This window comes from Tamandua tetradactyla, chromosome 13, assembly GCF_023851605.1.
Source record: "Tamandua tetradactyla isolate mTamTet1 chromosome 13, mTamTet1.pri, whole genome shotgun sequence".
In the NCBI taxonomy this organism is placed as follows: Eukaryota; Metazoa; Chordata; class Mammalia; order Pilosa; family Myrmecophagidae; genus Tamandua; species Tamandua tetradactyla.
The window spans coordinates 3,255,471-3,397,575 of record NC_135339.1 but is presented as its reverse complement, the minus strand read 5'-3'; the positions used below and the strand labels follow the sequence as shown (position 1 = coordinate 3,397,575).

Sequence of the window (142,105 nt, the reverse complement as noted above, 5' to 3'; positions counted from 1 at the left end):
GGAAACAAGTGAGGGGCACCTCTGTTGGCTCCTGACAGTGCCTAGATCGATTTCCAGGCCACAGCACCGCGAGGGGAACGGTGGCAGAGCTCAGTGGACTCCAAGAGTTGAGGGGACAAAGCTGAGAGTCCAAAGAAACCTCGGCAGAGAGAGTGCATGATGGAGATGGAGGCCTGAAAGGAGAGTCCCGTAGGGAGAGAACAAAATTAGAGTTACAGCAAAAGCACGATCCACACAAAAAGCAAAGTGATAAATTAGACATCATCAAAATTTAAAACTTTCTCTTTTCAAAAGATAACCATGAAGAGACTTAAAATGTAAGCCGCAGAACGGGAGAAGCTGTTTGCGAGTTATGTGTCTACTAAGGCAGGTCATCAGTGACCTTGAAGATAGATTTGGTGCATTGATAAAGGCAAAGGATATTTGCAAAGCAAATATAACAAGGAAATAGTGCCAAGAATATGTAAGGAATGCTCACAAATCAACAAGAAGATGACCACAACTCCCAAAGAAAAGTGGGTAAAAGTTAAGATCACTATTTTATCACAGAAGATAAAATCCAAACAGTGAAAAAGCATATGAAGAGATGCTCAAAGTCTTTTCTTATTAGACTGATGCAAATTAAAACCATGAGAATATACTTGACACCTTCAAATGAGGATAATGCCAAGTGTTAGAAGCCCTTCTTGCTGTCTGGGGTGGGGCTGGCCTACAGACAGGAAATCATTCTGGAGAGTGATTTGGATCTACTTTGTCAAAGTTGATGTAGAACTAGCAAACTCACAGTTTGCTCTCTATCCTGAAGAAACTCTCACAGGCCTTGTGAAAGAAATAAACCCACATGTTACGCCAACAGGTTGCGGCGGGGAAAAGTTGGTGCCCCAGTTGAAGTGTCCTTCAGTGGAGGATTGGATAAGTGAAGTGTTACAGATATGCACGAGGGAACACCACGCAACAGCTAGAAGCAATTGTTCAGATGTGTGCTTGGAAACCTGGACACGTCTTAAGAACACAGTACTGACTGGAAAACCAAAGGAAACCAGGGTGAGAATTTGAGCATGGAAGGTACATAGAACCTTCTTTTGAAGAATATAAGCATACAAAATAGCATGAATGAAACACCAGAGAGATCTTGCACAGACCAAGTGTCATAGACTGAGGCATGTGACTGATGTAAACCTCTGCACCTGAAGTAAACACAACACACACACACACACACGCACGCACCATTCATGTTCTTAATCTTAGCCCATATCCCTGTGGGTGTGAACCAAAGTAAACAGGACCTCTTGCAGATATTATTTTTAGTTAAGGTGAAAGAGGGTGAGCCTTAATCTGCATTACTGGAGGCCTTATAAAGATGACCGGGAAGTCACAGAGGCAAGAAAGGAGAGTACATGGCCATGTGACAGAGGCAGAGGTGCAAACCAAGGAGCCCCAAGCATTGCAGCCAGCACAGAAACACTGCACGCCTCCGAGGAAGCTGGCCTCCCAGTCCCAGGACCGAGACTGTAAAACCTCATTCTTTAAGTCAACCCATTGCGTGACATCTGTCATAACAGCCCTGATAAACCGGAACATTTGTCTTGGCATTTTACTTCACCAAGGGCTAGAACTGGGCCTTCTGTGTTTTTCAGGTCCATACCTTCTGAGGCAGTACCTAGCACATGGTTAAAATAATCATGTTGCTATATTGATTAAAATTAAGAGCGTTATATGTACTTTGGTACAGTAAATCCAGGATTAACCAGACAGCTGTAACCTAGAACTCCCAGATAACAATAATACCTCTCTGGTATTACCTCCACTTTTAGAAGGAACAAGGTGAAATAATATAGCTACCATCCACTGAGTGCTCACTAAACGCTGACCTAATCTGCCACTTAGGATATACTACCTAAAAGGAGCATTACATCCATAAAAAATATTACTAACCTCATTTACTGGGGACGAAAATGTGGCTCACTTAATAAAGTGACTTGCCAGAGGCCACTCAGAGTAAGTAACAGAACAAGGATTCAAATTTGGATTTATCTGGTTTTAAACTGCCCACTGAAAGCTAGAATAGTTTCAATAAGGAAACTTCCAGGGAATGACCTAAAGATCAAATGATTTCCACCCAATCAAGTATACCTGCACAATTTTAAGCTCTTAATTAATATCTGAAATCCTGGATAACTACTAAGTTTCATGCCTGTGCTAACTCATGCCCCTTGGAAGTAGCTGCCTGGAGTCTTGCGTTGAGAAGGATTGTGGAGCTGAGTTTGGGCAAAGTGAGAAAGATGGCAAAGATTGGATTCTGATCCTAGCATAGCCTGGGGGAAAAAACGTTCTGTAAGGTAGTGGTTCTCAAACCTTAGCAAGTATGGGAGTCCCCTGGAGGGTTTGTTCAGGACTGCTGAGCTTCTGGGTCAGAGGAGCTGGGCTGCATCTCTACCGCGTTCCCGGCTGACAACACTGGCCCAGGAACCACGCTTTGAGGACCACTGCTGCCCAGTGTGAGTGCTCCTTGGTTCTAAGCGGTGACACTGGGAACAGTCATTGCAGAAACAAGATCTGTCTCATCTGTATGCTCCAGTTCATAACACAATTTGAAAATGTTTCTGACATCTAAGTTTTCATCAAGACTTTCTTTTTAACTCTCAGAAAATGACCAGTGAGCCTGAGCCTCACAAAAGATCACATTAAAAAATTGCAATCACGTACCTTTAACAATAAAGCAACAGAGACATGTCACTAATGATCTGCCTGGATCCACTTAAGTAGAGAGGAAGGGTACTCCGGTAGACTGAGTTGTGTGTACCCCTCCAATCATGTTCTTAATGCTAATCTGTATTTCTGGGGTGTGAACCCATTCGTAAGTAGGACCTCAACATATTATTTTTAGTGAAGATGTGGCCCAAGTGAATGAGGGTGGGTCTTAATCCAGATTTCTGGAGCCTTTATAAAGGGGACCTGGAAGTCACAGCAGATGGGAAGGAGAGGCTATCACTATGGGGCGGAGGGAAGAGATTCAAGCCAAGGAACCCCAAGGGCTGCAGCAAGGCACCAGAATAACGCTACAAGGAAACCAGCCTTCTAGCCTCCAAAACCAGGAGACAATAAACTCCCGTTGTTTAAGCCAACCGCTTGCGTGGGATTTGTCACTGTGGCCCAGGCAAACTAACACAATGAACCGTATAACACACACTCCTCTCTTATTGTGAAATTCTGAGTCCCTGAGTTCCAGCCCAAATTCCTGGGACTAAGTTCAAAAGGAAGAAACAAACCTTCAAGAAATATTAGAAGACACCATTGTTATTATAATTGTTATGGATATCAATTGTAAAGATAATACTAATCATGCTCATGTGTCTTATATGCAGAAATCCAAAACCATGTCCTTATAGCTATTCAGGGCCTCAAAAAAAAAAAAAGAATCAAAGATCTCTACACCTTCAGCAAAAGTGCTTTGACTTGGATTAATCTGGAACTGAATGTCACGATTAATCCTGTCAAGTCTTGGCAGGCTCCCAGGCAGGAAATGGCTTGCATTCCAACAAGAAAAGCAGCTTTGGTTGCTAGAGGAAACAGCAGGCTCATTGCCTCCACCACTTGGGTGGTTCGATAGTGGTGCTCCCCTGGGTGGGCTCACGAGCACCATGAGATGAGGTCCCTCCATCTGAAGTCCCCAAAGCAGCTCTCCAACCCCACCCTCGACCTAAACCCACTCGTCCTGTACATCACGGGCTTGTGCAGCAAAACAAAACTACGTATGTTCAGGGTGATGCTGTGATTTGCTCTGCCATGCACACCCCAACACAAAGTCCCGGTTCTTGCTTTCTGAGAATTCCAGGATTGAAACCTTAAACTCAGAGCCAGGAGACCTGGTTTGAAGCAAGCCTCTGTCCCTTGAGGCTCTGTGCTCTGCGCAAGCCAGACAGCACCTCTAAACCTTGGTCTGCTCATCAGTGGGACTGAAGTCCCTGTCATCTTGTTCCCTCTGGGCCCCATAGAGAAGGTTATTGGGGCACAACATCCCACACTGTTCACTGCCTACAGGACATGTGGTCCAAAAAAAAAAAAAATGTGTAGACCCAACTTGAATTGATTTTGTATTGTGTGTTGCAAAGATTAAAACAGGGGGTGGTAGCCAGGACCCTTCCAGCCAATCCTAAAGAATACCTAGGGCAATATATAAGATTCCACAAGGGTTCCAGGCACTAGAGTAACTTTTCAGAAACCAACAACCTCCAGATGGGGCCCTGGACCAGATAAGTCCTGAAACCTTGAGGGCCCAGCCTCTCCAGAAGATCTCCCTACTCCATATTAGCGACAGCCCCTTCCAATATGAAAAATTTAGAATGGCCATAGCCCAAACACCTCTAAAGAGAAGGATGGAAAGATCAAAGGTGATGGTAGAGTTATACGGTGAAGTTAAGACTTAACAAATGACTATGAATGCTGAATCATTAAGTTGATATCTCTATTAGTCTCCAGTATTTTAGAACACTGAGAAGTAAAAACCCAAAATTGTGACATTGTAACCCATGCAGACTCTGAAATATGTATTACGGCTAATTGTGGTGCTGTGCCTTGAAATTTGTAGCTTTTTTTGTATATATGTTATTTTTCACGGAAAAAAAGTCGATTGTGATAATAAGAAACGTATTTAAGCCCTCTAGCCTCCTTTATTCTGGAGCGGCTAGAAGGAAAACTATGAGAGGATCGTACGGTAGCCCATGACAAACTCTGGGATCTGTCCTGTAACCACTTGTTGAAGAGGGCATTGAAAACTATTGCTTTTTTCCTTCTTTGCTTTGTATATGTGCTATCCTATATAATAAAAGAAGTTTAAAAAAAAAAAACGGGGTTGTAAAGTATTCCTAAACTTCCCTCTACCTCACCATCGGTGGAAGCGAGATCCTGAATCATTTGTGGTTCTGTTTACTTAGTGGACTGTGCAAATGAAGCCAAGAGATTTTCAGTAGAGAAGGATAGCCACAAGAGGTGGGAAGAGGTGGTAAAAGGGGGGCTGGCTAGACCTTTTAGGAAAGAGGCCAGAAGAGGATTGGGGGGCCTGTGGAAGGGGGTGAAAATAACTAGAGCTTTGGATGAAACATGCCTAAAGTTTCCTGAGACATTTTGCTGTGTGTTGTGTCCCTATATGCTCGCCCATCAGAAGACTTCATTAAAGCCTTATGTTACTCCGAAAGGCTTCTGGAGTTGAAATTGTGTTTTTATGATTAATTCTCATGGCCAAGCCTAGATCTCAAGGTCAAGGCAAGCCACCCCAGATATTTTGGGTTGTATATAAGAATTTGTGCATTTTAGGGTCCAGGCTGTGGTTTCTGTAGTGAGCACAATAATAATGAAAACGACTCCTTACATTTCTCTATCGTCTACCATGTGGGAAACATTTCCATATGTTGAATGCAATTCTGTGCTATGTGTTAAGCAAAGCAGATTTCGTTCCCACCGCAGGGTTGGATCCTGAATGCAGAGGTCACTTTGCCTAAAGAGTCACTATAAGAATTCCATGTCCAATTAAGGAAGAATAAAGGAGGCTGTGAGTTGGTTTATCAATGGGAAAATGCTGGGTCTTTCTGCCTCTGTTAGAGGAAAAGGAATGCTGGCTTCAGAGCCCAATATGCTTGTGTCTGTGTAGAGATACAGTTCCATACAGACATAAAACATGTACTTCCTATTTATATACGTGTGTACACATACATTTCGGTTAACTAAACATGGCCCATCTTGTTAGCAGAACACGGCTTCTGCGCTTGCATGCGCTGTGCTCTGCCAGGGCACAGAGGCACAGGAGTAATCTTTAAATGCTGATTAATGAATTGAAGGTTAGGAGAAGACCGGCAGGTCCTCATCTATGCTCCTGTGTGGTGAGGTGGAAACAAGCACTGACAGGCTGCATCTTCGTAGATGGGTAGGAGGTAGATGGCTTTGCAGAAAACCAGAGCTTTATCGTTCTCTAATGACAAGGACTGGTGGTGCCCCTGGTTCTGAGCTGGGTCTCTCAGTTGCTAGGTTCTCCAGCATCTCATCCCACCTCTCCAGGGGATGCGGTCCCTCTCATTGCCCAAAGGTGCTATGCCCACACACATGCTATTGCCGTGCCCTCCCCAGGCTGCCTCTCAGATCTGGGTCTCTCCATCCATGCAGTCCAGTCTGCCTCCCCGTAACCCTTGTGTTTGTGCAGGTGTCTTGGCACAGCTGTGGCTGGCATTGGCCAGGGTGACGTGGCTCCATTAAGAGGAGAGAGGGCAGAATCTGAGTGCCCCGAGAGAGAGCAGGGTTAGGAGGGGAAAGACACAAGGGCTACAGGAGGCATGGGGTGGGCCCTCGGGGCATGGAGGGACATCCCAGCCCTGGTGGGCCGGCCGGGGGGAGGAGATGAAAGCCTGCCCTGGAAATGGAATGTAAACTCATGCCTTCACGAAGTATAGCATTTCCTCCTGACCAAGATGTTGCCTGAAAAATGTCCATGGCTCAAAGCCACTTCCTGTCACTCCCTTGAAAGAGGGATTGTGAAACATGAGCAAGAGAACCATCCTACGGAGTTAACTCCATATGCGGGGTTGACAGGGAGTAAACCGTGGTTGGGCAAAAATGCATGTGACAGCCTCCCAAGTCTACGCAGATGTCACCACCACGTGGACTTACTCCTGGGTCAGTGGAGACCCCCAGCCCCACACCCACCGCTGGGGATGCTCTTTCCTTCCCAGCCATGTCTGTGGTATCACCTCCACTAGGGGAGGTCACCCCTCTCCCTGTGCCCAGAGCCCCATACACCACAGTTCCAAAGTCCTCTTTCAAGGGCAAAGGCCTCTGCTCCAAATGGCCACCCCTCAGGAATTTCCTGACCATCCTTGTTGCTGCTTCTGGTCTAGTAGCGAGGTGGGCACTCCTCCATGGAGTGGGGACCGTGGGGGAGATGGCCTTGCCAGCAGTGACAATGCTATGCATTCATCAAGTCCGGGGTCATCCATCTTTCTATCCAAGGGCACGCAGAAGATGCATTCCGGGCTCCTTGACGTTAGGTCTACCATGAGACTGGTCTCTCCAACCCAAAAGGAAAAGCAGACACTTCTCTTGTTAATCAGGTCCCCAGAGGCAGTCACATCAGAGCATTCACCAAAACTCTTTTGGGTGGCTCAGTTACCATTTGGTGAGAGACCAAATTATTCCACCTGCCCACATCAAAGTAACTGGATAACTTTCCCATGCTTAATTATTTGTGGGGCCGGGCCAAGATCCAGAACTAAATGAAAACTCAAATTCACCCAGATGTGGCATTTTTGGCTGATCTAATGACTGCCTTGTATTCCATCCACTGAATTGATTGCTCATAATTAGAAGATGAGTGGAGAATTCCAAGCAATAGATTCCTCAGCCAGGTCTCCTGTCTTCTAGAATGGTTAGAAGGCTTCCAGGTGGTATATTAAAGGTGTGACAAATGGAAGCAGGCCTGGAAATGGGATAAGCAAAGGGTGCATGAGGCCAAAATTAGAGGTGACACGGCAAGGTCTGAGTTAATAGAAATGTCAGAAAACACAACAGCCCTTGTGACTGGGCTGAGTTGAGAAAACAACAGTGTCACGGGATCCAGCTCCCTTCCTGCGGGCATGGAGGAATAAACTGCCGGGCACGTGCTGGAAACCTGGGTGTGGGCAAAGCAGTGACAAGCAAGGGCCAGCTTGGGGGGAGGGGAGGAGGAAGGACCTCGGTGCTGCCCTCCCAGCTGCAGGGACAAGAGGCCCAGGAGCCAGGGCTCACCTGCGCAGGTGAAAAACCTCACCTCCATGCAGCTCAAATGCCTTTGCCCATGAGGCCCACAGCTGGGATTGAGGTTCGCTCCCACCCCCCAGCCCCACCCCAGCCTCTCTGAGGGTCGGATCTGTGTTCAGGCATGTGGTATGGAGGATAGCACACGAGCTTTGGAATCAGACAGCCCTGCATTCCAGTCATCCCAACTTTTCCACTTTCTGGTATTGGTGAAGCCACCTAATTTTTCTGGGTGTGATTTTGCACACCTGTGAGCGGTGACAGTGATGGCTGCCTGGCAGGGGGCCTGGAACCGGTGCCTCTCCACAAGGGTCGGCTTATTCATCATCCATCCGCTCGTGTCTCTTGTTGCTCTCTAGCTCTTAGCCTGTCTCGCGACCCCTGCCACTCTGCAGCACCTGACATCCGAGGACACTCTTTCAGTGCAGGAAGCTTTCCCAGGAGCCTCCTCCCACACTCTACGCCAGACCTTCTCAGGCCTGTCTGGGTTTCCTGAGTTCAGCCCACTGTCTTCTATCTAAAATAATCCTCTTTGCTTCACTCTACTGAATCCCATCCCACCCACTTCCTTCCTTTCTGCCTTCTTCTTTTCTTCCTTCCTTCCTTTTTCCTTCCTTCCCTTCCTCTTCTCTCTCTCCTTCCATTCCTTTCTTACTTCCTTTCTCCTCTTCCTCCTTCTTCTCCTCTTCCTCCACCCTCTCTTCCTCTCTCTCCCTCCCTTCCTACCCCCACCCCTTTCTTCTTCTGGTTGATGATTTGTTGCAGGGTCTGCCTAGTTCTGACTTCACTTCATCCCCAAAGACAGTGCCCACTGCCTTTCCTCCCAAATTCCTCCCCTAGTGTCATGGAAAGTTGCGCTCCCATCCAGGCTCAGGATGATGGGCTGAGTTTTTCTCTTTGGAGACAGGATGGCTGAACCCAAAGACTGCATCTGGGGTGACTGTGCAGTTCCCAGGTGCCAAGGACATCACAGAGGAGTCCTCTTTTGTCCATGGAATGTGGGATAAAACTTGCTTCCTCGCCCATTAGAAATGGGCTTGCTTCCTCGCCCACTGGAAAACAGAATTGTGAACCAGGCCAGAAGAAGCTGCTGACAATGTCTGGGCATGGTCCGACACTGCCACCCCTGGGATGAGAGTGCTCCACGTGCAGCATCCCCTTCTCAGTACCACGAGGAAGACCAGGGCCGTCCGAGCCTCCCACACATGGGTAGAAGGAGGTGTTCCCCATGAGATCAGCTGTCAACGAATCCTGGAATCCTGAGGCTGGAGAATACCCCAGATCATCTCATCACTTGAATAACAAGGAGTAGGTCAGACCATCTAAACCAAAACAAGGGCATTGAACCCAAATTCCTGCCACATACCTCCACTCACCTGTTCTTTGGCATCAAGCAACTTCATCTCTCTGAAGTTCTTTTCCTCCTAGGATTGCGGATGTGTGTAAAGCTAACTAACAGAGCACTGGAGAGTAGTTAGTGCTCAGTAAAGTATAGCTTTTATTTTCTGAGCCGTTCCTCTCCTCCTGTCCTTTCCTCCTATAGGTGAGGCATTGTTTCACAGCCATCGTCACCTGCAGCAGTGGAAGTCCATGGTAACCGGTTCTCCTCCAACTCTGCCCTTTACCATCTTGACTCAAGGAACTTACTGCACCCTTCCAGGGTGCAGTGAGTGGTGCCTCACCTGCCAAATGAGTGGTGACATAACTGACGTGTAGGGTCACTTCTTCTTCCCAAAGTATGGAACTAATAGTCCAACATTCCATGGCTTTCCACAGTCTGCATTTATGTATCGCGTGGTCTCAATTCAATGCACCAGGAATTCTCCCACCTGCTTCAGTGGCCAAGAATAGGGAGGATCTCCTTAGGAGCTTGATGTTACTTCCATAATGTCATGGTAAGGTCACTTTCAAAGTCAGATAGCAATGGTCCCCAGGCACAAGAATTCAGCGTGAGGGAGGAAACCCCAGCATACTCTGGGGAAAGAAGACATTTTGGAAAACTTAAAGCTAGCAAAGAACCCAGATATCACTAATGGATATTTGTACTGTGTACAAATAATAATAGGAGACAAAAACTTATGACAGTGATTGTTCTCTCCTGCTAACATTTTTCTAACGCACAAAAATGTAACAAAACTCATAAAATGTCTCTAAGCATCACTCGACTACTTTTCTTCTCTCTCGTTGAGGAGCTTTATATTTCCATTGAATTATTCAGATGAAGACTTCTCCACACCATCTCTCTCCGTTCACATTTGACAGTTTTTGCTCTCTCCTGTCTCCTCCTCCCCCTCGGCTCTGTGATATATTTCAGAATTCAGTTTTTGTAAGAGTTTGTCCTGAGTTCCTTGATAAATGGTGTCTGGCAAATCTGCAAAGACTTTACACTCTCACAGGACTGTTGTTTTGACACAAGCATCAGCACATTTCACACGGCCTCAAAGGGGTCTCCCTTGTCGCTCCTTAGAGCTGACACTGGCGGGTCCCACCACCGAAGGGCCGCGGGGCATCGGGGAGCTGGCCAGAGCTGGCTGGGGATGCTGGCACTGTCGCGTGTCACCTGGTTGACTCGGCAAGGCACTGGCTCTCCATGAGCATCATGCTTGGCAACTGTAAACATCCTACAATATCCTTTTCCTAACAGGAAAGCCGTGTGCAGCCAAGAAGAGAGTGTGAAAGGAACTTGTGCACGATGAGACGCCAAACAGGTGTGAGTTAAAAGTGGAAGGAAGACGGGACTGCTCTCCATGAGGAGACGCATTTCACACCCACTAGAGTTGCTGCAGTTAAAACCCCCAGATCTCTCAGCTCTGCTGATGGAAGTAATGAAAATGGCTCACCCATTTCAGTTTCTGAAAAGTTAAACATGCATCTACCCTATGACTCAGGATTTCCACACGTGGGTATGTTTTATTAAAAATAACAGAAATGGAAACATGTGTCTACAAAAGGATTTGTACTTGAATTTTCAGAACAAATTTTTCAAAAACAAAAAAACTGGAAACACAGGTGAGTGGATAAACAAATGTGGTATATCCATCAACAAAAGGGAATGGATGAATCTTAAAACTTGAAGAAGCCAGACACAAAAGAGTCCATATTTTATGATTACATTAATATTAAACTCTAGAATAGCCAAACTAATCATTAGGGACAGAAATAAGAACACAAGGGCCATGAAAAGAGCACAAACGAACTCACTTAGAAGTTGAAAATGTTCCATATTTTGTTTTAAGTACTGGCTAGATGGATGTATATGATTATCAAATTTCTCCAAGCCAAAACATAAAAATCACACATTTTACTATACATTTGTGTACCTCAATTAAAAAAGAAAAGAAGAAAAACCTTCCCAATAGGGGTCACAGGATTAGGAACTGAATGTGGGTCTGTCTTTGGGTGGGAGGCGGCATAAAGGACAAAGTGGGGTCCAGGTTCAACCCTGAAATCCAGAGTTTTAGCTCATTGCTGGTAACTGGCTTGGGACAGGGTGCCAGTGCCACTGGACACTGGTCTAGGCTTGACTCTCCCCTGAATCCTACAAGGCAATGTCTGTGCAATGCATTCTTCGAATCGCAAACCCAGGGGCTGCCTCCACCCAAACCAGAAGCTGCTCAGACACCGTTAAGTTTGTCATTCGTCTTCGTGACTCTGTTGTCCCTGGATGAGGCAGGCACCACTGATGCTGCATAAATAGGAGTTGTACTGAATTGCTACATGCCCGCTAATCTGTGGAATGATTCAGAAAAACCCAACCTTAGAGGCCAATTTACCCAGCTTGTCAATCTGCATTGAATCTTTTAATTACCTAATTACACAATTTCTACGCCCCAACCACGGTAGGCACAGGGGATCTCTCTTCTTGCCACACACCAAAAAGATTCCAGGGAGCTTAAAAAGTTCATTGTGCAAAGTGAACAAATAAGAAATGAAAAAGAAACTGATCTTCTTTTGAGGAAAGTATACCGACATATAGTAAAGCTCTCAGTGTTGTCCATTATTATCTTTATTATAATATTATTCACTTTAAATATGAAATGCTAATATTCAAGGATAAGAAAACCTTTAAATCTAATATTTAGACGTGGGCAGAAGACACAGATGGGCAACAGGCAGGAGAAGAGGCAAATTAATAAACAGCATAGAAGGAAAGAAAAAGGAGCTTTGTCCAGAAAACCCTCAGCCCAGAGGCTCAGCCCCCTCTGGCCCTCAGCCCAGCTGTACAAGGACCCACCCTCACAAGGACAGATGATAGGGATGGGGAGTGCTGAGGAGCTGAAGAGATGGCGAGACCACATGTACAATCGCCAGACTTCTCCATAGCCAGAGCAGTGGAGATCAAAGCTCAGCGCCACCACGCAGGAGCTGGGGTCTCGGGAGATGTGCTAAACTCTATAAGCCATAGTTTCCTTACATGACAAGAGGAAATGGAAACATGCAGTTTCGTTGTGCAGTAAGGATACGAAGGGATAATGCATTTACAGTTAGGAGCAGAGTTTGGAATGCCACTGTTTGCATTATTCTTATTCTTATTAATTTCATTATCATCATTCTCATATTATCATGAATAGAACCAGCATCTTCATTCAATCCAGCCGTCCCAACGGGGCTTCAGTACCACTTGCCCAGACCCAACTGACTCAAATTCACGCCGATCCTATCTCCAGCAGAGAAGAAGGAGGGAGCCCTCGCACACCCATTCATTTTTTAATGTATTTTTGGTTCAAGTTCTAAGCACTGGGACCAGGAAACAGAGGAGACAAAGCTTCCACCCTCTTGGAAGCCCCATTCTTGGGAGGAACAGCAAAACCAATAAGCAAACAATGTCAGAGGAGGATAATAACTACAAGGAAAATCAAGCAGGAGAGGAAGACTTTGGGCATTAAGTGATGGGGAGAGTTTTTCATTTTAAATAGAAAAGTCAGAGAAAACCTCCCTGAAAAGGTTTCATCTCAACAGAGACCTAGAGAATGTCTGTGAGCAATCTGTGTGCGATTCCAAGGAGAAAGTTACAGAAGGGAAGTTCCAGAGGGACTAGCCAGTGGAAGGACGCAGGACACAGTGGAGCTGGGGACATCCAAAGAACAGCTTGAAAGCTACAGTGCTGGAAGGGGGCAGGGAAGGCTCAGATCACGTGGGAAACGGACAGGATTGGGGGTTTTATCCAGAGTAAGCCGAGAGTGACTAGAGGATTCTGAGCAATAGGCTACTGTGATTGTTGAAGGATCACTCTGGCTGACATGCAAAAATAAATTGGAGGGGAGCAAGGCAGAAGCTGAGAAACTGGTTAGGAGACAAGTGAAAGAATTCAGACAAGAACGGTTTGAATCACAACAAATATGTTTAATCCCAAGAATTCACAAATACTATCCAAAAAAAAAAACCTCATCAGTTACATTGAGAGGGTTCTAAAGCACCAAATAGTTTTATTCCAAAAACTAGTAAAGGAGAAGAATTAAGCATTTATTCTGCCTTTTCTGTATGAATTGTACCTTATGGTAAAGAAATAGTGGAGGGTAGTAAAATTCCCTTTATGGAAGTGTCCCGTCTAATAAATGGAGAAAGAATGATAGAATTAAGATATAATGGGTGGTGCAAAGGTGGCTCAGTGGCAGAATTCTTGCCTGTCATGCCGGAAACCTGAGTTCAATTCCCGGAGCCTGCCCATGCCAAAATATATATATATATATCACCATTTGTGTTGGTTTGAATCTATTATGTGCCCTAGAAAAGACCGTCCTCTTTTAATCCATTCTTGTGGGAGAGAACCTGTTGTAGGTGGGACATTTGATTAGATTGCTTCCATGGAGATGTGACCCACCCAATTCAAAGTGGGTCTCAACCCTTTACTGGAGTCCTTTATGAGAGGGAGCTTAGAGACAGAGAGCAGAGCGATGAAACCAAGTGAAGGATACAGAGAGAGAGAAACACCCCTGAGATGCTAAGGGAAGACTGGCAGGACACAGAGAGATGTCCCTGGAAAAAGCAAAGACAAACGAAACCAGACGCCTTCCCATGTGACAGCGGAATCCCGGATGCCATTGGATTTTCTTCAATGACTGTAGCCTCTTGTTGATGCCTTAATTTGGATATTTTCATGGATTTAGAAGTGCATATTTGTAACCTAATAAAACCCCATTGAAAAAGCCAACCCATTTCCGGTATATTGTACTCCAGCAGCTTTAGCAAACCAAAACACCATTTCAGAATCTATATTGAATCAATGGCCCTAAACAATGACCATCTGTGACTACCAGTGTCACAAAAGAGAGACAACTAAATATTGTTTGCACCTGAATGAAGTTGGTAATGCTTCCTAATAATCCTACCAAAAATATTAAACCTAATCAAATTAAACCTCTCGGTCCAAGTACACTCATGGAAAATAAAAGGGACAGAGAAACATATTAACCGAACAACATGAAGCAATCAGCAAAATCCAGAGTTTCTACAGCTCCACAGTTCAAAGAGATGGTTTCTTTAATAAATAGACATCAAGGGAGAAAAGATATCAAATGGGTACCTATAATAAAAGACACTTAAGAGTTTCTGTTTGAGGTGATGAAAAAGTTGGGTAATGGATATTGGTGATGGTAGCACAATATTGTGGATGCAATTAACACTACTGAATTGTACCCTTGAAAGTGGTTAAAATGGGAAATTTTGAGTTGTATATATGTCACTACAATAGAACATTAAAAAAAAATTACAGAAATATGTCCCCCATAAAGAGGTTCTTAAGAGACGTACCAACTGTAATGTGTTACTTTACACATTTGTAAATTGTAAATTGGATCCCAGTTTGAACCAACAACGTATGAAAATAAAGACATAACCAGTGCAGGAAAATGTGAACACCAACTGAATATTCGATGATCTTAAGTCATCAGTGCTAATTTTGAGGGGGATGATGATGTTGTGGCTATGTTAAGTCCTCACCTTTTAGATGTACCTACTGAAATCTTTACAGATGTAGCAAAATACTCTAGGCAAAAGAGAAATGGTGACTTGAGTCAGAGGAATAAATGAGGGTGGTGAAAAGTGCTCATATCTTGGATTTATTTTTAAGCTAGCGCTGTTAAGATTCCCAAATGACTTGTACGTAAAGTGTGAGAAAAGGGGTGGAATTAGGCGCCTTCTGAGAGATTAGCCAAGCATCTGGAAGGATGAATTTAGCATTTTGGGGGAGACGGAAGACTGGGAGAGCAACAGGACTGGGGGGCACTGGGGAAGAACAGGGCTTCTGGGAGGCCATGTGAAATGTGAATTGTCTATCAGAACCCCTAGGACAGGCGGCCAGCGGGCAGAAGTTGCATGTCGGGGCCTGGAGCAGAAGGCAGAGTCCAGGTAGGAGGCAGACTGGGGAGTCTTCCGCATTGGAGAGGGACACGAGAAGAGAGGGTGGAGACCAGGAGAGGGGAAAGTGCTGAGCCCCAGCCTTCAGAGGCAGGAGAAGAGGAGGCACTGCACAGGGTGGAAGCTGAGGACAGGAAGGAAAGCGGTCCCCAGTTGTCTTGGAGCCGAGGAAAGGGTCTCAGGGAAGGAGCCATCCACAGGGAGAGAGCACTCTGCTTGTCAGTGTTCTGAGCTCATGCCTGCTGTGCCCGGGCTGCCCCAGCTCTCACCTTGGTCCTGGCTTAATTAATATCACCCCTTCGCTCTTAGAAGTTTTCCAGCTTTGGACTATAAATTACATGAGGTCATTGGTGAACTGGACAACAGCAGCTTTCAAAGAATGACAGGGCAAAAGCCTGTTTGGAGAGAGAGAGGAATCAGAGACTGCCAATGCAGAATGCAAAGGACTCATCTAGGAGTTTTGGTGAAAGGGAGCACAAAAAAGGAGGCAGTGGTGTGTTTAGAAAGAGAGACCTGTTTTGTACCCTCCCTTCCTCCCTCCTTCCACACCTTCTCTCTCCTTCCTTCCCTCTTCTCTTTTTCTCTCCCTTCCTTCTTCTTTGCTCCCTCTCTCTCTGACTCTCTCTCACCGCAAAATGTTCCCCACATGCCACCATGCCAATGGGAACAACCATTGCTTTTGGTGAAGCGATTAATTAGAAAAATTGTCCCTGAAGTTCTTCTTTTCCTCCATGTTGCCTCTGCTTTCTCCAACTTTCATTTCGCAGTGAAGCACAGGGAGAAACAGGAGGGGAGTTAGACCACCTGCCTGGACCCTGCTGGCTCTGAGACAGGCCTTCCCCCAGGTGGACTTACAAGTCCTTAGTGGGTCAGACTAGAGGCACCTGCACCATTTCTCCTTCACCAGAGACAGGTCACCACCTCCGTGAAATAATGCAAGTGGCTCATTAGGGTGAACTAAATTAAAACCAACCAAACAATCCAAAATACCCAGTCAGGGTTTGTTAGGGCTGGAAGAGGAGACGTTTTCCTGAAGAAGGGGCTGTAGCGTCCCCCGGGGTGGCGGGCTTCCTCGGAGCAGCCGTCTAAAATTCTCATGTTATTGAGGCTGAAGTCTGGCATTTGGGTACCATTTAGGACACCCCTGTGGCATGTTGCACATACACGGAATTTCGATTATTCAAGCTTAACCCCCCCAACTCCAATGGACAGGATGCAAACAGTGCTTCCTGGGTCCAGGTTCCTCTTTCCCCATGCGGACGGCATGGAAAGAGCAGCACGGACACAGCCAGAACAGAGCAGGGGACGCCCAGTGGAGAGACCACAAGGTGGCCGCAGGAAGCCCCATGAGGGGCACACCCCACCCGTGGCAGCAGGAACCGGTGTCAGGGGGATGGAAATAGGAAACAGAATCTACTCGCAACCGGGAGATCCTCCAGGCTCAGCTCCAGCAAGGAGGGCGGAAAAGCCAGGCCAGCTCATGGGCGTTCTGGGAATGGATTTGATTTATCCCAGGAGGCAGGACTTTGAGAGGAGGGAGGGCAGTCTCACAAGAGGCAAATGGCTGAAGCCATCCAATCAGAATATCAAGTAGAAATTGGATTGACTTTGTAAAGGACCTGGTTACAAATGGATTTATGAAAGTCTCCAAAGAAAAGATATATGGGATACCCACTATACACCAAGCATTGCATTTTCCTAAAGCTTCTGGAACGCAGTATACCAGAAATGGGTTGGCTTTTCCAATCAGGATTTACTAGGTTACCAATTTACAGTCCTAAGGCCATGAAAATGTCCAAATTAAGGCATCAAGAGGAAGATACCTTCTTCTAAGGAAAGGCTGCTGGCGTCCAGGGGTCCTGTCTCACAGGGAAGGCAGGTGGTGATGTCTGCTGTCCTTCTGTCCTGGATTCTGGTTTCAAAGTGGCTCGCTCAGCTCCTGTGGGTCCGTTTTGCTTCTCCTGGGGCATTTTCTTTCTAACCCTCTCTCTCAGTGTTTCTGTCTTTTATCCTCACATAAAGGACTCCGCGAGGGTATTAAGGTTCACCTTGAACTGGGTGAGTCACATCTCCATGGAAACAACCTAAGCAAAAGGTCCCACCCACAGTAGGTCTGCACCCATAGGGACGGGTCAGCAGAGCATAAGCGTGGGTGCACAGGTGGTTCAGTGGTAGAATTCTTGCCTTCCATCTGTGCGGGAGACCCGGGTTCGATTCCCAGACCATGCACCTAAAAAAAACAAACAAACATAGGCTTTTCTGGGGCTCATAACAGATTCAAACCAGCACACCAAGCATGGTGTGAGCTGCCAGACAAAGGAAATAAATTATATCCACGTGGTCCTCCCGGGGGCTCCTACAACGAGCGGAACTGGAACAAGGATAGCTCAAAAACCGCTGAGGTTTGTGCTCAGCATCGAGGCTGTATTCGGAAAGATTGTTTGCTGTAATTATGACCATTTTGCTATTATTATGATTACAGTGAGATAAGGGCAAACATAGAGGGATGGAGGAGGGTTCTGGCAGCCAAGAGGAAGATGAATTGAACAAGGCCGCCGGGTGGTCAGATGGCCAGAATGACGGGACAGGGCAAGAGAGAAGATGCAGACGGCCAGGAGAATGTCTGGGCTGGCCACTCGGGCCTTTGAGAGCTCCTGGGAGCACCTTCCAAAGGATGGAGGGGCTGGGCCAAGACCCCAGAACTCTGATCCGAGGATCAGGCCGGCTTATATTACATCTTGTGCTGGCCCATGGCTGGGAGCAATCTTCTGGGGAAAGCGCCCCTTATTCCCCCCAGGAAGAGACTCCTTCCTACTTCAACCCCACGTGTTTGAAATGAGTATCAGAGATGAAGGACGACTGATTGCAAGAATTCCTCTGCAGTGATCTCTACAGTGCCACCATAAATCTCACCAAGGCCTTGGACTGCTCATCGTGGAAAACCACAGAACAATTTCCAATGGCATTTTATCAGATTCTGGGGGCTTTCCAAGGCCGTCTGCACTGTTTTCCATAAATGAAAAGGAGGCATGGGGCAAAGATTGCATATGAGATGCTTTATGTTTCAATCCCTCAGAGAGCTGTCTCCATCCTGACATCTCCAACGGTCCCTCCATCAGGCTCTCAGACTCTGGAATTTGCCTCTAACACTTAATTTGGTCTGGATTTGACTTAGAGAAAGACTGTGCAGCTTTGCTCAAGGACTTCCTGGTGAGAAAAATGAAGGGAGCCTTATTCTGAGAGAAACTTTATGGATGAGGACAGCAGACGCCCAGAGACTGTCCCCATAAGAGAACAAGGGGGTGTGGGGGATCAGCCTATCCTTCCCTCTTCTCCCTCTTTTACGTATTCATCTCCCTGACCTCTTCCAGCTTCCTGCACTCGTAGAAGACAAAATACCCTAACATACAATCTCAGGGTTGGTTTTCTTGTTTGCTTGGGATTTGTTTTTGTCTTGTTTTGATTTTTTTTTTGTTTTCTTGTTTTTGTTTTTTTAATCACATAGTTGTATATTCATCACCATGATCATTTTTATAACATTCGTATCACTCCAGAAAAAGAAATAAAAAGAAAAAGAGAAAATCCATATGTCCCATACCCCTTGCCCCTCCCTCTCATTGACCACTAGAATTGCAATCTACTTCTTTTTTTTTATCCCTTAACTTCCCCCATTATTTATTTCTTTTTTTTGTCCTTATTTTTTTACTTATTTTGTCCATACTCTGGATAAAGGGAGTGTCAGCCACAAGGTTTTCACAATCACACAGTCACATTGTAAAAGCTACCAGAACACAGTTCAACAGTTTCAAGTACTTCCCTCCAGCCACTCCAAGACACCATAAACTAAAAGGGGGATAGCTATATAATGCATATAAATAACATCCAGGATAACCTCTCAACTCTGTTTGAAACCTCTCAGCCACTGAAACTTTATTTTGTCTCATTTTTCTCCTTCCCCTTTTGGCCAAGAAGGTTTTCTCAATCCCACGATATCAGGTCCTGGCTCATCCCCAGGAGTCATGTTCCACGTAGTGGGGAGTGACGTGACCTGCTGAGCTGGCTTAAAGAGAGAGAGGCCACATCTGAGCCACAAAAGAGGCTCTCTGGGGGTGACTCTTAGGCTTAATTATAAGTAGGCTTAGCTTCTCTTTTGCAGGAATAAGCTTCATAGGAACAAACCACAAGCTCGGGGGCTCAGCCTATTGAACCGGTTGTCACCACTGCTTATGAGAACATCAGGAAGTCTCACAAATCCCCAGGAAGGGAATTTTAATATTTCCTCCTCTCTCCCCAGAACCCCAAGGTGACTTCTTTTGCTTTGTTTTAATAAGTTTTCCTTTTACAGGATGAACTCTGGAGCCTCTTGTGTCCTGCTGGGCAGCAAGCACGTGAAATTCAAACGTTGTGTATGGCCGTCCAGCAAGAGGACCGCTGGACTAGCCCTCAGACCACGGGCAGCCGAAGCCACTCCGCCCTGCTGGACACACGGCAGAGCCCCGATCCTCACAGCTTTGCAAAGATGACGAGGCGAAGGAAATTAGTGGACAGGCCAGGCTGAACCGCCCAGAGTCTGTGTCCTGCATTCCCCACGTGTGTCCACAGCAGGGGCTGGCACTGCCTGCTGCAAAGAGATCACAGAGGTGGAAGGGCCTGGGGAGCTGCAAGTTAGGGCCACTTCACGGAGGGCCTGAGACTCCATGTGCAGAAACCAGAGCTGGTCAGAACCCACCAGGCAGGGCTTGGTCATCAGAAGCCCAAGGAGAATCCTAGGGGCAGGCTGGTGAGATGGCGTTGAACTCCCAAACTAGTGGCCTTCAGCTCGGTCACAGGCAATATGTGTCAGAATCAGGTCATTATTCCTTTGTAAGAGGCTACTGTTAAATTTTCAGGAATTCTGAGAGCCACCTGTTCAACAAAATCATCATTAAAAACTGAATTACTAGATAAAAAAACTCAAAAATGGACAGCACAATAATACCTAATTGTAATGTAATTATGTTAAAACACTGAATGAAGCTGCATCTGAGCTATAGTTTTTTTTGTTTGTTTGTTTGTTTGTGTCTTTTGTTTTTTTTTCTTTTTCCTTTTTTATATATATTTTTTTATTTTGTATTATTATTATTTTTTTTATTTTTTCCTCTATATTAACATTCTATATCTTTTTCTGTTGTTTTGCTAGTTCTTTTCCTAAATCGATGCAAATGTACTAAGAAATGATGATCATACATCTATGTGATGATGTTAAGAATTACCGATTGCATATGTAGAATGGAATGATTTCTAAATGTTGTGTTAATTTCTTGGGTTTTTTTTAATTAATTAAAAAAACTGAATTACACGATCTTTTGATTCAAGTAATAATATATTGGAATGTATCAAGTACTCCAAATTCATCAGGTTCTAATTACTTTCTTACATTTCCCCATTACCTCCGCTCTTGAAGGTATCTATTCCAGTCGTCTCTGCCTGGTGGAAATACAAGTCATGGTGGGTCCCTGAAATCAGCACGATGAGAGTATTTAAACAACGGGAATTGGCAGACACTACAACAAAGTGCTTCTGTCCTAGATGGCCATCGTTGGACATTTAGTAGCCTGCACTCTGCCAGACCAGGGCCTGAGGAGGGCCACACTGTACCCTGCAGGACCTAGGAAGCTGTTGAGATTTTGAATCGGGGAGTGACATGACTCAGCCTGCATCCTGGAATTTGCCCCTGGCTGCAGCATGGAGGCCAGAATGGTAAGAGGAGGTACGAGAGGCAGGGAAACGGTCCCACATCAGAGGACGCACAAGCAAGTCTTGGAACCTGCAGCAGCCAGAAGGGTGGTGAAAGAGGCAGGTGAGAGCAACAGCAGGGAAGGCAAGTGAGAAAGAGGATGGTAACAGGGAGGCAGGAGAGGAGGAGGCAGGTGAGAGCAATGCCTGGGAAGGGAGGTGAAGGGAAGGCAGGTGAGATGGAGGCAGGTGAGGTGGAGGCTGGTAAGGAGGACACAGGTGAGAGTAATACCTGTAAGACAGCTGAGGAGGAGGCAGATGAAAACAATGCCTGGAAATGGCAGTGTTTATGCTACACTGGGGAGGGTAGAAGGACAAATAGAAGCAAACATCGGCTCTGAGTGATTAGTCGGTGGTGATGTTAGCCAAGTAAGAAGTCTCAGAAGGAGGAAAAGGCTTAAACGGAGCACCAGGACTGAGCAAAGAAGAATCCCTTTGGCTGGGTTGAAGCAGAAGTGACCGGTAGAACCCCTGACCCTCGTCCCAGAGTGAAGGCCAGAAAGAGGTTGGAGGAAAGATGTTTGGGTCCTTGGAGTCACAGTGGAAAGCTGCGGACCTCACCTTGACATACAGAAGAGAGCACCGAGGCCCAGGAGCTTTGCCCAAGGTAGGAGACCCCAAAGATCGTCACCTCCAGGCTGCCCCCACAGCACTGACGTGCCCAGAGAGCAGGGAGGGGCCTGGGTTTGGTGAGGCAGTGCTTGCCAGCTCAGCAACTCAGTGACTTGATTTTGCTATCAGAATTGACAGGACAGGCAAGTGTTATGGAGAGGAGGGTGAGGAGCGAGGGTGAAGTGGCAGCCCTGAGGCTCCCCAGGAACACAGGGATGGCGATGGCGCAGGGCGTGGGCCCAAGGCTGGAAGAAAGGGGCCCCCCCTGGGGGGACGAGGGCCAAGCCTGGCATCAGGCCTCACCTCCTCCCCAGTCGTACCTGCACGGCTCTAGCTGTCGGCCACCCTGCGTGCACTCGTGTCTACGCCATCGTTCATTTCCAAAGGCGCTGGATCCTCTGGGTGAGTGCATGGAAGAGCAGAGGGAAATGAAACTACCTAGCCAAGCTCCCTCAATCTCCCACGTCTGATCCTCTAAGGACCTTCAACTCGAACAAGTAGCGCATGAGTCCTGGAGCAGGAGGCTCACTCCCAGATAGAAGGCAGACCTCAAAATCCGAGCAAGTGCCAGAAAGTGGCCAACGCTGTGGATACAAATCCCAGCTTGTTCGTACGTTGACATCGAATGGTCTGGAAAAAAAGAGCAAGGTGTTATTCCTGGCTAATGGGTTTCCCACAGTCAGATCCTGAGCTCTTATAGAGGAACGCTGTAAGGGACTTCAAATGGCAAGAGGAACGCTGTAAGGGACTTCAAATGGCAAGAGGAACGCTGTAAGGGACTTCAAACGGCAAGAGGAACGCTGTAAGGGACGTCAAATGGCAAGAGGAACGCTGTAAGGGACTTCAAATGGCAAGAGGAATGCTGTGAGGGACTTCAAATGGCAAGAGGAACGCTGTAAGGGACTTCAGATGGCAAGAAGTGGTTGGAGGGAAGCTGTTTGGATCCTTCGCTCAGTGAAAGTCACCTCGGGTTTTACAGTCTCAGGTATCAGCTAGAAGGCCGTTGGCGATCCTCAAGTCCTCTCACCTCATTTTATAGATGAGATCAAGGCCTGGGAAGTTGATCCCAACCAAGGAGGGGCCAAAGCTTGTCACTACCAGGCCAGGGCCCTGGGGTCCCACCAGGCTGCAGACCCAGGCCTGTGAGGGGCAGGCAGCGATTGCTGCGTCCCCAAGTGGAAGACGGGACTTTGAGAATTGTGCTGTCAAGTCTGCTCAGAAATGCTGACATTTTAATGTGGGCTGATTTGCTTGGCAAGAACAGCACATCTGTATGCCAACGTGCAGGCCAGCCACGAGGCCCCTTCAGCAGAAGTATGAAATGCATTGTGCCGCAGAGGCCCCGAGACAGGGAAGACAAACAGGCTGTTCTGAAGGGAAAATCAGACGACCCGAGACCAAATACATCCCGGGCAAGGTGTGAGCAGCTTCCCTGGAAGTTTGCAAGGCCAGCTCCCCAGGAATGCATACCCCCTAAAGACACACCCCATACCCTACACACACAGACACTCTCCACACACACAGGCATGCATACTCCCTAACATACACACACAAACACACACACACACACACACACCATTCCTAGAACAAGAGAACTGAAGTGACCCCACCGGGGAGACCCCACAGCCATCCCAAGAGGCAGCTCCACTTCTTTTCCATTTTCCCTTCCTGTTCCTTTCACCCCAGTTCCTTCCAAATGCCCAGGGCACCCAGACCAAGAGAGATCCTGGGATTGCTGCTGCCCCACCCGCTCAGGTAAGACTCAGGGTATCACCTGGTGCAGATTAGACCTCATGAGCAGAAGGGTGAACAGGGGCAAAGGTTGCCAATTTTCCTAGGATGTCCTTTGCAAATAGGCTTAGCTGGGATGCAGCAAGACCCACCCTGCATCTGGGGAATGTGGGGCCCCACACTTCACCTGGGGGCAACAGCAGCCCTCGTTCCCAGCTCACTTATTGCCAGGTAGCTGAGAAAGGGCAATCCTGCTTATCTCTGCAGCTGAACATAGGGTGAACCCCAGGCAGAAGTGCAGACAGGGTGTGGACGGAGCACCAGCGATAAAAGTAACAGCCTGTCCCCTCACCACTGAGGAGTAACGGGGCCCCAGCTCCCTGCGGACCACCCGGCAGGCGTTATCTCATCCTCCCCTATTGTGCACTGGCAGGTACCAGTCCCTGCCCTACTGTGGAGATGCTACTCAGTTTCCCTGGCTTTGGAGTAGGAAGAACGGGAGCGGCATGTACCCACCCCCCATCCCAAGAGGGGCCCCTCTGTGCATTCTGACCCATGAGCAGCTTCCCCGGGCAGGTGAACCCAGCTTTCTTTCATGTTTCAGGGACAATGGCAAAAGTTGCCTAGTACCTGGAAGAAAAGACACTGCCTCACGGACTTATAGTTACTAAAGAAGGCCTAGGCTGAAATAACTTGGACCCTGTGAAAAGAGAGCATGGGGGAGATTCTTCCCGAGCCTGGGGCTATGGATGGATTGTGCTCAATAAGCAGCAGCGCCGTGTCTCACTCCTAACCGGGACCTAAAGGATGAAAGACTGCTGTGTCAATTTTGGCCTAGTAATAAACATCCTAAAATTTAGTGACTTAAAACTCAACCATTTATCACACAACTGTGTGTGTTGGCAATTTGAGCTTGGTTCGCTACTGTGTCCTTCTCGTGCATTTGCTGCTGGGTCAGCTGGGGCCTGGCTGGTCTGGGTTGCTGCTGGGGCGTGAAGCCCATCCCCCATGAAAGACATATGCAAATTTCCATTCGTGTTCCTACAAGTGAGAACCCATTTGTAAATAGGGCCTTTGAAGATGTTATTATTAGTCAAGGTGCAGACTCATTTGTGGATAGAAACTTGAAAGATCCCAGTTAGATGGAAGCCAAATTGAATAAAGGCAGGCCTTGATCCATAGGACTGGAGCCCTTATAAGCAAAGGAAATTAGGATGCAACCACTTAGGAGAAATCTGGAGAAGTCAGAAGAAGCCAGAGATTAATCACCATGAGAAGGAGGCAGAGATGCATCCAAAAAACCAAGGAAATTCAAAGCCAGCACCAAGATACTGCAGACCCTGGGGGAAAGCATGGCCTGTCGAGACCTTAGCTTTGGACTCCTAGCCCCCAAACCACGAGCAATACCTCCCTGTGGTTAAAGCCAACCCCTTGTGTGGTATTTGTCACAGGAGCCAAGGCAAACTGATGCAGATGATCTCAGCTGGGACCACTCTGTCAGGTCGGCTGGTCTCCCATCCTCCAGCAGGCCAGCCAGGGCTACTTCAAGGGGCAGCTAGATGGGGTTCAGAGAGGGAGAGAGACACATGTGAGACCTTGAGGCCCAGCCTCAGAACTGGCTCCCCTCACTGCCATCTATGGCCCAACGTGAGACCCAAAGCCAGCCAAGACTCAAGGGGAAGGGAACCTTAATGGGAGAAGCTGCAAAATCACAGGGCAAGGAGTGCGGAATCAGGGATGAGTGAAGAATTGTCATTTTTGCACTCTGCCATAACCCGCAGCCTGACCCCACCCCAAAGGTGTTATAATCCAGAGCACCTGTCTTCGAGGAGGCCTGTGGATCTGAACCCAAAGAATTTCAGTGGTGGCCAAAGTGGAATGGCTCATATAAAACCTCTGAGACACTTGCTCAGCCCTCTGGAGAACAAGATTCTCCAAGAAGACAAAGTGCATTTTCCTTTAGCTTAGGGGTTAGAAGCTGAAGGAGATGACCTGATTTGGAGAAATGTGGACACTCTTCAACACGAGTGTAGCAAACTAAACTCCACACTAAAAACAGATGAAGCAACCAAGGCTCAGAGAAGCAAAGTAATTTGTCTAAGATCACACAGCTAGTAAGTAGCTGACCCCATCGTGGGCCACAAGTCCTGCTTTATCGACCATGTGGCACTCTATTCCAAGGGCCTTAGCTGAAATAGTACATGGACTTTGAAGGTTACATAATGAAGCTTGGGGACTGACAGCTGCAGAGAGGATCATTTGTGGTGTGCCTGACTTCTTGTTAGGAAGCAAACAGCCTTGGAGTCCTGGGTTCTGGCCATTGCATTGGGGTGTCCCCAAGGCTACATCACCCTCCCCTCACACCTTCACCAGGCTGAGATCTGGAAACTACAAGTGGCTTCTGTGTTTCCATACCTGCAAGCACTGAGAAGTAGTTAGATTTTCTGTGACTCTGCCTTGTGCTTTCTCTGTGGGTGATATGTAACTGCCAGAGCAGGATGTAGAGACAGGAAAATGAAGGAAATCATTTTTGCTGGAAAATGAAGGAAATCATTTTTGCGATTGATCAAAGTATGACTACCAGACCATCATTTAAAAAAAAAAAAATCTTGAAAACCAACCTCAGACCTCCCCAGCTCCCTTCTGTGCTGACACTGAGGTTTCACGTGTAGGGTCCAAGCCTTCTTTCTTGGACTTATACATAAGGGCTAGTTTAACAGAAGACAAAGGAAGCGAGGGAATCTTCCCTGACCACGCTACATGGGCCTCAGAATTGCACAGCGATGGCCCCATCCCACAGAGGCTGATCTGGGACTCAGGGACCACACGCAGTCAGCAAGAGACAGAGCTGGTCCCATCAGCCAGGAGACCTACCCTGGCTGTATCTTAGAATTATGCAGGAGCTTTAAACAAATACCAGTGCCCAGGCCTGACTCCTCAGGGGCTTGGATTCCATTGCAGTGGGGTGGCTTGGTTTTGTTTTTTGGCTTTTTTTAGGGTCATGGTCCGGGAATCAAACCCGGGTCTCCCAAATGGAAGGCAAGCATTCCACCACTGAACCCTGAACCACCCGTGCACCCTGGCTTGGCCTTTTTTTCCTTTATGTTTCTGGTTGATCTCAAGAACTATTGCATTAGAAAAGTTTAACTGCACCTTGAAATTACCTGGGGTACTTTAAAAAGGTACTGAGCTTGGGTCCCATCTTCAGAAATTCTGTCTTTCTTGGTTCCGAGTTGCCACCCCAGCAAGGGGAGGTTTCAGAGTTCCTTAGATTCACCCCAATGTGTCTCCACAGTGGAGAGCCATTTCTTTAGGTCAATGGCCCCCAGCTCAGCTGCTCATTGGAATCAACAGCGAATCTTTAGAAAGTACTGGTGCCTGGTTCCCACTACAAGACATTCTGATTTCATTGGTCTATCATGCACACTGGGCATTAGGATTTTCTTATAAGCCCCAGATGAACTGTAATACAATTATGTTAAAACACTGAATGAAGCTGAATGTGAGAATGATAGAGGGAGGAGGGCTGGGGCATAAATGAAATCAGAAAGAAAGACAATAAAGACTGAGATGGTGTAATCTAAGAATGCCTAGAGTGTATAATGACACTGACTAAATGTACAAATTTAAAAAATGTTTTTGCATGAGGAAGAACAAAGGAATGTCATTACTGCAGGGTGTTGGAAAGTATATGGTAAGTAATATTTGAAAATTATAACTTATATGCGAAACTAAAGCAAAAAATGTTTATTTGGTACAAAATTTGTATTTTGACTAGTGCATTTCCTAATATAACTTCTGTAGACAGCTTGATTGAACACCATAAGTACATGGAACCTTGAGTAGGGCATGAGATTTTGTTGGTTTGTCCAGAGTGATGCCTTGATAAATCCCAGAGTGATTTGAACTGTGGATAAAAAAAGTATTTGCAAAGTCCCCTTGGGGGAATGGTGAGAAAGGGGGAAGATTCATTCTTGATATTCTCACAAGCAGTGCGGACAACCAAAGGTATAGGCTGAGCCCCCAATCTTGGGGTTTGTTCATATGAAAACTTAACCCCACAAAGGATATGTCAAGTCTACTTAAAATTAGGCCTAAGAGTCACCCCAAAAGAGAACCTTTTTTGTTACTCAGATGTGGCCTCTCTCTCTCCAGCCAACACAACAAGCAAACTCACTGCCCTCCCCCTGTCTACGTGGGACATAACTCCCAGGAGTGTGGACTTTCCTGGCAACGTGGGACAGAAATCCTAGAATGAGCTGAGACTCAGAATCAAGGGATTGAGAAAACCTTCTCGACCAAAAGGGGGAAAAGCAAAATGAGACAAAATAAAGTGTCAATGGCTGAGAGATTCCAAACAGAGTCGAGAGGTTATCCTGGAGGTTGTTCTTATGCATTAAGTAGATATCACCTTGTTAGTCAAGATGTAATGGAGAAGATGGAGGGAACTGCCTGAAAATGTAGAGCTGTGTTCCAGTAGCCGTGTTTCTTGAAAATGATTGTATAAAGATAAAGCTTTCACAATGTGACTGTGTGATTGTGAAAACCTTGTGTCTGATGCTCCTTTTATCTACCTTATCAACAGATGAATAAAATATATGGAATAAAAATAAATAATAGGGGGAACAAATGTTAAAATAAATTTAGATTGAAATGCTAGTGATCAATGAAAGGAAGGGGTAAAGGGTATGGTATGTATGAATTTTTTTCTGTGTCTTTTTCTGAATTGATGCAAATGTTCTAAGAAATTATCATGATGATAAATATGCAACTATGTGATCATATTGTGAATTACTGATTATATATGTAGAACGAAATAATAAAAAGTTAAGAATGTTTGCGTTTGTTGTAAATTTTTTTTAATTAAAAAAAAAACAAAACTCCCCAGGTGATACTAAGTTGCAGCAAGGTGCAAGAACCAATGTCTTGGATGATACTTAGGGAGAGAGTGAGTCTGGGCTTATCACGAAGGTGAAAGACCTGATCACCCAACTCTCAGGGGTCAAGATCTCCAGCCTGAGGGATAAGTCTCTGCTGGAGGTGGCACCTCCCTGCACAGAACCCTGTGTTAGGCATCTGCAGAGCTCAGGCCAGCTACCTCTATGGCTTTTTCCTTGCATTCCTGACTTCTTGCTTCTCTCTCTGAGCCGAGTGCTCTGCAGGCTTTCCAGACTTCCCAGGGGACCTGGCTGGAGGCTTTTCCTTTCCTGCCGGTTGATCCTCTGGGTCAGATTACCTTTGTTGTGCATTAGCATGCTGACCTCTGAGGAAATTGAGTTCCCAGTCCTCTCTAGAGATGCCCCAGAGAGGCTGTGAGGAACCAACAGCCTAATAAGGGCCTTTGGTGGCGGGGAGTGCAGTGCTGAGAAGGCCTGGCAGTTTTCCTTGCAGGCAAGTCCAGGACCAAAGCAGGGAACAAGGCATGGTGTTTCTGGAGCAGAGATTCTCAAACATTAGCCCTCATTGGAGCCCACCTAGAGGGCTTGTGAATCCACTAATTTTCACACCCCACCTGGAGAGTTTCTAATTCAGTAGACCTAGAGAGAGGCCCCAGAACTTGCATTTCTAACAAGCTTCCAAGTGTTTCCTTTCCTGGGCTGCTCCAGCAAATACCATGAAATGGGTTGGCTTAAACAAAGGAATTTATTAGCTTATGGTTTTGAGGATAAAAGGAAGTCTGAATTAAGGCATCACCAGGGCAATGATGCCCCCCCCCGAATTCATTCCATTTATAAAGGACTCCAGTAATAGGATTCAGGCCCATCCTGATTGAGGTGGGCCCACCTTAACTGAAGTAGCCTCATCAAAAGGCCCTATTTACAATGGGTTCACACCCACAGGAGTGGAGTAGATTTAAGAACATGTTCTTCCGGCATCCATACAACTCCAAGCCACCATACCAGGTAATGCTGAACCTGCTGGTCCAGAGATCTTCCTTGAGGACCCACTGGTCTGAACACTACTGCTTCCTACCATTTCCTCTATTTAAGCAAGACAAAGTACCCCAACTTCTTGTGCTTAGGTGTCCCACCAAATCTTTAGCGCAGGCAGAGCATTCTCCACAAGGATGGAGGTTGTGGAGGGTTGGACAATTCTTTCCACAATGTCCACATTCTAAAATCTAGGAGCTATGAATATGTTATGCTACATGAAAGAAAAGGGAATTAAGGTTGAAGATGGAATGACAGCTGCTAGTCAGCTGACCTTGAGATAGGGAGAACCCTGGATTATAATCACAGTGGGAAGCCTGTCCCTCTGGGAAGAGGAAAGAAGGGAGATTTGCAGTGTGAAAAGGACCTGACCACATTTTCTGGTTTTGAAGATGAAGGAAAAGGGGCCACAAGCCAAAGTATGTAGATGTCCTCTGGGAGCTGGAAGCAGACCTCGGCCAAAAGCCAACAAAGAAATAGAGATCTCGGTCCTATAACCATAGAGAACTGAATTCTGCAAATGGATCTTCCCCAGGGGCCCCCAGAAAGAAGCACAGCCCTGCCTACACCATGGTCATAGCCCAGTGAGACCCATGTTGGACTTCTGACCTATAGAACTATAAGATAATACATGTGTGTTGTTTTAAGTTGCTAAATTTGTAGTAATGTGTTACAGCGGCCATAAAAAAACTAATCCAGTGGGGACAGGAGTGAGAACATTAACTGGAACTAGCACGTATTATATGTTACCTTCATCACAAAGGCCCCACTGGTTATAAACCTAGGAACTCGGGTTCAATGAGATTCCCTCACCTTTCGGGCACACATGTTAAGAGGCAGCTAGGTTGGAGTGGAGTAGCCATACTATCCTGAAACCCTGTAACTCAGTACCTACCTGGAGGCCCTGAGTGTGGGGAACAAATGGACATTTGCACACTGGTGTCTCTGGTGGCAGTGTTTGTGATTCACAATGGATGGAGGTAGCCTAAGGGTACAACGACTGAGGAATGGAAGGGGGAGCTATGGTAGATACATACAATGGACTACTGAGCCGCTACAAAGAAGGAATGAAGTTGTGAGGCACGCAACTAGGTGAATGAACCTTAAGGGCTATATGTTAAATGAAACGTCAGGAACAAAAAGACAAATATTGTTGTGCCTCACTCATATGGACTAATTATAATATGAAAACTCGGTAAAGTGAAGCTGAGAACATGGGTTATCAGATTGGGGCCTATTGTAAAGGCCCTAGATTGTAAACTCTTACAGCAGTCACATATATTCAGGAGGTATAATTGTTATTTCTAAATTCTGAGATACTGAGCTAGCTGTTTGTTTATAGCCTAGTCATTCCCAGAAACTTTGGGTATTTATGTGACACCTGAGACTCAGAGTTAGAGCTCTGAAGCTATGAAAGTCAGCAGTATCCCGTAAGGGAACGGTCTAAAAAGTTGAAAAGTGATCAGACTTCAAGTAGAGATATGGGTGAAGCTGATCTGGATAGGACTAAGGTGAATCAGAATACAGCGTAAAAGATTGTATCATCCATATTTTAAAAGTTCAACTTCTGTGTGAAACCAAAAGGAGATATTTTTATTTGGGGCAAAATTTGTATTTGGGGTAGTGCATTTCCTAATTTCACTTTTATGATCAGTTTAATTGAACACCATAAGTACATGGAATCTTGAATAGGACATGAGATTTTGTTGGTTTGTCCAGATTAATGTGATGTCCCAATAAATCCCAGAATGATTTGAACAGTGAATAAAGAAGCATTTTCAAAGTACCCTTGGGGCATTGGTAAGAAAGGAGGAAATATTCAGCTTCCCCATTTGGAGAATTTCTGAAAACTGGAAGCACTGGGGAAAACAAAATCAATAGGCTGAGCCCTCGATCTTGGGGTTCACCCCTATAAAACTTATTCCTGCAAAAGATAGGCTAAGCCTACTTAAAATTAGGCCTAAGAGTCACCCCCAGAGAACCCCTTTTGTTGCTCAGATGTGGCCTCTCTCTCTCCAAGCCAATTCAGCAGGTGAATTCATTGTCTTCCCCCCTACATGAGATATCATTCCCAGAGGTGTAATCTTCCTGGCAACGTGGGACAGAAATCCCAGAATGAACTAAGACCCAGCATCAAGGGATTGAGAAAACCTTCTTGACCAAAAGAGGGAAGAGAGAAATGAGACAAAATAAAGTTTCAGTGGTTGAGAGACTTCAAACAGAGTCGAGAGGTTACCTGAGGTTATTCTTATGCATTATATAGACATCCCTTTTTAGTTTATTGTGTATTGGAGTGACTGCAGGGAAGTACTTGAAACAGTTGAGCTGTGTTCCAGTAGCCTTGATTCCTGAATATGATTGTATAAAGATATAACTTTCACAATGTGACTGTGTGATTGTGAAAACTGTGTGTCTGATGCTCCTTTTATCCAGGGTATGGACAGGTAAGTTTAAAAATATGGATAAATATAAATAAACAATTGGGGAGAGAAAGGGTAGTAAAATAAATTGAGTAGATGGAAATACTAATGGTCAATGAGATGGAGAGGTAAGGGATTTGGTATGTATGAGTTTTTTCTTTTTTGTATGTATGAGTTTCTTTCTCTGGAGTGATGCAAATGTTCTAAAAATTAGCATAGTGATAAATACACACTATGTGACCATATTGTAAGCCATTGTTTGTACACCATATTTGGAATGTATGTGTATGAAGATTTGTCAACAGAAATACTAGAAGAAAAAAAAGTGGCAGCTGGGCTCTCAACCCAAGACTGTCTGAGGATGGGGCTGTATTTCTTCACTCTGCTGCGCATTTGCTCAAGCTCAGCTATTTGCTGAGAGAGGTCCTTTCCATACCCTTAAGAATAGCCCACACCCATCATGGAGCTCCCTCAACACTTGCCTCCATCCCCAAGTGGATCCTCTTCCTCCGACTCAGTAGTTGCCCCCTGGGCTCAATAGAGGAGGGACAAGGAGTTTTCAGATTTTTCTTGTATTGGCCCTTAGAATACAAGAAAGCTGCATATATTGGAGTGTTTCCTGTAGACATCCGTTAATGTGCACGCTTCAGGCTGTAGCAGAAAATGAAGGTGATGTCAGAGTCCATCAAAGCTGATGGGAGGCAGGGGTGCTGAGTTCTCCCAGAAGAAAGAGCACTCAGAGAGAACAGCCAGAAGTATAGTCCTGGCTCTGACTCTCACTGTGGTTGAGTTTCCAGATCCCTCTCTGGAGATTGGTTCCCCATCTACACAGCCATCAGGAGCCTGATGCACCTCCATGGTTCTGTGATTCTGTATCTCCTATGTGCTGCCTCTGGTCTCGTCCTGTTTTTGTGTCCAAATGCCCAAGGCTTCCAGGAACCCCTCTCCAAAGCACTCCTTTGGTACAGCATTCTGTCCTCCTGATTGTCCTATTGCCCACCCAATTCCCTATCCATGGAATACTGACATATTGTTATCAGTTTATCCATGCTCCTGCCCTGGTACCTTGCAGGGCATCTGAGGAGGCTGAACATGGTTTCTCTTCCACTAAGGTTGAGCTTGGCTGTGTGGCTTACCCTGTCCATACAATGTTGGTGGCTATGACCTGGGCAGATCCTTTACATGAACTGGCCCAGCTTGGCTACCTATTTCCCACTGTGATGGTGTCTTAGTTTGCTAGCTGCCAAAATGCAATATACCAGAAATGGAATGGCTTTTAAAAAGGGGAATTTATTAAGTTGGAAGTTTACTGTTCTAAGGCCATGAAAATGTTCAAACTAAGGCATCCAAGGAAAGATACCTTGATTGAAGAAAGGTTGATGGGTCCAGAATACCTCTGTCAGCTGAAAAGGCACATGATGACATCTGCTAGATTTCCTCTCATTTCATAAGGATTCCCCAGGGGGTGTTCTCCTTCTCCATCTCCAAAGATCTCTGGCTGTGTGGCTCTCTCAGCTCTCAGCTTTTTCAAAATGGTTCCCTCTAACAGGGCTCCAGTAAGCAACCCTACCTTGAATGGGTGGAGACACATCTCCATGGAAAACATCTAATCAAAAGTTGCCACCTACAACTGAGTGGGTCACATCTCCATGGGAACAATAAAAATGATCCCACCCAGCAATATTGAATGAGGATTAAAGGACATGGCTGCTCTGGGATACATAATAGCTTCAAACTGGCACAGATGGCCAGGAGAATATGTGTCCCAGCTGGCCACTGATCAAAAATGGGACATATGGGGCAGACCTGAACCTCACTTCAGCCTAGAGCCACACCCACCTGGCTCTACAACCCAACCCAATACAGAGCCCCCCAGCCAACCCATACACCTTCAAGGAAGAAAACTAAGGGCTTTATGTTGCAATCTGCTGCATTTGAGGTAATGCTTTATTCAGCATTTTGCAGCCGTAGCTGACTAACACACCATCTCCACCACCTGCTAGGTGACTCAAACTCTTAGGACCTTCATAAACCTATGGTGAACTTCAGATACTCCAGATGGGGACTTTCAAGTTCAGTAGGGGTAGGAGTCCTGAGGCCAGCCCTCCTCCATCCCTATGCACGACTGATGCCATTCCAGGAGTGGACTATTCTGTCCAAGTCCTTACTCGAGTTTTTATGTGAGTGCATTGGTTCACTCCTCTTTGTTTAGTCAACTTTCCTTTGAGTGCTGATCCTACAAGACCAGATCATAAACACCCTCTTTCCCTATTTTAAACCCTCCATGCTTCCCATTGCACCACACATAAAATATCACCTCCCTCCTTTGTCCCCCATGGGTCGATGTGGTGAGGCCCCTACTACTTTTCTGACCATACCTTCCTCCAGTCCCCAAAGCACTCGGGTCTGCTGAGAATTGAATCATGCCCTCCACAAAAGTCGGGTTCAAGTCCCAATCCCCAGTCCTGTGGTTCGTGAACCCATTTGTAAATAGGATCTTTGACTATGTCAAGTTGGGTCAGTGGCTGGACTCACTTGTGACTAGAATCACCTAAGATCCTATTTGGATGAAGCCAAATCGAAACAGGGTGGGCCATAATTCACATTACTGGAAGTGTTATAAAGAGGAAGTTCAGAGGTAGTCGTTCAGAGAAAGCCACAAGAGGAGACCATGTGATAGAGTCAGACGCGCAAGCTAAGGAACCCCGAGGATTGCCGCCAGCCAGCAGCAGAATGCTACAGACTCTGGGAGAAACCATGGCCTGTCAAGACCTTAGTGTTGGACTTCTGGCCTCCAAAACCACATGACAATAAGCCACTCAACGTGTGGTATTTGTCAGAGCAGCTCTGGCAAACTAAGGCAACCCCCAAACTCTGCCACACTGACCTTCTTCTCCAAACTTACTTCCTTATCAAGGTCTCCTTTGCTTTTCCCAACTGCTGAAACACTCTGAGGCATAAGCTTTGCATAGCTGCAGGTCTTAGTTAACTCCCTTTCAGAGAGCCATGCTTGGCCATGCTATGAAGCCTCCCTGTCTCCACTTCCAATCACTTTCTATTGCATTTATTCTTTCTTATTTCCTTCATAGCACTGATCATGATTAAATGTTTTCATCTTGGTTGTTCTATTGGATCAAATTTGTACCCCAGTTGTTCATATTTTTGGTCTTGGTATATATTCTGGTTGGTATGGACCCATTGTAAATAATATCTCTTCAAGATGTTACTTCAGTTAAGGTTTGACCCAACTAAATCAGATTGGGCTTCAATCCGGATTACTAGTGTCCTTTTTAAGCAGAGTGAAAGGCAAATTAAAAAAAGGAGTGCAGCCAGAAGCTGGAAATCAACAGAACAGAGAAAAGAAAGAAGACACCACCATGTGCATTGCCAGGTGGTGGGAAAGCCAAGGAAACCCATAGATTGCAAACCAACCAGAAGATACTGACCCCTCTTAAAAAAAATCAAGCCTTTTAGCCTCTGAAACCATGAGCCAATAAATTATTGTTGGAAACTAAAAAACTAAAAAAGTGGCATGTTTGTTCTCTCTTCATTCTAGAGTGAGTTCCTTTGAGAGCAGAAATTTGTCTCTTTGAACTCAGTAGTGTCAACCCACAGTTAGAGCCATGCCAGAGAGAAAACAGGTAACCAGTAAATATTTGTTGATTGACTGATAATATAAGAGTCTTGATGTTTTCATACATTTTAAACAACCAAAATTTGCAAGCAATATTGTCCCCAAATGATATCCAAAGACACCAGAGTAAAAATCGTATCTTCACCATTTGCCTTGTGGTGAGGCCTTGAACAAATCTCTTAATTAGCATGAGACTCAATCTTTGGATATATATCAATCAGTGCCCTTTCAGAAAAATAGAGAGCACAGTCAACAGAGTTCAATTGACAAGAACTTAATGGAGTATTTACAGATGTGTGAACAAGATTAAGAAGACCCAAAAGAGATGATGAGTACCCAGAGGCCATAAAAGCAATAAGCTACCACCCTCCTCAGCCTCAAGGGGCAAGTGGAAGGGGTCCACCATGCAACAGGAGTTTTTAACCTTAGAGATGCCCATCCACTGCCATGGTTGTGGCTGAACAGGGATGGAGAAGAAAGAAGAAATGACCCAATCTCTCTCCAATCTCCACCCTCCAATTCCTATTATGCTTTCCAGAGACAAGGGAGTCCAGCTGATACAATCCATGGAGTCAGCTTCCAGCACAGAGAAGGGTGAAGAGTGAATCTTCAAATGGGGATCAAGGTGGGTAGCAAATGAAGGCTATCCAGGCAAGATGACATCTACTATAACCCGACCTACTTCACCAGCATGGCATAATGGTACATGCAGAGAGGCAGAAACAAAGTCTAGTCCCTGTCCCTCAGGGTGGGACACTCCAGGAAGAGACGAGGCACACACCATGTCAAGAACACCCACCTAGGGCAAGGCTCACTCAGGCCTCTTAATGCAGCTTCAGAAACAGAGCTCAGGAATTCTGAGAAAGGAGACACCATTCTAGGCTATGGGGATCCTGAGAAACTTCTGAATCATTTAACCATTCGATTGGACCAGGCAAAAGAGGTGAGAAGGCAACAGGCAGAAACTGTAGTTGGAAGGAGCAGAACAGGAATTGGAAGCAGATAGGAAAAGCAAGAGACTGGCTGTGGAAGACTGGCTTAGGTATTCTAATTTAGACATGTTCTTAATCCTAATCCATATTTCTGTGGGTATGGACCCAGTATAAACGGGATCTCTTGAATATGTTATATTGTGGCTCAAACTGAAGGAGATTGGCTCTTCATCCCGATTACTGGAGTCCTTTATCAGAAGAAGACATTCAGACATAAGAAGAAAAAGCCACAGAGAGTAGCCAGAAGTCAGAAGTCATCAGGAACCCAGAAGAGAAAGAACAGGATATCACCATGTGCATTGTCACATGACAAGAAACCCAAGGGTAGACATAATACCACCAGCACCCCGAGGAAGCAAGCCTTCTAGACTCCAAAACCATGCACCAACAAAGTCCTGTTGTTTAAACCAACTCATTGTGTGGTATTTGCGGTAGCATCTAAGGCAGGACTAAGACACAGGCTTCTAAAGTTAACAGCACAGAGGTAAGGAGCTGGCAAAGGAGGTAATCAGAATGAGGGGCTTCATTTCCAAGGAGAAGATTGTGTAAGCACACCCACTCCCACAGCATGGAAGCCCTCTACAGCAGCTCTGAAAGAGGCTGCCCAACATCTCCTCAGAAACCTCCAACGATGGAGGACCTCACGATCCTCAAGGTATTTTATTTTAATACATAGCACATAGGGTTAGAATTGCTAGAATGCTCCCAGCAAGGAAAGAAAGAATTGGGTCTAGTGTGGTGAGGCACACAGTGAACCTTCAGGAAGAAAGCTCGGTATCATCACCAAGATGGAGCCAGGGGCAGAGCTCTGTGCAACCAACAAGGAGTTCCCTGGCCCTTGGCCACTTGTACAAGGGCTATAGCATGGCTTCTATGGACCCACTTCCAGCAAGATTCAGTAACGCAGATGGCGTGGGGCTGGCATAAATTGTGCTAAATTGGCCCTCTCCATCACCAAGGCCTCCACATTTGTGGCTTGGAGTGTTTCCTGGAAACCAATTCCTCTAAGAAGGCTTCCTGGCTCAGCTCAGCCAGTTTGTTTCTTTTTCACAGCATTTGATTCATGCAGCATTATATTCTTGTTAACTATACATGGCTTCATTCTCTACTGAATTACCTAGCAATGGGCCTTCTGTATGTAAACACTCTACATGTTTGTTGACAGGATGGATGGTTCCAGGCAGGATGATTTTAAGTTAAAAATCAGCCATTTAAAATGATCATATTACACACTGAGAGTTACTGAATCCCCTGTTCATTCAATTCAGAACAATTGAATTACTTATTTTGCACATATGTGTATCCAGCCTCTTTATATACCTTTTAGAAGAAGACCAAGAACAAACATTTACACACACAGAGAGAGAAAAAAATAATTTAGCAACAAGCACATTATAAACCTGTTGTGGTAAGAAAATATATTTTTTTCTGTGTATGCATAAAAATATATTTAGAAGGATTTGCTGTATGATATTACCAGCTGGATTAGGGGACATTTTCTCAATGTTTATCCATGTTTCTGTCATCTGCTTTGTCAAAATAATACATGCAAAGGGTTTTAAAAGTCAAGAAATGCTAAGAGTCTTACAGCAAAACGATAACAAAAAGCTGTCCTCTACTCCACGCGTTCCTCTCCCCGTTCTCACTCCCCAAAGACAAATGTTGTCAACTCCTCTGGCAATTTCTTTTAACGTTCACCTCCGTATTTTTTATTAATGTTCTCATGCTGCAATCTTTGATCAACTATAGGCGTTAAGTTTTGATTTCTCCATAACTATCCCACTCCCCGTCTTCCCAAAACATTTATCATTCTGGAGAAGTATTTTCTTTGGGTCTGGGAAATTTTCTTGTATTCCATCTTTTTCTTAGTTTCCTGCTATGCTTTACCCACATAATGGGTTGACATCAACAACAGGAGTTTACTGGCTCACAGTGTCAGAGGCTAGAAGACCTGCTTCCACCCAAGGTCGGTAATACACTAGCTGCTGGGCAATCCTTGGGTTTCTTGGCTTTCCCATCACATGATAATGTCCGCTCCTTTTTCTTCTTGGTTCCCTTGACTTCCAGTTTCAGATTCCTCCCATGGCTTTCTTTTCTTAAGGCCTCCAGAGATACGATTAAGACCTACCTCGATTCAATTGGCCACACCGTAACTGAAAATGACATCTTCAAGAGGTCTTGTTTGCAATGGGTTCACAGCCACAGCAACGGATTAAGGTGAAGAACATGTTTTCCCCCGGGGTCCGTATTCAACCGGCCACAGTCTTTGATATTTAATCCCTGATGCTTTTTCTGTTCAATCTTTCTGGAATCCTTTAGAATTAATCTTCCACCTTGAATTATCCTTTTATCTCCCTTTCTTTGTCTTTTGTTCTATTTGACCATTCCAGCCATTCTGTTATGTTTTTTGTTTGTTTGTATGTGTGGCCTTGATTTGGATTAATTAATTTATTTATTTTGGTTTGGGTTTTGTATTTTTTGTTTGTTTGTTTTTGCTTGTTTTTCATTTTTAGAGTCTTGTGCTCTGGTTATTTTTTCACTGTGTCCTGCCTTTGTTTTACAGATGAAATACCTCATAAATACTCAAGATGGTCATTACAGGGTTTGTTGGTTTTAAGTTTTCTTGTGTCCCCTATATTGTCTATACTTCCTCTCTGGGTCCCTTTTTCTGCTTATTTTGGGCTCTCTTCCGTGTTGAAGGTTTTCCTCAAATACCTGCTGACCTTTTCCTGTCTCCATACCTAGGATGAGGCACTAAGAATGTGATAAATATTATGTGCGTGTGTTGATGGGAATTTCAGGGACCTGTGGGTTTCATTACAGGATGATTCAATGTTTTGGTCCCCAAAATGTTAGTATCTGGGTCTTCCCTGAGCCTATTCGCGTTCTCCTGCCTGGGGACATAGGTCAGCTTGCTGACATTCTAGAGGCAGGGTGGGGAAGGGGCTGGGAATCGCTACTCAGAATGGGTCTGGCTTTAGTAGCCCATTTTCAGGGCTCTGCTTCACTGAGCCCCCAAGGCCTGGGACATCACCACTCAGCTCTGAAGAGTAAACCTCTGGTCTTCATTAGAAGGGGGACTCAGGGATAATGGGTGAAGAGGGAAGCAGCTCCCAGGCTGTGTGGGGTGGGAGGAGGACCTGAGGGTCCAATGCTCTATTTACAGACAGTCAACTGCTGCCTCCGTGCTTAGTCCCAGGCCTGAGTCTGCCTCCATAGTTTGTGAGGCCCTGAACCCTGAGACTCTCAGGGCTTGTGCAGTGAAGCCTTCCTGGAGCACAGGAATGACCCACTCCAGCAAATAGATCCAAGATTTCTGTGTTCTGCAAAATCAGTTGCGATCTACCATCTTCCTTCACTCAAAATCCCTCATCTGCCCTTATCCCTCGTCCTTGGGGTGAATTACATTCTCACACTCCCTTCTGGGGTATTGCTAGCCATTTTCATCTGGAAGTCCCTGTGTTTTCAAAAATAAACCTGCTTCAGGCAGTGAGATGGTGGCTGAGTGGCAGAATTCTCACCTACCATGCCAGAGACCCGGGTTCGGTTCCTGGTGCCTGCCCATGTTTACAAAAAAAAAAAACCTGTTTTTTCCCCCGTTCCATAAGAAAAAGTCTATTTTTGGTATGTAGCTTAGCAATTGAGTGATGACAATGGGTAAATGAACAGAACCAAATGAATAAAACATTATTTGAATGCGTAGGAACTTACAAATGATGTTGACTGGCTTCTTTTAAAAAAATGTTCTGATGGAGGGGTGCACGGGTGGTTCATTGTAGAATGCTTGCTTTTGATGAGGGAGAGAAATGGGTTCGATTCCTGGACCAATCACCCCCACACACAAAAAAAGTGTTCTGAAGTTTTTCTCTTACTTTACTGACAGAGACAGACATCTTTTGAAAATTAATTTAAACTAGAAAATTAAGAGTGTTCTCAAACGCCATCAAGCAAAGTGCTAAGATGGAATGAGAAATTTTGCTTCCTCCTAACGTCACACTAATCCTTACACTCTGGTGCCTTTCTGGGGGTGCATAACAAGGCCCCCCACGAAGGATCCTGCATGCTCCTTACCCTGGGCCAGACCCATGCCCACCTGAGGCTGTGATTAACGAGGAAACCCCTTCCTTATAAGCAATAGCAGAAGAGAAGCTTGACTTGCCTCCTTGGACTAAAATATTGCTTCCTCCACATGTTGGAATCCACTCCTGGGAGGATGGGAGATTTAACCTCCTAAATGCAACAAACCTGGGCAGGTATTTAATCTTGCAGTATCCCTGGGGAAGACAGATGTCAGAGAACAATTTCTAGAAACGTGCAGCCATCAGGAAGGCAAGGCCCGGGGAGTATTTAAAACTACCCTGGCTGCGTACAGTAAATCTGTGTTACAGCAGCTCCTCCCGGGAGACGGAGCTCCAAGGCCCTGCAGCTGGGCAGGGGCATCTGATCGATGTCCGGATAAGGCTTGTGCAGCAAAGCAGGTGGTCCCTCCACCAGCCTCCCCCCTAACGTGGCAATCTTTCACCCTGTCAGCTGTCTTCTCTTTCAAGGTAGCTTAATTGAATTGGAGTTCAGGGTAATAAAGACCCCAGCTTCAGCGACTCCAAAGAAACAGAAAGGTCTAACTGCCTCCTTATAAATGCAGGAAAACAGGTACCCAAAGGGCATGGCACGTCCCCTTCCCATACACAGACTGACCATTAACATCAGAGTTGGAATTTGCCCTCAGGGCACCTGTCTCTAGCCCACTGCAGCATCCCCTCTACCGGAACCAAGGGGCAAAAATGACAGCTGGGAAAGTGCTTATCTGAGCAGCAGGAAGAGCAAGCCCAGCCTGCTTGTGCACTCCTTCCCTCCCCTCCCAGTAGCAGGGCTCTCATCCAAGCCAGACCAGACCAGTGCCCCGTAGACACCCAGCAACTCCACGGGACCCAAGGAACTCTTGGAGCAACTGTTAACATAACCCTATACAGTAACACAACACAACCCCCCCTCCCAACCTCCTTTTTCTGGAAGCACAAACACTGCACAGACCCTGGGTTCTCCCGATGCTATGAGGAAGGAAAAGCTGAATGCATTTAACTCAGAGCAGGAGGGAAAAGTGAGGGGCAAAGATTATTCCTAAACATGTATCCACTGCCCTGTTACCCTGTAGGTTACAGCTTTGCCTAGTTCCTGTTCTTTGGTTAAACAGATCCTAAAGAATTAAAATATAAATAAAAAGCTCCCCTTGGGCAGGCCACAGTGGCTCAGCAGGCAGGAATGCTTGCCTGTGATGCCAGAGGACCCGGGTTCAATTCCCGGTGCCTGCCCATGTAAAAAAAAAAAAGCTCCTCTTGGACAAGCCTCCTTTATTCATTCAAGCATCTGCCACCACTGAGTCCAAGTTTCAACACCTTTGGGAGAAGCCAACAAGTAACTTAGGCAACTCGAATACAAAGTGTTTGTGCCAGGGGAGATGAGAGGGGGAGGGAGCTCTGGCAGGAGAGTGGGAAAGGAATTTATCAAGGAAGCGATACCAAACTGGACTTTGCATAATGAGTCGAGTTATGATGAGGATGGAGAGGATATTGAAGAAGAAGGTGGAGGAGGGAGTGAAAGGGGAAGAGAGGGGAAAGATGCAGAAGAAAGGAAGGAGAAGGAGTAGGAGACAGGATATGATCAAGAGAAGGACAGCCTGGTAAGGCTAAGGCTGAGATTGCCCCCAGGGTGTGGATGAGGGAAAAGCAAGGCACGGAGTATACAATGAGGCTGGAGAGGAGGTATGGGGCGGCTTATGGGAAGCTTGGCATTCTGGACAAAGGAATTCAGATTTTATTCTTTAGCTAATGGAAAATCTACAAAGGTATTTGGCAGGAGTGTAACTTGTGAAGACTTGCAATTTCAAAACACGACTCAGGCAGCAGGATGGAGGTTGAAGCCACACTTTAGGACATGGAAAAATGAACAGAAATGTAGAAATAGTGGAAGGGAGTAGTAAATGTGGGCCACTTTCAAAAGCCCCAGCTGTAAAGGGAAGGAGAGAGATCAGCATGATATTTGCAAAGGGAAAGAGGGTTGAACTTGGTTGTAGACCTAGCAGAAGGAAGAGGTGGAGGATACAAGATAGAGGCTGTTATTGATTATTCAAGGTCCAAGAAGACATAAGAGGACAGAGATAGAATGCATAAGAGGTTCAACCCTTTTTCTTCTAACAGAAGGAAACAGGTAAGGGTGCAGATGCAGTTAGGGGAGACGAAGTGTTCAGGTAGGAGGGTCTTCATTTTCTTCTGACACTGAAGTGAGGGGAGAGGTGGGGCTCTGAAAAGGCCAAAGGTTTGGAAGAGCTCAGGGACTTTTCTCTGGGGACAGGCACTTGCTTTGAGTTATGTCGATGACGTTCCAGTACTTTGAGGAAGCTGCCTCACCCCACAGGACTGAAGATTAGCATATATCCACATTTCACCTTTTCCTGACTGCTTGAGCTCCCTGGAGCCACCCTGGGTATCTGGAATTTTTGTGCTGCTATTAATGGTGCACAGTTTATGACCCTCCCATAGAGCCAAGGATGTTTGGGAAGCATCCATTTATAGAAGTGGACAGATGCTAGAGGCAAGGGTAGGGAGGGAGCCCAGCTATTGGGGGCACTTGTTCTCATCGACCACTATCAGGATAAGGCAGTTGGGGAGGCTGTGTTGAGACCTCCAGAGCACCTGCCCACTGGTGTAGGAGTGGCCAAGCCAATCAACCTCTGATTCCCACCAGAAGCCCTCCTGAATGGTCTGCCCCTGGGCAACTGGGATGGCAACAGAGAGGGTGCAGCTGGAGACCTGACAGGTTCAGTGGTCCTCTCACTTATTTTCTGTATGGTCTTCACCAATTGCACTTCACAGCCCATTACTCTGCTTCCTCCTCTGTAAAATGAGAAGAATATGGCTATATTAATAGGACGTAGCACCAAGCCTGGGATGCAGCTACTATTTGGCAAGCATGGGCCATTATAATATTCATTGGCATCATCACCATTTTTCACAAGGCCTGGAGGCAGGACAATTTATCGCCTGGGAATTATTGTTAGTCTGTTGAGTCAACCTGTCTTTCTAATCTGGAAAGTCTGGCATTCTAGACAATGATGCAGAAATTTGGGTTAGTGTACAGCAAAATGAAATGATGTAGTAGATAAAAGCTCCAGATGGGCCCTGTCATTATAACGAGCGGTTGGTTGCTCCTGTGGCCCCTGGTTCACCAATCAAGTCAGGACCAAGCTACGTCCCAATTTTGGATGTTGATCCTGCAGTAACCAAGCTGACATAGCTTGGCCTCAGGGCAGTCAGTTGTCCTTGTCCCCCTATATTAACTCTTACTTCCTGGAGTCAGATCTATACAAGATGCCTCGCAGGCAGTCTTTCTAACTCTTGCTAACCCAGTGTTTTAGTTTGCTAAAGCTGCCAAAATGCGATATACCAGAAATGGGTTGGCTTTTAAAAAGGGGATTTATTAAGTTGCAAGTTTACAGTTCTAAGGCATAAATGTCCAAACTAAGGCATCCGGAGAAGGATACCTTGGTTCCAAAGAAAGGGCTGATGAAGTTTGGAGTTTCTCTTTCAGCTGGAAGGCACAAGGCCGTGTCTGCTAGCTTTCTCTACTGGCTTCTTTAACTGCTTCCCTGGGGGCGTTTTCTTTCTACATCTCCAAAATTTGTCTCTGGCTCTATGGGCTCTGTCAGCACTACAGCTTTTACCAAAATGGTTCCTTCTTAAAGGACTGCAGTTAGCAACTCCACCTGGAATGGGTGGAGACACATCTCCATGGAAAATATGTTACCATCCACAATTGGGTTGGTGACATCTCCATGGAAACAATAAAAAAGGATCCCACCCAGCAATATTGAATGAGGATTAAAGAACAAGGCTTTTCTGGTGGGCAAAACAATTCCAAACCAGCATACCCAGTGAAAAGACTCACAACCATTTTAAAGAGAAGGAAATTAGGATGGAAAAGGAGGGTCCCAGGTCTTTGTGCCAAACCCTCCCTGCTCACACTGCTTCCTTCCCCAGCCAAGCATCCAGGGAATGTGGACAGGTGGCCAGAAGAGGAACCAAGCAAGGGAGGAAATCCCAGCTTGGTCCCTTTGGAGCCAAGGAGCTTGGCAAGAGTCATGGTCTAGAAGCAGTATCCCTGGCATGTCTCAGAGCTTCTGTCTGGATGCTTTCAAGAAATTCAGATATCTAGAATCACAGGCTCCTAGGTCCAAGTCATCCATTCAGTTCTGGGAATGACCCACTGTGCCCTCATCCCCACCCTGAATCCATACAGGCTCCAAGGGGCTCATTACTTCCAAAACAGCCCATCCTCTCACCAAGCAACTGATGGTTAGAATACCTTTCCTCACTTCAAGGAAACTTACCCCCCCCCCATAACTTTCACCCGTTTGTGCAGGTTTGGACTCCTTGGGACATCATAGAAATGGAAGTTTTACTTTGTCTATGTAACACCCATGTCGCACCATTGATGCAAGCAATGTCCCTGGTAAGTTCAACTGCACTCACTGCTGTGAGCTATGACTCCCTTTCTGTCATCCAGGGCACTTTCCAACACTCCCTGCAGACACCTGTACCCATTACAGTCACCTGCAGTTCCCTGCCCTTCTCTCAGGCTTTGCATACACCTTTGGAAGTGGAGCTCTTGGCAGTGTCACTAATTTCTCCACGAAATGCACCATCTTTTCTTTAGGCCCATTTGTGACAGCGGGGTCAGAACTGGATGTCTAGGGGCTCTGCCACCTTTCAAGCCAGCTTCTATTTCAAAGTCTCTGTCCCTAATTCTGGGCAATCTCTTCTCTGAGCTCTTGGACATCGAAGGAACACACTGGCCCCAGACAGAATTCTCCCTCCCCCATGAAACTCCACAAATGGGCTTTAATGGTGATGGAGAGGTCATCAATATTTCCAGAATCTTCTTTGTGGTTTTCCATAGAGGGTCCCCTAGGGGTCAGATGGCTGATGGGGCTATTCCACGATTTGTTTTAGTGGCAGTTCCAACTCTCTTTCTACCATCAGCCCAACAACTCCTCTCTCAACCCTCTTAAGGAGGGTACCCACAGTGGGGAAGGAACCCCCCAGAGCTTGAGGAATACCCCTAACTCTCAGCCTCTCTGGCTCATAGTCTCCACTGAGCCCGGTACACAGGAAAAACCTCCCAAGGAAGAGGTTATAGAAAGAACTGTATTCAGTCACAATCCCCTCTGTCAGTGCAAATGCTTTCAGCTGAAACTGAAAACCCAAGGTAACTGGCTTAACAACAGGGAAAATGTCTTAGTCACATGACCATGCTCTGTAGCTAGGGTTGCTCTAGTGTCAGGCAGTTCAGCAGCTCAGTAATGTCATCAGATGCCCCAGGCATTTCACCCCATAGATTGCCGGCTGGTTCCACTCTTTGCCCTGACCCTCCTAGTCCATCCCCAAGCAGTCCTCCCAAGGGAAGGAGAGCAGAGTTGCCACCACACCCCTTTGGAAAGACGAGTAATGCTGCCCCACAAGCACATCAGCATGTGCCCCTTCCAGGCACAGGACCCCAAATGGGTCGCACCCTCATTCTTAAGCCAAAGTCACCAGGAATTGAAAGGCCTTGACCACAGTCCATAGGCTGAACTGTCCCCCACCCACCAAGGGACCCAAGGAGCCAATCTCTTCTGGGCATCAGAAATTGAAACACAATCCGCTGCTCTTGGCAAGGAAGAAGGAATGGAACGCTGTGGGGTCAACCAGAAGGTCTCAATCAGCTCAGTGAAGAGTGGGCTCCAAAAGTGGGTGGAGAGCACCAAGCAGCTGGGGAAAGAGGTGGCTGTAAGGGAAAGGCATGGTCTGTTTACACTGGTGGGTGCACAGACCCTCGGATACCAGCATTTGGGTGGGCTGGGGGGGTCAGAGGGAGGCATGCATGTGTCAAGACATGTCAAAGTTCAAGGCTTGAGTTGACAAACACAGTCTGCTAACCCAAGAGCTAAATATGCCAAATCTTACATTTTTAAACCTTGACCTTAAAGAGCACATCAGCACAAAGATTCTTAAATGTGTTCAAGGGAAAAATGAGCTAACAACCAGAAAAGAAAAAGAATGCTTAGTCCTTATGGGATACTGTGAAATCTTTATCAAATTGGTCAGTTGAATTAAAATTGTACTACTAGCAAAAAAATCTAATAATTATTTTATGAAAACTCAACAAGGAAAAAAAAAAGCAAGACATACTATGCCTGAGTTTTTCGTTATTATTAGGGCAGTTTCCCCCTGATTTGTTTGGTTGTTTTTGTTGTCTATTCCGTATGGCAACAGCAGGGGTCAAAGATTTCAGAAGAATAAGTGGGAGGAAAACTGAAACTTGACATCATTCATTCCACTATGCCAATTAGTAAGTTAAGTGTTAGTGAAAAGCCCACCATTATTCCATTTTTGAGGCTGAGCTTCTGGGTCCTGAGCTTCTCAGGATACTTCAATTGTTTGGGAACCACCAATCCAGCCTAACCCTCTCATTGATTTCCCCCAGAAGTCACTAAGGCTCACAGAGAGCTTTGGATTCTCCCAAGGTCACCCTGTTAATTATTGACACAGCAACCCCCCTCCCCTAGAATCCTAACAGATCCCACATCCCATGTGGGGCTCATGTTGGGAAAATCAAGAGAGAACCACTCGTGGCCAGGCCTGGGTTAAGTACACCCTGGTCTGAGTCCAACTTGCCACAACTTTCTAATCCACCTAAAGCAGAAGAGTGAAGCTTGGAACTCATTTCAAAACTTGTCGCTGCCAGTGATTTAAAGACACATTCCCCCATCCCACCGGCACACAAACAGGCACCTCCAGTCACCTGCAGGGGATGGATGTGCCCCGGGGCCCTGGGCAGGTGTCAGCTCCAGGTGTGCCTTTCCCTGCCCTGCCTGGTAAGGAAGGACCCTGGCTCCCTTCTTGGCTCCCTCCTCCCAGCCAGAAATGGTTAATTCCCAGCTCTGAGCTGCCTCCAGCCCAGCCCTATTCAGACTGGTCTCCGACCGCAGTGCAGCGCTGGGGCCGCGGCAGCTCCAGGCCGGGGCAGGGCTGCCCGGAGCAGCGGGGACATTCTTCCAAGGTAATGATTAAGCTGAGTGCCTGGCAAGGGCACCAGCAGTGGAGCCGGGAAGGTGAGCCCTATTCACACCTCGGCGAGGCTGTGGCGGCGAAGACCGGTGTGCAAAGACAGAGCCCTGGGGCCCCGGGACCTGAAGCGAGCAACCTCAGCCCCCCGCCTGCTGAGGGGCAGCTGAAGCATCTCAGGGCTGGAGCCTCTGCTGCCTGACCTGCTGGGATTCTACCCCGGCCCCAGGACCATGAAGCGCCAGGCATTCTGGACTGGGCTGGAATATACCTGCCGGCTTCTGGGCATCACCACTGCTGCAGGTAGGACCCGCCTCCCCACTGCCAGCCCCAGCACACTGGGCACAGCAAACAGAGCTGCCCAAGGTGGGAGCCCACTGGCCGGGGCATGGGCAGGCACACCTGGTGACATCTGTCCTTCCTTTTCCTTTCCGAGAACCCCATCAACTGCTCAGCAGGCAGCAGCAGGCACTGTGGGGTGGGCTTCTGGGGTGGGCTTCAGGGCCAGGGGGCCTGCTTGGTGATGGACTCGGGGTCTTTATTTGTGAAATGAGGCAGAGGGGTCTGCCTGCCTCCCATGGAAGGCAGTCGTGAGGTGGAGGAGATAGGGGACAGGACGTGAAAGCGTAAAGGGTTGGGCAAGTGTGGCATTGGTTGCCTGGCTTTACAGTTATGAAATTGTCACCTGAGGCTTATCTTACTGTACTCAAACCACAGCCCCTGTGCAAGGAAAGGGAGCTCCCAATGCATGGAGCCTGAGCTAGAGGGTTTCCCTCGGGCTGCCCCTGGACCCTGGTACAGAAAACTCTGCAGAACACAGGCTCCCCCTGCCCTCATTACTGGGATGCAAGAACCCAGTGTGGGTTTAAAGGCTTTCTGGACTCAGTCCCTGTTCTCCATCCAGTTCACATGGCTACTCAGTTCACCAAGAAGGTAGATGGCCAGAAGCAGCGCCAGCCCTGGTCTGAGCTCTACCTCTCATTTCGCCAAGGGACCCGGACCCTTCACCCCTTGCCCTCTGCACAGCCAGGATCTGTGCTGGGGAAGTGAGCAGGCAGTTCCAAGCCCTCGGCTGCCAAGGAAGAGGCACACACTGCTCATCAGCCTTTCCCTGCCACGGGACAAAACTTCTGTATGAGCCTCTGGACTGGGGAAGGTCCCCAAGCTTGAACTCAGTCTCTGCAGGTCCCAGCCCAGGCCTGTCACTTACCAGATGTGTGACCTGGGGTGACCCCCACGTGGCCCTCTGGGGTCCATGCAATGGACCTGTTGGCCAGGGTGTTTTGGAGGGTCAAGGATGCAAGAACACAACTTAGTTAAATGGAAATAAGAATGTGAACCTCTTGGAGAGAGCCCCCATGACACTCCCAAGTCCGGTGGGGATCTGGGACATTTCCAGGGGGCTGGCTAGGGTCATGGTTGACAAACAAAGGGGCTTTTCCAACATCTAGGCCAGTTGACTGGATCGGGAAGAGCTTTAGAAATCCTTTAGTCCTACCCCATCCCCTTTTACAAAATACAGCAACTGAACTCATATAGGGGAGGTGACCTTGAGCAAGGTCATGCCACAGGCCAGAATTTCACAAAGGCCAGACCTCTGGCCAAAGCCGGCCCTGCATCTCAGGGTAGGAAGCCCTGCCCAGTGGAACCAGGAGAGAGTCCAGAATTGGACCCCAGTGGACGAGGGTAATGGGGCTCCAGCTCTAACCTCCCTCCAAACTACCTTGTCACTTCCACACAAGGGAACCTCCACTAATGCCCCCAGCAGCCCAGCCTGGGTGGTTAAGGTGACCCGAATCAGGGCTCACCTGACAGGGGTTCGAGTCCTGGTCCACCACTGTGACTCCTAAGTCCACCCACCCTGCTCTGGCCCTGGTTTCCAAAAACATAAAATGAGCCTCTTCAACATTAGAAATTACTGTGGCTGTCTCCAGTCTGCATGGATGAGAATCACAACACTCCGCCGGAGCTGAGCTCTCCCTCTTGTCGAGAAACTGATTAAAAATGTATGGACCTGCCCTCCTAATGAGTTCATTGAAGGCTGTTTATCTCATCCAAAGGGAGGTCTGTAGCTCCGTGCATGCATCCCATCGTAACCACAACGCTTTATCTTTGCACAGAGGGCAGCTATCGATGTTGAGAGATGGGTCTCCTCCTCGTTCTGATGTCAGATCCGGGCTAAAAATAGCCCATGAGTTCCCTTCCAGTAGCCAGGCTTTCAAATATGTTGCTCTGGCTTTCTCCAGGGCTGGGGGTGAGTGGAAAATGGAACAGGGGCTCAGGCACTCTGGGGCCAATCTCAAGTTTCTTCCAGCATCGCTGTATTCCTGGCCTGTTTCCAGTGTATAAGATTTGCAAGTCCCTTATTTCCCTGAGCCTCTGTCTCTTTGAAATCCTCTACTGAGAAATCCAGGCCTCATGTGCAGGACTACCGCTGCTAGCAAGGAAACGAAACTTGAAGCAGAAGCTGAAGCTTTGCAGAGACCTGGCAAAGTCATCTGAAGTGCAGCCTGCAGGGACCAGTGGCCTACACCCTCAGCCTTCCTGCAGACGGGATCCAGAGCTGTCAGGGCAGCAGGACGCTTGGAGCCTCCATCAGAGCCCCAAAGTCCTGTGGCTGAGCTTCAGAGTGTCCTGGAACGCACCTGGCTTGTGGATCATCCTTCCCTTTGGATGGCGCTTCCTTAGGACTCCGTGTCCAATTTCATTCTGGACCTTCTGGGTTGAGGTTCTGTCACACGAGCTATTCCTGCCTGACTGTCAGGCCTAGCCCCTCACCACTTGTGGTTTGGGAGCAGAGATGGAATATGGCTACAGCCAAGCCAAGCAGGGGTACACAGGCATGGGCATACTGCATCCATCCAGAAGTGTTTGTAAAATTAGAAAACTCTGTCCCCGGCCTATTGTCTTATACTTGACTGGCTTTATACACTTGCTTTGTCTGCTTGGCATTGAGTGTGTGTGAGCATGTGCACATGAGTGGATATGTTTATGCATGTGTGTATATGTGCATGTGTGTGTGTGTGTGTGTCTGTGCATTTGTGGTCTTTGAGTTTCTCTGCTGCTGAGATGGGGTGCCACCCGGGGAAGCCAATGTGATGGGGCATCTATGGACAGGTTGTTGGCTGCCCCTCAGTGCCCCACAGATGGTTCTCACTGTGTTCTCCTGAAGACAGATGATGGCATGCTGAGTTAAATGTTTAGACTCCAAGCTAGGCTCAAACTAGGGAAAAAGGGTTTTAACTGGGCTGAGGGAGCACAAGGTCCAGAGATTTCACCCTCCATAAAAAGAAGAAGAGTGTTTTGTTCCAGGTTTTTGACCTATTAACCTGCCTCTGTACATAAAGGATAGAGCTGCATTCCAGTAGCCACACTCCATTCAAACTGGAGATTTGGTTTATTAATATAGAGTAAGACAAAAGACTCACTTAAAACCCTGGTGTGCTCATTATTATTTTAAAGAGTACAGCAAATGCATAGATTGACCTTAACCCTGTTCAAAGCCTTCAACAAAAACTAATGCTTCTGAAGCAATCATTTTGGGCTTTCCATGCTAATTTACATTCTCTTAAATGGATATCCCATGACCACCTCCTGCCATCTAAGAAAGCATCGTGGGCTCCAGCAGATGCAGGTGAATTGATTGCCCATGCAAGACTGCATTGTGTTTACAGATATTTCAAGCTGATGTTGACTTTTTCCTTCTCCCATCTATCTGACTGTCCCAATGAGTAAACTGAATATCCCTTCCTCTGTTCCACCCTCCTACCATGAAAAGATAACTCTATTTGGTGCAAGCATGTCTTTCTTTATTCCTTTGTGCCTGTGTCCACCTTCTTAGGTTTAGGATAAGAAATCTGGCACTCTGCTTATGATTCATTTATTTGAAAATAGTCCACCTGTCTGGTGTGCCCTGGTGTCTAGGTTTGTGACTTTTGCAAGTCACTTAACTTCTTTAAACTTCAGTTTTTTCCTCCATGAAGTGGGGATGACAATTGTGCCTACCATCTGGGTTGGTAAAGATTCAGTAAAGCTATGACTAATGTAGTAAACTACAAGACACAAAGATTCTCAACCAGTGCTGGTCAATTTTAGAGGACGGTACAGAGCAAAGGGACAACACAAGTAAGAGGGATTGGCTCTTCTTATGGGATGGAAAGAAAAGAAGATCAAAGAAAAGGCGCAAAGCAACATATGACCCATGAGGCTAGAAAGGGAATACCTGGGTTTTCTGGGTCTGCCATAACAACAAAGTATCATAAACTAGGATGGCTGAAAAAAAAGAAATATATTCTCTCATAGCTGTATTTCTGGAAGCTACAAGTCCAAAATCAAGGTGCCCTCAGAGTCTATGGGAAGAATCTGTTCCAGGCCTCTCTCTTGGCTTCTGGTGGTGACTTGCTGGTAGCCCATGATGTTCTCTGCCTAAATTATCCCATGGTTTTCTCCCAAAATTGTGTTCAAAGTTCCTCACCTGATAAGGACCCCACTCATATTGGACTAAGAGCCCCCCTACCCCAGGATGACCTTATTTTATTATTTTGCCTAATTGCATCTGTAATGACCCTTTTTCCAAATAAGGCCATAGTCGAGGTACTAGGGTTAAGATATCTTTTGGAGGGGACACAATTCAATCCATGACAGGGAGAATGGGGCAAAACTGTGAAAGGCCTAACATGTGTAAGATTTCCCTTCCTGCTTAGAGCTTGGGTTGTTAAGGCAAACCCCTAGGAACCTGGTTATTTCAACTCAGGCTGCAGCAATCAAAACACAAGAAGATGGTAGCCCAGATTTCTGGTTTTTTGGGTTTTTTTTTAATGAGCTGACAGTTTTTTCAAGTTGTTCTCCATTCTGCTCTGAAGAAGGCTTTGACCAAAAAGGATGTAGTCAGATATAAGTGGCAAACATTGGGAGAGGGAACCCAGGAGGGTAAGCCATAGAGCGGGTAAGGGTCAGAGGGGGAAGCATGGCATATTTGATGTAGTAAAGAGAACACTTGGTGGGCCCATGCACACTAGGAAACCATCCGTGTGGAAGTGATAGATACAGTCTCTTTGAACCCAGAGGAAAAATGAGGAACCAATACCTCAGGCATCCCTGACATCAAGACCCAGAGGAGATTTCCCCTGTGGGTCCTTACAAGGACCTTCGAAGTGGGAGGCAGAATTGTCAGTAGTAACACTGAATTGTGGAAGTCTGTCTAACTTTAAGGAAGAAATAATACCTATTCTATACAAAACCTTCCAGAAAACTGAAAAGGAGGGACAATGTCTCATTCATTCTATGATGCCAGCATTACTCTGATATCAAAGCTATACAAAGACATTACAAGAAAATAAAATGGCTGACTAATATCTCTCATGAACATGAAGGTAAAATTCTAGACAAGTTTTAGCAAATCAGTTAAAAATATCTAAAAAGGATACTATTCATAACCAAGTGGAGCTTATTACAGGAATGCAAGGTTGGTTCTGCATGTGCAAATCAATCAGTGTGAGTCATCATATTAAGAAACTAAAAAAGAAAGGCCATAGTATCATCTCAACAGATATAGAAAAGCATTTGACAAAATCCAACATTCTTTTGGGGATAAACTTCAGCAAAAGTAATAGAGGGAAGCATCCTCAATCTAAGAAAGCACATCTACCAAAAATATATATATACATATATGCATAGATATATACACATACATACATACATACACAGGTATTTAATGGTAAATTACCGATGCTTTTCTCCTAAGATTGGGAACAAGACAAGGACGTCCACTCTCACATCTAGTCAACATTACACTAGAGGTCCTGGCCAGTGCAATAAAGAAAAGAAAAGAAAGGAAAGCACGAGGGACAACTATCAGTATGCAACAATCAACTGTACTTTTATATACAAGTGATAAACAGTTTTAAAATGAAATTTCAAAAGCTACAATTTACAATAACATCAAAAGCATTGAATTCTTAGAGATAAATCTAACAAAAGATATGAAAGATTTAGGTACACTGAAAACTAAAGTATATTGCTAAAAGATAGTAAAGAAGAGCTAAATAAAAGGAGCACTATACCATACCTTGTTCATGGGTAGGAAGACCTAATGTGTTTAAGATGCTCATTCCTCCCAAATTGTTCTACAGATTCAATTCAACCCCAACAAAATTCCAACAAATTTTTTTCTAAAAATGTACAAGCTGCTTCCAAAATTCACATGAAATGCAAAGGTCCTAAGCTGACCAAAACAACCTTTTGAATGAAGGGCAAAATTAGAGGATTAACAGTACCTGGCTTCAAGATTTATTTATAATGCTACAGAAATCAAGAAAGTGCAGTATTAACTCAAAAAAAGACAAACCAAACAATGGAAAAGAAGAGAGAGTCCAGAAATAGGCCCACATATACACAGACAAATTGAATTTTGGCAAAAATACAAAGGCAATTTAGTGGAGAAAGAACCATTTTTTTCAACAGACAATACTGGAACAATTGAATATCTATAAGCCAAAACTGAACTTTGATCTATACTTTAGGCAATGTACAGAAATTGACTCAAAATGGATCACAGACCTCACTGTAAAACCTAAAACTATAAAAATTCTGGACCATAGGATGAAATCTCACTGATAGGGTAGGTAAATATTTCTTCAATATAATGCCAAAAACATAATCCACAAAAGAAAAAAATAGATAAATTGGACTCCATCACAATTAAAACCTTCACTATTTGAAATACATAGTTAGAGAATGAAAAGACAAGCCACAAACTGGGGAAAAACACTTTCATGTCCTATATCTTATAAGGAAGTATCTAGAATAATACATAAAGAACTCTTAACACTCAATAAAAATAAACAACCTGTGTTCTTTTTTTTAACAAACTACTTTCTTTAAAGGTAAAATATTTGAACAGATGCTACAACAGAGAAGAGATACAAATGGGAAATAAGCACATCAGAAGATATTCACTATTGCTAGTCATTACAGAAATGCAAATTGGAGCCACAGTGAGATACCACTACATACCTATGAGAATGGTTAAAATTAAAAGACTCTCTCTGCCAAGTGTAAACACGGATGCAAATGACTGGGAACTTCAAACACTGCTGATCAGAATGTAAAATGGTACCATCATTTTGGAAACAATTTGGGAGTTTCTTAAAACCTTTATCAAATGCCTACAGTATTGGCCAGCAATTCCTTTCCTAGGTGTTTGCCCAAGAGAAAAGAAAGCATGAATGTTCACAGTAGCCCAAATAGTCAAAAAATTGAAAAGAGCCCAAATATCCATCAATAAATAATATACCATGGAGTACTGATGAGTAAGAGAAGAGGACACTACCCAAACAGGCTACATGGATGAATTACAAAACAATCATGCTGAATGAAGATAGAAAACCAAAGAAGTATACATATATATAAATGTCTAGAAAATACTAACTACTCTTTAGTTAGTTAGTATTTTAGTTATTATTAGTTATTATATAATATAACTAGTTATTATTAGTTATCTACTACTGACCATAAGTAGTAGATAAGTAGTTGCTTGAAGACAAAGGAAGAGGCAAGAGGGGAGGTCTAAAACGGTACAAGGAAACTTCTGGGATGTTAGATCTGTTCATTACCTTGATTGGTAGTGAGGGTTTCATGGGTACATACACACACCAAAACTAATCAAATTGTAGTGTTTTGGGTCAATTATACCATGATAAAACTGTTTTCAAAAGTGGATGTATCAGTTATTGATTGCCAAGATAATCTTGTGTAACAACTGCAAAACTTACTACCATACAGCAATAAGCTTATATTGCTCCTACACATGGGACCATGTTAGGCAGCTCTGCTAGCCTTGGTTGGGTGTGGCTTTTCTAGGCTGGCCTTGGCTGGGCTGGTAAGAATGACTCTGTTCTATGTCCCTCGTGCTCTCCCAGGCTGGCCTGGCATGAGCTCATAGAAATGGCAGAGGCACAAGACAGCAGCCCAGTACACAAGTCCATTTCAAATCTCTGCTTCTATCATATCTGATAACATCCCACTGGCCAAAGCTGAGCTGAGACGCAAGGGTTAGTGAAAGAGACTTTGCTTCACTGCCAGGGACTGCAGAGTCACATAACAAAGGGTACGGATACCAAGAGGCTAATAGTTTGGGGGCATTATGGTAATCTACCACAGGAGTCTTCCATAAGGGCAAAACAAAACAGACCTCCTGCCTGGTCCTTTCGGGTCCATGGCTCATGTTGAGAGAATCTAGCAGAGAATGCATGGACTATGTTGCCTTTGGGGAATTCTCCCCAAACATGCTTTCGAAACATATCGAAGGTCTCCTCCAACAGAATGCCCAAAGCCTCTACTACAAACTATGCAAATTTTCTCCTGGAATCTTGAACCCTGGCTCCTGTGTATCAGCTGATTGCTCTTCATCAGAACAGGTAAATCTCCCTGTTGTGCTTAGCATCTGCCACAACTTGTCCCAAGCTAGGGAAGCCTGCTGCTGCTACCTTGTTATCTCAGTGAAGTCATTAGCAACTGATTCCAACATCCCCATAGTCTCAGAAATGGTGCAGATCTAGCCTTCAACTGCAACAACTGGCTGTCACTGCTTCTCCTGGCCACTTCTCCTGACCCGTCCACAGACAACATCATAAGTCTGGTGGATCCTTACTTGGTATGTCATTGAAGACCCTGAAGATCAGTAGGAGATACACCCTACTTGAAGACAAAGAGAAAGATCAACATGACAAAGCAAGTTATGAGGCTGTCAGCAACAGTGGGCATGAAATTTCTCATCTAGCTACCAAGGCATCTAGGGTCACTGCCTGACCTGAAAAGCCAGTTAATGGGGTCCCAAGTGACCTCTGTAAAGTACCCATTGTTGCCACCAAGAGTTCTGCACTAACTGCAAGACAGGTATCCAAACTCAGTGCTGTGATGGACTCAAAAGAAGACAAGCAACAGTCCACCGTGAAACCCATCCTTGAGGTAAGAGCAGCACCAAGGCCTGCAATCAAAAGCAGGAAACACCCTCCTGGGCAATCAGCACAAGACAGGGACCAACCCCAGCCCTTACCTGGAGCCCCTTTGGATCCTAGCCAGGTGCAAAGACGGTGTTGCACATGAGATACAGAGACAGATGAAGCTGGCTTTGGACTACGTACATCCCAACCATGGCTTGGAGTAGGATCTGAGACAGGAAAATCAATGAGCAATGATGACATAGAGGAGGGCTCTTTATCCTCAATAAACGTGCACATTAACAGAAAGAAAGGATGAGAACAAACCCTCTCCTCCCCTTTGAGAGTGGTGATGGGAACAGCCTGCCTTTCCTAGTTATTCTATTAGCCACAGTCTACATTTGCACAACATTCTATGATTTGCTAAGATTGGATGCTCACAGCACCCTTGGACGCATGTCTGTGTGACCCCCCATTTTCTAGAAGAGGAAGCAGATCAGAGGGTTTATGACTACCCTGAGAAGCCAAAGATCAGTCTTTTCGATTTGGGCCTCATGCTACTTTGACCATGGACTCTGGGGCCAGAGCTTTCATATGCAGACTCTTTGCCACAGAATCTGTGGTCCCTGCTGAGCCCAAAGAAGAACAAACAGCTCAGACCTGAAACTCACCTGCCCATGCATAAGGGAACAGACAGAGGAGCAGGGCATGAGATGGGCAGGGCTTGTGGATGGAAACTGGACTGTGCTGGGATGTGGGACAGAGGAAGGGGGTGGGCTGTGCTCCAGGAGGCTGGCAATGGGGTTTTGTTGGGCTGGAAGTGGGGGGCTAGAGGGTAACTGAGAATACTGAGGTTGGATGAAAGGGGCATAAAGGTAAGCACTGCTTAGGGATGTGGTAAATGCACCCACCCATCTGCAAGGGGAAGGTCAGCACAGCCAGGGATGGGGGCAGTTCTTTGTGATAAAGAATGTGTTATTCTGAAGCCCAGACTTATATGCCCTCCATACCCCTCTCTCTTTTTTGCCAAACTGTCAGCTCCTTGGTCCCCCATCCCCAGGTCAGGGCAATGGCCCCAGGGCCGTGTGTTCTGTTGGATGCTGATGCAGGCAGGGCCATGTCACACTGAACTAACTAGGCCCTACACAGGTACTTTCAGAGATACTGGCCAGGCTCTTCTATCGCCCACCTGCCTGTCACCAGGTAGGAAGTAGGATCAGAAGGGTGGGCCAACCCCCAGGAGTGCCTGAAAACCTCAGGCCTGGGCCACACACACCTCTGGGTGCCAGCTGGCAGGTACCCAACTGAGGCTCACTTATCTGGGGCTCACACACCTGAGGCTCACACACCTGGGCTCACTCACCTGGGGCTCACACACCTGAGGCTCACGCACCTCTGGCTCACTCGCCTGAGGCTCATGCAGGGCCAACCCTGCCCCTGCATGGCCCGGAAGGTGAGTGCCTCTTTACTTTTAGAATGAACGCCTCCTCACATCTAAAACCAGCACCTCCTTAGGTGAAGGCCTTACCTTTTAGAATGATCATCCCTATACGTTTTAGAACAAGTGCACTCTTGCATTTTCGAACGACCACATCCTTATTTTAGAACAAGGATCTCCTCACCTTTTAGAGCAAGTCCCTCCTCACCTTCTCAAATGAGCATCTCCGTATATTTAGACAAGAACCTCCTTGTGTTTAGAATGAGTGCCTTCTTAAATTCTAGGATGAGTCCCTCCTTATATTTTAGAATGAGCATCACTTCACCTTTAGAACAAGCACCTCCTTACCTTTTAGTGTGAGAACCTCCCTACCTTTAGAACCAATAAAGGAATTAGCCGCTACCACCCTGCTGGAAAGGGAGGGGCCCTGTCCCTCCCCCTCTGGTCCCATCTGCCAGGCAGTCACACCTGAGGCTCACCAGAGCCCCTTATCCAGATTCCCTGACGTCAGGGAGCTCTGCTCTGGCCCCTTATAGGCTGGCTCCCAAACTCTCCATGCTCCCTCTTTTGCCCACAGTCTGGCCTCAGTGCAGCTGCTCTAAGCCCACCTCTACCCCCATGCCCTCTGCTGCAGACTGAGCAGCTGGGTATCACAGGGTGGGGGGGATGGGGGCCCCTCCCGCACATGTAGTGTCCCTCCCATTTGACATGTCTGTTTCCTGACTGCCTTTCTCGCTTAATTTTGTCTTAATCTCCTTTACGAAGTCTTTCCCTGCAGTCCCCTTGTCTCTCCTGACACCGAGAGCCCCTTACAGCAGTTTCTCTACAAAACTGGGTCGCGGCTGTCCACATTCACAGACTTGGCCCAGTCCCTACCTCATCTGACCCGCTGGACCACGAATGCCCCCGGGGTTGAGCTGATGCCCCTCTCCAGCCCAGATCTGGGACTGACCCCAAGTCACCCCGAGGAGAAGCCGCCAAAGGCAAGAAGTCTGGCTGCGGATGGAGAGCGTGGCTGTGCAGCCGCAGGCAGGAGCCAGCTGGGCCTGAGGCCGTGGGGACAGAAGCAGGGACAGGAGGAAGGACTTCATGGTCCTCCAAGTAACACCAGCCCCAGGGCCGGGAGAACCAAGCAGAATTCAAGGTCCCCTTGGCCTCGCTGTGCAAGGGACTCACAGCAGCCCACAAGGCTCACGCTGGGTCCCCCGAGGACCTCGGCCCGAGAAGCCATACTCCTGACACACGCGCTCCCAGATCCCCGCAGCTCTTCTCCTCCAGCCGAGGGCCATCCTGTTCCCCGGGCATGCAGACACCAGCACAGCCCCCCCATCCCCACCCCCCGGTGCAAAACATGCTGGCCAGGTGCTGTGAGCACTGTCAGGTCTCTGCTAGGGGAAGGAAGGAGCACGCCTTGTGTGCACCTCCTAGCTTTACACCCCCTATCTATTCCACACAGAACTGTGCGCTTTACACTCGCTGTGTTCTCAAGTCCTAATGGCAGCTCCGTGTGGTCTAACTTATTTATTCCCATTCAACAGACAAGGAAACTGCACTCAGATGAGTGAAGTCCTAACCAGGGTACACAGTGAACAGACAGAGCAGGGACTCCAACCCCGCAGGGCCACCAGCGCAGCCCTCCCGTGCCCCTGGACTCTCAGTGCTTTGTTTCCATGGAAAGTGCAAGCTGATCCCCACGCTTCAGCCAACAACCACCTAAAAAAGCCAACAGGACAGTTCTGCAAAACCACAGAATTGGGGAAGAGTGAGTGCCCAAGGTCCTTGACTGCCATCTGCTGATCATTTTCCATAAAACGCTGCAAATCGACAGCCCCTGCTGCGGCGCCCGCGGGAGGAACGTAAGGCGCACGGGCCTCTGCCCGGACTAGAAGACACCACCCTGGGCTCAGGGCGGGGAGACCCCTTCTCCAGACTGGACTGGATCCTTGTACCAAAATGTACCCTTGTATCGGAAATGATTTCATTGAGCCCCTGTGATGTGCTGGCCATTGATTAGCTAATGGAATTCTCGTAACCACAATTTATGGGAGGCATAAGGAGGAAATCGAGGTGCAGGAGAATTGACTCACTCTGCTCCTAACTTGTAAATGAGCTGGACGGTTTGTTGGTTTGTTTTACTTAAGCTCTCCACGCATCAGTTTTCTGTGAGATGGGGATAGCAATGGCAACTTTACACAGAACCGTGGTGACGATTAAATGAGTTAATACAGGCTAAGTGCCCAGAACAGGACATGCAGTAAAAACTAAAGGAGGGGGCATTTTCCTGCACAACACACACACACACACACACACACACACACTCATGCACTCTCTCACGCACAACAGCTAGTGGAAAGTGGAAACCATGGAACTGCCCTCTTCCAGGAGTAGAAGTCTCATGTTTGGTCTCTGGGTCATTTACTTCCTAGCATATGTCCTCAGGTGAGCTGTACAGGGTCTCTGGGTCATCCACCCACCCGTCTATCTGTCCGTCTGCCCATCCATCCATCCATCCTTCCATCCATTATCCATCCTTGCATCCGCCATCCATCCATCCCTCTATACCACCCATCCACCATGCATCCATGCATCCATCTCCACCCCTCTGTAGAATGGGGACAACAGGACTCCTCATTCCAGTCTGCTCTGAGTACTGACTCAGGATGTGCGTGTGACCATGGGCATAAGCTATCGCGTGCTCTGCAAGTTTGGACTTCTAGAGACACTGATACTTGTAGGACGCCAGTGTCCTCACCAGCTTCCCTCAGGACAAGCTGGCAGAGCAGCTAGGTGAGGCAGAGGGGAGCAATCAAACCATTCATCATTTAGCTAAGCTGTCTGCCCCCTCCTCCCTGAACCACTTCCCCAACCCTCCCCAGAAGCGAGGGGGGGACGTGCTGATGGGTTAGTAAGGTGCAGTGCCCTGCCCCTGGGGGTAGTCTTTGTGCAGTGAATGGAAGGCTCTTTCAGCCCGGACAGGCTGCTAAACAAGTACAGGAGACCCCTCATCCCTCGGGGACAGCTGTGCACCCAGCATCTCTGCCAGGAGAGAGATCAGACCCAGGGAAGAATCTCCGTGAGTAGTAGGGACAAAGGGCCATACACAGGCAGCCAAGGGTGACATCCAGCCCAGCCATCCTAGGCTCCCCGACAGGGAGAAGGCATGAAGGCATCACACTTCAGGAAACACCAGGGGTGTGTCATCTGAGACCAGACAGAGAAACATTGTTGTGCACAGGGGTGTACAATTAGGGACACGAGAGGTCTGCTTGTGTCAGGACGGATGCCATCCTGGAGGGAGGTCTCAGGGGATGTTCTCCGTGCTCTGTCCTCGGCCGGTGCGGTGGGATGTGGGTGCCAGCGATTGGATAAGGTCGCAGGGCTGGCTGGCTGGGTGGGGCTGTGAGAGCAAGACAGACCCTGCGAGGAGAGGAGCAGGAGCCGGTAGGACCGCAAAGGTTGAGTCCAAGACGAAATTCACCTGGGACAGTGGGACATCAAGTATTTGAGCATAGACATCAACCGAAGAGGGGGCAGCAGCTCACACAGGAGCAGGACCCCAGGGGTTTAATCAGCACTGAGCCCAAAGCAATGAGCCAAGAGTATGGATGCAGCCGCCAAATCAGCACATGGAAATGAGGTCATAGAAACAGCAAGACAGCGATCTGACAAGGCATGGGGGAGGTGGGGTCCCGAGTGCAGCCACTGCCAGGCGCCAAAACCCAGACCGTCAGCAGGTGCTGTCCGTGGGCCGTCAGGATGACCAGGGGCAGGTGCAAGAGGACACCCTGAGGGCTGTCTGTCTCTGGGGCATTAAGGAGCGGCTAAGAGCAAGAACATCTACGCTGGCCTGAAGCTGGAGTAGAAGATCCCTGGGGCTCCGCCTGGGGCTTAAGGGACCAGACCAGAAGCTCCCTGTGCTGCTCTCTCCAGCCACAGCTCCCCGCTCTGCATGGAGCCGAGCCTACCCGGGCTCTCACCCCCCAGCCAGGGAGCCCTCCAAAGGGCCTCCCACCCCGGCACACCCTCATCCCGTGGGCAGTGCTGGGGCAGGGAGCCCCTGAGCCCATTCTCCACTCTTCTCTTCCCCTTAGTGTTGATCGGCGTGGGCACCGAGACTTTCCTGCGGGGGCAGTTCACGAGCCTGGCTTTCTATCTGCTGTGAGTATGTGTGCGGCCTTCCCTGCCTTTCTGTCTGTTCCACCTGCTCAGGATGGGCGAGGGCAGCCCCGCTCTCCCATGCAGTTCCATCCCACTCCAGACGTGGAGGAGAGCAGGCTTCTAGGATAGACCCTGATCTGGGCAGGGCTTAGACCATCTCGCAAATCAACCAGTTATCCGCACACCCATCTACCTACCCATCCATCCTACGTCCATACATCCATGCGCCGATCCTTTCATCCATTCAGCCTTCCATCCAACCATCTTTCCATCCATCCATCCGTCCTTCCACTCACCCTACCATGTGTCATCCATCCTTCCATCTACACATGCGCCACCTCTCCATCCATCCATCCATCTGTCCTCCTGTTTCAGTCTGCTAATGCTGCTGGAAAGCAATAGACCAGAAATGGATTGGCTCTCATAAAGGAAACTTATTAAGTTACCAGTTACAATTCTAAAACCATGAAAATGTTCAAATTGAGGCATCCAGAGAAAGACACCTTGACTTTGAAGAAAGGTCACGGGCATCTGGAACAGCTCTGTCAGCTGGGAAGTCACGTGGCTGGTGTCACAGGTCCTTGCTCCTGGTTCATTGCTTTCAGCCTCTGATTCCAGTGGCTTTCTCCCTAAGCATCTGTGGGTCCCCACTTACCTTCTCCGGGGCAAACTCTGGGTTTCATCTCTTAGCTTAACATCTCCAAATGGCTGTGTCTCTTGATATCATCTCTTTGTCCTCTGTGTTGGCTCTGAACTCTCTCTGTGTTTTCTGCCTTTTTTTTTCTCTTCATAGAGGACTCCAGTAAAAGGATTAAGACCTGCTTTGAATGGGTGGGGTCACATCTCCATGGAAACAACTCAATCACAAGGTCCCACCCAGTTGTATCATCTCCATGGAAACAACCTAATCAAAAGGCCCCACCCAAAAATAGTCTGCCCCCACAATATTGGATTCAAAGAACATGGCTTTACTGGGGTACATAACAGTTTCAAACAGGCACACCATCCATCCATCCTTTAATAATTTCTTTATTCAGCAAACATGGTTGAACTCTTGTTTTAAAGAAGAGCTCTTGTTTTGAGCTCCTCTAAATGCAAGCACAGTTAAATATTTTGGATACCCTTGATCCTCACAGCCACTGTATGAGGAGTGTAGAGTGTAGTGGCCAAGTTTTGCAGCTCAGGAAATTCAGAGATAAAGCTCACAGAGTTTGTGAACCACAGAGCCCAGATTCAAACTGGTCCCTCTCATCCCTCAGCCTATGCCTTTTCTTCTATACCAGCTACCTCCGCAAACTGTCATGGTGCACTGTGGGGTTGAGGAAAACCTGGGGTGCCTGCAGACTCTGACCCAGCTTCTCAGCAGCCTCCACCTGATGCCTGGGGGCTAACAGGGTTTCCTCCTGGCAGTGCAGGAAGCCTGTACCTCCCAGTGCCAGGAGATACCGAAGGAGTTATTGAGCTGCACCGTGTTGGGTAATAACTGGCCAGGCAGACCTACCAAGGTCCTGCTCTTGGATGATGATTGCCTAAACACCCCTTATGTGGGGCCACCGAGCTGGACCCTCTGCTCTCTTCCTCCCTCACCCTCCGCCTTCATCAAGAATTGCCAGGTCTCTGTCCAAGCAGCCCTCAAATCTGCTGCCTCTCCTCCCTCCTTCCTGAGTGCAGCCTCTGCGAGGCTGCTGGTCTGGAAAACACACTGCAATTGCCAACCATTTTCCACTTTTCCAGTCCATTTCCCACCACAACACAGAATCAGCCATCTAGAGACATAGCGATGACAGCCCCCCATTGCCTCTGCTCTGCACTCCTGGGTGACCTTCTGGCTCCACCTTGCTTCTCACTGTTCACATAATATGCCCAAGTGCCTGACGCTTTCTCACACTCTCCCACGTCATGTTGCCTCTAAGCCTTCACTTCTCTGATTGATTCTGCCCAGAGTGCCGTCAGTCACTTCATTCCTGTGGGCTGACATTCCTTCGCGGCATTCCACTCTGGGAAGCCTTGAGCCCTGGATCCCCAGTGGCTGGACACGACTTCTCCATGCAACGTCACTTCCCCACACAGTGCACCTTCACCCCTGTGTCCAGAAGCAAACAGGACCTTCCCTTTCTCACTTGATGGCTCAATTCACTCACAAGCATCCCCTTTGGAGAAGAGATGAGGCATTGCCATCCTATTGTGTAGGTTGGCTGCTGAGGGGGAGATGCAAAATACTTCCTCTTCCTTATTGTCTGCCACATCTCAAAGAGACAGGACTTACGACCCCAACATGGTCACTCTGGGGTTGGTCCTGGGAGATGTGATTTCCCGCCCTGGGTGCCCCCAGCCACACCCCTCACCATGAACTATTCTCCACCAATGCACCACTCACCACCCCTGCAGGGGTGCACCCACTGTGTGCTGCACCCATTCATTCCTCAAGGGTCATCCAAACCTTCCCATCTCCCCTTTCTCCCGCCTTCAGCCACCGTCCTCCCCCATGCACACATACACTCTTCCCCAAGGCTGACTCCAGGCTCCAGCCTCTGTTTTCTCTTGCATGTGGCCCATAAGCCAACTATGGCACATTCCCCCGCCCCCCCCCCAAAAAAAAATGACCACCCACTTCTCTGTATCCTCAGCACCAAGCAGAGGTCATGGCCAAGAATGGGGACTGCCCGGTAAGGACTGAACCGTGCTTCCCTTCCTCTTTTCTTTCTCGGCTTCTCCTTTCTATGCTTGCTTCCTCCCCTGCCTTCCTCTTTCTTCCAGTGGGACCCCATCGCCTTCCTCACACTTGCCTGCCATCGCTGGGGAAGGGCTGCCCCAGGCCTGCGGAGCCCTGGCCAGGGGCCTCGCAGGCAAGTTGTTGCTACACTGGCAGGGTCTCTGCTTGCATTTGCAGCCCCACTGGAGTGGCTGGTGGGTCTTCCTGGCGCCAAGTGGCACAGCCTCTGTAGTACCTGAGTGTAACTCTGAATGAGTCACTTTATTCTCCCAGCCTTTTTCTAAAAAGGCAATGCCAATTGTTTGACAAAGCACATGGCTTGCTGAAGGTGATAGGCACAGACTCTGGAGCTGGGGTTCTGGGACCAGATGTTGCCCCTGCCACTGATCAGCTGTGTGACCACAGATGGGGAGCTTAACCTCTCTGAGCCTCAATTTCCACATCTATAAAATGGGTTTAACTCTTCCAGTGATTAAATGAGCTGATATTTGTAAAACCCTTACACCCATATTTAGCAAGTAGTGATAATTATATGAAAGTCAACTTTATTTTAAAAGCTGAGGGGTAAGAGTTAGGTGGGCCCCGGGAGGTATTGAGAGAGTGGGAGAAAGTGGAAATTTCAATACTAAATGATCATGAAGACAGAGAGAAAGAAACGCTCAAGGTCCTGGGATAATCTCGTCCCCTTCTCAAGCTGCCTTTCCCTGCAGAATAGCATATCCTCTGGTTGACTCATTCATTCACTCCAATGCACAAACATGGAGCACCTCCCAACAGGCCATCCATGCTGGGGTACGGCTGCACAGGGGAATTAGAGAGGGTCTCCCTACAGGAGTCCACAGTCTAGTGTCTCTGGTCATAATGCTCAACAGAGGCTGGAAGGGGTGACAGGCGAGGGGCCAGGGGATCAGATGGCTGGGGGAATCGGGTGGGGGGGCAGGGACCAAGGTCCAGAGGGGTCAAAGAGTCAGGGAGCCAAGGTGCTGGGGTCAGGGGGGTGGGGGGCCAGAGAGCAAATGGACTAGGGGTCAGAGGGCCAGGGGCAGGGACCAGGGGGCTGGGAGACCAGGATTTGGGAAGTTGGGGTGCCAGAAATCCAGGGGGTTGGGGAGTCAAGGAACGAGGGGAGTGAAGGACCAGGGGGCACAGCGCAGCCTTGGTATGGAGACAGCACCCAGTGACCACTGGCTGGGTGGCCGGACTAAGTCCCCACGACAAGAGAGTCTGGCTGAGAGAGGGCAGCTGTGGGAAAGCGGGGGAGGAGCTCAAGGAGCCATCCTCCCTCACCTGTCTCCACCCTCAGGTTCACCGGTGCCGCCGTCTCTGTGTGTGAAGGGGCTTATTTTGTGGCTCAGCTGCTGGCCATCTGCTTCCAGTAAGTAGCCTCCAGAAGCCCCACCCTTCACCCATCCCCCAGCCCCAGGCACCCCAGATGTCTCCCCCAGGGAGACCAAGCCCTGGAGGACCTCCTGCTCCCCAAACACCAGTGAACCTTTCCCTGCACGAGGTGTGGGGAGCCCTGGGTCTGGAAGCGCCTCCACCAGTCCCACCACCAACACCACCAAGGCTCAATCTTCTTTCCCTCCTCCAACCAAGGGAGGAAACGGACAGTGCATTCAGGGTCTGCTCCATTCAGAAACATTGGGAAGGCCCAAAGGCCATGGAGCGGCCAGTCCCCCTGGTGCAATGCCAAGCCACCCACACACCCGCGAGCACCCTGTAGGCCACCTGCAGGGAGCAGAGCTTTGTCCCTTTCCCCCTGTCACCATCACCCATGAGGGAGGGCATCAGGGCTGGAGCACCTGGCTCTCAGCACCTGCAAGGTCAGTTACCAGCCTTGCCTTCCGCTGTCCCCACACCTTACAAGGCCAGCCCTAGATGACCACCTTCCCCATTTCTGCTCACCACCACCCTAAAGAATCCTTTCCACAAACTTCTCAGGGCCGGGGAGGCAAGAGCCGGGGACCTGAGGGCATTTCACCCACTCAGGAAATCCCAGCCTAGCCTGCCGCTTGGGGCTTGGCCACCAAAGAAAGACCACTAGGGGTCAGCAGAGACCCCCACGGCACCCCGGAGCTGCCCAGGACAGCTCCCTGGGCAGAGGGTCTTCTGGTATAGCTGGAGCTTTCCTGGCTGCTGCTTCCCGCTGACCCTGGGACCCTCGCCCCCAGGTGTCCACCAGGCTCCCTGGCCCACAGAGCCAGGGAGAGGGCCCACTGGCTGGGCTGCTTCCAGAAGTTCCTGGCCTACATGCTGCTGTCCGTGGCCTGCTTCCTCCACCCAGTCCTGGTCTGGCATGTGACCATCCCAGGTAGGAGTGACCATCCCAGGTAGGGGCAACCATCCCAGGTAGGAGTGACCATCCCAGGTAGGAGAGACCATCCAAGGCAGGAGCGCCCATCCCAGGCAGGAGTGACCATTCCAGGCAGGAGTGACCATCCCAGGCAGGAGTGACCATCCCAGGCAGGAGTGACCATCCCAGGTAGGAGTGACCATCCCAGGCAGGAGTCACCATCCCAGGCAGGAGTCACCATCCCAGGCAGGAGTCACCATCCCAGGTAGGAGTGACCATCCCAGGCAGGAGTGACCATCCCAGGCAGGAGTCACCATCCCAGGCAGGAGTCACCATCCCAGGCAGGAGTGACCATCCCAGGTAGGAGTGACCATCCCAAGTAGGGGTGACCATCCCAGGTAGGAGTGACCATCCCAAGTAGGAGTGACCATCCCAGGCAGGAGTGACCATTCCAGGCAGGAGCGCCCATCCCAGGCAGGAGCGCCCAGATGGTGGAGGTGCAATCCCTCCGACCCCCAACCCCCTGGCTCTGGTCTCCTCTCTCAAGCTGGCCTGGAGTGTGGGGGTGAGAGCCCTCCAGCCTGACCAAATGGAGGAACACCCCTTGTGCAGGTGGCAAGAGGCCCAGAGCGTCCTTGCCCCCGCTGTGTGCCCTGAGAGCCGTCCCAGGGTTGAGGATTGTCCTTCTTCCGAGTCTCCCAGTGGGCCTACCCGTTTAGGCCCACACTCCCCAGGCACCCCACGATGTGACCCCTAAAATCCTTCCCAGCCTTGTCTCCTGCTCCCTGCCCCCCCCCCCAGAGGCCCTACTTGTCAGTGTTCTGGTTGCAGAACCCATGACTCAAGGCCTCCTCCATCTGTTTCTGTCCGTGACCTTTTCTGCTGGGAACTCCCCTCTTCCCACCTCCTGCCTGTACAAGCAGTTGCCCTTCCTTCGTGACTATCGGCAGTACCACCCAAGAGATTAAGCTGAAAGCCAGAGCCCTCTTCATCCCCCTGAGATCTCTGCTAATGGACCCGAGGATACCCCATAGAGACTGCTCCATGCAGCAGCCCCCACCCCACCCAATGGGGGCTCCTGAGAAGGAGTCAACTCTGACAACTGCCCACTCCATGGACAGCCAGAGCCACGAGGTTCCTCTGGCCTTTAGGACTGGGGTGGGGGGGGTGGGAGGGTTGAAGAGATAGGGGGCTCCTGGCAAGAGAGACAGAGCATCAGCATCTTAGTGGAGGCAGGTAGGGAGGTGACAGGTGAGCCCTGCCCAGGAAGCTGGGTGTGGTCTGGAGGCAGGGCAACAGGGGGCCAGTTCTCTGCTAGACATACCCAAAGGGATTAGCATTTCTCTGGGGTTTCTCCAGTGAGAACTGGGGCAGGCTGAAGCCAAGGGGATCACCCACTCCTGGGAATGACCAGGCCCAGGCTCCTTGAAGGCATTACGGGGCCAGCCCTAAAGCCGTCTGAAAGGGAAGCTGTGCCTGGAGACGGGGAGGCCAGATGGGCAGCGCCAGTGTCAACAATCAATAAGATGTGGGCTTTGGGCAAGGGGATTAGAGGCAGGTCCTCCGGGCAGAGCCCATCCTCAGATTTCCAAAGCAGGTCCCAGGCCTCCCGGCTAATGGGCTGGTTGAGGGCCAGAGCGCAGTGTGGGCCCCTTCCCCAGGGCAGGGTGGTCCCCAAGTCTAACAGGAGTGGCCTGAGCATCAAGTGAGCCCGCGCTGAGGGCCAGGTCAGAGGGCACTGCCTCTGGCCAGATGGCCTCACGTGGCATGGGCCTTTGGAAAGGTGGCCTTTGGTTTTCCCACGACACACCCAGCATGCCTGACCCCCCAGATCTCTTCCAGGCTCCATGCTCATCGTCACCGGCCTGGCCTACTTCCTGCTGAGCAAGCGGACAAGGAGCAAGGCTGCCCCCGCCGCGCCGGCCTCCCCGGGCCAGTACACTGACCCCTGCGGCAGCGCCGTCAGCACCACCGGCGCCGGGGACACCGAGCAGACCTACACCTTCCATGGGGCCCTCAAGGAGGGGCCCGGCGCCCTCTTCACCCACATGAAGAGCATCTTGAAGGGGACCAAGGAGGCGCCCTCCCGGCAGCCCCCCGACACCCTGGTGGAGCTCACTCTGGAGCCAGCAGACCTGGGAGCTAGGAAGAAGCAGGTGCACTTTGGAGAGAAAGTGGTCAAAATCATCCCGTCCCTCGCTGGGGGCTTGGACGACGGGGACAGCGAGCCTGAGGAAACCGCCTCAGACACCACCCCCATCATCCCTCCCGCCCAAGGCCCGCTCTTCCTGTCCTCACTCACAGCCTCAGGCCTGTTCTGAAACCCCTGCCTCAGCCCCGGGGGCGCCGAGGGGAGCCCCTGCCTGGACTTTCCTGACAGCTGCAGGCCGTCTGGTGAGCTCGCCTTCCTCCGGAGCTCAGCACCTCAAGGGGTCCCTCCACGTGGGGGCTGGACCTCCAGGGATGCCAGCTAGCCTAACCGGCAAGCAGTCCCCAAGGGAAGCACAGACCAAGCCTACGGGGCCTCCGCCAGCACTGGCTCCTCCCTTCAGGCCATCGAGCCCAGAAATCCACATGCTGGCCCCAAAGCAGACCAAGACTCGCCACCTCACCCAAGACTGCTGGTGTCCAGAAGGCACAGATCCCGTCCACCCAGAATAAGCACTGGGCTTCCCTGGCTCCCAACCAGGACCCTGCACTCGCCAAGATTCTTTCACGTACCCCATCTCTGAAGATCCAGACGGGCGCCAGCAGCTTAAGCACCCCAAAGGCAGTCATTATGGGTGGCCCTGGGTCCCTGCCATGATTGCTCAGGGTGGGGAGGGTCATAACCCTCCCTCCTGGTGGAGAGTGGCGCCAGGCCACGGCCCCTGCAGGAAAACAAAGCCGGTCTGTGCTCACTGAGAGAAGGCCCACTCATTCCCGTCTCAGGGACTATGGACTCTTTCAAGATTCCACATAGATGAGTCAGCTGACAGATGGAAAGCCTGGGCCTGTGTTCCCCGGGATTGCCTGCCTGCCAGGGGCTGACCCTGGGGTCATGTGGGCAGGGCACCCAGAGGCACGGTGGCAGAATGGGTGTTCAATGTATTTGTTCAAACTTGGAGGGAGGGAGGAAAGCAGGCCAGCTGTCTGCCACAGGACCACAGAGAGGGGATGGTGAGCCCCTGATGAACAAAATTCACCTGAATTAGATGTTCCTCGGTCAAGTGATTTGCAATAGAGTTTTCACTTCTAAAAAGGTGTTCTTTGGCTCATGAGATTGCTGCAAGAAAGAGCAGGCATGTTATTCCTGCCAATGAGAAATCTTAAGAAAAAACAGATCTCCAAATTCGTGTGAGCAGACATGAGGTTCTGGAGAGGAAGGCTTAGCGTACATGCTTTCATGTCTAGATAGGTAAGTTGTATTCATTCCTGTAGATTTTTCAACATTCCCTGCAAGTTATTTTGCCTGTGTGGGAATAATGGCCAGCCAGAAGCTGGTATCAGGTGGTGCCTAAAAGCAGCAGGCATTCCGAACAAACAGAACACTGGCCTGCAATAATCCAGTTCCTCTATAAAATCAAATAAGAAAAGCAAATAATCACATTCCAGTAAACCCTTGATCTGCAAGTGGTAAAGCTGTTTCTTTAGCTGCCCTGAGAGCGCAAGGTTTGGGGACCAAGTAATAATGTGGTCTGTAGGTGGGCATGAGTTGTGCCCAATTCCTAATGGGCCAGGGGTCTCAGTCAGGTCCTGTATACAGAAGGAGCCAACTCAGGGAGAGCCGGCTGCTTGTCATCCACCCTGGGTGGAAGGGAATGTGATCCCACAGAGAACCTTATAGCAGAGGCATTGCAACACTGTAGGTCCTGGATATTCCCACTCATCAGGAAGGGGAAACTTCAGAGGTTTGGTGTTTGGTGACTAGGTCTCCAGAAACAAAACCTAAAGTGTCATCTCAGATCCGTCAGCCCCATTTTATAACCACTTTCGTGAAACCACAGGTTAGAGTATTGCTTTGGAAATGTCTTAGAGGTAAGGGGGTGTGCTGGGGATTCCAGGGGATACGCTCTTCTTTATTACTCTCTTCTTCAGATTGCCTAGTCTCTGTCGATCCGTCTTCAAGTTAGCGATTATTTATGCTTCTATCTCAAATCTGCTGTTGATTCCTCTGGTGAATTTCTCATTTTTTATTGTACTTTTTAATTCCAGAACTTACATTTGTTTCTTTGACGTTATAATTTCTGTCTCTTTATTGATATTCTCTATTTGGCAAGACATTGTCACACCTTCCTTTAATTCTTTCAACATGTTTTCCTTTAGCTCTTTGAACGTATATGTAATAGCTGCTTTGAAGTCCTTGTCAGCTAAGTCCAACATCTGGGACCCCTCAAAAGCTCTTTCTACTGCCTGTTACTTTTCATGTGTATGGGTCACAGTCATCTACTTACCCTGGAGTGATCCCTCTGCTCTACAAGTGGGTGCTGAGGGAAGGGGAGTGGTAGCCCCTGATACTCTTGGCTTGCCTCCTCTACTCTAGGAGTGAGCTGAGGGGTAATTGGAGAGCCAGTATTCTCAGCTTGTTGCACCTGAAGTAGAGCTTCTTCTCTACAGGCAGGGCCTGGGTAGGGGAAGGGAGTATTAGTTCTTGTTTTAGTTTCCTAGGCTACTCAAGCAAATACCATGAAATGGGTTGGGTTAAACAATGGGAATTTATTAGGATATGGTTTTGTGATGAAAAGAAAGTCAAAATCAAGGCATCATCAAGGCAATGCTTTCTCCCCAAAGACTGGTGTTTGCGGCTGGCTGCCGGCAATCCTTGACTCCTCTGTCACATGGCAAGGCATATGGTAGCCTCTCCTGACTCCTCCATTCTCTTACAACTTCCATTGAATTTCAGCTTCTTGCTTCCATGGATTTCTCTCCATTGGTCTGTATATCATTTTGCTTATAAAAGACTCCAGTAATAGGATTAAGATCCGTCCTGATTGAGGTGGGCCCACCTTAACTGAAATAACTTCATCAAAGGTCCTACATACAATGGGTTCACACCCACAGGAACAGATTAAATTTAAGAACATGTTTTTCTGGAGTCCATACAGCTCCAAACCAGCACAGTCCTCTTGGCGATGCCTGCGTAGAGTAGAACTTATACAACACAAGGCTGAGAAGGATGAGACATACCAACGTTGTGCCCTTCTGGGTGAAACATAGCACTAGAGGAGGATCTTGGAGGAGAGGGAGCCTTATGTTCATGGCTGCATCCTCCCAGAGCTGAGTTTCCATTGGCAGAGCAGTCGGGGGGGAGGGGACAGGTCACGATTCAAATGCCAGAGCCCCTCACTATTCTTACCAAGAGTTAGTAAATTTTCTTGAATGAATGTTTCTCCATTTGCTGTATGTCATTACCACTGACTTTAAGTGATTGATGTTTATAATGAAATGGGTATTTCACTGGGGAAGTGGTCCTCCAAGCTCCTCACTCTACCATTCCAAAAGTCACGCTCCTAAGTTTTTAGTTTGTTTTTTCAATGACAATAAAGAAATGGAATGCATTTATGAGAACTTGCTCTGTCAAGCAGAAAAGATGCAGGATTGAGTACTAGTTCTGTCTTCATCAGCTGTATGACCAGACTTTACTTAATCACTCTGAGTCTCCACTTCCCTACCTGGAAATAGGGGGAAATAATAATACTCAACTCCAGGGATTGATTGAGGTTTAAATATCACCATATAAGTGAAATACAGCATCTGAGAGCTGGCAGGTGTTCAACAAAAATCAGTCTCTTGATTGTGCTGGTCCTTGGATGCTCCTTTTCTGGGACGTAGAGGCCTGTAGTCACTCTGGGATCTTTTGCTCATTTTTTGATCAGCTCTACTTCAGCTCCTCAGGGAACCAGTTCTTTAATATGTTAGTCCAAGGAACAAACTTGAGCTCCTGTTCTTGGGGTTCTGCCCCATGCTACCCCTCACTGACCTCTCTAAGGAAACACACGCTTTGATATATCCAAATGGGAAACCCCTTTGCCCCATCCCTTGTATGCAAAAAATTTCAAGCTTTCTTTGCCATCCAGCCAGCATCTGCCTTCCCAGGCCCTGGGCTTGGCTGGAGTCCAAAGCTGCTGATCAGCAATTGGACAGACAGGTTTTTGATCACCAGGAGAAGGAAGAAAAGGGGGGCTTCTCTTGGGAGACAAAGACAGACTGTCCTCCTTGGCTGGACTGAGCTGCCCCCCTGGGACCTACCTGGCTGGGTGAATTCCTCACCATTGTCCAGAGAAACCAGAACTGATGAGTCATGACCTTTGCACAGAAGAGAATGGGAATTTGGAGAAAACGAGTTTCGTAAGGGTGAAAACAGCTGCCTGAAGAGACCAACACCAGCTAGAAGTCAGGGGAACAAGAGCATGGCTCCGCTTGGCTCTGCCAAGATTTGGGGCCTTGGATAATTCTTCATATGTAATTTGAATGAGGGATGCCAGGCTGTCTCCAACAACCCAGTCAGCCCCAAGCCTCAGGGACCAAGGCTAAGTACTCTAACAGTATCTGCCCAGTCTCAGAGAGACGCAAGGAAAGTCCAGAGCTGAGTTTTTAATACTCTGCAACGCTTTGATGGCACTAGCTGCTGGGAAATTTGCAGTCTCTGTGCAAATTTGGGGAATGTCAGAAGTGGGGCCTTGGGGGGAGATGCATTTGGGAAGAGACTGGGACAGGTGCAAGAGCCCACCGAATGTAACTTTACCATCTAATGGATACTGAAAGCCTCTGTGAGTCTCAAATCCTGTTTCCCTTTAAAAAGCAAAAAACGAGTAAAGCTAATGGGCAATGTGTTTGATGATTCATATGTCCCTAAACAGCTCCTTCGGTCTGAGGGCACACATGGCCTCCCCACTCAACCACAGGGTGCTTTTCAGAGACTCCCAGAATGGGGGTGGGGCTGCCACCAGCTTACTATTGCTTCTGTTTCCAGGAAACTGGGTGAGATGTTTGTAGGCCCCTGAGTCTTGGGTTCCTCTTTCCAGAGTGGAACACATTCCTTTCCTTCCAAACCAGCAGCCCCATGATAAACTTAGAGAACAGATTGCTAGGAACAAGGATCAGCTTAAATCAGCAAGCCATTCTTTAAGCCCCTACTATGTGCCTCAGGCACTACGCTAGGTGCTGGGGTTGAAAGGACGGGTAAGGCAAACTGTCCGATACACAGATAGCACCCCAAGTGGGCTGACATGAGGTGGTAGTGAGGCTTAAGGCCTCATTTAGGGTGCCAGGAGACCAGAGTCCTAACCTGACCAGAGACCTCACCTCTGCCCTTCCTCTCTGCTCTTCCCTCCTTTCTTCTTTTGAATGAGAAGGGGGCTTGATCTGTGTCACCCTGAGACTTTCATTTCTCTGGCAATTGAGACTGGGGGGTGAGGAGTGGTGGCAAGGAAATGATGGGGAGGGGTGAAGGAAGTGGAAATGGGGAGCACTCAGCCTGAGGAGTAGAACAACACTGGCCCCCACATCTGCTCCCCCATGTTGGCTGGGACTGCTGTTTATCTATTCCCTCCCTCAGCTTTCTGTACCCACACCCTGGGGAGATTTCTATTCTGAGCACTTAGCAGCCTCCACTGCAACCCCTGCCCAGCGAGAGCCGGTGCCTCCTAGTTCTGCCTGCCCCAGGCACATCCCAGAGCACATTCTGCTGCCTTTCTGATGTTCCCTGTGAGCCGATCAGAGAACCAAACCTGGGAGCTGTGCCAAGCCCTCCTGCACACGCCCCTCTAAGCTCAGGCTAGAATTCCAGCCTCCGCAGCATTTGCCCCTCCCCACAAGCAGGTAAAACACAGGTAATGGTTGTATGCCCAGCAAGAACATTCTGGGCTACCTCTGAGACTTCCATCCGCCAATTCAGGTCTCCTGCTCTCTCCTGCTGGCTGCACTCCAAACCCTAGGCTGATAAAGATGTTTAATAGAGGGACACCAATGAGCACACAGCCACCCAAGGCCTCCTGCCCCCCTGGCCTCAGAGCTCCCTGGCTGAAGCCCCTTTCAGTGGCTGGGGACACTTGGCACACAGCTCTCATCCAGCAAAAGCCACCTTCCCGTTACCCAGAGCGCCTGCCCCTCCTGGATTGATACTATACAAAAGCGGTGGGTTCTCTGCCCCATGCACATAACAGCCCGTCCATCGCACCAGGGTTCCAGAGAGACAAAGAGTTTATTGCTAAATGCAAAGCAAGAGAGCAGAGGGCCTGGCAGCCCAAAAATCTGCGCCCTCCCCCCCAAAAATGTAGTAATTCTGATGCTTTTGTAGTATCAAAAGATGGACAGGTTTTAGGATAATGAGCACAATGGCTTGACATGATGTAATTACAGATGATCTCATTATTTTTTAAATAAAGTTTGTCAAAATAATAACAATTTCGTTAAACACAAACTTACACTTTTGCCATGACAAAGATCTAATAGCGATAATGCTAGCTCCTGAGTAAACTTGTATAAATTTAGACAGAACATACTTCAGCAGAGCAAAATTGTATTTATTTGATTCAAAAAGTCATCATAAGGTGCACGGATGGTTCAGTGGTAGAATACTCACCTTTTCTGGGGGAAACCCGGGTTCGGTTCCCGGACGATGCACTCAGAAAAAAAAATAGCCACAATAGAAACAGGAATGGAGCTAGACTTCGTCATTGCATTTTTTGCAGGTTTATCTGCTTTTTTATTTCGTTTATGGGTGTTTTTTTAAAAAAAAACCTCTTTGTTTTCATAACATCCCAAAACACTGAACAACCTTAAAAGTACGCTGACTATCAATACACTGCAATTGTTTAATGTGTTTCAAGCATAAATCCTGGAAAACTTTTCCATAGCTCTCAAGGGCATTTCATTTTACTGACTGAAATACGGCAAGTAGATCTTATTCAATTACTTCTATTCCAAGGCCACTTACATTTTAATAATGATTTGCTGACCACGGTTACTGTTGCAAAGGCATTATTGGAAGAAATAACTTTAATTGGGGGAATTCTTTCACAACAAACGTGGCCTATCCCACAGCATTTCTTCGGATCTCTGGGCTCAGTGGAAAGAATTCTAAACCAACCCCACATCTGCCCCATCTTTATGCACCCAGCACTTCCCCCCTGGCTGTCTTAGCTGATTAGACTCTGTAGCTGGGATAGGTGAGACACAAAGAATAAGGCTGATGAAAAGTGACAGCCAACCCCTTCTCTCTGCAGTGAGCCCAAACCTCATTCTGGCGATAAAGAGCAAGGGAAGGTGACCCGGCACCTTGTAGCAAGGGCTCCTTGCTGCAAAAGGGAGACTGATGGGAGCAAACCCGTCTCAGTGTGGTTGTGCCTGCTGGGACCGTCGGAAACTACCAGCAACCACCAGGGGAACTAAACCAACAAGCATAAGGCAACAGAGTGCAAAGATGAACAGCTCCGAGGTCTTCGGGGATGTCTTTGAAATACTAAACTAACCAACGCTGGAATTACCCATTCCTGGGACTTTGGATTATGCAAGATAATAAAATCTCTTTTGTTTGGGTTTTTTATTTTTCCCTGCTGAAAGCATTCTCACCCAGAGGGTAGCTTATTCACTCCCTTTGCCAAGTTTGGCTGATGCCTGTTATCACTCCAAATTCTCCTTTTACTCGCAGACCAAATCCCGCCTGCTGCCTGTTTTTGTAAATAAAGTTTTATTGGAACACAGCCATGTCCATTCATTGTCTATGGTTGCTCTCGCTTGAGTAGCTGCGATAGGGATGATATGGCCTGCAAGTATGAAAATATTTACTATCTGACCCTTTACAGAAGTTGCTTGCCAAAACCTGGCTTAGACACATTACAGCAACAGAGAAGCAATAGTTCTCAAACTTTGCCCCAAGGTTCACAGGTGTGTCAAAACACGACATCCCTGTGGAAGGAAGCACTGCTGACCGCCTGCAGATTATGGGAGACTCCCCCCACCCTTGCCTTAGCATCTGGGTACAATAGGGACAGGAGAGGGTCTCAGCTCTGGGTTAACTGCCTGGAATTACTGGTCATTCTAATTCTGTCCCAGCCGTAATAACTGCAGCTTTGTTACCCTGTGAGTCAGTTTTCAAGGTGAAAAGCCAGAGGTGATTCCCAAGTGGAGACAAAATTTAAAACATTCAGCCATCGTGCGGCTCGGTCCATCCTTAAATGCTCTGGTCCTTGGTTCACAGTTCTGTAGGTTGGGAACGAGGCTGGGGATGGGCAGACCCTGTCACCCCAGGACCTGATGGCAAGTTTTGGAGGTGAAGTCAATTCAAGTGGAATAGCTTCTTAAACTGAGATGCCGGGGGGGTCCGGAAGCTTGCCCCTCCTAGCTTGGGGATGCCTCACATTCCTTGGAATGTCCTGTGCTTGGAAGAAGAGAAAGAGGGTGGCTGTTCTTCCCTCCAGGACATGGAGCAGCTACATGCTCTCTCTCTCTCAAGTACCCTGAGGATGGTCTGTTTTGAAATACACAGTCCTGGGGCCAGACAAATGACCCTTGTTTGTGCAAATGTTCTGTGCTCTTTCAAGGTTCCTTTTCTTTTCCATCTGAAAAGTCTTCACTTCCTTCGTCTGCTTTATATCCTGCCTTGAGGGGAGGTCCTGATCGTTCACTACTTCCCAGTAGGACCTCAGCATCTTGCTATTTGTAGGAATTCTGGCGCTCAGGCAACACCAGCCTCTTTGTGGAGGAAACCCCCTGCTTAAGCCGTTCAGTGCTTTCTCCTTTGAGAAGCCTTACCCTTCGGTAGATCTCCTCGTGTGCGTATCCTTTTGTGCCTAGCACTCCACGTCCAGCAGTCTCGCTACTTGATAAGCAAATGAAACTATTGAGCAGGGGATATTTTATAATATTAGTAAAGTTACAGTTTTATTGAAAATGTAGCTCACATAGAAGTTTTGCATTGCCGTAATCGTTTTCATCTTGAAGATATTGTTGACTCACGGTCGTGATGCTACCCATTAAGAATAATTAACTTTCTCGTGCCCTCCCTCAGGAGCACAGTCCACCTGGAAGGCAGAGGGACAGCTGAAGCGTGAACTGATAGAGGGATGACTCCGGTGTTAGGGGAGGTTTGGGAATGCAGGAAAAGCCTTGGGGGTAGAGAGATTTCCCTCCCCAGTCTTCTGGTCTGTCTTGTTGGATGAATGTAACATATACATAAATAGAGGAAGGAAGAACGGGAGGGAAGGACAGAAAAGAGAAAGAGCTTTTGATGCAGGCCTGCTTACGCTTCCTTTTTGGATTTTCATGCCATCCCTATCGTCATACGTCTTTCTGGAGGAGACCTGGATTGTTAGACAGTCACACCTCTTCTCCAAGACCAAGAAAGGGCTTGAGCCAGTTCTTTTTTCCCCAAAAGGAAGTTCTCAGCAGCAATCTCCTTCCCATCTAGGAAACCCTATACTCAGGCAAGTATTACCTCCACAGAATGGGATACATCAGCCTTTTCCAAAGCATAACCATAAAGGAAAATAATACCACCTGTATGTGTGGTGTATCTAATGAGAAGGCTAGTGTATATCATTGAAATTTGTGTCAATTTTGGAGTTATATGATCCTTTCCAGCCTGCCACTGGTATAGATTTTAATTCCATATATTAACAGAAGTTACTGTTAATACACTAACCAAATGGAGTTAATAAAAACCATTTCATATAGGAAAGAAGGGTAGATGACATATGGATTTTTGGAGAAATCACCTGAAAACAGATGACTAACCCTCATCAAGGGATGTTAAGATCAGGCAGCGGGGAGGTGGGGAAGACTGCATTCCTTAAGGATTTCATCTAAGCAAATGACGCAAGGAGCATATGTAAGTGGCCTCCTCTTGTTGACCGGTTTAACAAAGTGGAGTCCATTAGGGGCAAAACAAAGCTGCTGGGTTTATACTCAGTCTTACAGATTTCTAATCAAATGCAACCATCTGACTATTTTGTTATGCTTTGCTTTTAAGAATTTCTAGCTATACATTTGGACTAGCCCAAATTTTTTGGAAAATTGCTTTAAACAGTCTTTTGTTCTGAATCTTATGTTGGAGATAGCGAAGGAAAATAAAAATCATACAAAGCCACACTTTAAGAGGCTTTAGGCAATCAATAAAGAATTTTAATTGAAAATCCCATTTACTGTTTTAAAGGAATGGCCTTGAGAATAGTTCCCATCAATATTATTTATGTTAAAATAAAAAAACCTATTTTTAAAGACTCAGAGAACTCTAAGTGACATCTGAGCAACATGTGATCGTGCCGGGGCATTTTCACCACTTGGCTCTCAAAGTACCAGAAGAAGGCAATTTTGCAGACTTCTTGGAACAGTGCCTGGTACCAAGAAGGCTCAAGGAAAAGGGAGCAGGTATCCCTGTCTCTGCACCTTGCCTCACAGACCAGGTCGTGTGGGTTTTATTAACCCCTTAGGGTCCCTTAAGCTTTCCCCACCTGCAAATCAAATATAAATCCATTCTTTATGGCTCCTTCTTTGCTGAATGCATTGTATCATTAGCATTTCTTCTGGCTTTTTTATGGACATGACAAGTCAGTCTGGACTGATAAAAAATAACGACAGTTTCTAAAGATGTGCTGTTGGAGGCATGCTGTGAAGGGGAGACTGCCCGAGATGAAAAGGATAATGCCCAGTGCCCTTAATGGACTCCCAATGGTCCCAGTTCATTTGGGGGGTGCCCTAGGGCAAGGATTCTTGCAGAAACTTCCGAGTGGTCTTGCTCCCCTAAGGCCCCATCTTGCCTTAGAGGTGGATGCATTGCTCTATGGTCACTCCCAATGACACAGATACTACTGCTGAGGCCACCAGGGGTCAAATCCCAGTTCTACGCCTTGACTCACTCTATCACCTCGGATGGGTTATTTGGCTCCCCTGAGTCTGTTTACTTATCTGGCAGAAAGGAAAAGAATGATTCCTACACGAAATAGTTATTAAACACCTCAGTATTCCAGGCAGAGTCAGTATTTGAAGAAACACAGTGTCCCTCCTTCAAGGAGCTCGAGGTTAAGTAGAATAGAAAGCATGCTAGATAGTGCTGAGTGTAGAGGGGGCAGACATTTTAGGGTTCCTGGGAAAGACTGGTGGAGAAGGTGATGTGTAAGTAAAGACAGGAAGGAGCAAGTTCTGCTGACATTTGGGGGAGGAGCCTTCCATGCTGCTGAAATAGCAAGTGTAAAGGCTCTGAGGAAGGAGAGGGCATGGTGTGGGAGAAACACTGTGACGCCAGCAGAAAGAAGGAAGAAGAGAAGGAGGAGATACAATCAGAGAGTTACTAATGGGGCAAGATCACCTAGGGCAGGGGTTGGCACACACATGTCCATGGATCACATGTGGTCTGCCAGCTGTTTTTATGAGGTTTTATTAAAACTACAGCCATACCCTGTTATTTACGCATTGCTGATGGCTGCATTCAATCTACAACAGCAAAAGTGAGTAGGTGCAACAGAGAACATACAGCCCATGAAGCATACAATTTTTATAATCTGGCCCTTTACAGAAAAGGTCTACTGACACTTGATGTGGTGGTTTGGAGCTGTATGTGCCCCAGAAAAACATCTTCTTAAACTTAGTCCTTTCCTGTGGGTGCAAACCTAGCGTAAGTAGGACCTTTGGATGAGTTTACTTCAATTAAGGTGCAACCCACCTCAATCAGGACAGGTCTTAATCCTATTACAAGAGTTCTTTATAAGCAGAATGAAATCCAGACAGATAGAGAAAGCCACAGGAAGCAAGAAGCCCAAGGTCAATGGAACCAGAAGAGAAGGAAGAGGCCAGGAGAGGCTGCCCCATGCATTGCCATGTAACAGAGCAGCCCAGGACCAAAGATCACCAACAGCCAGCCCCAGAATGCCGGTCTTTGGGAAGAGAGAATCACCTTGATGATTACTTGATTTGGACTTGTGTTTTAGCCTCAGAACCATTAGCCATTAAATTCCCATTGCTTAAGCCATCCCTTTGCATGGCATCTGCATGAGCAGCCAAGGAAACCAAAGCACCTGTCTTCAACAAATAGGGCAAGAAATCTGGAGTACACAGTGCAGGCCTAGTGCAGCGTCCCCATGATGTCAATAAAGACCTAGGCTCTTTTTATTTTTATGCTCCATATGGCCACGTTGTGTCATGGTCTCATAATGACTGCCAGTGCTCCTGATATTACATATATATATATATATCCACATTCAAGACAGAATGGCAGAGGATGTGGGCATCTGCTCCTTCTATAAGGAAATCAAAAGTTCTTATTCTCCGCCGAGGCTCAAACTCCCTGCCCCCAGCACACCTTCCCTGTTTGCCCAGAAGTGGGTCATATGGCCAATTCTAGCTTCAAAGGTAGTGAAGAGAATTGTAAAGATTGATTTAGACAAATGACTTTCAAATTTATTGGACTGTCTCCCACTATAAGGAATATTTTCTAGCTCAGCCTAATACACATAACTAAAATCCAAATAATGCAGTTTCATAAGCACTCCATCTTTACTACATATGCTATATGATATTTTCTCCTCTACTTTTTAAAATACTAGTCACAGTGTCCAGTGAACAAAGTTCAGGTCCATGGGGCCATTCTCCATGAATATGCAATGATCTCATGTCCGCTGAGATGACCCCTTGACTGGTCATCTTCTACCCCCCTGATTTTGCAGGTGGGGAAACTGAGGCCCAAAGGGGCGGTAACACTGGAAGTACATGGCAGGCCCAATCTCTATACCCCAAATTCAGCAGCCACAACGACGGAGAGGACAGCCCCTCTAACCCAGCCTAAGGAGGAGGAGATGCCTGGTTTTGTGTTACCTAGTCTTCTAGAACATCCATAACTTTTAGCAGATTCTAAAATGGCCACATGACCCTAAAAAGATAAGGAAACACAAAGCGAATGAAACTGAAGTGATTTGTATTGGGAAGGAGGTGGGAGGTCCGGAGGTCAGGGTGGAACCTGTGGGATGGGGCAGACACTGCCTACACTTCTCGGGCCCCTTCCCCTCCTGCCACCCCCACCCACCCCCCATGCTGACACCCCCACGCCGACACCCCCATGTCCTCTGAGCTCCCCAGACCGCCTGCCTGCGGTTTCCCGTCCTCCCTGCCCCAGGCGCGGGCACTCTGGTCCTGGAGGCGAGGAGTGGGGAGCCGGTGGCCTTATTCCCCCGGGGTGGGTGGGTGTCCCTAAACCTCGGGAGAGGCTCTGAGCCCAGCGCACACCGCAGCCGGGGGCGGGGGACCACCACGCTCCCAGCTTCACTAGCACGCTCCTCCCTCTCCCCCGCCCGCGACGATACCCCAAAGCTCCAGGTCTTCGGCTTGCGCCCGCGGACCTGAGCCCCGGGGCCGAGTCGGGGCGGGATGCGGACCGCAGGCACCTCGCGGCTGGGCGTCCAGTCCCTGCCCTGCGGTCCCTCGGACACCGCCCGACGCGCTGACACTCCCCCCCGCCCCGCCGCTTGGCCCCGCGGTGCCATTCATTGGGAGGGGCGGGGCGGGGAGGGGCGTTATCATTGGGCTGCGCTGGGGAGGGGCGGGGGGGGCGGGGCCATTGGGCTGTCCTAGGTGAGGGGCGGGGCAAGGTGCGGCCATTGGGCAGCTTGGGGCTGTGGGGCGTGGCTGGGCCGTGGCCCGGCGGTTCCCAGTCCCCCGGCCGGGACGCAGAGGAGAACCGCACTGCGGCCGTGGCTGGGCTGCAGGCGTGGACGCAGCGCGGCAGCGGCTCTTGGACAGCGCCATGGGTGCACGGTGAGTGAGGCACGGGCGGAGAGGTGGGGCCGTTCAGGGAGCCCACGCGAGCTGGAGACCAACCCCAGCCACGGGCAGTTGGAGCCTGGGTCCTGGTGCCCTCGGCCTCCGCTCGCTCCGGTCCCCTCCTCCTCCGGCCAGCCCGGCACGGGCGTCCCGAATGAGGCCAAGGGGCTGGACGGCTCCTACCCTAGGTCTGTACCTGAGCGCATCATGGACCTCGGGCACAAAACTGAGAGTGGGCACTGTGCCTGGCACCCGCTCCAAGAGAAAGGGACTCCCGGGATAAAACCTGATCACAGCAGGTGAGCGCGGCTGCAGGCTACACCTGTGCCCACCTCCTGACGCACCTCAACCATTCCCCTAGAAGCACTGATCTGAGAGTGTGAGGGAAGGACTGGAAGAACCTGTGGCACTTCTCAACTTCACTGATAGAAAAGCAACGCTAAGATAAGAGCAGGAGTGGCTTGCTTCGCAATCACACTTTATTAAGGGCTGGCACAGTTGTCACTCCTCACCGCCCTGTGAGATTGCAACTTCCATTCTCCCCATTTTCTACTTGAGAAACCTGAGGCTTGAAGAGTTATGGGATCGCCCAGTTTTACAAAATGAGTCCATGGTGAGACCCGGATTTGAGCCCAGGGCTTGCTTTCTGACTCCAGGTTTCCTGCACGTCCCAGCCATTCCAGGGCTTTTCCTGCTGTCCCTGCTGTCCCTGCCATCCTGCCCTCCAGCTCCCTGTGCCCAGGTCTGCTTCTTCTGCTTTGGGAAATGGCTCAGTGTATGTCAGTCGGCACAGAGAGATAACCCACCAGCCCCGTGGGAGGGACAGTGTTCGCTCATGCCAGGAACAGTGCCAGGCCAGTGCTCATGCTTCCATTCCGTCTGTGAGGAGAGTTTGTTCAAGCAACCCCATTTCATAGGCGCTAAATAAGGTCACAGCTGTACGTGTGGGGACTCTGGAGTTTGTGTCTGGTTCTGTTAGATTCCACAGCCATTATCTTTCCATTGCAAAATGGCCCCTCCTGGCTTCATTGAAGACTGACTGCCCACAGGCAGCACCAAGTAAGTGGTCAGGCAGGATTTGTTGCCAGAAGTCAGGGTTTTTTTAAATAAGCCTTAAGTGAATCTGTAGTACCTCCAGTTAAATGCAGATTTGCCTGCCTCCTGCTCCTCTGCCTCTTCCTGAGGGGCTGCCACCAGGGTGGAAGGTGTGCATCCCTGGAAGACTGAGGCGGGAGGAGGCAGACAGGGCGGGAGGGGAGGGAAAGGGAGATGAAAGGACTCCCTCCTGGGCTTCATGGAGCTCTGTTAAACTTGATCAGGTCAAAACTGTTCTGGCCAGAATTTGTAATGGGGTGTGTTTCAGCACTTTGTCAGGGTGTGTGAAGTCTGTTTTCATTGGTTTTCAGTCATAGTTCTCTCTTGTAGTGCTGGTGGTTTAACACCAGACATGGAGAGTGAGGTTGATGTCACAGATGATAGGTGTCCCTGCTGAAGCCAGTAGATGGGGGCTGCATTTCCTCCAGGAGTCTCAAATGGGTGACCCGGAGGTCAAGGACAGAGTGACCGTCCCTGGTGCCCCAGGTCTGGCTCAGCTGGATAATGACAGCTGAAGTGGCACATGAACATTGGGCTTACATCACCATCCAGATCCCATCACTGTACAGCCTCGAAGGGAGAACTTGGACAAAAGGGTTCCCAAAAGGACTCTGGCCTGGGCCCTTGGGGGCCTGGGTTCTGGTTCTGATTCCGCCACTGCCCCAATGTGGGGCACAGGGCCTCACCTCGGGGATACTCTCCATATCTGCACACTCACAGCCCTGGGGAACCTGTGATCTCTGAGCCCCACATTTCCCTCTGTGGAGTCCCACACTCTCCAGGGCCCCTGATTCCTACTGTCAGTGATAACAAGCAATCAAGGACACTCTGCGAGCACCCTACTAGACCCCTTACACATCTCCTCAATCCTCACAACAGTCATTGAGGATTATGATTATTTAGCCAATGAGGAACCTGAGATTCAGAGAGGGAAAGACACTTACCCAAGGACACACAGCTAGAGAATCATAGAACAGAATTTTTAGGCCCAGATATTCACAAAGGCTGGGTGGTTATCCTATGACAGAGCACAGTGAAGAAAACATTGTTAAGTTGCTTGAAAGTAAATTAAAATCAAGTAGGAAGTGGCTGTACTTCCCAGTGTCTCTGAGTTCATTTACTTCGGCTAAAGAGGAACTTGTAGTTCACTTGGTCTCTTTTGCTGCCTGCTCCAGTGTCCTGCCCCAAGATGCATTCCCAAGGTGAAGATTTGGGACCCCATCCCCTGGTCCTGCCTGACCATGGGAGTGCAGCTGGGCTGTCACAAGGCCCCTTAGGTGCAGAGCTGGGAAGAGATGTGAAAACTCACTAGACCAGCAACCACTGAGACCTGCCTCATCTAAAGCCAGAGAGACAGCTCCACATGTAGAACTCAGTGACATGCTGATGCTGCAGCACATTTAAAGGCAGACTTCTCTCTACAGAGGGTTCTAACCTAGGATCTGGGAATCTAGGGGTACATGGGCCAAGGTTCTCTGTGCCCCCCCGTAAGGGCGTGCCAACCACCTGCAGGTGTGTGCATGTGTGCCTGTGTATTTTTCTGGGGAGAGGATCGTCAGCTCTCAAGAGATGCTAAAGGGCTCCATGACCCAAAGGATTCTGAGTTCACCATGGCTCAGCTGTCGCAGGAACCACTCCCAGCAGCTGCCCGAGGCCCCTGGCACAGGTGGGCAGCAACTGCGGAGGTGCCAGGCGGACTGACCCCTTTGCCTGCTCTGGGGCCCAGACAGTTGAGTATCAGCCTGTGGTCACTCTGAGCACCTGCTCGGCCCCACAAGCGTGGCCATGGGGCCCCTTTGTCCCTAGACCTCCCTTTCCACAGACAAGAATGTGAACCTGAGGTCGCCGTGCTGTGAGCCCAAGAGCAGAAATCAGAAATGTGCCCCAAGGAGCGTGTTGGAAACTATGATAGAGGCCAGCCGGCATGGGTGCTGAGGGCTCCTCAGAGGAGAGAGAGCGGGCAAGGGGTGGCTTGTGGCGGGGAGGACAGAAAGGAGGACTAGTGGTAAGGGCAGCTGGGAGCAGAGGTCAGTCCCAGGGGCAGGTGAGGGGTACCCACTCCTTCTGCCGTTCTCACCTCCCTTCTGGTCTGGGCTCTGGAGTGTGCTGTCCCACCAGGCTCCCTAGCCAGACTGTCCTGGGGCTGGGAAGGTGAGGGATATGGCCAAACCAGAGGGCAGGTGATGCAAGTTGGAAGGGGAGGGCTGCAGACAGGCGGTGTGGAAGGGGATGAGAGCAGCAGCTGCTAAATTGCTCCCCACCCTCTGTATGGGAACAGCTGCTTGCTTGGCAAAAGTATGGAGCCAAGGGCTGCCGTGCCCAGCTAGATCCCTGCTCCACTGCAGCTGGGGCCCTGCAGCCCTGCTGCTGCGTCCCTGACAGCCATGGCAGGCACAGGCTGACAGGTGCCCACTGGACCCTTGGAAAGGCTCACTGCCCTCGGCGTCTTCCTGCTGCCTCCAGCTGGCATCTGAGAGCTGTGGCTGTGGGTCATAGAGCAGGGGACCAAGGCTGCCAGGGACCCTCGCCCTGTCGTCAGCCCTTGCCTCCTCCCTCAGTGCCTCCTTCCAGCTGTCCTCACAGCTCTTGCTCCGCATGTGACTTTGTTACCTGCTCGATTTAAACCATGCCTAGAGAAAAAGAAATAAGGTTCATGATTTCACGAAATGTTAAAACAGAGCTTCCCAAGCTCTGAGATTTCACAGAGATGTTTAAAGCAATTAAATGTGGATACCGGTATAGCTTCCATTATGCCAAGTAAGGACCATCTAGTGTCTCCATTATTTTATGAATGACGGGACATTATAAGACTAAAAAGTCAAAAGGACATGGTCTCAATGGTCTCAAAAGGCTTTATGACATACTCCTTTTAACTATCCTCCTTTTTGTTACTTTGCCAAGACCCACAGCACGGGACCTGAGGCCTGGAGTCCCAGGGCTGCCTCCTCTGTGATCACCACCCCAAGATCAGGCCCGGCCCTTGCAATGGCCTCAGCATCCTTTGTCTCAGCTCCGAGGCAGGGACAATAGCGAGGACAGGCTGTGACGGGTGGCGCCGGCTGCCCCGTCAGTCCCTGCTCACGCATGGCAGAGCAGCCTGCAAAGTGGAAAAAGAAAACAACTCTCTGCCTGTTCACTGGGGACTGGTAACCTGGTGCTGGCACAGGGCCACCCCCGCGGGTCCCCCGGGAGCCTCCTTTCTGAAGGAAAATGGAGCAGAGCCGCCTCTAGCCCAGGGAGCTTGGAGGCCTGAGCCCTGTGCCCTGGGGACTGTGGGAGAGGGGCAGTGGGACAAAGATTCCTGGGCTCCCCGGTGGCCGGGCCGGTGCAGGGTGGGGGAGGTGTGTCACTGGCCGACCTGGCCAGCCTGGCGGCTCCAGTCCCTGTGTGGCTCAGACCGTCTGGAGAGGCCGGCCGGCCCTCACCCCAACCCAGGCCTCTCTGAGGCAGGCTCGCTTGTACCAGTTTGCATATTGGGCTTCCACCCAGGATTTTATTTAAAGATAAGATTACGCCACTTACAAAAGTATGGAAGACACTTCATTAGAGATTCTTGAAGGCTCACCTATCACACCATTCAGAGGTTCAAATGTTCAAGAGGCAGTTTCAGGAAAATGCTCCAAATGGAGAAGTCTCACTTTGCTTTCTTCTTGGGGTGGTGATACTTCTCTCTCTCCTTCTCCTCCTCCCTCTCTCCCTTTCTCCCTTTCTCTGTCTCTGACTCCCCACCCTACCCCCATCCTTCCACAGTTATTTCTAAGATTCCCCTGAAATACTATGTCCCATTTGCTCTACAGCTCAACAAGACACTGGAATACCCAAATGAATGACCCTTCTTAGCCTTCAGCCTGGTAAAAGAGATAAGTCACCCATGCTAGCCTCACTTAGCTTTGTGAGTTTCTCCAGAGCTCCCTCCGGAGCTCACAGGAGGTGGAGGTTTTGCCTCGTTGGAATGGAGGGATGGGGCATCTGAGAACCAGGCAGACCTAACGGCTTGCCTGGGGCCACTCAGGCTGATGAAAATCAGAGAACACAGAAAAATGTGCTTTTCACAGAGGAGAAACTGTTTCCTCCAGGGCAGAGGTTACCACACCCTTTAGGCCAGGGACCCAGCCCAGCAAGTCGGAAGCGTCCTGCTTTGCTGAGGGTATCCTCCTTTGCCTCCCACCCTGCCCTCACCTGATATTTCCTTTACTGATCCCCTGTCCTTGCCAAGCTGAGCTGTCTACCCGAGCCCTCCCAGCCCATTCCCCCTCCACTCTGCAATCTATCACCCTCCTTGATTTCTTCCTCCAAGCAGCTTCCCCAGCTGCTCCCCTCTGATGCCAGCTGGTGACACTCAGCATGTTAGCCGCATCCTTTAGGGAATAGGCGTCCCCCAAGGCCAGAGCAGAAGGGATTCTTATGCTCTTCAACACAATAGTCCTCAGATAGTATTACCCAGAGGTGAGGCCGAGATGGGGCTGCCAGCCGCCCACCCCACTGCCAACAGGGCAGCCCCCAATTATCTGACTTGCATAAATGTGCCATTTGAACAAAGAATTCCAGCTTGAAAAAGTGTCAGGCCCACTGAGGGCCAATATTCTTATTGCACAGATGGGAAAATGAAGTTTCAGAGAGGAAGAGGCATGCTACCAGAGCCCCACAGCCCTTCAGCAGCTCCAGGCCCAACCTCTTTTGAAAGAACCTTCTATCGCTAAGCCTATACTGCTTGACCAAGAGGGAATTCCACGTGTAGGTGTTCCTCTTACATGGGGTGAAATGGACATATTCCCCAAACACTGTGGGAGAATGAAAGATTTTAAACTGAACCAAGTCACAAACTGGAGCTCCACAAAGTACCTCCATCTTGCAAGTGTTTTGCCTGTCTGCATTTATATATACACAATATATTATAGATATTTATATAATATTATATAATAGACATTTTATTTATATTTAATTGGGTTATTTACTGCATTAGTCAGGATAGTCTAAGTTATACTGCAGTAACAAATCCCTGAAATGCCAATGGCTTTTCCCAAAAAAGGTTTATTTCTCTTTCCTGGTGCATATCCAGGTGGATTGGCCAAGGCTGCTGGTCCACAGAGCCCCTCAGGCACCCAGGCTGACCAATGGGAACCTGTGACATTCCGGGTCCTGGATAAGAAAGCTGGAATGTTGCACGCTGGCTCTTCAGTGTGCTGGCATTGCTTCACAGCTCATTCATCAGAATTACCTTTTGGCCCCTCCCAACTGCAGGGGGTTGGGGAATGAGAGAGACTGCATGGGGATTCCTTGAGCGGTACATGCCCCGGCCACAGCCACCCAACCTTAAGCAGTGGAACATATCCCATAAAAATCCAGATGTCTGTGGAAACCCAGAGGGGCTGCCCTTTTGCAGGAGGAACATATTCCCCAGCTCCCTGTGGACACTGCTGAGCTGTGGCCCCAGGCTGAGTTGGCTCCCTGGCTCCCGGAGACGTTTGCATTTATGTGTTCCTGCTGCAAACGCACAACTCTGGGAAAGTTGATGTTCCTGTCTCCCACCCCAGTGAGAATTGTTGTATTCATTTGATGGTTTAACAAATATTTCTGAACCTCCTGCAGTGGGCCTGGCTTGTATGTTAGGTGCTGGGAACAAGTGGTGACCAGAAAACCAGTATCCCTGCCTCCTGCTCTTGTGGAGCTTGGAGATGGACTCACGTTCAAATCTGAATCCATGTGCCTGTGCTGTGAACCCTTTGCAGAGGCTGTTATTAGTTAAGGTGTGGACTCATGTTTGAATAGGACCTTCAAAGACTGTATTGCAATGAGGTCAATTGAATCAGGATGGGCCTTTGTCCGTGTGACTGGAGGCCTTCTAAAGAGAGGAAATTCAGATGCAGTCGGTAGAAGTCTGTGGTAGTTAGATTCAGTTGTCAACTTGGCCAGGTGAAGGTGACTAGTTGTATTGCTGTGGACCGTGAGCCAATGGTACGTGAAACTCCTCTGTTGCTCATTACATCTGCAGTCGGCTAGGAGGCATGCCTGCTGTAATAAATGATGTTTGATTTAATTGGCTGGTTCTTAAATGAGAGAGCGCAATGTAGCACAGCCCAAGCAGCTCAGCATACCTTATCTCAGCACTCGCAGCTCAGCCCAGGCCTTTGGAGATGCAGAAAGGAATCACCTGGGGAAAGTTGTTGGCACCCAGAGGCCTGGAGAGAAGGCCAGCAGAGATCACCCTGTGCTTTCCCACATAAGAAAAAAAGCTCAGTTGAAAGTTAGCTGCCTTTCCTCTGAAAAACTAATGAAATAAATCCCCTTTTATTAAAAGCCAATCCATCTCTGGTGTGTTGCATTCCGGCAGCTAGCAAACTAGAACAAAGTCCAAGAATGGTAGAAGCCAAAAGCCAGCGGAAGCCTCAGGAGGAGACCAAGGACATTGACACATAACAGGAGGCAGAGAGGCCAGTCAAGGAATGCCAAGGATTATGGTGAGCCAGCAGCAGAATGCTTTAAATCCTGGGAGAAAATGAGTCCTGTCAAGATATCGGTTTTGGACTTCTGGCCTCTGTAACCGTGAGACAATACATTCTTGCTGGAAAGCCAACCAGCGTGCGGTATTTGCCCTAGCAGCTGTGGCTAAACTAAAACAGTGCTCCAGAGGGATGAGGCCCTGTAATGCCAAGTGTGTGTGTGGCGGGGGCGGGGGCACAGCAGGTGTGGGGCAGCAGGAGGGCCTGCTCAGGCCAGTTTCCGGGTGATCTTCTGAGTAGACAGCAGCACCTCCAAAGTCTACAGGGGCAGAGTAGAGAGCCCGTGGGGGGAACTGGGGACAGCTCAAACAGGCTGGGCTCAAAGTTGGAAGTGGGGAGGGGTGGAAGAGAATCTGCTACAGAGGAAGAACTCAATCTCCTGTTGAGTTCTGCATAAGTCCGGCTCTTCCTATAAAAAGCCTCCTATTATGGCTACATGTGTGCTGTGGGCTCAGAAACAGGGTGCTGACCAACCCAGTCACTGCAGCCTCAGCCTAGGCTGAAGTAAGCTTCTGCTTCGGAAATGTTTTAGAAACTGCCCAGAGAGGGCTGGGACATCACTTTTTCCACAGGAGTCGAAGTGCTGAGGAACTGAAACCCTATTTTGAAATCCCAGTTGCCTGGCAGAGAAGAATGCAGCCAGAGGCCCCCAGCTTGACGCTCCCATGGAGCCACTCCCTTTCCCCCTCCAGGGTCTGGCTGGGCCTCCAGCTGGGGGCTGCCCTGCAAGGGCCCTGACTTCCTCCAGGGTGTGACCTGCCTCACTCTGGAGCAAAGCAGGGGAAACATCAGAGGATGATTCCAAGGGTGTGGTCGATTGAATCATGCACCCCAGAAAAGACTCCTTCAAGTCTTCACCCACATTCCTGGGGGTGGGAACCCATTTGCAAACAGGACCCTTTGAAGATGTATGATCAGTTAGGTGGGGACCCATTTGTGCATAGGATCGTGAAAGTCCCCTCCAGGTGTGGCCAAGGAATCAGGGTTGGTCTCAACCTGTATTGCTGGAGGCCTTACAGAGAGAAGCCAGGAGTCAGGGGACACTGGAAGAGCAGACAGAAAGAGAGAGAGACCACTATGTGATGAGGTAGATGCGAGTCAGTGAGCCCCAAGAATTACAGCAGGCCAGCACCAAGGCACCATAGTTTTGGGGAGAAAGCATGGCCTATTGAGTCCTTGATGTTGGGACTTCTGGCCTCCAAAACTGTTGTTTTAGTCAACCAGTATGTGGTATTTGTCATAGCAGCCTGACACACAAAGACAGAGGGTGCTGAGAAACTCACCTGCCTCAAAGTATTCCCCTTCTCCATGCTAACCATAAAATCCCCACTTCTGAAATCAAGTGCTTGTCTGGAGCTGACGCCAACAGAGAAGAAACTTTGTGTTTGCAGATGGCTTTGTCCAATTGGCTGAGTGATGGTGTCCAGTTTGGTCAAGCAAGCACTAGGCTCATGTTCCTGTGAGGGTATTTCATGAATTTCAACCATTAGTCAATTGATGGCATCTATGGCTGATGACATCTACAATCAACAAAGAAGAACTGCCTTCAGCAAGGAGCAATGCCTCATCTGATCAGCTGGAGGCGTTGAAGGGGGGAACTGAGGATATCAGCAGTCAGAAAGAAAACTTTCTATCTCTACTTCAGGCATCCATCTTCTCCTAGGCAATTCATCGAAACCTTCGTCATAATTCCCAACTCGTGGGTTCTGCCGGAGAATTCACCATCACCCTCATCGAGTTTCCACCTTACAACCTGCCCTACAGAATTTGGACTGGCCAGTTCCCATGGCCTCATGATCTAATTCCTGTAATAGATCTCTTAATATTTACATTGATGGATTGACGGATAGATGGACAGATTGATGGAGGATAGATGGATGGATAGATGATAAATAGATTAGACAGATAGATAGATAGATAATCCTCCCAATTCTGTTTCTCTGGAGAATCCTTGTAATTATGGAACTTAATCCCGTGGACCTTGCACCTGGGAGAATGAGAATTCCAGGTGGCTCAGGACTGGAGTGTGTGCTGCTTTTAGCTCCCTGCCCAGCACATAGGAGGCCTTGATGGGAGAGTCCTTGCCAGAATGATGAAAGAAAAAGAGAGAGAGAGAGAGAAGCAGGGACCTGTACAGAAGATGCCAGTGGGATGGAGAAACCAAGGGTGGATTAACCCTCCTTGAAAGGAATCTGGGGAAGGCTTGAGAAGTTCCTCAAACTTTTCAAGGGTGTGAAATGGGAAGAGCTCGACTATGTCATGTGTGAATGCACTAATGGTCCTGAAGGGGAGAGATTACTTCATTGCACAGTTGAGGAGAGCAAGGCTCTGGGAGTTTAAGTCACTTGTCCACAATCAACATGGGGAAGGGGCTGAGAGATCAGAATCTGGGGCCGGACCGACCAGTGGCTTAGTCACACACTAGCTGTGTAATCTGGAGAAAGAATTTACCCTCTGTCCCTGTTTCCTCATCCACAGTGTGTGGCAATTGTGATGCATGCCTCATAATGTTGTAAGGACTAAACAAGGTAATTCATAGAAAGTGTCCCACGGCCTTTGGCATGTACTGAAGACTCGGGACAGATGAGCCCATCACTAGGAAGTGGCCCAGGTGTTCCGACTCCAACACGCTGCTCGTACCGCTCTGTGGGAAAGCAGAAGCAGAGAGAGGCTAAGGTGGCTTTGGAGGGTTGGCAGAGCACTAGGGAGACAGAAACCATTTCTCAGGTCGTCCCCACAGTAGGGAAGAGAGCCCGGGGGTCTGAACTGCTTAGAAGGTAGTCCAGGACCGTCCAGATTGTCCTCCTGGGGTTATGGAGGGTCATTTCACTGGGTAGGGACCATCCCCCTCACAGCACTGACCTGGCCTCAGGGAGGGGAGCTTGGTGGCTGCGTGGCGGTCACGTGACCCCCACTGGGCCATCCAGGCTGCCCTGTGCCCAGGCGGGCGTGAGCCTGAGGCTACCTCGTCAGGGTGCCATGCACAGGGCCGGCCCTGCCTCCAGCCTACCTAATTGTCCCCTCGCCTTCTTCCCAGCAGGTAACTTCCAGGGTGCAGACCAGAGGAAAAGATGAAGGAAGATTTCCCTCCCAGCTCGCACGTGCCCATCAGCGATACCAAGTCCATCTTAAAGTGAGCCTTGTGTGCAGGGGGTGAGGCTTCGCATCTGGCTTCTCCGGTCCCAGCCCCCCACGGTGGGCAGCCGCTGGGGGAAGGGTTCCCGCACCCTCTCAGAGGTGCAGTGGTGTGCCCGGGCCTCATCGAGGGGGCTTATTGTCAGCCTATCTTTTAGGAAATCAAAATGCTTTTAGGGGTGAGTGTTTGTCCCCCAGCTCCTTGGCCACTCCCAGCTCTGCTGGGAGCCTGGCCTGGGCCTTTCAGCTCCGAATTAAGCCTCCTAAAAATGCAGAAATGTCAGCAGGGACTCCACTGAGACAGAGTTTAATTTTTAAAAAAACCTAGAACAGTACCAACGCTTTTGTTGTGTGAAACAGTACAGAGAAAAGTAGTTCAAAATTGTTTTTGAGGTTTTAGTTGAAAAAAAAAGTATATTTTATTGACTTAATTGTTTTTTTTTTTTTTTGTTTTTTTTTTTTTTTTAAAGAGAGAGGGAGGAAGGGAAGGAAAGACAGAGAGAAGGAAGGAAGGATGGAAGGAAGGAAGGGAGGAAGAAAGGGAGACATCTTTAAACATTTTCTTGTTTTATTATATTTTGTTTGTTTGTTTGTTTCTTACATGGGCTGGGGCCGGGAATCGAACCGGGGTCCTCCGGCACGGCAGGCAAGCACTCCTGCCCGCTGAGCCACCGCGGCCCGCCCATATTTTATTGACTTAATTGTTTTAACGTCGCTTATGTTTGTTTGTTTATGCTCTGCCTCATAACGTATATTTGGAATATTCTTTGTTTTTGAGCTAAAGAAGTATCTTTTCCATTTTACTTGCCTTTTTGAGTACTGAGTCAAAATAGGTTCTAGACTTGGGCAGCTCCTATCTGCCAACCTGAGGATAAATCGGCGTCCTTGGAAAGAACTGGTTTTTGCTGGTGACCTGCAGGCTAGGCTCCCTGCTACCAAGGACATCGAGGAAGCAGACGTCGTTTCATTCCATTGTACTGTTTCACATGCAGCCCCTAGAATCACTGTCCTTATTTAGATTTTCATATAAAACAATGTAGCAATATTAACGATTTTTTACGAAGTCAAAATTGTCATCATAACGTGATTCATTTTATATTAAATGTTTCCTAGTAATTGTACGTGCCACGTTTACATATTTAGTAGCATAGTGAACATACAATTTGGAACCCTGCCTTTTTAATACCATTAAATCATAAGTCATGTCCCCTCCTGGCTATTATTATCCCCACAGTGCACTGTGTCCAGCCATCATGTGCCAGAGCACTAGGATGGGTTGGGCTCACCAGATGCTTTCAGGTTTGCCCCATGTGTGGTTCAGGCACTACTGGAGAAGGTTCTAGAGCAGTACTGTCCGACAGGGGAGCCCTGAGGCACGTGTGGCTACCGAGCACTTGACATGTGGCCATGATGTGAGGACAGCATAACAGACACACCGATTGTGAACCCTTAGAGTGGGTTCACAGATAAAAGAATGCACAATATCTCACTAATAATCTTTTATATTGCTTATTATTTTGGCTATATTGAGTTGAAGGAAATGCATTATTAAAATCAATTTCACCCGTTTCTTTTTCCTTTCTAAATGTGGTTACTTGAAAATTTTAAATTGCCTCTGTGACCCATGTTACATTTCTGTGGGACTGCTCTGCTGTACAGGCTCCAGCCTGCCTGCAGAAATGTCCTGGGCTCTCTCCTGCAAACCGTGGTGTAAGCTATGGCTTCCCCTCTTATCCTGGGAGCTCTCGTTTGGGTGATGGGTTTACCTAGGGCCATCCAGATTTTACTCTCACCGCATCATTGGATCCGCTGACAGAACCCTCTGGAAGGTCAGGAGGGGGAAGAGGTGGTGGACACCCCCAGGGCGCCTCACAGCAGCCACACAGGGCCTTTGTAGAAAGTAATATGAGAATGAAAGCAAAAGTCTCTACAGCATTTTCACCCTTTGACCCAACAATCCAAACCCAGGAGACTGATTCTGAGGGAGTGACTCAGATAAAGTACAAGGAGAATGGCACTGGACTGTGGCCTGCAATAGGGAATGTGTGGGAAACCCCCAGCCACACGATAATGTGGTCCACCCTGTGCGTTTCAGTTCCTCCTCAGCCCCATGAAACCCTCTCTTACAACTGAAGGGCAGGCATTCTGCTGGCATAGTCTGACGAGTGGGAAACTGAAGCCAATGGTGCAAAACGGGTGTCTGAGACCCCGGCCACACCCCAAGAGTATCTGTCTTTACCTTTTTAGGTCAGAGCTCTTAAGCCTGCTAAAAACCTACAACTGCTACCATGAGGGGAAAAGCTTCCAGCTGAGACACAGAGAGGTAAGGTGTCTTTCTGTTCCTTAATTTTAGGGTCGTCATTTAGCCTGGTTTGTTGTTTCCAGGTAATTATTAATACTATCCCCTTTGCTCTCAGGTGTTCTGGTTTGGATAATGACGTATATGGTCATCTTAGTCATTCTGAGCCAGGAGCTGGGATACTGGCTGCCAGTATATCCCCCCTTTGAAGTCCTGGTAAGCAGTTCTAAGGTCAGAGCATCTAGAGGGAGTTTCGAACAGTTTGACAGTACCTCATGGATCTTCTCCCCCCATCCCAAGAGTTTGTCTAGGTGGACTGCCAGGAGGTCAGAATTTGAAGAAATCCTGGGGACTGTAGCTCAGTCCTTCCTCCACCCGCTCCGTAGCACAGGGAAGGAACTCTGCAAAGGGCTGGACCTGCCCCAGGCAGCAGCAGGACTGAGCAGTGAAAGAAGGGTCTGTGCTTACAAATGAGAAGGGATAACAGGAAAGCCCTGAAATGGCAAGGGGTTCCCAAAGAAATTTCATGGTGTGTCCGTGAGGATGGTGAGTCTGTAAAGGGTTAAACGTCCTCCACAGTTGCTGCCACATAATCTGTCATGACCCTTTGACCACCTGGCGTCACAGTGACCACAGTTCCCTTGCTTTCACTGCCTACCATCCTGAGCCACGTACTTCTTTCATGAGGATCTAGCCCAGGGTGGACTTCACTCCATAGGCCGCCCCTGGAGGTAGACCAGATGACCCAGCACAGCAAACTGGGATCCCCAGGCACATGCCTAATGCTGCATTTGACACTTTCTTCACCTCCTTCGTGCACCTATTTCTCTGCGTTTCTCCTGCAAAAGCCAGGAGGGATTTGGTTTCTTGCTGTAGCAGACAACTCACATGCTCAAAACAGCAGTTTATTTCTCGCTCATGCTGCACATCTGGTGTCAGCCGGCAGAGGGGGCCAAACCAGCTCATCCTCCTGATTGAGGGCCTAGCCTGAGAAGGGAACGTGGCTAGCAGCTCTTCATGCAGATGTGGCACATTCTGGACGTGCAAGCATTTGTCCATGCCCAGCTTCACTGAGGGTGGGAAGTTCATTGCCCTGACTACCTGGAAGGAGAGTGGAATTGGAGAGAATTGGTTGACAGCCCCAGTGGCTTCCACAAACACCGACGACTTCTTGTAGGGGAGCTCCAAGAAGTTAGATGCCTTTCCCCAGGCCGAACACGAAGAAGTGGCAGAGCTAGTATGCAAAGACCTCTCTCTCTGGAAGTCTAGAGTCTTTCAACTTATTGTGGTGTCCCATCATCTCTTAAAACCCCATGTGTGGGAAGGGATTTTGCTCAAGGCCCTTCTAGGCTAGTGTCCCTCTAACAATGCTCCATGTCCACTGTGGAGTTCCAAGAAGGCTTTGGGGGCTGGCTTAGGAGCAGGCAAGACAGCGAAGGCCAGCAGGCGTCTCTCTATCCCCACCTTAACCAGAGTGGAATGACAGTGGGGGGGGGGGGGGCAATGTTTTGATATAAAAAATTAACTCACTGCTTAAAAAGGAAAAGTTTGACCATCCCTGATGGAAGCTTCTCATCCAACCTAAGAATCCCTCCAAAGCAGTTGGAGAGTCCTACAGTCTCTCCATGATGTCTCCTTGCTGGGCACCCCATGCTTTCAGGCTACCCCCCTCTGCTGTAGAAGCCGTCAGTTCTGACAGTTGGACCCTCTTTCCCAGGCCAATCCCTTACCTCCTACAGACAGGTCCCAGCCTTGGGAAGAGTCCTCTCTCCAGGGGTGGAATGAAGTTCACATCGATTCTTCCATTACCTGCCAACTGACGTCCCAGGACAGTTTTCACCTACTTCTTCCATCCTCAGTGTCCTCACTGTAAAATGAGGATACTGGACCCCCCTGGGGTTTAGAGGTTTAGGTGATGGCAGGGGCCAGGAAGGTGGGTCAGTGAGAGAGGCAGTGGGCATAGGGGCTTCATAGCAGAGAGTGGTGGAGACGGCAGAGTGATGGGACCCACCAAAGGGGGCAGCTGCCTGTCGGACCGAACCCCTCACTGCCATGCATGACTGTGGGCTCAGGAAGGCCAGATCCTTACTGATTTTCCTGTGAAAGTCCCAATTCCTAGAACATCTTGTGGGCTGCAGAAGACATGTCCGCAGCCCACGCAGAGCCCACCAGCATCCAAGAAGATGCTAAGGGAAGGTCTGGCAGTGCCCAGACTCTGGAGCTTCTTGCCGTACAGGTGAAACTGAGCCACGATCTTGCTGTTACCCAGAACCTCTGGGCAACATGAGCAGGAACCTTCATCAGGGTGCTTTGCCCCTCTTAGGCTAACTCAGTTGATTTTTGAAACCTGATGGCAAGTTTTTTTATCTTGGAAAAGGTTTTATGTTGGTGATTTCAGCCCATTGCCATTGGGTGGCCTCCTGGCCTGGCGTCCAGTCTGCCTGTGTGTGATGAGGGTCGGTGGCCTCCCAGGCCTTCCTCCTGTTTCCAGGTACAGGAGTGAACAGTGCAGGGCCCCAGACACACCCCCAAAGTTGGGTCAGTCTCATTATCTCCCCCTTGTTCAGTTATTTTGACAGCCACAGATCCTGCCTCCTCAGGATGGCTGACCCCAATGTCTGGGGCAGCTGGGATGGCTGTCCTTCCATGGCAGGATGGAGGGTGGGCTGGAACCCGTCCACTGGATGGCCTCGGCCCGGCCAGTGGTCACCGTGGGCCCAGACAGGAGGGGGCGTTTCTGGTCCCTGGCCCAGGCAGTGTAGGGCCGACCCCAACTTGTCACCAGCCTTGAGGGGGATGAACCTCTGCTCCTCCTTCCCCTGTCTCTACCCCACACAGGCTCTGGCTCCAGCCAGCATGGATCCCCACCTGCTCCTTGCTGTCTGGCAGCCTCGTTCTTCCTCTGCATGCCACTCCCTCACCAGCATGGGCCTTCCCTGATACCTGTCTTACCCTGGGCTGGGCTAAGGCCCACTGCGCCCTGCCCAGCCACCTCCAGCCATGCTGTCTTGGGTTTTGCAGTCTCTTTTCTGAATTGCACAGTAAGAACCCCACCCCCATCCCCTAGCAGGGTCCTTGTGCCCTACTGATCCTGTGTCGCCGCTGTGCCAGACTCAGCACCACTGAATGACTAAGCAGCAGGGAGGGGGGGCGGGGGGGGGGCCTTGGGATGACTGCTGAGCTCCAGGCTGCTGGGCAGAGTGGGCCGGGGGAGGGTGCAGGGCCAGAGGGGTTTCGATCTGTGCCGCAGAGTGATTTTATCTCAAGTTGGTGCCCACTTCAGGTCTTGGGGATGCAGGCGTGGGGTGGGGTCTCTGGGCTGTTGGTCGGGGATCCATGTAAGACAGCAGTGGTTCTCAGTGGGGGGGTGCCCACATGTTGGTGAAGCAGTGGCAACTTCACCGGGGAGCTTGTTGGAAAAGCACATCCTCAGGCCCTCATGGCAGACCCTAACGAAATCCAAAACTCTGTCACCACCTTTCAGGGGAACCTGACGGATAGTTACGTTTGAGAAGAGCTGGTCACTGAGCTTGGAAGTCCCCACAGTAATTGCCTCTGCAGAAACAGCTGTGCAGGGGGTAGGGCTGGGAGGCCCTGAGCTACGCCCTGTGCAGTCTGGGACAGGACAGTCCCCGGGGAGGAGTGGGGGAGATTCCACAGTGGGGAGGAAACATCCCTGACTGCCCCTGTGTAGGAACTCAGCACCTCACACACTGGGGATTTTCATGACTCTAAACCTAAACAGGATGTGAGGGCCTCACTCCATCTCTCTGGGGCCAGAAGGAAGCTCTCGGGGCCTTCTGTAGCTGTAGGAGGGGATGCCAGCCTTGTGGGGGGACAGCTCCATGACGATGAGGCTGCCAGGTGTCCAGGCTAGGGCTTCTGACCACGGCGGGCAAGATCCTCCTGGGGGCTCCGCCTCAGCTCTCAGGAAACCACGGAGGCCCCTGGCCCCCCTCCCCCCATGCCCGCACCTCCGCAGGGCTTCGGATGCAGACCCAGCTTCTCCTGGGTCCCCGGGAACTCGGCAGCCTCAGGCCGGGCAGGGGGAGCAGCATCTAAGCGCCCACAACGCAACCGGCACTTCTGCCTCTAGTTTATTCCCCTGATGTCTCTTGAGATCTTTGCGACGTTAGGGACAACTCTGGCCACCTTCCAGAGAGACGGTCTCAGAGTTTCAGCAGCTTGCTGAGCCCCCCGCGGCAGAGGTCTTCCGCAGTCTCCGTGGGGCGGGATCTCCAGCAGTTCCCCGGGACTTAGGCAGCCACTGGTCACCCACCGTCCCCAGGCGGAGGGGCGTGCCGTGCCCTCCCAGATCCCAGCCAGCGCAACTTCTCTCCTTGCTTCCTCGCTGGGCCTGCCGGGCACAGCTGCAGTGCGGGGACCTTCTCCTCTGTCCTATCTGGGCCACTAGACCCCACAGAGACTGGGTCCGCGGGCAGTGTTTCCCTGCAAACCCTCTCCCAGCCTCCCAAGGGTTAGGGCGGGAAGGGGGCCGCGGATTCCACCCTCGGGCAGGCTGGGCCACTAGCCGCCTGCATTACCAACCTCGCCTTTGGGATACTTCTGCTTGCATTCATATGAAATGTGCAGACACCTGGGAGCAGTTTCTGCCGTTTGAAAGGAGCAGGCTGGGTACTGCGCAGAAGGGAAATACCGACCCGTGGGGCCGCGCTCGGCTTGGCCCTCGGTGTGCTCAGGCGCTCCCCCTGGCGGCCGTGGCCGTGGATGCATCCGCAGCCTCTGGCTCTCAGGTCCCCCCACCCTCACCCCCACCCCCCCGGCCGGGTTGGCCCACCCCTCTTGGAAGGTCTGAAGGCAGCGGATGAGGACAGAGCTCTGGTCTCCTGTACTCTGAGAGCCCAAGGATGCTGCCCCACCTGCTCCCCCAGTTCCTGTTCTGTCCTCCTGCCATCCTCAAGTGGTGAGTGGAGCAGGCTGACCAGTGGATGGGTCTTCCTTTGGGGAACCTAGAATGAAAGGAAGGGAGGTCTGTGGGGCTGTTCTGTCCTGCTGGAACTGGGATGTTGCCAAAACCCCTTTCCCCAGCCCTGTGTGTGTGTGTGTGTGTGTGTGTGTGTGTGATCTTCCAAACGTGCCACTAATATTTTTCATATCAGAGGAGGTATTAGCTAAGGTGCCCAGAGTCCAGGGGTCCCCTCAGTCCTCTCTGACCTCCCCAGTTATGGTGGGAGTGGCTCCTGAGCCTGGGGGGATCAGCTACCATCATCCTGGTTGCCAGACCGCCTGCCTCTGACGCCCAGCTTTCATGCTGCTTCAGGTCCAGTGTGATCAAGCCCAGTCTGTCCAGCAATGTCTGGTCACCAGGCAGGCACCCACGCAGCAGGTCAGGATGCCCTGGTTACAGGCTCCCTGTGCATTTGCCGTAGAAGGTCGGGGACCGGCAGGCCTGAGCTGGCCAACGAGACCAGCAGGCTGTGACAGACTCCATGCATTTGTGTATAGTGCTTAGAATTACATCTCGGAGTTTAGCTGACCCCTTTCCACAATCCCTGCAAAGTGTAAAGGCTAAGTGTTAGTGTGCCCATTTTACAGATAAGAGAACTGAGTCCATTACTTGTTGGGCACTTTTTCTTAATATGTGATTTCCACTCTGCCTCCCTGCAAAACACACATGAAAGAGGACAGGCCGAAATTTTAAAAATCCGAAACAATTAAAAATAGCTAAAAAAGTAGGAGAGACTGATAGTTCACAGAGCAAGGGAGTAGAGGAAACACACAGACTGCATGAGTGTGGCACCGAAGCCCCCTCCCCGTCCTCCCCTTTCCGCTCTGCTCCCTCCCTCTCTCCTGACCCCTGACCTGCAGCAACCTGCTCCAGCTGGCCCAGCCCTAGGGGACAGGGTGGGGATTCTCAGGCCTGCCGCCTGTGTGTTCTCTGGGGGAGGGGAGGCCCCTCACCCCATTCGCAGCCTCACTCCCGCACTTGCCTGATTCTTCCTGGGCCTTAGGACAATGTGGCATGAGCCCAGGTTCCTGGCAGGACACTGCCCTGAGCTGACTGTGCCCCACTTTTCCCCCACAGCCAAGACCCTGGCCTGGAGGTGGGGAGAGGGGGTGGGGAAGGGCCCCCAGATCCAGGCCTTGGCACCTTGCAGGCTCAGCTGGTGCAGATTCTGCCTTGACTCTGTACTGAAACACCCAATGCCTTCCGCCAGGCCCATCCCCAGCTCACTGGGACAGCAGACCTTGTGAACTGGAGGCTCCGGGGTGGCCAGGCGGTAGGTCACCCCAGAACCCCACAGATAAGCGCAGACCCATCCTTCCCCACGGGCCTCAGCGACCTCTGGCTCCAGGCTGGAGCCCAGGGACTAACGGGGGTCAGGGTCCCACTCTGAAACCACCTTCACTCCCACCTCGTTTCCTGCCCATGAAGTGACAATGGCTGCTGTCACGTGCAGGCTGTTGATATGTGTCCCATGTTCTGTCTGTGCCCGTGTCCTGCATGTGTCCCATGTCCTGTAAGTGTTCCTGTATATTATATGTGTTCTGTTGCATTTCTTTGTAGAGCAGCCTAGGAGGTAGGCACTGCTAATTGTCCCAGTTCACCCATAAGGAAACAGAGGAACCGAGCAACTGCACAGGGTCCCCAGCGGCAGTAAGTGGCAATGCAGGTGGCTCCAAAGTGTCACATCCCATGAGCAAGCCAACCTGATGATTCATTTGCAGCAAAAGAGCTTGCCCCACCCCGAGACCTGCCAGGGGTAGTGCCCACCACTGGGAAGGAGGGCAGGCAAGACAATGGAACCCAGGCGAGCTCATCATGGAGGTCTTTACTGGGGGGCCGTCAGAGCTCCTGGATAGCCGGGAGGTGTGGGTTCAGAGTCCTAAGGAGGCTGTGGGTGCGCGTTCTGTGGGGGAAGGCTGAGAACCGCACAGAGTTTGGGGACCCGCCCTGCAGCGGTCTTGCCAGAGTGTGTCCAGGTGCCTTGGCCTCCCAGAGCCTCACCCTGGGGCCCCCCCTGGCCTTGCCAGTGTCCATCTGTCTGTGCAGACCCTGGGAGTCAGCACAGGGGCCAGTTCTCCACAGTGGGCCCTTTGTACTGGGCTGCTTTTCCTGGGACTCCCCAAAAAGCCAGTCCAGGGGATCCGCAGAGCCAGGCCCAGGCAGTGGGGGCTGCTGGCCACTGAAGCAGGCAGTGATATCCTGCAGGGACACAGACAGGCGGCTCTTCCCGGAGGCCCGGGCTGGTCGGCGAGGTCTGCCTGGGCAGACACCACCCTGGGCCGTGTCCAGCGCCAAGGTGGGCTGTGCCAGCTGACAAATGGACCTCACGTAGTCATCCAAGCTGGGGGAGGACGGGGGCTCCGGCATGGGGCCCCCAGGCAGCCTCTCCTCTGAAATCTCTCGAATCGTGGGCAGGTGAGCCATGGAGATTAGGAGGCGGGACCTCATCCCAGCTTGCGACGGGAAACAGCAACCTGTTGGTCCAAAGAAGTTGGGTGGTGAGGGGCTGTGCGGCCCCTGGTGCCCCATCCCCAGGCCATGTCAGGCCCCTCCTCTGAGGCCACCTGTACAATCCCTGAACCCATGTCCACTGCGATGGGTCAGGAGGACACACAGGGCTGGGGGGGCCCTTTGACGTTCACAGACTGGTGCCCAGAGTCCAAGCCCCCAGACCAGAGCTGAACTCCAGGGTCCACTCTTCCTGCCAACACTAGGAGCTCACGTGCTTGAGACATTATTATCACCATTGCTTAAGAGTTTGTTCAAATAAGAGACCCTAAAGGACGTAGAGGCAGAGGAAGCCTGGGTTTAAAACCAGGGTCTCCCACTCACTGACCTGTGACCTTTGGCAGGACGCTCAGTTCTAAGCCTCATCCACAAAACACGGTTAGAATTCCCTGCCTCTTGGGGCTGTTGTCAATAACAATGAAAGGACACCCCCGGGATACCCCTTTGTAAACTGTAAAGCTCTGTTGTCGTTGCCGCTGAGGACCCCCCACTGGCCTCGGCTCTGCAGTGCAGCTGCTCAAGTCTGGGCTGAGAATCCCCCTCTAAGATAAAGCAAAGCCTTTTGGTTTACTCTCAAACCAGAGGTCCCTTGCAATCTCTTACCTAAAGCTGAGAGGTCCGGGGGCAGCAGGGGTGCTGGGCTTGTGTAGTGGGCCAGCAGGAGAGTTCCAGAAGGCTCTGGGGGTGTTGAGGGAAGGGCAGAGGGGTCGAAGTCTGCGTCCAGTGTTGGAGCCTCTCCCGGCCTGCTGGAGGCTTTTATGGTTTTCCACCGGCCCTCAATGACTGTCACATGGGCCAAAAATAGCGGCGCTCAGGAAGGCCGTCCAAGGAAAACAGTCTGGCGGGCGGGGCCTGGCCCAGCTGCCACCTGGGAGCGGGTGTTTGTGCCTGAGCTGCCGGGGATTGTTCACGCTGCAGATGGGGCTGGGAAGAGGTGGGCATTACCCCCCTGCCCCGGGCCTCCTCGGGCCACAGGCAGAGGCAGGGGTCTCTCGTAGGTGCCCCAAGCCCCAGGGCTCTGCCACCCCCATCTAGAAGTGTTTCCCATTCTATAGTTACTCCATGACCCCCAAAACTCTGGCTTCGGGGTCCACCTAGGCTGTGCCTGGGAGGTGTGGGCAGACTCTTGGCGACCCTGAGGGGTTCGTCCGTATGATGCCGGCCCCCAGACATGGTGGCTGGGATTCCCCAGGCCTGCCTTGGCCTCAGGACTCAGACCAAGGGTTCTCGTCCTGGTCTTGCTACTTACCGGATATGATGCTTAAAGTGAGCGTGTATTTCTTTGGCTGTTCAACAGGCATCTAATTAGTGCCGCCCTATGCCCGTGAGTATCTAGTTAGAGGACTGCAGCTGTAGACAGACAACGTCAGTGCCCCCTGGAGTTAACTTTCTAGCAAGGGAGACAATCAAAGAGCCAAAGGGGTTTGTGTCGTGATTGCAGGTACCAGGACAGCTGCACAGAAAAGCAAGGCACAGTGATGGGGCCAAGGGTGCCAGAGCTGCCACTGGAGGTGTAGCGTCAGAAGTGCCTTCCCTAAGGGGGAGCACTCCGGCAGAGACCCAAATGAAAGGGCGCAGTAATTTAAATGAAAATGGAGGGGTGGTGCGCATTCCAGGAGGGGAGCCTTGCCCCTGGGTCAGGAGTGTCCCTGGGTCAGGAGTGTTGGGGACATGCTGGAGAGGCAGCAGGGGGCCCTGGGGGGGTGGGGGAAATGGGGGTGTCCTAAGGAACAATCACAGACTCCAGGTTCCCCCCACCACCCCCCAGCCCCCCGAAAGGTGGAGGCTGTTGAAGGATTTGAAGTGGGGGATACCGGCTGGCTTCTGTTTCCAAGGGTTGCCTGGCTGCTGTGCCTGTGGGTTAGGGGTGGGCATCAGGAAAGCGTCAGGAGTGGCCGTCCCAGAGCAGGGGGCAGCAGAGGACAGATGGGCAGCACTGGGGAAAGTTCTTTGTCAAGAGGGACTCCGGGTGCTTCTCAGACACCCCAATCCTTCACCCAGTGTGGGCCCCCCAGAAGACTTGTGTCCACAAACAAGGGAAAGGTGAAGCCGCTCAGGTGGCAGCTGGCTTGACCAGACAGACCCCAGGGCTCCCACGCCAAGCAGGAGGGCCAGCCTGGTCCCAAGCTCTTGAATTTGGGGTGGGGTGTTCCAGCTGGGGCGAGGTAACAGCCCAGGAGGGACATGTGGGGTGACAGTTCGGACGTCAGCGAGATGTAGCAATCCCGACCTCAGAGGCTCTTTATAGGCAAATGCCTTTGTACAGCCTGGTCTGTTTACTGTTCTTCCTTTGAATTTATTTTATTTCTGCCCACACCCCCACCTCCCCATAACCTGTGTTCTAGATTCTGACTCCATGAGTTTGCTTATTAGATTTTTTTATATCCGTGAGACCATACAATATATAATAATAATGAATGTGTTAACCATGAACAAGCTACTAACAGGCTGAACTGAGGATGGGAGGTGGTGATTTGGGCAGAGAATTGAGAATTCCTGGAATTAATATAATCTGGAGGTCCCTTGTGGAGTTGAGCAGACTGCTGGAGTCCAGGAGCCTGAGTTGTCCACCTGCCCTACCCCAGGAGAGTTGCTGCCTCCGCTGAGCTCAGTCCCGTGTGTAGGGGAGGGGCTGCACAGGGCTTGAGAGGCCATCGGCCCTTTCAGCCTAAGCGCCCCCCTTTAGAGAGGGCAGGCTGGGGAGGGGGAGAGCCCCTTGTGACCCACCTCCTGCCTGTGCAGGGACGTCAGGTCTGGGTCCCTTCGGGCTGGCCATTCCTACTGCAGCCTGAGGTCCCTCACTCTGCCAGGTGCCACGTTCCTACATGGCGAGGGTCCCCAGAGAGCTCCCACCACGGGGCCTTTGAAGGCCTGCCGCTTGGCACATCCATCCCCACTGGCCCTGCTTCTCCCCCTGGGGCAGTCCGATCTCCTGCCTGGCTACTCCTCTTATTTCCCACATGGCTGCCAGGTTAACACCTCCCCCCTGCCCAAACAATCCCAGGGACCCCAGGGTCTCTTGTCTCTATAAGAAAACGCCGTTTCTTGGGCAGCAGTTATGGTCTTCTAAGGAGGGGCTCCAACCTGGACTTTCTAAGCTCCCCCAGCTTTCAGACGGGTCCACTGTCACACCGTGCTGCCTTTGCACTCACTCAGGCAGCTCCTGCCTGATCCATCACTCTGTCCACCTTTAACCGTCTTTCAGAACCAGCTCCAAAAACCCTCCTCCAGGAAGCCACCCTGATTGCCCTTGGAAGCACCCCTGGCTCTGCCCTGCCTTAGACGGTAGGACATGTCTTCCAGGGATTGGGTGCTCTGTGCTTGCATCTGAGCCCCTCAAACCTCCCCTACCCCGGGGTTCCTGTGCGCCTGGACTGTGGATCCCCCATGGCTGTGCCCGTGTCTGCTTCATTTTCCTTCTCCCAGGGTCCACGATGTGCTGGTGGGGGGTGGTCTCCAATGAGCCAGCTGTTTTGACATGCCGAGGTGTTCTGGGGAACTGGGAGCAGGGCATGTTCTCCAGGGACATGCCGCTGTGAAGAACTCAGCCTGCTTTGGGTTCACTCGTTCTCCCTATGGGACTTTTAGCTCTAATAGATCAAAACTGGCCTTTTCCTTTATGGGGTGGGGGGGTGTTAAATGCCTAAAGGGTTAGTTACTTATTTGCTGCCTGTATAAACATCAGTGGTTATCAGAATTAGCCCTGATTTGTGTTTGCTTTATTATTTCTTTTAGTGAATGGAATGAGGTCATATCAGAAAGCTTTGTGTATTTTTGATAACCTTGAGCAGATTAGAACCACTTTCCCTGGGAATTTGGGGCGTTTTAAGCTATTACTGATTAAGCACCAAGTCGACGCTGTTTAGGACACCCCTCTAAGTGCTACCAGGGACGGAAAGGAATGTTCCTCAGGGTCCCTCTCCTTATGGGACTTTCAATAAGGAGAATAAAACAGAATCTGTGGAAGAGTGATGTCTAAAGCACATTGCAAAAAAACAGTGTCAAGGAGGGTTAGGGATGCATAGCTAGAGGGCTGAGGCTCTGGGGATAGGGGAACTCTGGGAGTGGGGTGGGATGGGGGCTTTGGGGTGCAAGAGCAGCAGCCGGGCCAGGGGTGATGGAGCCAGACAGTAGGACTCTGGATGTGGTCTCTGGTAGAAATGAGCCCGAATCAGGGCACAGATATGGTTGCAGGGGCTGGGGTCATTAGGAACTCAGGGTTTGGTACCGCCCTGGGGAAACCAGGGCTGGGCTGAGGACCCGGGAGGAGGGTTGCTGTAGTTCTGAGTGTGCACACTCAGGGTGCAGGATGCAAGATGGGCCCCCAGGAAAGAAGCTGCTTGGGACTCTGGGGGAGGGTGAAACCCACACAGTGGTCCGTGTTGCTCATGGGAGCATCCATCCTCCCCCCACCCCTGCCGCGGCCTGGCACGGCAAGGTACTTCCAGGCAGACGTGCCTCCGGCCAGCAGCTGCCCCGCGGGAGCCCTGACTCAGCCAGCCAGCTGTGGAAGGGCACGCCTCGGGCTTCCTCTCCTCGGGCCGTGCAGCACGTATGGGCTCAAGGTCCCCGCGCCAGCCCTTTCCTCAGGGTGGGCAGAAACCTGGGAGCCTGGGCGTGGTGCTCGGGGCACGGAGGGTCTGGAGGAACCAGAGAGAGGGTAATCCCGAGGGGCCACGGCTCTGGAGAAGAGGCTGATGGTGCGTGTGGCTCCTTGCAGGAGGAAGGGGTCCTGTTCATCGAGGGGCTCCTCAACATCTGCTGGGGGCTGCGGCGGCCCATCCGGCTGCAGATGCAGGATGACCAGGAGCGATGGCAGCCCCCCACCCCTGCGTGGACGGCCGAGCAGCCCGGGTGCAGCCGGTGAGTGCGGGGGAAGGCTGGACAGGCCTGCACCTGAGCTTGCATGTTGGGGTGTGGGGCGTGTCCTCAGCCTAAGAGCGATCCACACTCCCGCATGGGACTGCGAGGCAGCCTGGTCCTCACCCCCGGGGACCGAGCCGTCACTCCTCACCCCAGAGAGGTCTTCCCAGAGCACAGCCCGGTCCTGGCTCCCTGCCCCAGAGCATTCCGAGATTCCCGTCACCCCCAGGTGTGTTTCCCATACACCTGCACGGAGCCACCTTGTCTGCAAGCAGAGAGGACTTCAGTCATCTACCAGCCCAGAATGTCTTGGCATCTCCCATTTTGATTTGAACAAACTTTGCATCCCCCTGTCCTATAGTTTTATTTCAGTGTCAGAAGATGGTTTCAACTGAGAGAAATAATTTCCCACTTGTGGTACCATTTTGTGGATTTTTTTATCCCACGCCCACCCCAGAAAGGAGCAGTTAGCAGCTGAATTCTCGTTTGCTTCTGCATCTAGCAAATCCTTTGAGGACGCAGCAATTCAAAAAATGTCCCCCTTCAAAGATTCAGGTAAAATGGATATATACCCCGAAAGGACATGGCATGTGACACTGGTGTGTGCCCAACATGTCCCTGGTTCTGTGTAGCAAATGTTGAGCTGCAGATTTAAGAGCATCGAATTACAGCAAATGCAGCTATATCCCCTCGGCCCCCAGGCAGAAGCAGCCCCGTCCACTGAGATGGAGGCGCAGCTCTAGGCTCACGTCCAAAGGACCCTCCAAGACACTCAGTGTGGACCCTGCCTGTCTTCTCCCCACTCCATTGCACTGTGGAGCTGCAGCTGGATGAGGGGTGCCTCGTCTTCCTCCAGCCACACTGGCTGCCCTGCTTTGGGGACATCCTGCAAGAGGCTCTACCCAGCCCCGCCAAGGCTTCCCCTGCCAGGATATCCTCTCCCCCAGGTTGGCAGAAGCCTGGAGAGCCCTTTCAGCACCCTACAGGCCCTACTGGTGGCCTGGTGCCAGGGACACCAGGTGTGTGTCTGTGCATTTGTGAGTCCCTGAGATGGAACAAGTCCTGCCCACACAAGCCCACAGAGTCAAACCTGCCCACCTTCCACCCGACACAGGGATCTTTGCTTTCCCTGGATGTTCTAAGTTGGCTCTCTTGAGTATGAGCTCGCTGCCTCTGCCTGCGCACAGAGGCAGTGACCTCTTGCCTTTTATCTGGGACACTTGTCTTGGCCAGCAGGCAAACAGAGCCCCGTGATGGTCTCTTTTCAGAAAGGAGCTCCCTCCTCACAATGGTGCTGATGCCACCAAACAGCTGAGCGCTGGGCCTGTGCAGGGGGGCGAGGAAAGTTCCAGAGACGGCTCTGGTAAGTGGGGGCCGCCTCCCCCTGGGAGGTGGGGGCATCTCACCTGATGGTGATCTCCGAAGATGAGCCCCATGGGGCAGCAGAGGGTGGCACATCAGCCCCATGGGGCAGCAGAGGGTGGCACATCAGCCCCATGGGGCAGCAGAGGGCGGCACATCAGCCCCATGGGGCAGCAGAGGGTGGCACATCAGTGGCTCACATTATTCACTGCCTACTCGGCCGGAGACTCTCGAGACTCAGAAGAAAAACTTGAGGCTTGCAGCAGCGACGCAGCTCATTCATGACCTGGGTCCCCACCTTGTGCTGCGCTTCAGAAACGAGGATCACCAGCACCGAGCGTGGGGCTTCCCCACCCTCCTCGGGCTTGCAGGATGCCTTCCTCACGCTCTGGGATCCCTCAGTGCTCACCTGCTCTCTGGGCCCTCCCTCCACATCAGGGTGGGCAGGGCTGGCCTGGGTGCCTGTCTTGGTTTCCCAGGGTTGGGAAGGAAGAGTCCACCCACTGGATGGCTCAAAACAGCAGAAATGTCTTGTCCTGCAGCACTGGAGGCCACAAGGCCAGAATTCATCAGGGAAAACCCTCCTCGCCACCCCTTGTCTCCTGGTGGGCGGTCGGCAGTCTTTGTCGTCACCCTGCATCCCCTCTCCCCTGCATCCGCTCTCCCCTTCTTACACGGACACCCTTGTACTGGATCAAGGCCCCAACCTACTCCAGTGTGACCTCCTTTGAACTCATCTGAATCCATCTGCAGTGGGGGGGCGTGCAACAGGGAGGTGTGCCCTGATTTCCAAATCAGGTCACATTTTGAGGTAGCGAGGGTTAGGACTCTATGTACCTTTTGGGGGGGACACATTTGAAGCCATAAGGCTGCCATAGGGGCCCCACAAGAGAGTCCGAGAGAGTCAGCATGTGACCTTGTGACTCAAGGTCAAGTTAGCTGGAATTTCCTTTCCTGTCCGCACATTGGGACTTCCCCTTCTGCCCAGGTGTGTTGCTGGTATCCTCTGGCTGGCATGGTGTGCTTCTGAGATTCCTGCACCCCAGCCCCACAGGCAGCAGAGCAGGGAGCCCCAAGACCCCAGCACCTGACCCTGTCATCCCCCCAGTGCCTGACCCTGTCGTCCCCCCCAGCGCCCGACCCTGTCGCCCCCCCAGCGCCCGACCCTCTCGTCCCCCCCAGCGCCCGACCCTCTCGTCACCCCCAGTGCCTGACCCTGTCGCCCCCCCAGCGCCCGACCCTGTCGTCTCCCCCAGCGCCCGACCCTCTCGTCCCCCCAGCGCCTGACCCTGTCTTCCCCCCAGCGCCTGACCCTGTCGTCCCCCCAGCGCCTGACCCTGTCGTCCCCCCAGCGCCTGACCCTGTCGTCCCCCCAGCGCCCGACCCTCTCGTCCCCCCCAGCTCCCGACGCTGTCGTCACCCCCCAGCACCTGACCCTCTCGTCCCCCCAGCACCTGACCCTCTCATCACCCCCAGCACCTGACCCTGTCGTCCCCCCAGCGCCTGACCCTGTCGTCCCCCCAGCGCCTGACCCTGTCATCCCCCCCAGCGCCCGACCCTGTCGCCCCCCCAGCGCCCGACCCTGGTGTCCCCCCAGCGCCTGACCCTGTCATCCCCCCAGCGCCTGACCCTGTCATCCCCCCCAGCGCCCGACCCTGTCGCCCCCCCAGCACCCGACCCTGTCGTCCCCCCCAGCACCTGACCCTGTCGCCCCCCCAGCGCCCGACCCTGGTGTCCCCCCAGCACCTGACCCTGTCATCCCCCCCAGCGCCCGACCCTGTCGCCCCCCCAGCGCCCGACCCTGTCGCCCCCCCAGCGCCTGACCCTGTCGTCCCCCCAGCACCTGACCCTGTCGTCCCCCCCAGCGCCCGACCCTGTCGCCCCCCCAGCGCCCGACCCTCTCATCACCCCCAGCACCTGACCCTGTCGCCCCCCCAGCGCCTGACCCTGTCGTCCCCCCAGCGCCTGACCCTCTCGTCCCCCCAGCGCCCGACCCTCTCATCACCCCCAGCACCTGACCCTGTCGTCCCCCCAGCACCTGACCCTGGTGTCCCCCCAGCGCCCGACCCTGTCGCCCCCCCAGCGCCTGACCCTGTCGTCCCCCCAGCGCCTGACCCTCTCGTCCCCCCAGCGCCCGACCCTCTCGTCACCCCCAGCACCTGACCCTGTCGTCCCCCCAGCGCCTGACCCTGTCATCCCCCCAGCACCTGACCCTGGCGTCCCCCCGAGCACCTGACCCTGGCGTCCCCCCAGCCCCTGACCCTCTTGTCTGGCTGGCTGCAGAGCCCCAGCTGGAGGAGGAGGAGGCCCCGCAGCTGACACGGACGAAGAGCGTGAGCTGTGTGGTCCAGAGGAGGCCCCGGGCCCACGCGCCTGGCGAGGCCCAGCGGCTGCGACGACACCGCTTCTCCATCAACGGGCACTTCTACAACCACAAGGTGACTTCCCGGCGGGGCTGGCCTCCCGGCCTTAGAGGCCGTGGCGACCACAGCCAAAGCTGAGGCCGTGGGGACCACCCCCAGGGCGGGCAGACCGGGGACCCGCGACCATCCACAGTGTTTCAGCCTCATCACAACCCCAGTGTGGCCTCGCTTTCATTTGCTCACTTCCATCTGTAATGCCGCATCCAAGTAAGGCCGTATTCAGAGACGTTAGGAATAAGGATTGCAGCATGTGTTTGGGGGAGAAAACAATTTAACCTATAAAATCACCCCAGGTGCCCCAAGACTGAGGCCAAGAGAGTGACCATGTGACTTTGTGTCACGGGATCAAGCTTGCTGGGTGTTACTTCTGCAGCCAGAGCGGGTATTTTCACACTGTGTCCTGATGAGGAAACAGGCTCAGGAGGCACCACATTCTGCCTAAAGCCACAGCAAAATGGGATTCCAGTGCATGACATTCCAAAGCCTATATTATATTCACAACTGTCAGTCCATTTTCACAAGTCATGTGGATTCACAAGTCATGTGGCAAGTCAAGTGTGGGTGACCAAGGCAGACCGTGAGGCCAGCTTCATCCTAAATTAGGCAGTTTCCCATGCGGTTTCCCACCAGAGTGGGACCGTTTGTCCCCCAGGAGCTTCACATGTCCAGCTGTCATCCTGTCTTGGTAAAGGCATCTCACTCACTTGCAGGGCACCCAGGGATGCGTGGATTTGCCCCCAGGGAACCTGGAAGGGTCCTTGTTCCCAGCCCTTGGCCTTTTGTCAGAGTATGTATTGTCCTGACCTCAGGAAAAGATCTCCTTCCCCAGATGACCTCATTCTGGCCACACACTGAACTGTAAAAAGAGAAGTCGACTGTTACTATAAATTGAATGGGTGGTGGACGAGCCCCTGAATAGACTGTCCTGTAACAGGCCATATCCGGTAGCGCTGGGAAATGAAAGCAAAGGTTCCCAGTTTAAGCAGTTTTCCTTCTCTAAGGCAATGACTCATGGAGAGGGGAGAGGGATTGGGAAAGAGAGGGTCTCAGGGTCAGACCTGACCGTGCGGGTGGTAAAAGTGAGGCCCGACAGGGCCCATTCAGGCCACTTTTGGGGGGCTCTGGACTTTGGGCAAAGGAGAATTCAGCTGGGCAAGTGGAGAGGGCCCCCCCTCCCTCCACTCTCCACTAGGTTTGTACCTAGCAAAGTTTGCTAAAACCCAGGACAATCCAGGACTATCAGAAAGGAGAGTTTTTTGGAAGAGAGAAGGGGTATCCAGGGTTTAAGCACAAATTTAAAATAGTTCATGTCAGCCCAAGAACCTGCAATGTGACTTGGTCATTCTTTTTTTTTTTTACATGGGCAGGCACCAGGAACTTGGTCATTCTTTAAATCTTATTCCAATGGGGTTTAGCTTGGAAAGTGTTAAGTACGCACCTGTCGTTAGGATTTCAACAAATGATGTGCCATTTTGATGAGTTACTAATAAATTTAGAAAGAGCATTTGCAAGAGCTCAGCCTTGTTCTGATTCTGCATTCCTAAAAATAGGAAACTTTTGTTCAAGGGCCCAACCAGAGGAGCTTCTCCTTGGTACTTTCCCATCTTCACGGGCTCATTCATCTGTAAGTGTGTCTAGCACATGGCATTATTTCAGTTATGGCAGATGTTATGGGGGCATGGAGAACGTCAGGGCTCTGCTCCTTTCTGGGCCCCCCTGACAAACTACATAATCTCCCCAAGCTTCAGTTTGCTTTCTTAGAAAAGGGGAATGATGACTACTACTTGAAGTTCTGTGGTGGGGATGAAATCAAAGCTTGCGATGTAAAATGCATAGCAGGTTGGATACGTAGATACATAGCTGGTGTTTATCGAGGACATACTATGTGCCAGGCAATTGCCAAGTTGATTTCATATGTGGCATCTCACCGGCAAAGACAAGATACCTGCTGCAACGTAATGTGTGCCCAAATAATGTCAAAATGCCCCCTGTGGCTGGACACACGGTCCTCGTGACGGATCTGGGTTCCCTGTGTGCACAACCATGAGAAGACCCGTGGGTAACATTGTGCGGGCCCCAGGAAGCCATCCGTCTTAGTCTGCCAGGGCCGCCATGACAGATGACACACAGTGGTTCGGCTTAAACAACCGGAGTTTATTGGTTGTTTTCATTTTTAGACACCAGAAGTTCAAAATCAAGACATTAGGGCGGTGCTTTCTCCCTGAAGTCAGAAGTGTTCTGGTGCTTGTTGTCTGCAGTCCTTGGCTGGCATCTCTCTCTGTGTCCACTGTTGTGGTCTCCACTGGCTTCTGACTTCTGTCTCCTCTCTCTGGCTTTCTCTGATTCGCTGTAACTGAATTTCTTCTGCTTATAAAGACCTCCATCACCCTGATTAAGGCCCACTCTCATTCATCTGGGCCAGCCTTAACTAGAAATGACACCTTCACGAGATCCTATTTACACATGAGTTCACACCCCCGAGAATGCGGATTAAGATTAAGAATACATCTTTCACTAGGGTGCATGATTTTATACAATTTTTAAACGTCTGGAACGTTCTAAACTAGAGCTGTGCTTTAAAGCAGCACTTCTCAAATTGCTTGTATAAGTAGCAATACCTGGTGGTATTCTCAGAAGAAAGATTCTGATTCAGGAGGGCCGGGGGGAAGAGGGGACCCGAGCTCTGTGTGCTGTGCTGCTGCTGGTCCTGACCACACCTGAAGCTGCGAGGTCTCCAAAGGCTGTCCCTGCAGCAGCATTCAGACTGGAAGGCTGCGGCAATGTGAACGGAGGGCCTCCGCTCGCTTGGACAGGGCTGGGAGAACAGAGAGGAGGGGACACCCAGCCTAAGAACTAGCAGCCACAGGATGGCTCAGTGGATGGCAGAGTGAGGGAGAGCCTGCTCCCCCCGCCCCTCGTGAATTACCTCCGCCTTGACGCTGCCTCCTCGAATCCAGCAGGCTGGCCCTCACACAAATGCAGGCATCTTCCTTCTGGGATTTGGGATCCGCCAGTAGTACAGCTTCCCTGGGGGCCTCAAGAACTGGGGGCCCCAGGGGGCATCCGGCACAGGTGTGTCCCCAGAGCCCAGGGTGCGGGCTCCACCCGGCCCTCAGGCCCGCCCAGTAGGACCCGGTGGACAGCGTGCCTGGCCCCCCGCAGGCTCCCCCAGGGTCTGCTCTGAACTACCCCGCCCCCCGCCCCCCCCACAGACGTCGGTGTTCACCCCTGCCTACGGGTCCGTGACCAACGTGAGGGTCAACAGCAGCATGACCGCCCTGCAGGTGCTTACCCTGCTACTAAACAAGTTCAGGGTAAGTGCGGCGGCCACGCGCTGCGACCCGCGTGGGGTGGTGGCAGCTTTGTCTGGGTGAGGCTGGCCAGGGCTTGGGGGAAGGCCGCCCACGACCCCTGGGTGGGAGGGCCAGGTTTCCTGGGCTGAGCCTGCATCTCTGGGACTTTGCATGAGAGAGGGGAGGGTCCCAGGGGACGTGTGTGTGTGTGTGTGTGTGTGTGCGCGTGTGCGTGTGTGTGCGTGCGTGCGTGCGTGTGTGTGTGTGCGTGCGTGCGTGTGTGTGTGTGCGTGCGTGTGTGTGTGTGTGTGTGCGTGTGTGTGTTCCTGTGGGTGGTGGTGGGAAGTGCCCTGCTCAGCCTCTCTTACCTCGACAAGCCGTAAGCTGACCTCCTATCCCCGCCTGTGCAGGTAGAAAACAGCCCCAGCGAATTTGCTCTCTACGTCGTTCACGAGTCTGGGGGTATGTATCTGGCTTCATTTCTGGATCATTCGGCAAGCTCACTGCCCCTGTTTCTGAGAGGCAAGGGCAGCATGGGGGGCCCAGGGTGGGCTTGCCCTCCCTGCCTTGGACACCCCACCCCTCCCACATCAACATGCATCCCCACCCCCACCCCAGGAACACGCCCATCCCTTTCACAAAGCCACCCAAATGACACGGGCAGCCAACTCCAGCTTCCTAGAGTGAAAGGACTGATGGGTTCTCCAGCACAGGGTAAATCAGTCAAGACGATGGGGTGGGGTGCAGGTTAGGATGGAGGGAGGACATTAGAGCCCTGCCCCCACAGAAACCCTGCACACCGCTCTACTGCAGCACACCTGTGTCCTTGTCTAGTTACTCCCGCCCCAATTGTGAGCAGGCCCATGCGTCCTATCTCCATCCCACCCACCTCCACACACACACGCACACACACTCCCAGGGCTCCTGTTTCCCTATGAGCTGCATCTTCGCCCCATGACGCAGTCACACACTGGGCACTGCCTTCTCCACGAGGTCTGCAGAACACTCCCCTGGCTGCCCCCACCCTGGACAACAGTTTCCTCCCACGTCCCTGTGCTGATTGAGAGAGGACATTCTTATGTCTCATGAAGTTTGTAAACCATCTCCCCCCACCCCCCCACCCCTCCCAGAGCGGACAAAATTAAAAGATTGTGAGTACCCGCTGATTTCCCGAATCCTGCACGGGCCCTGCGAGAAGATTGCCAAGATATTCCTGATGGAGACAGATCTGGGAGAAGAGGTCCCCCATGATGTGAGTGGAGGGCTGAGGCTTGGGGGCCCTGTCCCTGGGGGAGGAGCTGGGGCCGGGTCAGGGGCTCCTGCTCTCTCCTTGGTGGGGCGGGGGGCAGGGAGCACCTTGGCCAGAGCCCTCCTGGGCACCTCTCCAGGGGCCACCAGTGTCCCAAGCCCGGCACCCTGAGGGCCCCTGCAGTGCCAGCCTGCCTTGTGGAGGGAGAGCACCTGGGCCCCAGGGAGCCAGCCTGGCCTCTCCTCAAGCAGGTGCATCCTTTCCCTTCATCAGAGGAAAGGTCCTTCTTAACCAGGCCCTAGACCCAGAGAGGAGCAGGGTGCCGGGTCCCGGCTGACTCAGCACTCCTTTGCCCGAGAAGCCTGTAGGGTTGGGCTCCACGGAGCTGGAGCCGGGGCTGGGTCATCTCGTTCCATTGTTAGGAGCTATGGCTTCCGTGACCCCCACCCCAGAGGACACCCAGAGTGGCTCCACTTCATCATTGAATGCTTTTCCTAATATTCAGCTTAAAATTTCCTCCCAGGAATAATAGCAGCCTTTGAGCTAAGAATGGGCTCCCCTCCTCCCCACACCTCATCCACAATAGAGCAGTGTTAGGGAAAGAGCGGGAAGAGGACAGCACTCGTGCTCAACTGGCCTGCCTGGAAGCCACCCGGAAAAGAGAGCGTGTTTTGGGGCCTTCCTTTTAAAGCACATTAAAATGTTCTTGGATTTTCTAGGTCGCTCAGTACATTAAGTTTGAAATGCCGGTGCTGGACAGTTTTGTTGAAAAGTTAAAAGAAGAGGAGGAAAGAGAAATAATCAAACTGACCATGAAGTAAGCAGCACTGCAAAGGCCAGTCGGGACAACCAAACCTCAGGGGGCAGCAGATATGCAAGGCAGAGAGAGCCAGAGCCAGGGCTGGGAGAGTTCCCCCTCCCACCCCCCCAACCACCCCGCCCAGCCCCTCACACAGTGCGGGGAGGCTGCTGAGCTCTAGCTCCCACACCGACCCGAAGCTGGGTGGCAGCCTGCCAGGCGGGCCGCCCACTGCCTGTCCAGGGTCAGCATCTCACTGGCAATGGGGCACGTGCTGCTAAACCTGGGGGGGGACGTCCTAGAATCAGGAGCCCAGGGCAGGCAGGGGGCGGAAATGGTGCCAGATCAGGTCTGTAAGTTCTGATGGTGACACAGCCCAGGAGGAGCAACCCAAGGAGACCCCACTGGGGTGCAGGCTCAGCCTGTGCCGGGGCCTTTCCTTGCCGTGCGAATTCTGTGATGGCCACAGGGCAGCTGCCATTGTTGGGACTCCCAGTCCTGGGTGATGATTCAATAAAGCGTGCAGGTGAGCAGGTGTCACCTGTCGGCTCCAGGGGAAGCTCTGCCGGGGTCTAGCTGGACCACACTTCCTGAAGACCTTCGCCTGGCACAGGGCTCCGTTCCGCAAGGGAGCACGTGGAGGAGAAGCTGGGGGAGGGGGGAAAGAAAGGAGGGTGGCCTCTCACTGTGAGCACCTGTGTGGGGGGTCTGGGTGGGACCAAACATCCCCCAGGAAGTCACATCCCCCAACAGGCCTCTGTCTGTGCCGTCAGGCTGACCTGGGTGTCAGCAGAGACCCCAGATCCAGAGACCAGGTCCCCTGTGCCCTGTCATGGGTCCCTGTGGGATTGCAGAGCTGGACCAGAACTGGGGCTCACCATTCTATTCCGTGTCCAATGAGGAAACTGAACCCCACGAGGAGGAGGGTCACAGCACAAGCAATTACCGAGGTCAGGCTTCCTGGTCCATGACAGGATACCCTTGTCCATACTGCAGAGGCTTTAGAATGGACATGGAAATCTTCTCCTGGAAGCTCAGAATGTCCCGTAGCCCTGATGGCTCCCACAGGCATCTCATGGGCAAGGACCAGGTCTTCCTCTCTCTGCACCCTGTTCCCTGCCCCACCAGGCTTAGTGAGTCCTCTGGTCTATGTGCCTATCGCCCTCCAGGTTCCAAGCCCTGCGTCTGACGATGCTGGAACGCCTGGAGCAGTTGGTGGAAGCAGAGTAGCCGGCCAGCACCTACCTCTTCCAGAGTCCCCAGGAGCTACTGCACACTGAGTCCCGGTGGCTAGTGGCTGAGGGGCCTGCTTATTGGAGGCACCTGCCTAGGAATCCAGCACCCATGCTTTCCACCTGTCTGCACTCCAGCCCTGTGGGTTCCACATCACTGGCTCTTTTTTTTTTTTTTTACATGGGCAGGCACTGGGAATCGAACCCGGGTCCTCTGGCATGGCAGGCAAGCATTCTGAGCCACCGTGGCCTGCCCACGTCACTGGCTCCTGACTCCCAGAAGGTGCCAGGAATGTTTTGGGTGGTATGTGCATGCACCCAGCCCAGGCAGGGTGGAGCCCCAAAGCTCTGGCACCGACCACATTCAGGGGCCCAGTGGAGTACCAGCCCTGTTTCACCATGCCTGCCCTGCCCAGGAGAGCCGTGCCCGGGACGTGAACTCAGCTTTCCCAGTGCCTGACCTAGATCCCTTGCAGGAGATCCACAAAGCCTCCAGGCTTATCATCTGCACGAACTGTGCAACCCACCTCTACCCATCACAGCATACTGCCACCCAAGAACTCTCCTTCCTTGGAAAGCAGGCTACCAGTGGGTACGGGGCCATCGTGCCACTGTGACAGCCCAGCCTGCATGCCTTGGACATCACCATGGAGTCTTGTTCAGCCCAGGACCCCTGGCACAGGAGTCAGATCAGGAGAAAGACTGGGAAAGCGTGGTCTTCCCTCTCCAGGGCTTGCCTCAGCATCATCAGGAGCCAGTTTGACCAGGCTGAGCCAGTGTTGCCACAGTGTTAAAAGGATGCTGGACCCAAAGCCCCCTCCCAGCCATCCTATAGGCGCCCGGGGGCCTCTAGCCTCCTCTGGACTTGCTCTCTTCTGTCCTAGTGGGCTCTCAGCTCTTGCTACTTTCCTTCCAAGAGGGATGATGAGGAGAAATGTGTTTGGGGAGAAAGAGCTTTGAAACCCCTGGGGCCCAATCCTGAACAACGTTTGTGTGTCTGCTGATGGAGAATTTCTGGAATGAGAAAGCCTTTGCAAAACCATGCAACACTTTCTATCGGTCGCTCACTGTGTCCAAGACAAGAGCAAACTGAAGGCCCAGACTCTTCTCCTTCTAGGGCAGATCAGAGGGTCTGTGGAGGGTGGATTTATAGCACAGAAACCATAAAGGGCACCAGGACTGGAGCTCTCTCTGCTACCTGCAGACAGCCCTCACTCGTCCAGAAAGAGCAGAGATTTGGGAGCAAATGCTCAGTGTGGACACCACTTGTCAGGGCAAACATCACCAGGATTTCTCGGAACCAGCCACCATCATCAGACCTGGCCACGGTTTCTGTCGTCTCTGCTCTCCCTTGGAAGCATGGTTTTTAGGCGCTGAATAAATGTTAGGAAAAAGCTTTCCTTTCTTGTCACTTATGTGTCTCCCCAACCCCCTGCTCTAACCTCTGATCCTCTTACCCTATGTACGTGCAGTGATATCTGTCAGAAGGGCCAAAGCTGGGTTGAATTATGTACCCCAATTTAGACCTGTTCTTAATCTTAACCCCCTTCCTGTGGGTGTGACCCCCCTGTAGACAGGACCTCTTGAGGATGCTATTTCAGTTAAGGCGTGGCCCCACTGAATGTCTTGGATCTAACTCCAGAGCACTTGAGGCCTTGATAGGCAGAAAAAATTCAGACAATAGAGCAGGCCACAGGGAGTAGCAGGAAGTCAGTGGGGATCCAGAAGAGAAAGGACAGGATGTCGCCACGTGACGGAAAAGACAACGAACCCCAAGGATTGCCAGCCAGCAGAACGCCACCGCCCAGGAGGATGCCAGCCTTCCAGCCTCAGAGCCGTGAACGAGTCCCGTTGTTTAAGCTAGGTGGTATTTGCCCTCGTGGCCTGGCAGCCTATGTCAAACCCCTTTGTGCCTGTGTATGACTGGGGACGACAGTGGGTTCTGAGAAGAGAGGCCTCCACAGGACACAGAGCAGGACTCAGTGACGGGGCCTTTGCGTGGTCTGGACAGTGGTGGCAGGGCCTCCCAGAGTCACTGCATCTCAGCATCAGGGTGGGCCTTGGGGATCCTCTAGGAGGGGCTGGGGAATGGGGGCGGGGGGGAGGATGAGTTGAGTTAAAGCTCCCCAGGCAATTTCACTGCCCACCCGAGGTGAACACCTCTGAACTCATGCAGCTAGTCGTGCCTTTCTTAGGCATTGCTTGAATCACTCCTGAGGTCGTGAGCTCAGCCCTGGAGACATGCAGACAGAGGCAGGGTCCACTCATCAGAGAAGCCAGGGCAGATACTGAGCAGAGCCTCGAGAGGCTACTGGGAAGGAGGGTTGAGGACGAGTTGGAGTCGGCTAAGCATGTGCCATGGTGTCCATGCAAGTGAGAGATGCTGCCAGCCAGGGCACAAGAAAGGAGCCCCAGCATTCGGGGGGCAGGTGCCCCTCTATAAGCATTGGTCCTGTTGTTGTTTAAAGCAGTTGCTACGATATTAATTATTTAAGGCTTTGTTAGATCAGTGAAGCTTTTGATATAGGAATTCTCAAAACTAACTTCTGCATACTGTAGCTAAGGAAAATCACCAGGAAGCTGTGCAGAGAGAGGGAAATGCACAGTCCCATAATCATGTGAGGGGTTAACAAATACTCTGATCAATACCATCTTTGCTTTTCAGACATATTCTGAAAAGCTGATCATTCAGCTCGCACCAGACACACCGCGTGCTGGACTCTGTGGTTTCCTTCTGATTTCAGTACGTAGCTCCAATTTCCTTTCTCTGTAGAATTTATAATATTTGTCATGTGCTCTTTTACTAACTACCATGTGAATCCAAAGATCAAGCCTCCTGTCAGAGTGTCTTCTGCTAAAACAAGACTGTCCTCCCAGGCCAGAACTGAGAAACCTGCGAGAATAATAAACAGCGCAGGATAAAATCAACACGATTGCCAAAGAAAGGCTCTACTCAGGAAAAACAGGGTTGTTTGCCCAGAACACACTGCCAGAAGGGATCAAAACACAGAAAACAAAAAACAAAAGCTTGCTTGTTTTTCCCGCAGTGATAGCCATATGCTATCTGCTTGGAGTGTTTACCAGAGAGGGGATGAAAGACCTTCCCACTGTTCAACAAAGCTGTGCGGTCACCAGGGCACATCTGGCTCCCTTGTCCCAGAGACTCAGGGTATGAGCAGCTGGCAGTGCACGGTGACCCCTGAGTATGGGGAATGGGAGGCACAGGTACCCCGCAGCCATAGGGGATGCAGCCAGGAGCATCCTCACCAGGTGCGACTGGGGGGAGGGGAAGGAGGCAGCAGCCCCTCCTCCGCTATTGCGCCCCCACCCCCCATCCCTTTGCCTTCCAGCTGCCATCAGGGAGGAATCTCGCTCAGAGCCAAGTAGTTCCAACTGTCAGAATAGCCAGGTGCACACCCTACATTTGGGAGAGAGCCAGTTGTTTACGTGCCCCGAGACTTTGTGCTGGGTGGGGCCTCTGTTCCCTCCTGGCTGGGATGTCACAGGGATGTTTTCTGCAGACTCAGGAATGGGAATTCCCAGGGCTTCCTTTCCCAGAGAGCCCAAAGGAAACAGAACGCAAAGTCTCAGGCCTGGTGGACAGAACCCATTGTTCAGGGGCTGGGAGCCAAGGGGGCCATGTGTCGAAGAAAGGGAGGTGGGCTCTTGTCTCTGCAGGAGGGTCAGCCATGTGATCTGACCCATCTCTGGCACTGGGGCTGGGATCCGTGGCCTGGCCAAGGTCCAAGGCAGCAGGGCTCACCACTGAGGGAGTGCTTGTGTGTGCGTGTGTGTGCGTGTGTGTGTGTGTGTGCATATGCAGGGCTCACCACTGAGGGAGTGCTTTTCTGTGTGTGTGTGTGTGTGTGTGTGTGCGTGCGCGCGCAGGGCTCACCACTGAGGGAGTGCTTGTGTGTGCATGTGTGTGTGTGTGTGTGTGTGTGTGTGCAGGGCTCACCACTGAGGGAGTGCTTTTCTCTCTGTGTGTGTGTGTGTGTGTGTGTGTGTGTGTGGCAGCAGGGCTTTTTCCTCAGGATTTTTTCCTCAGCCCAGAAGCTTCTTTCTCGAATGGGCCCTTCAAAAACCAACAGGCTCAAGGACACAGTGGCCCCTTCTGGCTGCAATTTCCATTAAATCTGGTCCAGATTTCCCAAAGATGCATTCTTAGAAGGAGGTGGTGGTGGAGCCACCTCTGCTGCCCTGAACCTGTGTCCGCCACCTTCTTTCCACCCTCCCCTTTGTGCTCTCTAAGTACCATGTGTGACCATTTTCAATAATTTAACTCATTTAAAAACAACCTGGCAGTCCATCTAGCGTCAAAGCTTGGTTCTGCCATATATAAATTATGACACCAGTCAAGTGACATGTCTCAGTGCCCTCACTGTAAAATGGGAATAAATAGTTCCTGTCACGTAAGGAGATTGGGAAGTAGTCAGCTTTGCTGCAGTTAACAAACACTACCAAAAAAATCTCAGCAGCTACAGCAGCATTTATTTCTCTCTCATGACACCTGGCAGTGACTGCCAGGGCTGCATGTTGACTTACGTGGGTCTGCTCCACATACCTCCCCACTCTGGGCCCAAGAGGGAAGGCGCAGCCCCTCCTTGCTGTTCTCCAGGCAGAGGTAAGGAGCACAGGTGTAGGCAGTGTCTGCCTGTGTCCGTGTCTGGGACACGGTATGCCTCACACCCACTCACGCAGTGAGCCAGGGGAAGTCACACGCAAATTCAACATCAGCAGGATGGGATGGGATGTGCTTCACCCATGGCAGCAGGCAAGGGTGTAAAATCAGGAGGGTGGACCGTGCTCACGAACAACGAGTCCACAGGAATATGGAATGCTTCACCCGGCGCCAGCAGGCTGTAAACATTCGATAAGTGTTGGCTATTCGTTATACCAAAAACCAAGCTGAGGGCATGAAACCCTGCCTGTTTTCTCAACATCTCTTCCTCCCTCCCGGTCTTCCTTTGTGGCTCTTGCCTCTGTCTTCATCCTTACGTTTAACTCTGTCCACTCCTGGCCCCCACAGTCCTTCATTTCCTCCTGCTTTGCTCTCCCTCTCTATTTCTAAATCACCTGTCTTTATTCAGTTCTCTGCCTCTCCAATCCACACACCTCTGGGTCCTCTATGTCTGGCCCAACTGTTTCCAGGTACTGGGGATAAAAAAACTTCATCCACCTTCACTTGGGTCAGAGGAAGGCTATCTTACAGACAACCTGCTCCTGGACAAGTCTGGCGGGCTGTTTTAATGTGCCGAGAGTCCCGCGGGCTGCGCACACCTGATGGAGCCGTCAGTGCAGGCGGGCCCGTTACCCAGAAGTGATGGCCCCTGCTCCCGACAAGGGCAGTGAGCACGAATGACCCACTCAGCAAGCGCTTACTGAGCACTTACTACCTGCTAGGGTCTCACAAAAGCACCTCCTTCTAAAAGGTGCTCCGTATTCGTGCAACGCTGGGGACCCCGAGATCGGAACTGCTGGTGTTTGGCTTTAGAAGCTCGGACACTGTCCTTGGTTCACCGGCCGTCGTGAGGGGCTGCGCCCAGCAAAGACAGCCAGTCACGGGCCAGGCGTCCCCGGACCCCGGGGCAGGACGAGAAACAAAACCACAATGAGACACCCGCCCACCAGGCAGGCCGGCCGGGACCACCGAGGGCCACTCCGCCACATTCCTAGAGCAACCGCGGCGGCGGCGGCGCAGCGCGTGACCCGCAGTTCCGGCGGCGCGAGGGACGCCGGGAGCGCGAGGGCGGCGGCCATGCGGGCCCGGTGAGGAGGCCTCGGGCTAGGGATCGGCGGCCAGGGCTCCTGGGCAGGCTGCGAGCCGGCCACCGGGGGTGGCGCGGCCCGGGCGGAGGCAGCGGGCGGGCTGGCGAGATTCTGGGTCTCGTGGTCGGACCGCGGCTGGCGGGGCGGGAGGGCGGGCGGGCCGGCCTATGAGGAGCGGCCGGCGGAGCCCCGGGACCGAGAAGGGCCCCTCGCGGGCGTCCCACCCAGCTGAAACCAGACCCCGGCGGCCCCGGGCCGGAGACGCTCGGTTCTTGCCGCTTCCGTCCCACGGCGCGTTTTAGGTCTAAATATATTGAAAACGCTTGTGTAGCCCAGTCTGCTCTAAGCGATTGATAAGATACTTGTTCTTTTAAACTTTTAACTCCCTGATAAGCCGTGTGCTTTATTATCGTCCCTATTTTACGTGTGAGGAAGCTAAAGCCCATTTCAGTTACCCGTAGTCACACATCCGCTGGCTCCTCTCACTCCCCTGTACCTGAGCCGAGGAGTTAGGCTGAGCAGCGGGGGACTTGGCATTGGAAGCCGTGGCCGTGAACATCAGGTCGCCCACAAAGAGAACAGGCTCTGGAGGCGCACTGCTAGGACTTGGAGACCTGGCTGAAAGCATCTGCTGGGTGTTTCCCTTTCTTTAGCTCTAAAACGGAGATAACTGCATGAGCTAGCCCAGACTTTAGTGATAAATTCTAACTAAACATGTACTGCATGTACTGCATGTTTAGTGTCTGCCACATAGGCTACCTGTGGGGATGGTTTAATCATCTAGGTGGATTGGACAGACTCAGAGTTTCCTACCGTATTTGACTCCTGCAGTACAAAAAAAAACCCAAAAAGGTTTTTTTCTAATGTACAATTATCGTCCTTGCTGCTTTTGAAACCGTGTACCTAACCATGTGTGGTGTTTAGTAAATGGTCTAAAAATATTTGCTGAGGTTAGCAGAGGAATACCATTCTAATTTTGTGTTCTACGCAGTTTGCTTTTTATGATACCACCATAATTACAGCAGGTAGCCTTATTAAATATCTAGATAAAATTCTGAGCATTGTCAGGTCTGGAGTCTTAATTATACGGTAAGATGAAGGGCAGGCAAGGAAAATAATGTAATTTATGTTTACATTTACTTTTTTATATGTTTGTATGCAAAGAGACCCAGGGTGATTATCTTCGTTTTGAAGTCTAGTTGCTTATGGAAGAAGCAATGTTTCCACTTTTTGGTTATTATGAGTAATGCTGCTATAACCATGCATGCGCAAGTTTTTGCATACACATAGGTTTTTATTTCTCTTGGGTATATATCTGGGAGTCAGACTGCTGGGCCGTGTGATAATTTCTTGTTTAATTGTCTCAGGAACTGCCAGAGTTTTTCAAAGCATCTGTGCTATTTTACATGCAACACTATGTAAAAGATCTGCACTATTTTATTTGCAACATTCTGTGAAGCATCTGCACTATTTTACATGCAACACTATGTATGAGAGTTCTGATTTCACCACATCCTTGCTGCCTTTACTGTCTGAATTTTTTATTTTATTTGTCCTACAGAGAATGAAGTGATATCCCATTTATATATTTTCCACGCAGAGCCATCTATTTCATTCCCTTGCCCATTTTTATTTATTTTTTTATTTTTTACATGGGTAGGCACCGGGAATCAAACCTGGGTCTCCGGTATGGCAGGTGAGAGCTCTGCGTGCTGATCCACTGTGGCCTGCCTTTCTTTGCCCGTTTTAAATTGTATTATTTGTCTTTTGTTATTGAGTTGTAAGAGTTCTTTTTATTTCTGGATATACAGGTACCCTATCATATGTATGACTTGCAGATGTCTTCCATTCAGTGGGTTGGCTTCTCACTTTTTCTTTTTTTCCATTCTTTGAGTTGTCTTTTCACTTTCTTGATATTTGAAGCGCACGTTTTTAATTTTAATGAAGTCCAATTTGTTTTTTCTTTTGTGCTTTCAGTTTGTCATATCTAAGAATCTTTTGCCAGATGCAAGACCACGAAGATTACTCCTGTGTTTTCTTCTTGTTATACTGTTAGCTCTTATATTTAGGTCTTTGATGTACTTTTAAATTTTGTATATAATATAAAGTAAGGGTTCAGATTCATTCTTGTGCATGGGATATCCAGTTCTTCCAGCACCATATATCTATTCATTCCTCATTGGATGATCTTGGAGCTTTGTTGGAAAGCAGTTGACCACAGATGTATGCCTTTGTTTCTCAACTCTCCATTTGATTCCATTGATCTTTCTGCCTGTCCTTGTGCCAGTGCCATACTTCTTTATTACTATTGCTTTACAGTAAGTTTTGAAATTGAGAAGTATGAGTCCTCCTACTTTGTTTTCCAATTTTGTTTTGGCTATTTTGAGCCCCTTGCAACTCCATGTGAATTTGAGAATCAGCTTCTAAGTGTTTACAAAGACAGCTGGGATCCTGATAAAGATAGTGTAGAAGCTGAATCAATTTGGAAGGTCCGACAATAGACATTTAACATCTTAAATCTTCTGATCCATGCACATGGGATGTTTTTTGCCATTGCTTATATTCTTAGTTGCTTTCAACAAAGTTTTGTAGTTCTCAGACTATAACTTGCACTTTTTGTTAAATTTCTTCCTCAGCATTTTACTCATTTTAATGCTATTGTAAGTATTGTTTTCTTAATTTCATTTTTGGGTTATGCATTACAAGTGTAGAGAAATACATTTTTTATATTGAACTTCTATGCTGCAACCTTGCTAAACTCATTTCTTAGTTCTAATATGTTTTTTATTGGATTCCTTAGAATATTCTGTGTACAAGATTTCTTTGCTTTTCTTGCCTAATTGTCTTTGCTAGAACTTCCATATAGTGTTGAATAGAAGTGGTCAGAGTAGGCATCTTTGTCTTGTTCTTGATCTTAGTGGAAAAGATTTGTCTTTCGCCATTGGTATGATATTTATGTAGGTTTTTTTTAGTTTGAGGAAGTTCCCTCCTATTCCTACTTTGTTGAGTGGTTTTATCATGAAAAGGTATTGGCTTTAGTCATATGCTTTTTCTGCATCTGTTGAGATCTTAAGATTTTTGTTTTTTTATTGCTGTAATTTGATGTATTATATTGATGTTTGGATGTTTTACCAACCTTGCATTCCTGGGTAAATCCCACATGATCATGGTATATAATTCTTTTTATGTGTGACCAGATTTTGTTTGCTAGTATTTTGTTGAGAGTTTTTATGTCCATATTCATAAGAGATATATTGGTCTGTAGTTTCCTTGTGATGTCTGGTTTGATAGAGTAATATTGGCCTCATAAAATGAGTTGGGAAGCATCCCTCCCCTTCTGTTTCCTGGAAGAGTTTATGAGGAATCGGTATTCATTCTTTAAGTGTAGTACAATTCAGTAGTGAAATCCTCTATGCTCGGGTTTTTCTTTGTGGGTAGTTTTTCTATTCTACTTCAATTACCCCATTTGTTATAGGTCTGTTCAGATAACTGAGTCCATTTTGGCACTTTGTGTTTCCTAGGAATTGTGTGTGTGTGTGTGTGTGTGTCTTCTAAGAATTTTTACATGTCATTTTAGTTTGGTTATAGTATTCCTTAATAATCCATTTTATTTCTGTAAGATCAGTAGTAATGCACATTTCATTTCTAATTCTAGTGATTTGAAATTTCTCTCTTTTTTGCTTGGTCAAGTCAGGTAAAGGTTTGTCAGTTTTGTTGATCTTTTAAAGAACCAGGTTTTGGTTTCATTGATTTTCCCTATTGTTTTTCTCTGTATCATTACTTTCTGCTCTAATCTATTATTTTCTCCTTCTGCTTGTTTTAGGTTTAGTTTGCTCTTTTTTGAGTGTCTTAAACTGGAAAGTAAGGTTATTGGGTTATTGATTTAAGATCTTTCTTCTTAATATAGGTATTGACAGCTGTACATTTCCCTCTAAGCACTGCTTTTCTGTGCTGGGGCTTCATTTTCATTCATCTCGAAGTATTTTTGATCTCCCTTTTGATTTCTTCTTTGAGCCATTGGCTGTTTAGGAGTGTTTAATTTCCACACATGTTCTAGTTTGCAAGCTGCTTGAATGAGATATACCAGAACTGGAACAGCCTTTAAAAAGAGGGGTTAATAGTTCTAAGGGGAGTTTACAGTGCTAGGGAAGTGAAAATGTCCAAATTAAGGGCCCCAACAAGAGGTTACCTTCACTCAGGAAAAGCTGGTGGGTCAGGAACACCTGTCAGCTGGGTCCGCACAAGGCTGACATCTGCTGGGCCCTTGCTCCTGGACTCCGTTGCTTTCAGCCTCTGTTCCTGAGGGCATTTCTCACTTGACTTCTCCAGGGCTGGCTTTCATCTCTTGGCTTCCCTTGGCTCTCTCCAGTTCTGGCTTGCTTAACATCTCATGGTGTTGTCTGCTGGGCTCCAAGCATCTCCAAACATCCATGTTTCTGTTCCCCACGTGTTTGTTTCTGAGTCATCTCTGCTCTGAAGTATCTGTTGGCTCTGAGGCTTCTGTCATCTCTCTAGGCTCTGTCGTTTCTCCAAAATGTTTCCCTTTTTAAAGTCAAGACCCACCTAGAATGGAAACAAAGATTACACCCACAATTGGGTGTGTCACAGTTCCGTGGAGATAATTCAGTCAAAAGTTTCCAACCTACAGTATTGAAAATCAGAATTAAAAAGAAATGGCTGCTCCCACAAGATTGGATCAGGATTAAAACATGGATTATTCTGGGGTACATAATACTTTCAAACTGGCACAACATATTTATGATTTTCCTGAATTTTTTTCCAGCTATTGATTTCTGTTTTCATACATTGTAGTTATATAGCATTCATTGTGTTATTTCTATCCTTTTGGCTCTATTGAGGTTTGTTTAGTGACCTCTCATTGTCTGTCCTGGAGAATGTTCCATGTGCACTTGAGAAAAATGTATATTTTATTGTTGCATGGAGTGTTCTACAGATGTCTGTTAGGTCTGGCTGATTTATAGTGTTTCTCAAATCTGCTCTTTCTATGTTGATCTTTTGTCTACTTATTCTATCCATTATTGAAAGTGGAATATTGAAATCTCCAATTATTTTTTAAATTTATTTTTAATCCATATTTTTTACTCATTTGTCCATACCATAGATAAAGGATCATCAGACACAAGGTTTTCACAATCACACAGTCAAATTGCAAAAGTTATATCATTATACAATCATCTTCAAGAAACATGGCTACTGGAGCAAGCGCTACAGTTTCAGGCACTTCCCTCTAGCCTCTCTAATACACCTTAAATAAAAGGCATAGCTATATAATGCGTAAGAATAACCTCCAGGATAACCTCTCGACTCTGTTTGAAATCTCTCAGTCACTGACCTTTTATTTTGTCTCATTTGTCTCTCCCCCCTTTTGGTAAAGAAGGTTTTCATAATCCTTTGATGCTGAGTCCCAGCTCATTCTAGGATTTTTGTCCCACATTGCCAATTATTATTGATGAATTATCTATTTCTCCCTCAATTTCTGTCAGTTTTGCTTCATGTATTTTGGTGCTGTGTAATGATGTTCATAAATGTTTCTAATATATTCATGATGGATTGACCCTTTTATCAATATAAAACGTCCCTTTTTAGCTCTAGTTACTTTTTTGGTTTGAAGTCTGTGTGATATAACTATAGCTACTCCAAATTGTGTGGTTGCTGTTTACATGTTTTTTCCATTCTTTTACTTTTAATCTGTTTGTATGTTTGAATCTAAAGCATGCCTGCTGCAGACAGTATATAATTGAATCATGGTTTTTTTGTTTGTTTATTTTTGCATGGGCAGGCACCGGGAATCAAACCTGGGTCGCCAGCATGGCAGGCAAGAACTCTGCCAGCTGAGCCACCGTGGCCCTGACATGAGCCACCATGGCCTGTCTTGGATTATGTTTTTAAATCTTATCTGACAATCTTTTGTTTGATTTAGTCCATTAACATTTTGGATTTATGCCTGTCATTTTTTTATTTTCTCTATGTCTTATGTCTTTTTTGTCTCTCCATTCCTCCTTTAAACTTTTGTTTGCATTAAGTGCATATTTTCTAATATAGCATTTAAATTCATTTGATTTTGTTTTCACTTTTGTGTGTGTGTGTGTGTTTACTTTTTGGCTTATAGAGCAACTCATCAGAATCCACTTCAGATTTATACTAGTTTAATTCCTGTGATATTTAAAAATGTTACTCCTATATAACTCTATTTCCATCCCCTTTTTGTGATACATACTGTTATATTTTGTTTATGTTTACCATGTTGTCATATATATAACATTATTGTTAAATTTAATATCAGAAGTCATTTCCTTAGCCCAGTACAGCTTTGAAAAAGGAGATAAAATATGGGTTTAAACTTTTTTAATTACATATCTTACTGGTACATTATGTTTTGTTTTGTGTGTGTGTGTGTGTGTGGATTTGAATTGCAACTTGGTTACTTGCTTTCAGTTTGGAGAGCTTCCTTTTGTATTTTTTTTTGTAAGGAAAGGCTGCTAGCAACAAATTTTCTCTCTCTGGCTCTTTTTTTTTTTTTTAATATGAGTCTTTATTTCAGCTTCAATTTTGAAAGATTGCTTTCCTGCATACAGGAATCTTGGTTGACAGTTTTTTCTTCGAGCACTTTGTATATCTTTTCCGCTACCTTCTGGCTTCCATTTTTCTGGCTGAAAAGTCCTCTGTTACTTTTATTGTGGTTCCCTTGTAAGTAGTATGTCTTTTTCTCTTGCAGCTTTTAAGATTTTATTCTGTTTGACTTTTCAACATTTTTGCTCTGAAGTGTCTGTGAATTTCTTTGTAGTTTTCATACTTGGAGTTCTTACTCTCTCTGGTACTCCCTGTACACATATGTTGGTGCACTTGATGGTGTCCCACATATTTCTTATGCTCTCTTGATTTTTCTTTATTTTTTTTTTCTCTTTGTTCTTCAATTTGCATAATCTCTATCACTGTATCTCTGAATTTGCATATTCTTTCTTCTCCAAGTTCAGATTACTGGCAGGGAATTTTTTTAGTTATTTTACTTTTCAACCTCAGTTTCCATATGGTTTGGTTTCATAATGTCTGTATCTTTATTTATATTCTCTATTTGATGTGACATTGTCGTCATGCATTTACTTATTTACTCATGGCTTCCTTTAGTTTTGTGAACATGCTTGTGATGGCTACTTTAGTCTTTTTCTGATAAATCCTACACTGGTTGTTCTCACAGGTATTTCTGTTACCTGCATTTTCCCCAGAGTATGGGTCATATTTTCCTGTGTCTTTGTGTGCCTTGTAATGTTTGGTTGGAGATGGGGTGTTTTAGATAATATATTGTAGCAAGTATGGGTGCTGATTCCCCTCACCCCTGTGGGGCTTGACACTCATGCACACACACGCATGCACACACACACACACACTGCTAAGCCTCTGGTGTTTCTCCTCAGGGTTTGGCTTTGGGTGTGTTCAGGATCAGCATAGGATGGCAGTGGTTTGGTAGAGCTCATCTTCCTCTCTTTCTCTGACCACACTCAACTGTTATGGTCTGCTAGCTTTTTGGCTGATTGTTCTATTGTTTTCAACATTGCTGTAGGGCATAAATTGTTCCCTAGACTAATCTAATCAAATTCTAGTTCCATTGAAGGGATGGTTTCTGAGACCAGTGTTTACTGTCTGTTCTGATCCCAGGAGGGCTCTTCTCAGCTGCCTGTTCCCCTAGTTGTCTCCTGCAAAAGTTGCCTTTCACTACAACCTCTGCTGATGTTGCAAGAATCCCAGTCTCTCCACTGCACTCACCTGGGACTTCGCCTCAGCAGTGGGTGGTTAGGGGCAGGATGAGAATCACTGAGTTCCTGTTCCTCCTGGAAAGAAAGCTCTCCACCTGGGAAGAGAGGTGGAGAGTCCTTGAAGGCAGCAACCTGAATAGAATTTCCTTGCTAAGCTCAGAGGAGAGAGGGAGCATGCAGTCATGATTCAAGTAACACAGACTCGCAACTTTCCTACCAGATTTTTACAGATTTTCTTGAAGAGACATTTATTTGCTGTTTGTCCTTAGGACCATTTCCAGAGGCTTAAAATGTTTTGTTTTGCTTTTCATCATTCCACTGGCCTCACTGGCATGTGGGTCAGCAAAGTTGCTCATTGTCCTGCCAGCAGCTCTTTCTGTTGAGCATAGTTTTCACTTAAATATGTAATTTTGTTGGGTTGAAAAGGTATTAAAGTTGAATAATTACCAGATATTTCATTTGTCTATAATTTGTTCTATTGTTTCTCTTCCACACAGAAAATTCTGAGCTGCAACCCAAGAAGTGACACATTAGTTCAAAGGAAGACAATAACTCTGGTAGGAATAATTTGGCTTTTCACCATGAAGTTAGGAAAACCTAAAGGAGGTTTTTCTCGAAGCTCAAGCAATGGAAAAGCCTATGAGAACCAGCGCAAAACAGCGCGTCAGCGGCAGAAATGGGGAATGGTTGCTCGATTTGATTCAAGCTTGAGTAGGCTGAGAAGAAGCTTGGATGAGAAGCCTTACAAATGTACTCAATGTGAAAAGAGTTTCAGTCAGAGTTCAACTCTTTTCCAACACCAGAAAATCCATTCTGGAAAGAAATCCCACAAATGTGCCGATTGTGGGAAAAGTTTCTTTCAGAGTTCTAATCTCATTCAGCACCGACGGATCCATACTGGGGAAAAGCCCTATAAGTGTGATGAGTGTGGAGAAAGGTTTAAACAGAGCTCAAATCTCATTCAGCACCAGAGAATTCACACTGGAGAAAAGCCCTATCAGTGTGATGAGTGTGGCCGGTGTTTCAGTCAGAGCTCCCACCTCATTCAGCACCAGAGAACCCACACGGGGGAGAAACCCTACCAGTGCAGCGAGTGCGGCCGGTGCTTCAGCCAGAGCTCGCACCTCAGGCAGCACATGAAGGTGCACAAGGAAGAGAAGCCTCGGAAAACCCGAGGTAAAACCAGCAGGGCCAAAGCTCACTTAGTGTCATCTTGGAAAGCTGGTGCAAGAAGGAAGTCTGTGGCTGGTCTCCGCTGAGTAAAAGGCACTGTCAGCAGCCCTCTTAAAAAAAAAAAAAGAAAAGAAAAAAGGCTAGTGCTTTATAGTAGAACATTTAAATATTGCATTTCTTTTCTTAGTATGGAGACATTGGGAGTCAAATGACCTTGTTAAGCTGAAAGAAACTATGTTAGTTCAGCTGCCCTCATTTTTTTATGTGACTTGGAGCACAAAGAACTGAAAACATGTTTTGAGAGTACAAGATCCCTTGACCTCATTTGAAATTGCTTCCTGCCTCATTTAGACAAATATTATGTTTTAATGACATGTATGAAAGTGCAGGAATGTGCCAATGGTTCCTCAATTTTAGGACTTAATTAGGAGTAATTAAATAAAAGGGAGAGGAGATTAATTCCATTAGTTTTGAAGTTCTGCAGCCAATGAGAATTCTTAGGTTGTTTGTAAAGTTTTGTAGTATATTAACCAATGGTTTATAAAAATGAATTGGAAATTCAGCTTATTAAAAATGTATTCAAGTTCATAGATTTTTAATCAACAAGATTTTTAATCATCGTTGCTCTACATTAGCTTTCTTTTATTTCTTCCCTTTTGCTTATGGTCAGTTATTAATTAAAGGGGTAGAATTTCCCTGTTTTTCACTGAATTCTTTGTAAGAAATTCTATAGAAGCTAAAGTGAGACCTGAATTAGACCACAAGCCTCCTGCTCCTTGTATTACTGCTGATCTTTGTTTTCCAGAAGCTGGGATGGGTCAGTGCTGATCCATCATCATACCCTTGACCTTTGGTATTATCTTGTGCCCTCGCAAACTGAGCCAGCCTTTTAGATTTACACGAATAAATAATTACCCTGTATTTTCTAGCACAATCTCCGCTTCCTTCTTGCTAACTAAAAATCTACAACTTACTCATTTCCCCACCTTTCCTTTTTTTTTTAGATAACCCTCGTTATCTTAAATGTTTGTCATTAGCAAAAAATCATTTAATTCAAATGTCAGTGCATTGTAGCGCCTTTGAAATATAAATTAACTCTTTTGGGGCTACAGAAATGGTTTAAGTCTAGCAAACCTATTTCTTAACTTCCATGAGAACAGTGCAAGGTTTTGTACGTTCTGATCAGCTGGCAGCTCAGGTTTTAATTTCTATTGAAAGTGAAAGTTTTGATTTTTTTTTGTATCTTTTATAATCATATCTGTTTCTGTCATGTTAATGACAATTATCCATAAAAATAAAAATTAATATTTTACATAATAAACTTGTGTATTTTTCTCCTGGGAAGTTGTTTTGGTGACTTAGACAACTGCTCTAAGATCACAGTTGTTTCAGTTTGTAAAGTTGCCAGAATGCAATATACTAGAAATGGGTTGGCTTTTACAGTGGGGCTTTATTTGCTTACAAATTTGCAGTTCTAAGGCCATAAAAATGTCCAAATTAAGACATCAACAGGACAGTATCTTCTCTGAAGAAAGATTGCCGGCATCTGGGACGCCTCTGGCACGTGGGAAGGCACATGGCTGGTATCTGCTGGTCCTTCTCTCCTGTGTTACTTGCTTTCAGCTTTGGTTCCAGTGGCTTCCTCCAGGTCCTAGCTCAGCTTCTCCAGGGCTTTTCTCTAAAAGCTCTCCGCTTGTTTTGTCCTTTATCAATCAACGATTCCAGTAAAAAGACTCATCTTATGGGGTGGGTCACATCTCAGATTGAAATAACGCAACCAAAGATTCCGACCACAATAGGTCTGCGCCCACAGGAACGGATTAAACACTGCCCGGTCACAGATCCCAGCAGCCTGGTGGCAGGTGGATTACACTGCTCTCCTTCCACTCTGGGAGGGGGGAGGCATGTTTTTACTGCTGTGGACACAGTTACAGGACTGCTGCTAGCTTTCCCAGTGGGGAAGGCTACCAGACCGCCACTATTTGATGTTTGGAGAAAGTGAGCATTCTGGAGTGCCTGCACAGGCAGTGATTGGGGGATCCCTTTCACTGGGCAGATAGCCCTGTTCTGGGCCATGGATCCGGACAACATGTGGCTGTTCCAGATACCCTACAATCCCACAGGTCCAGGTCTCATTGAAAGAATAGGTTTTTACAGTAACAACTAAAAGATGGTATAGTATAGTCCTTCCAACAGCGGACTAATTAATAAACTCAAACACTAATTCGTTTAAATACAATGCCACAGGCTGCTGCCCCAGTTCCTACGCTGGCTCTGAAAATACAAATTAAAGGACAGCTGTTTTACAGCCTAAGAGGATGTGATATGTTGTCGCCTATGCCTCAGACTATAGAAATGGGGGAATGAGGTCATTTGGCCTTACTGCTGGCCTAGGCAGCCATGCTGGTTGAGAATCTTAAGTGCATAGGGACTAGGAATCACCAAAAATACTGTAATCTGACACACAAAATGCTTATTAAAATTTTTACCACCAATTCAGGGCCTTCTATCCCCACAGGAAACAACTATGTGGACCCTTCTTATGCCTACATTAATGATGTCACAGTGAAGCAATCTCAAAATTTGCAGGGAGAGAATATCTGGTACTTAAGATCTATAATGTTCCTCTGTCTAGTACCTTATTATCAATCAATGGAACTCGAGCATGGAGATTGTAAAATCAGCAAGAATGACTCCTGAATGTTTCCCATAATCATCTTTTTGCCCACAGCACTCTAACAAACACCTCCCTACAGGTGTTTGCTCACGCCCACAGTTGGACCCAATGCTGAGTCTGCATGAATTTGCCACCTTCAGGTGATACCAACCTTCCTTGAACTGTGACCCCTACAAATTGAACTGTGTGGAATATCTTGCTTGCCTGGCAAAATTCAGCAAATCTGGAAAAGAATCTTAGACCCCGTGTCTAAATAGTTTAATTTCCTTTTTTTTAAACTTTTTTTATTAATTAAAAAAAAATTAACAAACAAAACATTTAGATATCATTCTATTCTACATATACAATCAGTAATTCTTAATATCATCACATAGTTGCATATTCATCATTTCTTGGTACATTTGCATCAATTTAGAAAAAGAAAGAAAAAGACAACAGAAAAAGAAATAAAATGATAATAGAGAAAAAAAAAGACTATACATACCATACCCCTTACCCCTCACTTTCATTTACCACTATTTCAAATTCTAATTCCCTTTCTTGGTCATGGCGGCATCTCTTCGTAGGGTTGTTACCTCTGTGTGGAGGGTTCCTAGTGTTCTGTTGTCTTGTGCTGCTATAGACTATGAATGCGATGTCTATCCCGCAGTCAATATAGCCTGCTGTGTGGGGTGTGTGGTAGGGAACCAGGGGCTGTGAGTGCCCTCCACATTGAGAGCAGGTCATTTCATGTAGCCACTCACATGACCAGGACAGATGTTAAAGGTCATCAAGTCTCCTCAGGGGTGGGGGAATGTATAAATGGTATAAACAAGGCATTGACACTCCCCTCCCTTGACCACTGTTGATAACAGACCTCTCTGTTACAAGACCTTGCTGAAACTTCTCACAACCTTGTCCTAAACCCTTATAAGCCCTTGCACTCCCCCTACCCGCTTCATGAAGCATTAATTTCCATTTTCCATAGCCAGCCGCCACTGTGGAAGAGCCTCTCGAGTCCTAATTAAAATTCATGTCTAACTCCATGAAAATAAAAAAAGAACATGGTCTTTTGTGGGGTACAAAACAGTTTCAAACCTGCACAACAGCTTTAGGAAGACATCTGTTTTTCTCATTTTTTATTTCCCCAGTCTTGAACTCTGCCTTCCTCCTGGGCTTGCATATGAGTGCAGGGTCACAGAACATGACCTGGTTGACCACAGTTTTATCCGACAGGATGCCTGCAAAGTGTGTTGTAAGTATGAGGTGGTTGCAGTTATCTTTTACAAAAGTCTTGATCTGTGACTAGCAATTGTCCTGTCGCTCACAGCTAAAGTCATTTTGTAACAGGGGTGTCACCATGGGGTCCGTTTTGAGGAACTATCATCTGTTTTATTTATAGCAGCTTTGTGTCTGGCCTGCTATGACCAGCACCACTTTCTCTAATTTCCTAGATTTACCCATTTTAACAGCAATCACAGGGTTCTGTAACCAAAAGACCTCTGTATATTGTTAGATTTCATGGTTTGTATTTTTATCCTGAGTAGATTTCCTCCATGAAAGTAAGGGAAATTATCCTCAGATTTTGGTGTACTCCCAGTTTGTTTATAGTTTGCATTTCCTCTTAACACCCTAAAACTGGAAGCAAATAGATTACTAACATTTATGATGGCCTTCTCTGGTAACTAGCATATGACAGTGCAACCTTAATGTAGTTTTATGAGCCATTTATGAGATCGAAATGTCACAGCTGCTTTAAATTAATGAATTAAGTGAAATGGTTTCACTATTAGAAATTAAATATCAGTGTACTAGGGGTCTGGTAGGCACTGCCTCTTTGAATACTGTTTTAGTTTGCTAAAGCTGGCCAGAATGCAACATACCAGAAATGGATCAGCTTTTGTAAAGGAGATTATTAAGTTACAAGTTTACAGTTCTAAGGCCTTAAAGATGTCCAAACTAAGGCATCCAGAGAAACGTACCTTGACTCCAAAGAAAGCTGATGTCTGTTACATGGGAAGGTATAGTAACAAATAAGTTTCTAAGGGAAACTTAAGAACCCATAAGAATTTTTTGGCAGTGTAAATATTATTTTATTAGATGGATCTTGTGTTTTTTAGGTTTCCCTTTCTCTCCAAGTTTTGACTCTGCCAAAATGAAACAGAAATCACCTTTATTCTTATGGGAGTAATATTGACTATTTCGTATTGGATTCAGTGGTTTCTTTGCCTCTGTTGACCTAAGTCTCTATTCTAAGCTATGCTATGCTATACTTTGCCTCTTCAAAACAGAAAAACACATCTGTGGACACAGTATTTATTCTCCATGTTCTTACAGGGCTTCACCTCCTACCTTGGGCCTCAGGTCATCTTCCATTTCCTGTCTCCAGCTGATTTCTAGCAGCTCTAGAACCCTCTCTACTTTTGTACTTGGACCCGCATCTGCTCTGAGAACTAGTCCTCCAGGGAGTTAGCCAGATGTGACCCTTCCTTCCATGCTCTTCCTTTGTGTTTTTGTGGTACTCCACTTTTACCTCCATTGTTAAACTAAGTTGTAATGGCCCATTTTTAAATCTCCCTCGCACTGTCTCTCCTACTAGATTGACACCTGAGGGAATCAGATCCACTTTATTAATCTTTGTATTCATTTACCTGCAAGGAAGTTTTTGGCTTGTAATAGTCATTCAATTTAAAGTTTCAATGAAAAAAAAAGGCAGAGAGAGAGAGAGAGAGAGAGAAAGGTGATGGAGAAAGAGAAGAATTTCGTTCTGGAAGTCCCCACCTGGCTGTCTGCTACCCTCTCTGGGTGTCAGCTACCTTTCCCACCCGGTTGTGGTACAGCCAGTAGGGCTTCCCTTACCCTAAGTCCATTCCATCCCTCTTCAGTCTTTTCTGTTTGTAGGTCATCGCACCCGTCATAATCTAACCTTGATGTACTTATATATTTGTTGAATGAGTGAATAATGAATGAAAGAACAAATATTTAAAATAGTATCACACTTCAAGGAATTAGAACTTCTCATAATCAGAAGGGATAATTAGTTTTTAGCGACCTAGATTCTTCTTTTATGCTCTTTTAACTAGAATCTATAAAGGCTTAGACACTAATGTCATTCTGATATTTAAACCATCCAAGATTTTATTTTATTTCCCCTTAAAACCAAATCTGAATCATTTTAGGGACTTTGCAGACTTCAAAACAAACGTATGTGAACAAATACTTTTTTTCTAATTTTGGTAACATGCACAACACAAACTTTCCCATTTTAACCACTTTCGTGTTACAATTCAGTGACAATTACATTCACAATAATCTGCTACCATCACCACCATCCATTACCAAAACCTTTTCATCACCCCAAACAAAATTGGCACCCATTAAGCACGAAGCCCCCAATTCCTGCTCCCAATCTACTTTCTGTTTCTCTGAATTTGCTTATTCCAGGTATTTCATATATGTGAAATCATGCAATATTTGTTTTCTAGCATCTGGCTTATTTCACACAAAATGAGGTTCTCAAGTTCCATCCACGATGTAGCGCGCGTTCATATACAGATGTAATGACCAAGCAATCCCAAGTCCTCCAAAAAATCGAAAGTTAATACATTTTTAGAAGAGATCTTAAATTAGTGCCTGGGGAGTCAACAGGATTCGTCAAATAGTCCTAGCAGGGAGAAATGCTGGAAGTAGGGTTCTGAAGTGGGAGTGGAGAAGCAAAGCAGAAGGAAGAGGCCTTCTGGTGGCAGAATGGGCAGACCTAGAGACAGTGATTTCAGATGCAAGCAAGGAAGAAATGATGATGTGTATTTCCAGCCTGAGTCACTAGGAGAATAAAGTTTTGGGGAGATGATTACTGTTTAAGGAAATGCTGATCCAGAAGTGCTGATGGAAATATCTGGGTAGAACAGTGTAACAAGGAATTGAATAGCTGTCTGAGATTTGGAGGACACTGAGGAGGGAGATAAATATTTGCACTGTTACATGCCTGATGCTCCACATCCATTAGATATAGTCCCACTTTCTGGAAAAGGACACAAACTCAGAGAGTTCAAGGTCAAACACAAAGTGATTTCCTGACCCATGACCTTTTGGATGTCTCTTTTTAAATTTTTGTCACCCCCATCCTGGGTTTGTGAGATGAGTCTGCCTTTACGGCTATCAAAAAAGAAGTTACAACGACCTCAAAGAAAGGGGAGATTTACTAGAACAGGACGTGGCGGGAACGTGTGCTGGCTCTACATGTGGCCTCCGGCTCTGCTGGCACCCCCGGCTGACCCTTTCCAGCCTTGGTCGCACAGCCAGCTACGAGTCTGGGTTTATTTGTCTCTGAAGGACCAAAGGGATCAAAAACAGGCTCCTGTTTTACAAGCAGACTCTGCTCCTCCAAGGACAGCTGTATAAGTCTTGACTTACAGTTTCTCCCAAGGACTCAACAGAATGACTGCTGCTCCGGGGAGAGACAGGGTGCTGCCGGGTCACTGCTGACAAGCAGGGAGAGGATGATGAGGTCTTCCATTGGCTCACCTTTTGGAAGGATGAAGGCTAGTCAGGTCTGGTGTTGACTGTGGTTCCGAAGAAGCAGTGCTGGACCTGAGGAGGTAAGCACAACACCCCACCAATGTGGCTGCCCCACTGATGTGGCTGCCCCTGCTGGCTGGACCTCCTCCCAGCCCACAGACAGCTGCAAGGGGGCAGGCTTACACATGCTGTATTGATCCTCTAACTTGCCCTTTTTCCCTCTGATGTTGAAAACTGTACAGCTTTTTTTTTTTTGTACAGCTTACTCATGAAAGGCAAAGTCTATATGCCAAGGTGGGTGTTCAGAAAGGAAAAGGCTGTGATATACATGATATAGCTTTCACCATGTAACTGTGCGATTGTGAAAACCTTGTGTCTGGTGCTCCTTGTATCTACGATACGGACAGATGAGTAAAAAAATATGGATAAAAAATAGACAAATAATAGGGGGAACAAAGGTTAAAGTAAATTGAGTAGAATGAAATAGTAGTGGTCAATGAAAAGGAAGGGTAAGGGGTATGACATGTGTGCGTTTTCTTCGTTTTTCTTTCTTTTGCTGGAGAAATGCAAATGTTAAAAAAAAATGGCACGGTGTTGAATACACAACTAGGTGATGATATTGTGAGCCATTGATTGCAACCATGTCGAGAATGTTTGTATTGTTTGTTGTTTATAATAAAGATGTTTAAAAATATAAATAAATAAATGAATGAATGAATGAATGTATGAATAAAAAAGAAAGAAAACAGCCAGGCGGCGAGGCATAGAAGAAAGAGAAGCACTGAAACTAGCATTTTTGATTCTATGAAGGATAAGGATGGATCAAAAGACAACAGAAATCATTTTCGTGTATACATTGTGTTAAAGGTCATACCACATTTTGAATTATCTGCAAAGAGCCAAAGGGGAAAGCAGAGCTGCATTAAGCCAGAAACCCTGGTACAGGCACACCAGTCATTCAAATGTTGAAATATCACCATATTCATTGGCAACTGGTCATTGCCCCCGGCCCCCAAGTACCCCACCACCTCCACCCACTACCACCACTGCATAGCTCCCTTGGCCAGCCTGGCCCCCTTCCAGCAGCCTTCCTTCAGGGCCTAAAGGGTTAAAGTCTAGATCAGTAGGGTTGTCCTTGTGATTGGACAGTCCCTTAGCCACAATAGTTGTTAACTGTTTTGAATATCACTCCTGTGGTAAATAAAACTTCCAGCTGAGGCACTGCGGAAGAAAAAGGATCTGTCAGAGGATTAAACATGGAGTATTTATCATTGAAAAAAAGGGTTTTTGACAGAGAAGTAGCCATCAGAAAAGTGCTGCAGGTGCAAAGGGAGGAAAGCAGTTTGCAGGAAAGAAATAGGGGGTCAGTAACAATTCATCTCAGTTCAACACTCACCCAGCTCCTGAAAAAGGCTGTTGGGTGCTGGTGATATAAATGCAAATATACAGTTTTATAATATATAATAAAAAGCCAATATCCCCACGCTCAAGGATCGCATAGTTAAGGTGGAGATAAACATACAGAAATATTAAGAATATGAGGAATATGCAGTATTGACTAATAAACTATGAATAATATAGAGCAGCGGTCTCTAAACTGATGAGATTTCAGTCAGGAGTTGGTCAATGTATCAGAAAAGCTGCTTATAGGACAAAATCGTAAAGAATAATAACTCATAATAAAACATATTTTACCTTAAATCATATTAGCAAGAGGGGGCTTTTAGAAGCGCTGTGGATCAGCATTTCCTGTGTGTGCGTCTTATTCTTCCTACCTCCTGTTAGGAGGGGTTGCGTGTTCCTTCGTCCTTCCACCATGCTTGGGAGTGTGTGGGATGTGAGGGAAAACAGTGTATCTTTTCAATTAACAGGTCTAGACCAATAGGCGATAT

General features: G+C 49.0%; 4 protein-coding genes and 1 long non-coding RNA gene across 5 annotated transcripts; 3 read left to right on the top strand and 2 right to left on the bottom strand.

Annotated features, from left to right (window-relative positions):
* The first annotated feature begins 47,277 nt into the window (after positions 1-47,277).
* TMEM72 (transmembrane protein 72) lies at positions 47,278-76,540 on the top strand. Its single transcript, XM_077124556.1, has 5 exons — positions 47,278-47,631; positions 61,797-61,863; positions 65,880-65,951; positions 66,748-66,887; positions 68,712-76,540. The coding sequence occupies exons 1-5, from the start codon at positions 47,562-47,564 to the stop codon at positions 69,188-69,190; spliced, it is 828 nt and encodes a 275-aa protein (XP_076980671.1). The 5' UTR covers positions 47,278-47,561; the 3' UTR covers positions 69,191-76,540.
* A 5,946-nt stretch (positions 76,541-82,486) lies between these two features.
* Positions 82,487-119,721, top strand: RASSF4 (Ras association domain family member 4). Its single transcript, XM_077124554.1, has 11 exons — positions 82,487-82,592; positions 93,234-93,326; positions 95,576-95,651; positions 107,825-107,967; positions 109,236-109,330; positions 111,613-111,767; positions 114,965-115,066; positions 115,456-115,507; positions 116,176-116,297; positions 117,014-117,111; positions 118,263-119,721. Exons 2-11 carry the CDS (start codon positions 93,265-93,267, stop codon positions 118,321-118,323), a joined length of 966 nt encoding a protein of 321 aa, XP_076980669.1. The 5' UTR covers positions 82,487-82,592; positions 93,234-93,264; the 3' UTR covers positions 118,324-119,721.
* On the bottom strand, positions 100,434-103,874 carry DEPP1 (DEPP autophagy regulator 1). Its single transcript, XM_077124555.1, has 2 exons — positions 103,708-103,874; positions 100,434-103,070 (listed from the first exon to the last, which is right to left on the bottom strand). The coding sequence occupies exon 2, from the start codon at positions 103,042-103,044 to the stop codon at positions 102,436-102,438; it is 609 nt and encodes a 202-aa protein (XP_076980670.1). The 5' UTR covers positions 103,045-103,070; positions 103,708-103,874; the 3' UTR covers positions 100,434-102,435.
* On the bottom strand, positions 113,892-114,837 carry LOC143653510 (uncharacterized). Its single transcript, XR_013161337.1, has 3 exons — positions 114,679-114,837; positions 114,371-114,567; positions 113,892-114,105 (listed from the first exon to the last, which is right to left on the bottom strand). It is a non-coding gene; the product is annotated as an uncharacterized LOC143653510 (long non-coding RNA).
* A 4,334-nt stretch (positions 119,722-124,055) lies between the features above and the next one.
* On the top strand, positions 124,056-134,351 carry ZNF22 (zinc finger protein 22). Its single transcript, XM_077124553.1, has 2 exons — positions 124,056-124,094; positions 132,364-134,351. The coding sequence occupies exon 2, from the start codon at positions 132,448-132,450 to the stop codon at positions 133,123-133,125; it is 678 nt and encodes a 225-aa protein (XP_076980668.1). The 5' UTR covers positions 124,056-124,094; positions 132,364-132,447; the 3' UTR covers positions 133,126-134,351.
* Positions 134,352-142,105: the final 7,754 nt, after the last annotated feature.

Excerpts from the sequence above, each read along its gene's own strand:
- TMEM72 (XM_077124556.1), top strand. The coding sequence starts at position 47,562 with ATGAAGCGCCAGGCATTCTGGACTGGGCTGGAATATACCTGCCGGCTT. Across the intron at positions 47,632-61,796 it reads GGGCATCACCACTGCTGCAG|TGTTGATCGGCGTGGGCACC; the intron begins GTAGGACCCGCC and ends TCTTCCCCTTAG. Across the intron at positions 65,952-66,747 it reads CTGCTGGCCATCTGCTTCCA|GTGTCCACCAGGCTCCCTGG; the intron begins GTAAGTAGCCTC and ends CCTCGCCCCCAG.
- RASSF4 (XM_077124554.1), top strand. The coding sequence starts at position 93,265 with ATGAAGGAAGATTTCCCTCCCAGCTCGCACGTGCCCATCAGCGATACC. Across the intron at positions 109,331-111,612 it reads AAGTTCCAGAGACGGCTCTG|AGCCCCAGCTGGAGGAGGAG; the intron begins GTAAGTGGGGGC and ends GGCTGGCTGCAG. Across the intron at positions 115,067-115,455 it reads TGCTACTAAACAAGTTCAGG|GTAGAAAACAGCCCCAGCGA; the intron begins GTAAGTGCGGCG and ends CCGCCTGTGCAG.
- DEPP1 (XM_077124555.1), bottom strand. The coding sequence starts at position 103,044 with ATGAGGTCCCGCCTCCTAATCTCCATGGCTCACCTGCCCACGATTCGA.
- ZNF22 (XM_077124553.1), top strand. The coding sequence starts at position 132,448 with ATGAAGTTAGGAAAACCTAAAGGAGGTTTTTCTCGAAGCTCAAGCAAT.